Source organism: Palaemon carinicauda, chromosome 15 (assembly GCF_036898095.1).
Source record: "Palaemon carinicauda isolate YSFRI2023 chromosome 15, ASM3689809v2, whole genome shotgun sequence".
Classification (NCBI taxonomy): Eukaryota; Metazoa; Arthropoda; class Malacostraca; order Decapoda; family Palaemonidae; genus Palaemon; species Palaemon carinicauda.
Window position 1 is genome coordinate 4,821,300 of NC_090739.1, and position 144,179 is coordinate 4,965,478.

Here is a 144,179-nt window from a genome sequence, read left to right on the forward strand (position 1 = left end):
TCGTAGTTGCATGCTGGATGTGATATATACAGTATATATATATATACATACATATATATATATATATATATATATATGAAGCAACATATGATTGATCACATAAACATAACTATATGTTTGCTTATAAAGTGACACTCTATACACACAATATATATATATACACACATATATATATATATATATATATATATATGCATATATATACATACATATATATATATATATATACATACATACATATATATACATATATATATACATACATATATATATATATATATATATATGTGTGTGTGTGTGTGTGTGTGTGTGTGTAAACTGTTTTCTAAAGTCCAATGGCGATATAACTAAAATTAATATAGTGTAAAACTATAACAAACCTAAAAAGGATCTTATATTAATTTCTCTCTCTCTCTCTCTCTCTCTCTCTCTCTCTCTCTCTCTCTCTCTCTCTCTCTCTCTTACTGAAATGTAAATTAAATCCTTTCTAATCCAAAGTTGCATTTAACAAATGGCACCTACTTTATTCAACAAATAAGACAAAAGAAATGGGATGATGGATTTGGACACCTTGTTTTGAAGTAAATCGCCTATAATAATACATGATACTTCGAATATTACTTGCATCATAACAGCATTACTACGTAAATAAAATTAATTTATCAGCGCCATGTTTTAGTTGTACATTTATTTCCCGTTTTCTATGTTTAATTCCATTTTCATGAAATAGTCGTTTTATAGTTCAGTCTAATATTAATTTATCATTTTCTGTTTGTGTGTGTAATTCGATACTGTGTATTTTAATTTTTCACGTGGTGCTACTTTTATACGTTTATTTAAATATACAACCAATTAATAAAGAATCATAGCCTGTTAAATCAATATAGCACTATGATTTTTTTTCCAGTTACGCTTATTATAACTATTTAGTCTCAATGTTTGTTCGAATCTGTTCATCCTCTTTCGAAATTTGGGTTTGAAATCCTGCCATATAATTAAATTTACGCTAGATTTGAATATTGCTTACTAAACGACTTTGAATGGATAATTCTATGAATTAGATGCTTTAATTCATTTCAAGATTGGTAAATATATGATCTTTTTAGACATTACCAGAGACGAAGAAAATTGTATTAACACCTTCGGACGAAATATGTTCAAGCAAAATAGTCAGTGTTCGAACATTATTTTCGACTTTAGCTTAAGATATTCAACATACAAAATTATCTACTATTTCTAAGTACACATTATATAATTATCATTAATTAGTAATGTGTATAACTTGATAAGATTTTGGCAAACGCGTTTTTTGTTTTCTTTTTATACCAAATAAATATCGATCTATCATTATTAGGTTTCGAACAAATATTGCTAATTTTGTTCAAAATAAACTGTACCTCAAGTTACATACTTACATGGTTACAAATCAGGTTAATAGCGAAAATCACGACTCTATGTAGATCCACTCATTTTCTTCCCAAAACATAGAGAAAGAGCATTATTCGTAGGTGTGGCAAATATTAAACCTACAAAAAATATAAAATAAAGCAATTAGGGTATCAGTGCACACGGCAATACACCAAAATTACCGTGTCATTTGAATGGCTACGTGTTAAGATGAACTATATTCTTAGAAACAACTTTAAACAGTATGATATCCCACAAGTCTATTCTTTGTACTGCAGCCTATCATTACACATCTTCATATGATCAATACCCAGTGCAGGCCCATGACAGTTTAACCAACAATCGATGTTGCCAACAGTTACAGTTAAACATTTTTTTTTTTAATTTGCGCACATAATGTAAATGTGTGTACTGTAAGCTAAAAACTAAGCCTGCACGTATTTATCAAATTACTTCATAAAATATACCATGCTGATCTGGTAACAGGTTATATATTCAGTTAAGGTAACACATTTAATTTCAGCAACAGAAATTATAATCGTGTGAGAGAGAGAGAGAGAGAGAGAGAGAGAGAGAGAGAGAGAGAGAGAGAGAGAGAGAGAGATTATTATTATTATTTAATAATTTTATTACGCCCAAAGACGTCAAACAAAGTTACATATTGGCAGTTACATACAGTACATCAGAAATCAACAGAATAAAATTATAGCATTGAATCATCAGTATATCAGTTACAAAAATAACATATATGAGATAGTATTCCATTATCACAACAACTGCAACAGACAGTTTAGCAGCCACCAAAGTGTGGCTGACGAGTCAAAATTACGTTTAGGTGGTCATCTTTGAGTAAATATTGACAGGTTTGAAGTAAATTTTCTCCTTGAGGTAATATATTCCTGGCAGTGGGGCAATGAAGGCACTAGTGTTCAAGGTTATTGGCATTAGTAAGGTTACACAGTTTACATGAGGTGTAGTGTGGTATATCTAGTGTCTGTCCAACCTGCCACACATGACGATATCCCAGAGAGAGAGAGAGAGAGAGAGAGAGAGAGAGAGAGAGAGAGAGAGAGAGAGAGATCCCCCATCCATCTAATTTATATTGACAATATTAATATTCACGAACAATAGTTTCTAATTCACGTATTTCCATCAATTGCATTACTTGCTTTACTCATATGTTTCTTTATTCATCATCTACGTGAATCCTTTCTAAGATATCTTTTGTTTTGAAATGTCAAGCATAGACATCAAATATACTTAACATATAATTCAGAGGGAAAGAATGCTTTGCTGAACCTATTAGCTAACTATTAATGTTATATGTTGCTGAACCTTACTGTCTGCAAATGAGTAGCCTATATAATATTTTTTTTTCAAGATATGTTGATTAATGTTGAATCTAAGCCCGGAATTCATGTCAAAGACTGTGAGGCCTAAAATGGCATAATGCAACAAATCACCAGGTTATTATGAATCATTAGAGAAGGAGAGTTAAATTTTCCTAGTTCTAACAAACAGTATGAAGAGAAGTAACGGGTTTTATTATAACCTATTAATCTAAGTTTATCCAATGCATCCTTAATTAGAAAGTGTTTATTCCTAATGAACTAAGGGCATGGATGCCTTAACATTTGGTAATACCCAACTTACATGGAACCATTTTTACTTACAGATTACTAAAGGTTAAATGGAACAAAAAATACGGGTAAATCAAGTCCAGACATTTGAAAAGTAATATGATTGCTTTAGAAATAACAAATATATTTTCCTGTCATAAGTATTGCTTTCATGATAAAATGCACTACATTGCTTATCAGTCAAGCAGCTTTAACGAACTCCATTAAGAATGAAACAAAAATTGAAATGGTGTTCTTAACCAAAAGATAATTTCGTGTTCGTTTGTCTCTGGCTTTAGTAAGAAGTTACTTTAAAATATCTATTTTCTACAGGGGCGATTTAGACAGTTTTGTAGAGGACGACCTGCAGGTTTCTTTTTCAAGATTATTTAGAAAAGCGTATGTACATAGAAATGTTTAAGGGCACGAATCATCACTATTTTCCTAAGTGTTCTTCACTGAACTGGGACCTGGTTGTGAACACAAAAAAAAAATAATAATAATAATTCTCAAAAGTTTACAAAAGTTAATCTCATGTTTCCTAATTCTAAGCCGTTTTAAGTTACTCAAACAGTAAACAATATAGCCTTCTTTCTAAACAACATCGAACACACATATTAATCTAAGGATTTAATGTGCAAACAGTTCAAATTACGCAATAACTTATGACAAATCTAACAATTAAGCCTGGACACAAATGCTAGCGAATAACTGAAAAGATACAGAGCAAAATATAAACTGGAAAGAAATTATTTTTCACAAATCAAGGCCCGCCTGAACAGACTCTTAGTGTCTGATGGAGGGCGAGAAATAAACCCCTAAAAGTAAAAGTAAAGTAACTCACCGACAGGGCTTGGACATCATTCGCAACTTTTTCTGGATGTCTCAGCAGAATTAATACTGGGCTTAGTTATGCATTATTCAAAAGTCGAAGGTCAATGCATATTGCATACTTTTTGCAAAACGTTAATCACTTCACTGCGTTTTACGGAATTCGTTTAGATAGGAATTCTTCATAAAAAGGCCAATCGGTTAGATTTAAGTAGACTCCAAGCCACGCAGATGCATATAGACTTCCACCTTGCTTATAGATCATGCATACCTCATAATCCTCATTAGTACACCGTAATTAGTGTCTATCAGTATCATGGAAAATTACTTCCTCATCATAATCACATTAATGTTCATCACCTAGCTATCCTCTGACTGATATCTGATTTTCATTCACATTTCAACTCAATTCTCAAGCTGGGGGCAAATTTACTAGCCAAACGATTTCACACTAATGAACAACCTTTCTAAGAGTCCTAGAAGACTACACTGTACACTGACACTGTAATAAGTCAAGAATTAAAAGAATTAAGGTCACTAACTTCAAGATAGTTGGCAGCTGTAGGTTTATGTGTAGCCTGCTTGATGCCAGTGTTCAAACTGACCCGTGTTCAAGGATAAAGTAACTTGGGGTTATATTTCATCGGATGTGACGTCATCGTTTGTTTACATAGTAAGTTGCAATCTTTCGTATGAAAATGGAAAGATTTTTTTTTTTCATCTTTTTATTTGGAAAATGAAGTGAACTTAACAATATACAGGGAGTTGACGAAAGAAATTTAGAAATATATATTACAATACATTTGCATCATTAATATATTTTAGAGCAAGACCAAATACGTTAAAAATAGAAAATAAAAAAATAGTGCAAATGTAATTTTTGTGAAAATTGGAATTTTGAACTCGTTTTTTTTTATTTTGCTAAGAATATAAAACAAAAAGAATGGATTAATTGAGTTACAGTAACCATACGAATTTGACAGAAAATAGTTGGATCATTAATATAAAATAGCATAAGCAAGATTACCAAAGACTACTGTATGACTACCCTGCAGTAGTATTTATTTGGGCATTAGCTATTTTCCTTACTTGTATATAATGGATGGTGTTCCAAGCACAATTTATCGTATTGTTGGTTAGCTGATCAGTAAATACAGTCCTTTGAAAATTGGTTTCAAGGTCTATTGTTCAAAGAAACTAATCTCCCGTCTAAAATGACATACCCAAGTAGTTACAATATTCTAAAGTGCCACATAAAGTCAATGACAACTAATGTAAATATAATTGAAGAAAACTGTGTGATCTTCAATGAGTACTAACACAACACACTATGCTGGGCTTCAGTTATTGGTGTGGAATGTGCAGTATGAACACTGCTTCCTAGGTTAGGTTTTGGTGCACAAGAAAATTGTTACCTTGTAGAGGTAGTATCCTAACTTAACCTTGACAACATCATTGGTAAACAATAAAACCCAACACCAACCCCACTAACCATGGATGCAGTCTCCTTACTCAATGGGGATTCAAACCCACTTTTACTTTCATTGAATTGTAGCAATATTCATATTCAATTATTATCTTGACTGGATGTCACACTTTTCACGGAAGTTATAGTATTCTGCCAGCTCAATTGATAAGCTTGATTCAGTCTCCTCACTTTGAACAATTTAATCTAGAAAGAAATCATAGTAGTCATTACTTTATTCCTATTACTGTACCCCTATTTACTACTAAAACACTCTTGTAAATCAATCTGTTCAGGTGTGTTAAGTTGACAGACCTTTTTTGGTGGTATGTTACATTATTGCTAAGACCCTTATGAGCAGTCAATTGTTAGACCAATTCCTGTTTCTAGAATCTTTCACCAATAAGATGAAGCCAAACTGACTGACTGGCTTGATTGCTTTTGACAACTTGGTCTATACTGTATAGCCCAGCACTGAAGGCTGGAAGGCCATTCAGTACCCAAGTACATTTAAGTTAAAACTCTGTTTACACTGAGGTAAGTGTTAGAAGAGGTCAGACAGGAATATGGAAGAAGGGAAGGAAGAACAGAGGTAAATGTTAGAAGAGGTCAGACAGGAATATGGAAGAAGGGAAGGGAGACCAGAGGTAAATGTTAGAAGAGGTCAGACAGGAATATGGAAGAAGGGAAGGAAGAACAGAGGTAAATGTTAGAAGAGGTCAGACAGGAATATGGAAGAAGGGAAGGGAGACCAGAGGTAAATGTTAGAAGAGGTCAGACGGGAATATGGAAGAAGGGAAGGAAGAACAGAGGTAAATGTTAGAAGAGGTCAGACGGGAATATGGAAGAAGGGAAGGAAGAACAGAGGTAAATGTTAGAAGAGGTCAGACAGGAATATGGAAGAAGGGAAGGAAGAACAGAGGTAAATGTTAGAAGAGGTCAGACAGGAATATGGAAGAAGGGAAGGGAGACCAGAGGTAAATGTTAGAAGAGGTCAGACAGGAATATGGAAGAAGGGAAGGAAGAACAGAGGTAAATGTTAGAAGAGGTCAGACAGGAATATGGAAGAAGGGAAGGAAGAACAGAGGTAAATGTTAGAAGAGGTCAGACGGGAATAAGGAAGAAGGGAAGGAAGAACAGAGGTAAATGTTAGAAGAGGTCAGACGGGAATATGGAAGAAGGGAAGGAAGAACAGAGGTAAATGTTAGAAGAGGTCAGACAGGAATATGGAAGAAGGGAAGGGAGACCAGAGGTAAATGTTAGAAGAGGTCAGACAGGAATATGGAAGAAGGGAAGGAAGAACAGAGGTAAATGTTAGAAGAGGTCAGACGGGAATATGGAAGAAGGGAAGGGAGACCAGAGGTAAATGTTAGAAGAGGTCAGACGGGAATATGGAAGAAGGGAAGGAAGACCAGAGGTAAATGTTAGAAGAGGTCAGACGGGAATATGGAAGAAGGGAAGGAAGAACAGAGGTAAATGTTAGAAGAGGTCAGACGGGAATATGGAAGAAGGGAAGGAAGAACAGAGGTAAATGTTAGAAGAGGTCAGACGGGAATATGGAAGAAGGGAAGGAAGAACAGAGGTAAATGTTAGAAGAGGTCAGACGGGAATATGGAAGAAGGGAAGGAAGAACAGAGGTAAATGTTAGAAGAGGTCAGACAGGAATATGGAAGAAGGGAAGGGAGACCAGAGGTAAATGTTAGAAGAGGTCAGACGGGAATATGGAAGAAGGGAAGGAAGAACAGAGGTAAATGTTAGAAGAGGTCAGACGGGAATAAGGAAGAAGGGAAGGAAGAACAGAGGTAAATGTTAGAAGAGGTCAGACGGGAATATGGAAGAAGGGAAGGAAGAACAGAGGTAAATGTTAGAAGAGGTCAGACAGGAATATGGAAGAAGGGAAGGAAGAACAGAGGTAAATGTTAGAAGAGGTCAGACAGGAATATGGAAGAAGGGAAGGAAGAACAGAGGTAAATGTTAGAAGAGGTCAGACAGGAATATGGAAGAAGGGAAGGAAGAACAGAGGTAAATGTTAGAAGAGGTCTGACAGGAATATGGAAGAAGGGAAGGGAGACCAGAGGTAAATGTTAGAAGAGGTCAGACAGGAATATGGAAGAAGGGAAGGAAGAACAGAGGTAAATGTTAGAAGAGGTCAGACAGGAATATGGAAGAAGGGAAGGAAGAACAGAGGTAAATGTTAGAAGAGGTCAGACAGGAATATGGAAGAAGGGAAAGAAGAACAGAGGTAAAACAGAAGGAAATAAAAGAAGTGGAGCCAGGGCAGAAGGAACACTGCAAAGACACCTAAGTAACTGATGGAACTAATCCCTGACAGTGGACTAGATTGATGGAAATACAAGTTTGAAGATGATTATTCAAGTGTTTTAGGTGTATGCTTTAAAAGGGAGTATTGATATTTTTCTCTTGATGTTCTTTCAGGTTGGCTATTTATTCAGATCCAATACTGTACTGTACTTCAAAAAGTATGTAACTGGATAATGTAGGAATGTTTGCAAATTGCTTGTATGATAATGCTAGGAGAAATTACTGCAAGTCCAAGTATGTTGCCTAGTTATATGACTTAATCATTCTCTTTTATAGAGCTTAGAATTAACTTGCAGGTAAATAGTCAAAATAACTATGATGACCCTTTGAAGTCATAACATGTAAAGGTAATACAAAAACCTGTTTCCAGTTTTATACTCCTTGTACAGAAATTCTTTTATATTCCAAGCAATTTACCATGCTGTTGTAATCCCACATTGAATTAAATGATAATGACATTCTTACGAGTCATTTAGAAGGTAAGCTAAAGTTTAGTGGCCTAATAATGTCATGGTGACTCTTGTTGTTTTCACAATTAGCAGTGCTTTTAATTTGTACTTATTGTATGTCTTAGGAGCTCTTTGCTGTGATTAGCTTTTTAGATACATTTTACAAAAAATAGACTAATACTATTTTTGTGTTGTTTACAGTGCATATTTTCTTGTCTTTTGATTAAATTTATAGGTTTTGAAAATTAACAGCCATAAATAAGCTATTATACAGTTGTACCTCAGTTTACAAGTACAGTACTGTAACTTTTAGTACGAGCAAATCAGCATACTGCACAAGCATATAAATCAGTTCAAATTAGTTTACAAGCAGTTTATTGTTCTACGAGCAAAAATTTCATATTGTACGGGCATTTTTTGTGTACAAGTACTAGCGAGACCAGCATGAAGTCTCATGCAGAACCCTTCACCATCATGCATGTCCATGTCGTGTTCATGAAATTTTTACCCCATTTTAACTAACAGCAAGATCACTTGTCTCTAGATAGGCCCCTTGTCAAAATTTTTCTTATGGGAAAAATTGTTTTAGAATACTGGTATTTAGGTTGGAAGCCTGTCCCCAGATGGGATTAAATTTGTAAACAAGGCACAGTACTACTGTATTTGGCCATCCATAAGATAGTAAGAAATCTAAATTGAGTAATTTGGCTAGAATTAAACATTAAAAATTGTCTGATAGTTTTTCAATTGCATAGGCTGCATGCTATTTCCATATGCTGCAAACAATTGAAAATGTAACATTTGTGACTCCAAAAGTAGCCACAAAGTGATCAATCTAAAAACATTTCATAAATAACAACTACAGGTCAAAATATGGAGTCAAATTGCCAACAAAGAATATACAGCTATTCAGCATCAGTGGTGTTTACATCTTTATAATCCATGTTATCTCTTTTTTTTTTTCAACCTATTTCAAGTACAAGTAAACTGTATTACAATCTTGTAACTATTTCAGTTGGTGACTAAAAATAATTCCAATTTAAAATTTATAGAATGTAAAAAATTGTCTTAAAAAAAGGGCATTAACTTAAACATAATTTTTTGGGCTTTTGTAGCGCTCTAAGTTAGGTTAAGAGTTTGCAAGAGGATTACGTATATGAAGTTCATAGTTTAGTAATTGCTTGGATAGTTTCTTATCAAAATTAATAAAAAATTCACACACACTATACTGTACTATTTATTACACTTTGAATAGAAGAAAAATTCAAGTTTTATAAGATTTTATTACAAATATACAATATAAAAATGTATAATTTAAAAACAATCAATCTTAAAATAATTATATATTTAGAAGCTACTCAGACATTCAAACAAAATATCCCGCAGCTTTTCTCGTAGTTTACTGTTACCAGATATTATGTGTGTAGATGCATCACTGATTTTTATCACGACATCTTCATTTTCCTGCAAATACCAAAGAAGGGTGTTAGTATGAATAACGGAATGCAGAATGACAGAGTTCTTAAAAAACTAGATAGAAAAAGTAAAGATCTGGCAGGTAAAATTCCTTAAGTTGCTATTGTAACATACAAAAAACAAATATGATGTACTATTATTATTATTATTATTATTATTACTATTACTTGCCAAGCTACAACCCTAGTTAGAAAAGCAGGATGCTATAAGCCCAGGGGCCCCAACAGGGAAAATAGCTCAGTGCACAAAGGAAACAAGGAAAAATAAAATATTTTATGAACAGCATAAACACTTAAACAAATATCTCCTATATAAACTTTAACAAAACAAGAGGAAGAGAAATTAGATAGAATAGTGTACCTGAGTGTACTCCTAAGTATCATTGTTTTTTTAAGTAAAATTTCAGCAAATTTTCCATATCATAATGCAAACATAGTCGTCATCTCAAAACTTCAATATGGACTAAGGTGTTTTCAATTGATCAGTTGCAAAATAATGTAAGAAAATGGGAACTTCAGTGAAAAGGAATGAGATATTTTCCTAGTGCTTATTTTGTAATACTGGTCAGGCCTTAAAAAAGCCAAAAACATCATGGTACAGTAATTGATTTGTTACACAGTCATCTGATAGGTTCATCGATTAAATATATTCATATCTCAAGCTACACATTCAACTAATAAGTTCCTTATTTCAATCTAATCATATCTTAAACTACATGTTTAACTAACAGGTTCACCAAAAGTCATTTAATAGTAACTGTAATTATAATCCAAAACAAATCAATCAGACCATTCAGTCATTTCAAAACTCATTGGACACAGGTCTGAAGAATTTGCTTATAAATGAGACACAAAAATTAGGATACTGTACATTGAAAATGTTGGACTCAAACTTTTGTTATTTATCCTTATTACTATTACATATAAAGACAAGAGAATTATATTTCTTTACTTTTAGGAGCTCATTTATAGGATTTATTCTTAAATGGAAAGCAAAAATTTAGTGAGAGCAACTTAGAGGAAAGAGACAAGAGAGAAGAAGAAAAGTAGATGGCAAAATATAGCCAACAAAATTGCCATAAAGAGCCTTTAGTAATATACCATCATATTATTGTTACACGAGGTACACCATAAGCAGTTTCTACACCTCATAGGGTTTCAGTCGAATAAATTACATACTTTACAAAAATAGGAGTTCATACTAATAGTTAGAAAAGAAATATGCCGACATTCATTGCTATTGATATTCTGTCATCTCATAATTTTGATGAAGACAAGAGCCAAGATAGATCTTACATGCTATACCAAAGCTCAAAGTAAGGTACCTCCATTCCCTATATAAGAACTAGTGGTAAAAGAGTGTTTTGGCTCCATGCAAGCCTAAATGTCAAGTATTTTGCCAAAAGACTATTTTTCATGTTGAACAATAATGGATAAACATTATTTCATTGTACATTATGGGCATTATATTAACATACATCATTAATACTATTATCAATATAATAAAATGTTATTTTTATAATAAAATAAATTTTTGAATATACTTACCCGGTGATTATAATAGCTGCAACTCTGTTGCTCGACAGAAAACTCTAAGGTAAAATTCGCCAGTGATCGCTACACAGGTTGCGGGTGTGCCCAACAGCGCCATCTGTCGTCCAGATACCCAGTACTCAATGTAAACAAAGAACTCAATTTTCTCCTCGTCCCACTGCGTCTCTATTGGGGAGGAAGGGAGGGTCCTTTAATTTATAATCACCGGGTAAGTATATTCAAAAATTTATTTTATTATAAAAATAACATTTTTCAATATTTAACTTAGCCGGTGATTATAATAGCTGATTCACACCCAGGGGGGTGGGTAGAGACCAGCAAAATATGTTTACATTATTATGAGCTAAGAATTTTTATTTCATTTTAGAAGTTTTCAAAATAACAAAAACAAAATAAATAGGTACCTGGTAAGGAAGTCGACTTGAACAATTACTCTGCCTTTTTAAGTACGTCTTCCTTACGGAGCCTCGCGATCCTCTTAGGATGCTGATCGACCCCTAGGATCTGAAGTATCAAGGGTTGCAACCCATACAACAGGACCTCATCAAAACCCCTAATCTAGGCGCTTCTCAAGAAATGACTTTGACCACCCGCCAAATCAACCAGGATGCGAAAGGCTTCTTAGCCTTCCGGACAACCCAAAAACAACAATAAAAACATTTCAAGAGAAAGATTAAAAAGGTTATGGAATTAGGGAATTGTAGTGGTTGAGCCCTCACCCACTACTGCACTCGCTGCTACGAATGGTCCCAGTGTGTAGCAGTTCTTGTAAAGAGACTGGACATCTTTCAAGTAAAATGACGCGAACACTGACTTGCTTCTCCAATAGGTTGCGTCCATTATACTTTGCAGAGATATATTTTGCTTAAAGGCCACGGAAGTTGTTACAGCTCTAACTTCGTGCGTCTTCACCTTAAGCAAAGTTCGGTCTTCCTCACTCAGATGTGAATGAGCTTCTCGTATTAACAATCTGATAAAGTCTGACCAAGCATTCTTTGACAAAGGCAAGGATGGTTTCTTAACTGAACACCATAAAGCTTCAGATTGGCCTTGTAAAGGTTTAGTACGCTTTAAATAGAACTTAAGAGCTCTAACAGGGCATAAGACTCTTTCTAGTTCATTGCCTACGATCTCCGATAAGCTGGGGATATCGAAAGATTTAGGCCAAGGCCGAGAAGGCAGCTCATTTTTGGCTAGAAAACCAAGTTGTAGCGAACAAGTGGCTTTTTCTGACGAAAATCCTATGTTCTTGCTGAAGGCATGAATCTCACTGACTCTTTTAGCCGAGGCTAAGCATACCAGGAAAAGAGTCTTAAGAGTGAGATCTTTCAGGGAGGCTGATTGTAACGGCTCCAACCTGTCTGATATGAAGAATCTTAGTACCACGTCTAAATTCCATCCAGGGGTAGCCAAACGACACTCCTTGGTGGTCTCAAAAGACTTAAGGAGGTCTTGCAGATCTTTATGTTTGGAAAGATCTAAGCCTCTATGCCGGAAGACCGATGCCAACATGCTTCTGTAGCCCTTGATAGTGGGAGCTGAAAGGGATCGTCCTTTTCTCAGGTATAAGAGAAAAACAGCTATTTGAGCTACAGAGGTACTGGTCGAGGATACAGAAACTGACTTGCACCAGTCTCGGAAGACTTCCCACTTCAATTGGTAGACTCTAATGGAAGAAGCTCTCCTTGCTCTAGCAATCGCACTGGCTGCTTCCTTCGAAAAGCCTCTAGCTCTCGAGAGTCTTTCGATAGTCTGAAGGCAGTCAGACGAAGAGCGTGGAGGCTTTGGAGTACCTTCTTTACGTGTGGCTGACGTAAAAGGTCTACCCTTAGAGGAAGACTACTGGGAACGTCTTCTAACCATCGAAGTATCTCGGTGAACCATTCTCTCGCGGGCCAGAGGGAAGCAACTAACGTCAACCTTGTCCCTTCCTGAGAGGCGAACTTCTGCAGTACCTTGTTGACAATCTTGAACGGTGGGAATACGTAGAGATCCAGATGTGATCAATCTAGGAGGAAAGCATCTATATGTATTGCTGCTGGGTCCGGGACTGGAGAGCAATAGATTGGAAGCCTCTTGGTCAGCGAGGTTGCAAAGAGATCTATGGATGGTTTTACCCCAAGTGGCCCAAAGTCTCTTGCACACATCCTTGTGGAGGGTCCATTCGGTTGGAATTACTTGCCCTTTCCGACTGAGACAATCTGCTATGACGTTCAAGTCGCCTTGGATGAACCTCGTTACTAGGGAGATGTCTTGACCTTTTGACCAGATGAGCAGGTCCCTTGTGATCTCGTACAACGTCAGTGAGTGGGTACCTCCTTGTTTGGAGATGTACGCCAAGGCCGTGGTGATGTCCGAGTTAACTTCCACCACTTTGCCTCGAAGGAGAGACTTGAAGCTTTTCAAGGCCAGATGTACTGCCAACAGCTCCTTGCAGTTGATATGCATGCTCCTCTGACTCGAGTTCCACAGTCCTGAGCATTCCCGACCGTCTAGTGTCGCGCCCCAGCCCACGTCCGATGCGTCCGAGAAGAGAACGTGGTTGGGAGTCTGAACAGCCAGGGGAAGACCCTCTCTTAGGTTGATATTGTCCTTCCACCAAGTCAGACAAGACTTTATCTTTTCGGAAACCGGGATCGAGACCGCTTCTAGCGTCTTGTCCTTTTTCCAGTGAAAAGCTAGATGGTATTGAAGAGGACGGAGGTGCAGTCTTCCTAGTGACACAAATTGTTCCACGGATGACAGCGTCCCTACCAGACTCATCCACAGCCTGACTGAGCAGCGTTCCTTCTTCAGCATCTTCTGGATGGATAGCAGGGCTTGATCTATTCTGGGGGCTGATCGTCTTGTTGTTCAGCAACGTCCTCATCAGAGGGTTCCTCATCCGAAAACTGATGAGGAAACGGCAACGGAGTGGGCAACGTCTGGCTCGCTGAGTCCGGTCGCACTGGTGGATGCGTGACGGAGCCGGACGCAATATCATGGAACTGCTGCACAGTCTGTGAACTGTCAACAACCATGGGTGCGCGAGGAAGCACAGCGTCAACCCGAGACTGTCTAGACCGTCTGGGTTGTGCAGTCAACACCCTACCGGGTTGCTGAGGTTGACGCACTGCGTCAAAACAAGTCACCTCTGCTGGTTGTTGAACGTCCTGAACGTCAACAACCACCTCCGAGCGTCGCTTAACGTCAACGTGCGGCTGGCAACCCACACTGGGTCGCATCGGTGGAGGAACCACCTCAACTGGCAGACGCGAGTAGGTTACCTCAGCGTCAACAGGGCGCACAACCGACCGGTTGGAAGGTTGTTGGCCAGAAGGTTCGGTAGCAACCTTCTCCGCATTAAAGTCCTCTATCAAGGACGCAAGCTTGGACTGCATGTCATGCAGCAAAGCCCATTTAGGGTCTACGGGAGCAGGTGTGGCAACAGACGGGGTTAGCGACAGAGGCGGTACCGTTTACCATCCCTGAAAGCCTTGTTATGCGTGACATAATTGTACAGCAAAACTTCAAAGGCTCGAAAACAGCTGTGAAGTTGACCTGTAAACAACTTGGAGCGTCTCCTGGCCAGGCGCCAGGGAGAGTCTACGAGAATTGAGAAGTCTATCTGGGCAGAGGCATGAACTCCCAAGCCGTGAACTTCTCTCGTGTCATATCAGACTCTCGCTCTATAAACCAGTTTAAAAGAAGGGAAAGCAAAGGCTGTATCCCCCAAACTCCTCCTGGTGAAAAACCAGTCGCCTAGCCAACGTAAAGCTCTCTAGGAGAGCGAGAGAGCACTAGCTTAAAAACAACGGCTTCGAAGTAGCTAGGCCTAGTGTAAGCTCTGACGTTTAGGCGAACGAGGAGCAGCAGTTACAAAAAGATCCGGACAAAGATCCTTAAAAAAATCATCAAGTCCATAGGAGGCTAAGCAGCTTTAGGCTCCTCTCCATCTGACAGAGTCCTCAAGGGAATATCAGTAGGAGGGGGAACAGCAACTTCCTCATCTACAGGAACCTTGTCCGATAAAAGCTGAGTCTCAAGCAAGGGAGAGACCTACCGTGGTGGCAATGCTTTACAAGCCGAGTCCACACTCACTGGTGCATTAGTAGCGGACCAGAACGCAACGTCATGTAACTGCTTGACAGTCTGTGAACTGTCAACAACTGAACTGTCAACCACAACAGGTGCGTGAGGACGCACAGCGTCCACTCGAGACTGCTTTGACTGCCTAGACTGAGCAGTCAAAACAACTCTAGAATGCGGAGGTTGACGCACAGCGTCAAAACAAGTCAACTCCGATTGTTAGTGAACGTCTTGAACGTCAACAGGAGCCTCAGCAAGTGGCCTAACGTCCAAATGCGGCTGAAAAACCACACGAGACCGCATCGAGTGTGGTTCTAAACAACCTGACTGACGTGACTAAGCTACGCCAACGTCAACAGTAAGCACAAAGGAACGTTAGGTTGGCTGAAAGCCAGGATATCGATGAGATAAACGGCTAGACTCAACGGACTAATCGGCAGAATAGTCTTCCATAAGGGAGGCAAGCATATACTGCATGTCTTGCCATACAACCCATTAAGGATCAACGGAAATGGTTGTGGTAAGAGACGAGGGTAACGTCTGTGACCGCAACACTTTGCCTACAAAAAAAGACTCTCGGAGTCTGTGTTACGCTTTTGTTAGGCGGCGAGCAGTTATCCGATGACTGCATAGGGTCAGAGCTGTCCTAATGGTTGTAACCAGGACGCTGGACCTGTCCTGAAAGGACTGACTTTCGCTTAAGGGCTTCGAAACCTTGTGACAAGTTTCTTATGCGAAAAGCCTTCGGATGACGAGGAGAAACAACGTCTCTCTCGTCTTATGGTAGGGGAGATCTTGGTAAGATACACCCGATACCATAGAGGGAAAACGTCTGTTCGTTGGTCAAGGCCTCTCGAACCCATAAGTCGTTTGACATTACTTCTCCCCTGGGCTTGGGAGCATGTAAGAGGTCCCGGACTAGGTGAACGACAGGCACGAACAGACGAACCCTCGGACGCAACACTGTAACACTTTGCGCATATCACTTTATCACTTCGATTTTCTGTTTTGCACTTATTTCACTGAAATTTTTACTGATTTCTACCTGAAACACGCAATTCTACCCTTCATTAAAAGGTAGTAATTGCGAAAACAGTCGTATAATGCAAGCTCATTAATACCAGCAAAAAACAGAAAACATATTTAAAGATAAAATAAAATCAGTGGCTGGGAAAGAGACTAAACACTAGTTCATATAACTACGTTTTCAATCTCTCACCGCACATAGCCTGGGGACGAGAATAAAAAACTAAAACGTTTTATATCCTTCCTCCCCGAACAGCGACTAGGGACGAGAGTAACACGAGAACAACGTTACCCGCTTGAACGGAACGTTTTCTCTCCTCTCTCTCCCTCCGTCTCTATCTCTCTCTCTCCCTCCGTCTCTATCTCTCTCTCTCTTTCTCTCTTGATTTCGCACCTAAGAGAAGAGCCCAATTATATTTCGTCAAAAAAACATGTTATTTGACTAAAGGAAAAAACTGAAAGGTTTTTCAAATAAAAAGTTCCTTTAAAATAGAATTTAAAACATTTAAGCTAAGAAAGAATGAACAAAACGTCAGAATCGATTTACTCTTACTGCAAAGTGAAACCGTGATACACTCTCTCTCTATCGTAACGATAGAGCGCATGTTGAACGTCCTGAATGTCAACAACTGCGTAGCATAAATAAACTAAACGTTAGTTCATCTTTGAAAACAGTACGAAGACTATCAAAGAAATTCTTTCATAAAATATTACATTTAAAAAGTTTTAAATCCTTAGCACTTTAAAAGCTAATTACGATATAAAGGGCTCAACGTTGATTAACTTCGGTTTCCAAGTTAGGACCGCCTACTCTCAGGAAAGGTCTATATAAACAAAACATTAAAATTATTTTTATATGTTTATAATAAATGGAAAGTTAATCGAAGAGGCCTAATAAAGGCGGAGAGATATAAAATATATAGAGGAAAATCTATAACGTGATATAATTACTAAAAGCCTAAACACACTTCCGCTAAGGGAAGGGTCGGCCATTTAAAAGTGAAAGAAAGTCCATACTCTCTTTGTCACCATAATTAAATCTATCCAAAACGAGTTCAAGATTTAAGATGAAGATAAAACACCTGCATAGCGAAAGCTCAAAACTAGAATAGTGTACTTCACCAATTAGTTGTGAAAACAAATCCAGTTTAGCAACAGCGAATAAGCACGTCTTGTCGGGAGCACGACAGAGAGAAAATTGAGTTCTTTGTTAACATTGAGTACTGGGTATCTGGACGACAGATGGCGCTGTTGGGCACACCCGCAACCTGTGTAGCGATCGCTGGCGAATTTTACCTTAGAGTTTTCTGTCGAGCAACAGAGTTGCAGCTATTATAATCACCGGCTAAGTTAAATATTGAAAATTAACTGAGCAAGACCAATGAATAAATTCTTGAATGTTATGAGAAATGATAATTGGAACAGTAAAGTAAAGTTAAAGAAACAGGATGACTAGATAGGCCGAGATGAAAGAAAATGGATGAAAAGTAAAAGGAGGCAGAAAGCCATGAGGCTGTGATGAATAAGGCACCTCTAAACTTTTTAATGCAGTCAGTAATGAATGAACAGGATTTACTGAATTGGATTTATGAATTTAGTATATACAGCTCAGCTCAGTACTGGGCCTTATAAGGACATTAAGACCGCAAAATGGTATAAAGCACACAGGAATGGAGATACTGTACATTAGATATAAAGCAACTGCAGCTAGGGGCCAACAGAATGCTACAACCACTTTGAAGTAATGCCTACGGTGTACAGCGTGACATGCAATGACAGAGGGGGGGAGTCGGTAATGATTAAAAAAATCTATCAGGAGCAAAGCAAAAATGAATAAGACACAATTTTCATTATAAATACAAACTGAAATTGTATGTTGGTGTGAATATGGGGGAACAAGTGGTACTATTACTAGAGGTGTTAACTCAGAGACAAAGGCCTAGTTAGGGTAAGGAAGCCCATGTTAGGATACGGTACGAAATAACACCATTTAATGAATCCTATAAAGCAACGATTGATAAACAGAGTGCAATATTTTCCAAGCTTTACTCCTATCACAAAGAAAGATTATTTTATGAAACTCCCTGATGTTCATATTGGTTCCCAGGGGAGAGATTTGTTCATCTAAGATTGCCCCACCTTATGTGAGAATTGGACTCAACATTGGTAGCCCGTCAAGGGGAGGAATTTTAGCAAGGAGAGAGTACATGGATTTTTTTATTTTAGGGTAGGTGTTAACACAGTTTTATATACAAGCAATATGGACATCAGGTGAGTATAAAAATTAAAAATGTTATCATAAAAAATGTTATTTTCATTAGTAAAATAAATTTTTGAATATACTTACCCGATGATCATGTAGCTGTCAACTCTGTTGCCCGACAGAAATCTACGGTCGGGATACGCCAGCGATCGCTATACAGGTGGGGGTGTACACAACAGCGCCATCTGTGAGCAGGTACTCAAGTACTTCTTGTCAACAAGAACTCAATTTTCTCCTCAGTCCACTGGTTCTCTATGGGGAGGAAGGGCGGGTCCTTAAATTCATGATCATCGGGTAAGTATATTCAAAAATTTATTTTACTAATGAAAATAAAAACGGATTTTGAGCGAAGCGAAAAATCTATTTTTGGGTAAGATAGCCATGTCGTCCTGATGGAAGTTCCTTAAAGGCAGCTTCCTAGGGTATATTACAACTACAGCGATATTCCCAGAGAATTTACCTTCAGGTACCCAGAATTCTAACTCCTGGAGCGAGTATCCCTAAGAAAGACCTTAGGGATATCGTAAATATCAGTGGACGTATTCTTGACACGCCTCATAGCAATCTATACCCCGAATAGAGTTAACACTTCGTAGGGGTAAAATGGCAAGAAAACGAAAACGATAAGAAAGGGGGGGAGCCGTTCATAAGGCATCCCTCCTCCCCGTTTCGAAAGCGTGCCCTGCGCCGCTCACGGCGCCATCTGTATTCCTTGTAGCGATACACGAGGTGCTACAGATACTGTATGTAGGGAGGGGTCCTACTATCCTTTTCACTCATATTTATTTTGAAAAGGAGCAGGGCGGGTCCATCAGGACGACATGGCTATCTTACCCAAAAATAGATTTTTCGCTTCGCTCAAAATCCGTTTTTTGGGCTCAAGCCATGTCGTCCTGATGGAAGTATACCAGAGCATTACTGTATCTGTGGATTCTCAATACGTGCCGTACTCCTCAAGAATGTTTCTTAGTCAACTCGACTGACAGACCTAAGATGTTACCGTTATACATCTTTTCACTAATCATAAGCCATGAGAGTGCTTCCTGCCCCCTACAGGGAGGAGTCTTACTAGACTCTAGAAACGAACGAAGAGTACATATACCTATGTATGAATCACTCGCTAGCCAGTACCATATAGTGGTCTCACTCTATATGAAGCGAAGTCTTACGGGACTACCGTATCCAAAAGAAAAAGTCCCGACCAGCACCCTGGTCGAAGTAAAATAGACAAAAGGTTATATCTGCGTAGGATTAAACTTGCTGCTACCACCGTCCTCAGAAAGGGGTGGAGTCCTTATTGCTAAGGAAAGTATAAACCAGTATAATCCAGGCTTTGCATTAAGGAATAGGCTATTATAGATATCCCCGATTAATATACATAGGCTAAATGCTCAAAAAACAATATGAAATCAAAAAATATAGGTGAAGGAGACGCAAGGTTCCCGAGAACAAGTTTATTGAGAAACAATAAATAGATATGGTCACCATAAATATGTACATATGCTAGGTGGATGACCAACAATTTTCACAAGTACTGTAGTGCATGGATGAATGATTATCTGAAAGAAAACATATGTGTCACTTACACATACCCCGGTATCAAACTTAACGTCCATGTTACTACTTTGCTGACAATAGCGTTGGCAAACGCTTGGCACCCTGTCTGTACTTATGTTACCATCACCATCACGTTGGAACAGTCACTGTGGGCTCTGAGAGCCTACACTACCAGTTATATCAACATATATAACTAACTATTCACCCAAGAATCCAAGTCCCAAATGATTCCGCTGTTCCTCGCAGAGTTAAACAGCAGGGTTAACGACGCAACCAACTGCTACCACAGACCTCTTTAGCTGCTCCACTTGCTTAGCATAGTGGCGAAAGAATACCCTGGAAGACTTCCAGCCAGTGTATGAACGAAGGTGTTCAAAATCCATAAAATTAAAGAAGTTTAAAGATGAAGCAACTTTCCTCGGATCATGACCTGCGGGTGAACTGTCAGGATCCGCTCTGCGAATAAAATATGTAATTTTCGCCCTAAGTTGATTTAAAGATAAATTCGAGCCCGATGTTTCTCCTCTGAATAGTTGGCCCCCATGGAAGTCTGAAGTTCTACGAAGATAGACCTTAAGGCATTCTACGGGACATAGAGATGCATCTTCTTTCAGAGGGCAGATTCTCCAGGGACCCCACCTGTTGGTGGGCAACTCGTTCTTAGCGAGAAACGTAGGGTCCGGAAACAGGTTCAGTTCTCCCCCATCCAGGAACTGAACTCGGCCCTCCTCTCTCGAGAGGGCCACAATCTCACTAACTCTGGCCCCAGAAGCAAGGGCAAAAAGGAAGATCACTTTTTGAGTCAGGTCCTTCAACGCACATTCCTCATTATCTAGTAATGAGGCAAAATGAAGGACTTTGTCTAATGACCATGAAATAGGCTTTGGAGGAGCTGATGGTCTAAGCCTAGCACAGGCCTTTGGGATCTTATTAAACATTTCGTTAGCGAGGTCTACCTGGAAGGCATATAGAATGGGTCTTGTTAGAGCTGACTTACATGTAGAAATTGTGTTCGCCGCCAGCCCCTGTCCGTGGAGGTGAATGAAGAAGGATAGGCAGAACTCCGTAGAGATCTCGTGCGGGTTCTTATCTTTGACAAAGGCTACCCATTTCTTCCATGCAGATTCGTACTGCCTCCTAGTAGACTTACACTTGTATTCTTCCAGGAAGTCGATACTATCTTTCGAGATTCCGAACCGTTTCTTCACCGCTAGGGAGAGAAAATCATGAGCTGCAGGGTTCGGGTCTTCTGTAATGAAGCGAAGACAGTCGACTTCTGGACTTGCTGGGACAGAACTGGGTCCGGGAGTGGTAGGAACTTCAGTCGTAGTTCCAGAGCCAGAGGGAACCATACACTGTTCGGCCACTTGTGGGCCACTATTGCTGCTACTCCCTTGAAGGATCTCAGTTTGTTGAGGACCCTCAACATCAGATTGTGAGGGGGAAACAGGTAGATCCTGGACCATCTGTTCCAATCGAGGGACATCGCATCTATTGCTTCTGCCGCGGGGTCCACATATGGGGACACATATTTCGGCAGCTTCTTGTTGTCCTTCGTCGCGAAGAGGTCTATCTGCAGTTCTGGGACTTGACTCAAGATGAAAGAGAATGATCCTGCGTCTAGGGACCATTCTGTCTCTATCGGTGTTACCCTGGATAGAGCGTCCGCGGTCACATTCCGGACTCCTTGAAGGTGAACTGCTGACAGGTGCCACTTCTTCTTCTCCGCCAGTCGGAATATGGCTAACATCACCTGGTTGAGAGGTGGGGATCTCGATCCCCGCCGATTCAGACATTTCACAACCACCTCGCTGTCCAGTACCAACCTTACGTGGATCGAGTGACGTGGGGATACTTTCTTCAGGGTCAGAAGTACTGCCATAGCTTCTAGAAAGTTTATGTGAAAGGTCCCAAATAGCTTGGACCAGATTCCTTGCACTTTTTTCCGATGGGAGTGACCCCCCCACCCTACCTTTGAGGCGTCTGTGTGGATTGTCACTGACGGGGGGGGTGGCTGAAGAGGTAGAGACCTCTTTAGACGACTGGCTTGAGACCACGGTCTGAGAAGAGAACGTAGCCGAAGTGGGACCGGTCTCTTTACGTCCCTTCGCTCTTTCGATGCAAAGGTTCTCCATACTCCCGCTGCATCTTTTAGCTGTGCTCTTAGCACAGGGTCTGTTACTGATGCAAACTGAAGAGAGCCCAAAACCCTCTCTTGTTCGCGTCTTGATATCCTCTCGGAACCTAGAAGTCTCCTGACAGACCCTGCTATTTCCTTCCTCTTTGACATCGGGATGGAAAGACGGTGTGACACTAAATCCCAGTGAATTCCCAACCACTGGAACCTCTGAGCTGGAGAAAGACGAGACTTCTTTCTGTTGATCATGAAGCCTAGATATTCCAGGAACTGAATCACTTGTAGGGAAGCTTGCAAGCATTCTGCTCTGGATGCTGCCCACACCAACCAATCGTCCAGGTAGGCTACTACCTGGAACCCTTTTAGGCGTAACTGTTTGAGAGCTGCGCTCGCAAGCTTCGTAAAGATCCTTGGGGCTATGTTTAGTCCGAAGGGCATCGCCCTGAAAGCGTAAAGTTTTTGTTGTAGCTTGAATCCTAGGTAGGGGGAGAGACGACGACTTATTGGAACGTGCCAATATGCGTCTGACAAGTCGATGGAGACGGTATATGCCCTCTTGGGCAGTAAGGCCCTTATGTGTTGTAACGTTAACATTTTGAACTTGTGGTTCACTATGAACTTGTTGAGTGGTGACAAGTCCAGAATGACTCTGAGTTTCCCCGAGTCTTTCTTGGGAACACAAAACAGCCTCCCTTGGAACTTGATGGACTTTACCCTCCTGATCACCTTTTTCTCCAACAGATCTTGGATGTACTCCTCCAAAACGGGGGTGGAGTGTTGGAAAAATTGAGGGCACTGGGGCGGAGTACTGTACCAACTCCAACCCAGTCCATTTTTGAGAAGGCTGTGGGCCCAGGGATCGAAGGTCCAGCGATCCCGGAAATACTGAAGTCTCCCACCTACCGGCGACACTTCACTTTGACTGTCCTGCAGTCTTGCCTCCCTGGCCGCGACCACCTCTGAATCCTCGTCCCCTAGAGGGGCGTCTTGATGACCCTCTAGCTGCTCCTCTGGGTCTTGCACGAAACGTGGTCGACTGTCCCTCGAACACGGGATTGAATGCAGGGGAAGCTGATGACATTGCTTGGGGAACCCATTGGAAGGTGGTCGGGGTCTGGGCTACCAGTTGTGGAACCGGAGGCAAAGCTGGCTGTTGCTGCTGTGGTCTTTGCTGTTTGAAGGACTTGGCTGGACGGGAGGAAAACCTTGACTTCTTCGCCTTTCCTTTCGGCTGAGGGCCCTCATCCGGGGAAGACTTCCTCTTAAGGGACAGGCCCCACTTCAGGAGAAGATTGCGGTTCTCAGTGGCAGCCTTGTCCACGATCTCTTTGACCACGTCCTTGGGAAAGAGATCTTTACCCCAGATGTTGGATGAAATTAGCCTCTTGGGTTCGTGCCTCACTGTGGCCGAGGCAAACACAAACTCCCTACAGGCTCTCCTTGCTTTAACAAAGCAATAGAGGTCCTTGGTTACTGTGGCCAGATGGATTTTGGCCATAACCATGAACATCTCTGGCATCTTGGGGTCGCTAGCCATCGTCTCCATGTTGGTCTGGAGAGACATCGAGGCTGCCAGGCGCTCCTTTGTGTCCAATTCCCTCCGAAGAAGGAATTCCGACAACTTGGGAAGGTTTTCGCCGAACTGCTGTCCTGCAATGTCGGCGTCTAACTTCCCAACCGAGAAGGTAAGGTGCACCTCCTTCCAGTCCTTGTTATCCATTGGCAATGCCAGCGATAGAGGTTTACATTCCTCCAAAGACGGGCACGGCTTGCCAGCTTCAACTGCCTTGATGACGGCCGCAAACCCCTTTTGCATAAAGGGGAAGGCCCTAGCCGGGGAGGATACAAAGGAGGGGTGTTTCTTGCTCAAGGCGGCAACCTTCGAGTTTGAGAACCCCCTCTCCTTTAAAGCAGCTGTCAAGGTGGCTTGAGCCTTGGAGTGATCTAGGATAATCACTTCCTTTGGTTCCGTCTCCTCCTTCGAAGCCGGCTCCTTCTTCAAACGGACATAGCAGTCCGGGTAGGCCCCTCTACTGGGCCAGAATTCCACCTCCTCAAGGGGAACTGAACCCAGTTTCTCCGACATGACGATCTTCCCAATCGTCATCGGCATGTGCTCGGCATATCTCCACGGGTTGGCATCCGAGCACAGAGGAAGGTCCTTAACGTTGAGCTTCTTTGGAGGTCCACGTGATGCTGTGATCTTCTGCATCTGGAGCTCCAAAGTAGCGGCCTTCTGATTATTCTCCCTCTGCATCTGTTGGATCATACCAACGATGGAAGAGAGAGCCTGTCCAAGCTCTGCTGGAAGAGCGGACGAGGTAGAGGGGATAGGTTCAGGGACCTGAACCGGCACGTCTGATGAAACGGGAACCTCTTCCTCCACAGCAATAGGATCTCGATCTTGCTCCTCGCCCTCTGCGAGGAGATCCTGCTCCGCACGATCAGACAAGTCGGACATCTTGTCGTCCAACTGGATGTCCTGCAAGGCGTCAGCGACATCCTCCTCCACTGGGATCTGGATCAGAGGGATCTCCGGCCGAGGCTGGGGAACAACAGCATCAGGGGAAGCCTTGGGAAAAAGGTATGCCCTCATCTTCTCGTTAGGAAGATAAGGTCCAGTGGTGTTTTTCTGAAAACCCCTTACCCATACACGAAGCCTCTCCCTCGCTGCATCTCTTGACTCCGCCGACCTAGGGGATTCAAAAGCCTCTGATAGCAGGTTAGTACATACAGCACATACCTGCGGATCCCAGTAACGATGTTCATCATTGGAGGCTGCACAAGCTGCGTGCCTCCTACACGAGGTATGTCCGCAAAAGTTCTTACTGCGGACATTGCAGAAGACACTATCACACTTCGGATGCTCCTCCTGTAAAAGAAGAAAAATTTCCATGAATATCAAGTGAATTTTAATTCACATGTAACAAATGAGTATTCAACAAAAGAATAAGGGAAAGACACCTACTTGTGAAACCCACACAAACACCTGTGGAAGCCCACCGGCCAAGTCACATAGTTAGTCTTTACTAGAATAACCAGAGAACGTATTTCCAAAGGAAATTAGGTGTAGCTCACACCTAAGGTAAAATAATACCATTCTGGCCAGGAATAAAAGAATTATCTTTTATCCTTGTAAGGCGACACCAGGTGATTATACCAGTAACACAAGTAAGATAGAAAAGACAGTGTTGTAACCTACTACATCATGAACTCCCTTGGTTGAATATACCACCAAGAGAGGACTGATACAGTACCTGAGGGTGGTGTGCCAGCCGGCTATTGCCGCTCAGCACCCCCCCCCCTTGTTTTCGAAAGGTAGATCTCAAGTACACAACATCAGATCACCTTTATTGGGGAGAACTCCAGAACCCATGCCTGAACCGGCCGGCAGTGGTTGCCAGACCGTAGCCACCCGGTTTGCACTGAGTTGCCGGCCATCATATTTAGTGGCCGGCTGACTGGGCAGTGTCGCGGGCCGGCCGGCAGCAGTAAACAAACCCTGCCGGCTGGCCCCCACACACTAGGCAGCACTCGGCTGCCGGCCCCACTTGTAGTGGCCGGCAGATGAGCAATAGACCGGCCGGCAAAGGTATACACCCAACGCCGACCGACAGCAAGAGAACTGGAGAACAACCCCTCCCCACCGACGGCCGGCCTGTAGGCCGGCAGACGGCAAGGACAACACATACTAAGACAAAAGAGTGAGTGCCGGGTTAAGAGACTATAAGTCTCTGAGCCCGGCACCCGAAAGAGTGCCGAAAGGAAGGGGAAGACACTAAGTCAAGCTTCCTAACCGCTGCCTACTGAATTTTCAGACGGCAGCGATAGAGGGACCAAGAAAGGACCGGGCAGCACTCACAGTAATGGTCTCTGCCGGTCGGCACACTTTGCCGGCCGACAGGAGACCACGTCAGTTCCTCATCCCAACCTAGGCTAGGCAAGGATGCAGACGACTGACACAATGAACGGAAAAAGAGAAGGGAAGGACAGAGGGTCCTATCCAACCTTACCTTGGTTAAGGGTCATTCCCAACTAAGACAGTTCATCTCAGTTAGAGAAAGACCCGAGAGGGAGGCCGGCACTACTGGCTGCCTCCCACGAACCACGGCAAGGAAGGAATTGCCTTTCCAGAAAAGGGAACATATCCCGAGACCGGAACGGCAAGGACAGTCTGAAGAGTCACCGAGTAAAGGGATCACTACTGGAACCCAACAAGGTGGACTAAGGGGGGAACCCTTAGTGCCCGAGTCAATCGGCAAGGGAGACTCTGCCCCATGCCAGACAAACCGGGCTCAGACTAAACACTGTTGTACTGTCACCCTCTGAACCAATACTGTTGGAACGGGAAGGTACAGTACTACCCCAGCATAGATATATTTGAAGATTAATTCAAATAAACCACTAGAGTTAAGCCTAAGGCTTAAACAGAGGGAAAGGGTTTGCCCCTTCCCCTAAGAGAAGGGAGCAAACGGGGAACAGATAATATTATAATGACCTAAGACAACCTAGCCTAGGCACTAAGAGAATCGATTACCTAATTCACCGAAACTCACATCAATACTATCTTGGAAGGTACTCGAAAAGGACTAATATGTATAACGTTGCCTAACGCTTAAAGCAAAAATTTCACATTTGGAAGACTAATTATCATGCAGGAAGTACATAGGCCAACAACTAGCCTACGAAGACTAGTGTTGGTAGCCTTGGTAATTTCGCCAGGCACATTACTATCGCATCATAACAGAATTCCTAAATAAGCTAAGTAGCTAATATTTAAGCGCAAAGGGGGCTGGGAACGTCGCTCTTGCTAACAAATAAATCCTATTCTAGCGAGCGACAGCATCCATGATGCCTCCAGCAGGCAACAGCTCTTGTATCAAAGATAACTCTTTTAATAACTTTAATTTTAACCAAGAGCCTACATTTATACATAAAAGAAATAATACTCAACTTATCCGAGGCAGAAGAAGTTGGAGAAAGCATTATTAACGAGAAAATTCCAAGATTGGGTAGTAAACAGGGAAAATACACCGAGTCGTAGAGCTACGCAAAAAGGAATACAGATGGCGCCGTGAGCGGCGCAGGGCACGCTTTCGAAACGGGGAGGAGGGATGCCTTATGAACGGCTCCCCCCCTTTCTTATCGTTTTCGTTTTCTTGCCATTTTACCCCTACGAAGTGTTAACTCTATTCGGGGTATAGATTGCTATGAGGCGTGTCAAGAATACGTCCACTGATATTTACGATATCCCTAAGGTCTTTCTTAGGGATACTCGCTCCAGGAGTTAGAATTCTGGGTACCTGAAGGTAAATTCTCTGGGAATATCGCTGTAGTTGTAATATACCCTAGGAAGCTGCCTTTAAGGAACTTCCATCAGGACGACATGGCTTGAGCCCAAAAATTTTTCAATATTAATCTTACCCGATGATCATGTAGCTGATTCACACCCAGGGTGGTGGGTGGAGACCAGCATACATGTTAACAAAGAAGCTAAGTATCCCGTATTTCATTTTATTAGTTATTCAAAAATAACATAAAATAAATAAGTACCTGGTAAGGAAGACGACTTGAACCATTACTCTGCCTTTATTAAGTACGTCTTCCTTACTGAGCGTAGCGGTCCTCTTAGGATGCTGAACGACTCTTAGGTGCTGAAGTATAAAGGGCTGCAACCCATACTAAAGGACCTCATCACAACCTCTAACCTCGGCGCTTCTCAAGAAAGAATTGACCACCCGCCAAATCAACAAGGATGCGGAAGGCTTCTTAGCCGACCGTACAACCCATAAAAAGTATTCAAGAGAAAGGTTAAAAAGGTTATGGGATTATGGGAATGTAGTGGCTGAGCCCTCACCTACTACTGCACTCGCTGCTACGAATGGTCCCAGGGTGTAGCAGTTCTCGTAAAGAGACTGGACATCTTTGAGATAGAATGATGCGAACACTGACTTGCTTCTCCAATAGGTTGCATCCATAACACTCTGCAGAGAACGGTTCTGTTTGAAGGCCACTGAAGTAGCCACAGCTCTCACTTCATGTGTCCTTACCTTCAGCAAAGCAAGGTCTTCTTCCTTCAGATGAGAATGTGCTTCCCTAATCAGAAGCCTGATGTAGTAAGAAACTGAGTTCTTAGACATTGGAAGAGAAGGCTTCTTGATAGCACACCATAAGGCTTCTGATTGTCCTCGTAAAGGTTTTGACCTTTTTAGTAGATAGTACCTAAGAGCTCTAACTGGGCAAAGTACTCTCTCCAGTTCGTTCCCCACCAAGTTGGACAGGCTTGTGATCTCGAACGACTTAGGCCAAGGACGTGAAGGAAGCTCGTTTTTAGCAAAAAACCGAGCTGCAAGGAACATGTAGCCGTTTCAGATGTGAAAACTATGTTCCTGCTGAAGGCGTGGATCTCACTTACTCTTTTAGCTGTTGCCAAGCACACGAGGAAAAGAGTTTTTAATGTGAGGTCCTTAAAAGAGGCTGATTGGAGAGGTTCAAATCTTGATGACATAAGGAACCTTAGGACCACGACTAGATTCCAGCCTGGAGTGGACAACCGACGTTCCTTTGAGGTCTCAAAAGACCTAAGGAGGTCCTGTAGATCTTTGTTGGTGGAAAGATCCAAGCCTCTGTGGCGGAAAACCGCTGCCAACATACTTCTGTAACCCTTGATCGTAGGAGCTGAAAGGGATCTTACGTTCCTTAGATGTAACAGGAAGTCAGCAATCTGGGTTACAGTGGTACTGGTTGAGGAAACTGCATTGGCCTTGCACCAGCTTCGAAAGACTTCCCATTTAGACTGATAGACTCTGAGAGTGGATGTCCTCCTTGCTCTGGCAATCGCTCTGGCTGCCTCCTTCGAAAAGCCTCTAGCTCTTGAGAGTCTTTCGATAGTCTGAAGGCAGTCAGACGAAGAGCGTGGAGGTTTGGGTGTACCTTCTTTACGTGAGGTTGACGTAGAAGGTCCACTCTTAGAGGAAGAGTCCTGGGAATGTCGACCAGCCATTGCAGTACCTCTGTGAACCATTCTCTCGCGGGCCAGAGGGGAGCAACCAACGTCAGCCGTGTCCCTTTGTGAGAGGCGAACTTCTGAAGTACCCTGTTGACAATCTTGAACGGCGGGAATGCATACAGGTCGAGATGGGACCAATCCAGCAGAAAAGCATCCACGTGAACTGCTGCTGGGTCTGGAATCGGAGAACAATACAACGGGAGCCTCTAGGTCATCGAGGTAGCGAACAGATCTATGGTTGGCTGACCCCACAGGGCCCAAAGTCTGCTGCAAACATTCTTGTGAAGGGTCCACTCTGTGGGGATGACCTGACCCTTCCGGCTGAGGCGATCTGCCATGACATTCATATCGCCCTGAATGAACCTCGTTCCCAGCGTGAGCTTTCGATCTTTTGACCAGATGAGGAGGTCCCTTGCGATCTAGAACAACTTCCTCGAATGAGTCCCTCCCTGCTTGGAGATGTAAGCCAAGGCTGTGGTGTTGTCGGAGTCCACCTCCACCACCTTGTTTAGCTGGAGGGACTTGAAGTTTATCAAGGCCAGATGAACCGCCAACAACTCCTTGCAATTGATGTGAAGTGTCCTTTGCTCCTGATTCCATGTTCCCGAGCATTCCTGTCCGTCCAATGTCGCACCCCAGCCCGTGTCTGATGCGTCCGAGAAGAGACGGCGGTCGGGGTTCTGAACAGCCAAAGGTAGACCTTCCTTGAGAAGAAAGCTGTTCTTCCACCACGTTAGAGTAGACCTCATCTCTTCGGAAACAGGAACTGAGACCGTCTCTAGCGTCATGTCCTTTATCCAGTGAGCAGCTAGATGATACTGAAGGGGGCGGAGGTGGAGTCTCCCTAACTCGATGAACAGGGCCAGCGATGAAAGTGTCCCTGTTAGACTCATCCACTGCCTGACTGAGCATCGATTCCTTCTCAGCATGCTCTGGATGCATTCTAGGGCTTGGTTGATCCTTGGGGCCGACGGAAAAGCCCGAAAAACTCGACTCTGAATCTCCATACCCAGGTAGACAAAGGTCTGGGATGGGACGAGCTGGGACTTCTCTAAATTGACCAGGAGGCCCAGTTCCTTGGTCAGATCCATAGTCCATCTGAGATTCTCCAGACAGCGACGACTTGTGGGAGCTCTTAAAAGCCAGTCGTCTGATGGAGCCGGACACAAGATCATGGTACTGCTGCACAGTCTGTGAACTGTCAACCCTGGGGAAGCGAGGAAGTACAGCGATAACCCGAAACTGTCTAGACTGTCTGGGTAGTACAGACAACTCTTTATCGGGTTGCCGAGGTTGCCGCACCGCGTCACAACAAGTCACCTCTGCTGGTTGTTGAACGTCTTCCCAGAGACACACTGACTCCGTAAAAAGAAATCCTCTATCAAGGACTAAGCTTGGACTGCATGTCTTGCAACAAAGCTCAAGGTCTATGGGAGCAGGTGTGGCAACAGACGGGGTTAGCGACTGAAGCGGAACCATTTACCCTCCCTGGAAGCATGTTATGCTTAAATAAAAGTCCATAGGAGGCTAAGCAGCTTAAGGCTCCTCTCCAAATGACAGAGTCCTCAAGGGAATATCAGAAGGAGGGAGAACAGCACTTTCTCATCTACAGGAACCATATCCGAGAAAAGCTAAGTTCTCTCAGAGAGGGTTTCACTGGTGCAAAAGCAGCAGACCAGAAGGCAACGTTATGAACTGCTTGACAGTCTGTGAACTGTCAAAAACTGAACTGTCAACCACAACAGGAGCGTGAGGACATACAGCACTGGTGTATAAGTAGCAGACCAGAATTAATTCCAAAAGCTTGCTAAGCTAAAGATAAAGCTTCCTGAATAGCGAAGGCTAAACTCTAGAGAAAATACATCACCAAATCGTGAGCAATAACTCCAGAATCAACAGCGTATCCCAGTAGGTCTAGCCGGTGGCACGACAGAGGAAAAATTGAGTTCTTGTTGACAAGAAGTACTTGAGTACCTGCTCACAGATGGCGCTGTTGTGTACACCCCCACCTGTATAGCGATCGCTGGCGTATCCCGACCGTAGATTTCTGTCGGGCAACAGAGTTGACAGCTACATGATCATCGGGTAAGATTAATATTGAAAACTTTATTTTCTCATTTACTTACCAAAGTTATGATGTAAACACCAGGTAGCTCCTCGACTTTTGCATCTGTGAGTCCAGCTTGTGCTAGCCTTTGAACCAAGTCATCCACACATAGGTTACCATATGGGTAACACTGAGGATATTTTGTGGGCATTTCATCATCACTGTCTTCTAAAGGCTGTAAATGAAATTAAAATGTTAACATAACTCAATTTCCAAGTTTTCTTTCGTAAGCACCTACTGCACGATTTTAATGCATTCCTCATATGGGAATGTTAGTTTAATTATTTTGTTAATCAAAATGTATCAACTTGAAATAGCTTCTCTACTCTAACACAAAATCGTCTTAATATATTGCTCAATAATGATTACTGCAGTGTTTAGTTAAAATGTCTAATAACTTTAAAAGTATTTTTTTTTTCATCCCAACCACATCGGTCATATACTAAAGTATTGCCCATATTTGCAGTCTCGAATGTCTTAGTCTCAGTCGTTTACTCACAAAACAAAAAGAATTTTCCTTCATGCATATGCCACCTGAAACCTCAAGTACAAACTGACTACACTCCTTGCTGTTTGAGTTTGTAGAGCTGGTTAACAGTTTTTTACTTGACACACATAATGTAGAGACATTAACATTCATCAAGAATAACTAATTCTTATTCTTCCTGTTTCATTGTTAATCACCATTTTCCTTTAGCCTTTTTACTTTTTATTTCACCAAATCAGCTTGAAGTACAATCTTCTTTATTTCCATGTATGATTAGCATTGGTTGTACCTGTAATCATTAAACCACTCAGTACCTACTATTAATTCTTGCTCATGATCAGCGTCTTGCATACTTTATGTATTTTTCATGTTCACGCTTCCCTTTTATAAACGAGGATACTACCGCTAGAGAGTTATGGGGTCCTTTGACTGGCCAGATAATACTACATTGGATCCTCCTCTCTGGTTACGGTTCATTTTCCCTTTGCCTACACATACACCGAATAGTATGGCCTATTCTTTACATGTTCTCCTATCCTCACACACCTGACAAAACTGAGATTACCAAACAATTCTTCACCCAAGGGGTTAACTACAGCACTGTAATTGTTCAGTGGCCACTTTCCTCTTGGTAAGGGTAGAAGAGACTCTTTAAGCTATGGTAACCAGCTCTTCTAGGAGAAGGACACTCCAAAATCAAACCATTGTTCTCTAGTTTTGGGTAGTACCATAGCCTCTGTACCATGGTCTTCCACTGTCTTGAGTTAAAGTTCTCTTGCTTGAGGGTACACGTGAGCACAGTATTCTATCTTGTTTCCCTTCCGTTTCTTTTATATATATATATATATATATATATATATATATATATATATATATATATATATATATATATATATATATATATATATATATATTGTGATATCCCCATATGTTGTACATATGCTAACATATCAGATTTGTCTAAAGTATATTTTTCCATTTTCTTTGTGAATACATCACCTTATTTCAGCGCCATCTTCATTCCATTCTTCTCATTATCTTTTGTTTACACTCTCCTTCCTGCTGTAAATCATCCCTGTTTTCTTACCTTACATGTTATAAGGTAACCCCCAAATTTATTGTTTTGTTAGAATACATTGTTCTCACCACGAAATTCATCTACCTTACTCACCCATTCACTTTGCATTGCTTATTATTGTTGTTTTGAAGTGCTTTTTCATTGTTTTGTTTAACGTAAGATTAAAGTTTTGTTTATAACATAGTTTATTGTTCCTGTCCTCCAATTATCCTGCTATTGGTGCTTCTGTTGTCTGCAACCAGCTTTAAGAAGATACATTTGATCATAATCAACAATCTTATACACTCGTAATAAGAAACAAGTGAATTTGGAAGTCTACCCATATGACTTCTATTTTGTTGTGTGAAGAGAACTACCGCCCATTATAAAGGGGTAATTGTTTGCACAGTGGTTCGTCACATAATAGTTGGGGGCCTGTCCGGGATCTGATGTGCGATCTGATGTGTGATATGATTCATCATATTTATATCAAGTGATTGAATCGTGAAAGAACAGTTCCAGTGATTATGAACAGTATCGAGTGTTGTGTTGTGGCGTACCAAGGATAAAGGACGACAGTAATAATTCCAAGGTAAGGTAGATGTCTCGTCTCCCTCTCATTAGACATTTATGTATAATATATGTCTGGGTAGTCATTTGGTTGTAAGAGGAACAAGTCACGCTTAATATAGTTAAGACTTAGGTATGCTGATTGTCCAGCTTCTAAACCACCCTTATTAATTGAAGATACCCCCAGTAGGTAGCTTTTAAAGTTTCGCCTACTCAAATCTCGTATCCCAGAGATTTCTCATAAAAAAAAATCTGAAGCCTTAAGATTTTGCCATTTCTTAAAATCGCCATTCAAAAGTGATATTTAGGAAATCAAGTCAAATTTCATTATATGTGATTTACTAAATTAAGTTTCATTATAAGTGAAATTTCCTCCATCTCTATTTCATTATGAAGTGATTTATTTTGTTATATGAATTTCGTAAGTGAAATTAGCCAATTTCCAATTTCGGAGATTTTCGTAATTCCAATCGTTATTTCTAGTCAGGAAATTAACTTTTATATTGTTTGGTGTTAAAAGTACTATTTTGGTGTACAAATAACATTTACGTGTCGGTAAATGAATATTTAGATACTTGTGTTAAATTACTCCTGTTATATCTATAAAGCGCATACTACGTATTTTGTCCAGTTTGTGCATTATTCTGATAATCAATTACTTTAAACTAAGTGTTGACTATTAACTAGATTCTTTATCATAACGAGAATAATATAGTATTTATATAAATTAAAATGTAACATTGAAAAGTTATCGTATTAAGCTGGTATAAATTAAAATGAAATGTAAACTAGAACGTGCTAATTAGGTATGTTTAAAGTAAAAAAACCTTTGCGTTTTAAAGCCTTGTTTACCGATTCGGTAAAATTGTTGTAAAAGTTTGTGATGTTAAGCGTGTCGTTTGAGTAATTATGAAGTAGTTAGCCGCGTGCTCAAGATCTCGAGTATAAAGAAATAATTGTTCAGTCGTTAACTGTGAATAAAAGTTTTAATAGTATTATCGTAAGTTTCGCGAGACTTAATTTTGTATTTAAGCTATTTTTGTGTAAGGTAATCTAATCATATAATTTTGTAATTTTGTGATCTCTCGATCTTGTAATTTTGTGATCGCTATTTTGTATTTCTGTGATCGAAAGATTGTTATTTTGCGATCGTATGATCTTATACTTATTCTTGTAAAGTTTGGATATTTATTTTAGTTTGTACTTATCTTGCGCCACGGGCGACATTCAAAATGCCTTTCAACTTGCAACAATTTATTGTATCACCACGGGATCATGTGGAATCTCTCACAGTTGCCACAAAAACTGACCTAAAGAATCTAGCTCGCCATTATGATGTACAGGTTCCCGCAACTGCCGTAAAATGTGTAATTCTCAGTCATATTTTGAACTTCCTTGTAGATGAAGATATTGTTCCAGAAGAAGAATTGGCTGACGTTCGAGCTCTAACAGTTACCAATCCAAATGGTGACTTGGATAAACTAAGTCTACAGCTGGAGTTGGAAAAGATGAAGATGCAAGCCGCAACTGCCGCCGCTGAGGTAGAAGAAAGGAAAGCCGCTGCTGCTGAACGAGCCGCAACTGCCGCCGCTGAGGTAGAAGAGAGGAAAGCCGCTGCTGCTGAAAGAGCTGCAACTGCCGCAACTCTGGTAGAACGAGAAAGAGCCGCTGCTGCTGAACGAGCCGCAACTGCCGCCGCTGAGTTAGAAGAGAGGAAAGCCGCTGCTGCTGAGCGCAAGGCTGCTGCCGCTGCTTCCCTAGAACGTATCAAGGTGGAAACTGCTTTGGAGCAACAAGAAAAAGCAAGTGAACAGAAAAACAACGCTCTCCGTGTTAGGCTGCAGATTGAGAGAGAAGCGGCCACAGTAACAGAACGGGATCTGGCATTTATAAGACTGAAAGAAAAGGAAGAAGGTAAGCTAATTCCTGAACCCTTTGATGTGGGCAAGGTGCAGAAATTGCTGCCCACATTTGAAGAACGGGAACCTGATAACTACTTTTCTGTGTTCGAAGACACAGCCAAGAATCTCAATTGGCCTCAGGACAAATGGTATTTGATCATCCGGAACTCATTTAAAGGTAAAGCATTATCTGTATGTGCCACTATGTTAGAGGAACATGATTATTTCATAATTAAACAGGCAATCCTTGATGCTTATTCTATTACTGCGGAAGGTTATAGGCAAATATTTCGTAATAGTCAGAAGCAAGTTCAGCAGACCTTTTTAGAATTTATGAATGGAAAGATTAAACAGTTTCAGAAGTGGGTAGACAAAGTAGATGTCAAAACTTTCGAGCAGTTGAAAGATTTAATAGTAATGGAGGAGTTCTTAAGGAAAATACCAGGTAGCATTAATGTGTATCTAAGGGAGCAGAATGAATCTGACCCTAAGAAAGCCGCTTTAAAGGCAGATGACTATGCTCTTATTCATAAAGTAGGTAAAACCCCATATAGAGAAACTAGACCTAGGGAAACTTGTACATACTGCAAACAAGAAGGACATCATATTTCAGAATGTCCTGATCCACATTGTGCAGCTTCATACTTAAAGAGAAAACCTAATCCCCCTCAATTCTCTCCCAAGCAAATGAATCTGCCCAAACAGGAACCAAAACCTAAGGTGGAGAAGAAAAAGACCTTCCATTGTGCATCACACGAGTCCCAAGCGTTTGCACCCTTCACTTGCTCAGGCAAAATAAATGGTAAACCTGTAACCATACTCAGAGACACTGGATCCTCTCAAACGATCGTCTCTCCTAAAGTAATACGACCTAAAGGTGAAACTCACAGGTATGTTGCAGTTAATGACTTAACCAGTAAGTCTATGTTGCCTCTCATTAATGTAAACCTTCATTGTCCTTATTTCTCTGGAACTACTGAAGTAGCTGTAAATCCAGAACTGTTACCATGCAAGAATGTAGATGTAATCCTGGGTAATGACATAGCTAACTCTGTTGTCTTAACAAACTTAATAGCAGTATCTCCAGGTGATGTTGTACAGGAGGAATGCTTAGCAGTGACACGAAGCAGGAAAAAGGACACCCCTACTGAATCATCATCAAACCCGTTGCCAGTCTCTGAACCTATGGATTTCAACGAGTTGATGAGTACATATAAGATCCAACCTGATTCCTTTAGCTATCAACAAAGGAAAGATGTCACTCTACAGCAGTGTTTCAACCAAGTGAAACCAAAGGATACCAACAAGTGTTCTTATTTTTATATTAATAATGATGTACTAATGAGAAAATTCAGGTCCAGCAAGATCAGTCATCTAGAAACCTGGAAGGATCTATTCCAGGTAGTTGTTCCTAAGGATATAAGACCTCTGATCCTAGAATTGTCTCACTCTGCTGACTCTCATCTTGGTATCACTAAAACATATGAACGCATCAGTCAAGACTTTTATTGGCCAAACATGAAGAATGACATTAAAGAGTACGTAAAAACATGTACTACATGTCAAAAAGTAAGTAGTCCTAATGTAAAAGTACCAGTTGCACCCTTAAAACCTATACTTGTGCCTAAAGAACCTTTCAGTAAGATCATAGTAGATTGTGTAGGCCCTTTGCCTAAGACAAAAAGGGGACATGAATACTTGCTTACGGCCTTATGCCCAACTACGCGTTATCCATTTGCAGTACCTTTCAGAAACATTTCAGCCAAGAACATCCTAAAGTCACTAGTGTCCATATTTACTGTTGTAGGATTTCCAACTGAACTACAATGTGATCAAGGAACCAATTTCATGAGTCATGCTTTTAAAACAGCTATGAAAGATTACCATATAACCCAAGTCTCATCCTCAGCTTACCATCCACAGACCAATGGAGCATTAGAACGCACTCACCAGACCATTAAAAATCTTCTCCGGAAATACATCCATAGTTCAGGTAACGAGTGGGATTGCGATTTGGAATTGATCATGTACATCATACGAGGAGTTCGAAATCAGTCTACTGGTATGTCACCTTTTGAACTACTCTTCGGTCGACGGCCACGAACTATCCTCAGTTCAGTCAAAGAACGCATCCTGAAGTTGGGAGATAATGAGGTACCTCTTTCCCAATATATTTCAGAACTCAACAAGAAACTTTCAGATCTTCACTCCATTGCCAAAACTAACTTGATAACAGCTCAAGAGAAGATGAAGATTAACTATGATAAAAAGGCTAAAACCAGAAGTTTCAAAGTAGGAGATGCAGTGCTGCTATACCATCCGCTTGCAGGCTCTCCCCTACGAGAGAAATACCAGGGACCTTATACCATCACTCAACGTATCTCGCCAACCAACTATATAATCGCCACTCCAGATAAGCGTAAGTCTACTCAATTAGTCCACATAAACCTCTTAAAGGCTTATTTGTCTCCCTCAACAGCTGAAAATAAAACGGTAATGATTACTAGTGCCATACCATACATAGATTGTACTATGGATCAATTTACAGATGATCCAATAACTGCATCTTGGCAGGATTCTCAAAACTCAAAGATCTTGGAAAACTTATCAGACTATCTAAAACCCTTATATGCATCAAAATGTAAATCTTTAGTAGCTTTATTCCATGAATTTCCTAGTATAACTTCAGATAAACCAGGCAGATGCACCATGCTAGATCATGACATCAAACTACAACCAGGTGCTGCACCCATTAAACAAGCTTTCTATCGAACATCACAGAAGAAATTGGGTATCATGAAAGAAGAAGTGAACTACTTAGTAAGAGAAGGATTGGCAGAACCCAGTGCGTCACCATGGGCTTCCCCATGTCTCCTAGTAGGAAAGAAAAATGGTAAATTTCGTCTTTGTACCGATTACAGGAAGATTAATAATTTAACAATTAAAGATTCGTATCCTCTACCAAGAATACAAGATATCATTGACCAAGTAAGTAATTCGACCTACTTAACCCAAATAGATTTGTTGAAGGGTTATTACCAAATTAAATTAACAGAAACGGCAAAGGAAATTTCTTCATTTATCACTCCATTTGGCTTATTTAGTTATAACGTAATGCCATTCGGATTAGCCAACGCACCTGCCACCTTTCAAAGAGTAATGTCTTTAATTTTACAGGACTTGGAAAAAGTATTTGTATATTTAGATGACATCATTATTGCCTCTGACACATGGATAAACCACATTCAAAAAATAAAAGAAGTTTTCTCAAGGTTGAAACAACATGGATTAACGATCAACTTAGCAAAAAGTAATTTTTGCAAAGGTCAGGTATCTTACCTTGGTCATCGAGTTGGCAGTGGTAAAGTATTACCCCATGATGCAAATATTAGCGCCATAACTTTTTATCCTGTTCCAACTACCAAACAGGAATTAAAAAGATTTCTAGGTATGGTAGGATATTACTCTAAGTTCAGTCCAAATTTCTCACCGTTCACAGGACCACTATTTGCTTTAACTTCTTCAAAAGTAAATTTTTCTTGGAGCCAGCAACATGATCAAATATTTAACCAGCTAAAAACTTACTTGTCATCTCCTCCTATATTAATGGCACCTAACCTCACCAAACCATTCTATCTCCAAACAGACGCTAGTGATCTTGGATATGGGGGCATTTTATTACAGCATCCTGCTCCAATAACAGCCATAACAGGAAACCTGCCCCCACTAGCTGATCTGTTACCAGTCTCTTATTCCAGTGGACGATTTATGGGTTCCCAACTAAATTGGCCCACTGTGGAGAAAGAACTATTCGCCATCGTAGCTACCATCCAGAGATACGAGATCTATGTTGATGGACAAGACACGATCTACGTCTACAGCGACCACTCTCCTCTGTCGCATCTCCATAGGTCCACTACTCTCGACCCTAAACTTTTAAGATGGTCATACATACTATCTGCACATAATATCCAAGTAATCGCCATATCAGGACGAGAAAATATTGTGGCAGACTCATTATCAAGGATAACCTCGGTTGATCCTCGGGAAATGGAAAAAAACAAAAACAAGGGGGGACTGATATCCCCATATGTTGTACATATGCTAACATATCAGATTTGTCTAAAGTATATTTTTCCATTTTCTTTGTGAATACATCACCTTATTTCAGCGCCATCTTCATTCCATTTTTCTCATTATCTTTTGTTTACACTCTCCTTCCTGCTGTAAATCATCCCTGTTTTCTTACCTTACATGTTATAAGGTAACCCCCAAATTTATTGTTTTGTTAGAATACATTGTTCTCACCACGAAATTCATCTACCTTACTCACCCATTCACTTTGCATTGCTTATTATTGTTGTTTTGAAGTGCTTTTTCATTGTTTTGTTTAACGTAAGATTAAAGTTTTGTTTATAACATAGTTTATTGTTCCTGTCCTCCAATTATCCTGCTATTGGTGCTTCTGTTGTCTGCAACCAGCTTTAAGAAGATACATTTGATCATAATCAACAATCTTATACACTCGTAATAAGAAACAAGTGAATTTGGAAGTCTACCCATATGACTTCTATTTTGTTGTGTGAAGAGAACTACCGCCCATTATAAAGGGGTAATTGTTTGCACAGTGGTTCGTCACATAATAATATATATATATATATATATATATATATATATATATATATATATATATATATACAGTAGGGTCCCGAATTATGCGAGAATTTGGTCGATTAATGACCTCGTGTAAATGGAAAATCGCGAATTTCGAAACACACAACTAACAGAAATAATTCCATTGCGGCCATGGCAACCAGAAATTTGCCTATTCAAATGTGTTTACTACCCATTTCCAATACTTTCCTTGTACTATACTGTATTTCTTTATAATATCAAATTGTTCTTGTAAATAAATAAAACATTTAATATACTTTAAAGTTCTAATAACTTGAAAAATGGTTAAAATTACAACCAGGATAGGTGTAAACACCATATATTTCCCGTTATAACACAACCCAAAATACAGACAAATTTTAAGGTTTGTCATATCTATTGTATAATACAACTGGTGAATAGCAAAACCATCACTCTATAGACTAGCTTGTTGTATGATTGAAAATCCAGAATTATCAAAATAAAGGCGATTTTATATCATGCGTTTCCTAAACACGCTAAAAAGCACAATAGAAAACGACAACCAATGTTTTGTTTACGTTTATCTCTGATCACAACGAAGAAACAGACGCATTTATACATCTGTGTTTTTGAATTGACAGCAATTTTACCAAGTATAGATTATATGTTGAATTTGTTATTACCAATGTTCTAATTATTTTTTATTAGAACTTTCAAATAAATGAAATGAATGCCATTTATGAAATGTTTTTCTTTATGATGCCGCCTGAAACGGAAACCTTCCATTTGTTTACGCTCCATCTTCGATCATAATAAACAAACGAATGCATTAAACACACATGATCTAAGTCATAACTAATGATATTACAAACATTTAGTAAACATTGTTATTACAAATATTTTACTTACCGTATCCATATAAATTCCTAAATTCGTAGCAAAGCTGGAAATTTTTTTTTCCTTATGCGTTTAATCCACAATAGCAAACTGCCGCTAATGACAGAGTGATAACTTACGATAATTCTAAACTGTTACGAAAGATAATTGTCCTTTCCATATCCAAAATACTTTTCCTAACTTCAGTTATAAGTCAACTTCTACCCACCTCAATTATGGATCCATATGCAAAAAAGGTAAAAGAAGAAAGTACTAGGCCTATTTTTAAAGTCACCGAACAATTAGGTTACCGCTATAACGTTCGATGTGAGAGAGAGAGAGAGAGAGAGAGAGAGAGAGAGAGAGAGAGAGAGAGAGAGAGAGAGAGAGAGAGAGAGGGATGGTTTTAAAGTACTAAACAATAAATATGATAGGTTATAACACATTGGTGTTTATGTAATATTAACTGTATAGATGGTTTGAATAAGTTAAGAAATGGTGTAAACAATTCTTTGTTATTGTATTCGCGCGGAAGCTAGACATCAGCTGATGTGATCACAGCCAAAAGTAAAACAAAAATAAGTTAGCAATACTCGATTTTTAAAACACACCCGAAATTTAACAACATAAGTACATGTTTTATTATAGCGCAATTGACATTTAAAGAGTAAAAATTTTCTGGAATAGAATGGTGTTTCCTAAAAAATAGTGGTTTGCGGACGAAATCGGTCACCGTATTTTAAGCTATGATTGAAATGGATGTATACACGGTATAATTTTTTCGTTTTGTATTTAATTGACACTTCAAGAAAACCGATTTTGGTTTCTTCATCTATTTGTAAGTATTGTATAGAGAGAGAGAGAGAGAATCAGCTGTTGTAATTGAATGTCGTGTTTTTGTTTCGTGTACCCCCTGAAGCGAGGAATTGATCACCACAACTAACAATATTCATGTTAATTTCATTCTTAAACTCAAGTTGCCATATGTGAACTATGGTTTTATTTCTTACGGAGAGAGAGAGAGAGAGAGAGAGAGAGAGAGAGAGAGAGAGAGAGAGAGAGAGAGAGAGAGGGATTTCTGCCATCAAATCTCTCTCTCTCTCTCTCTCTCTCTCTCTCTCTCTCTCTCTCGATTTTATTTTACCGTCTACTCTACAAAACCAATGTTTGCAAATCAAATGTATACTGTTTAAAATATGACAAAATATTGACGACTCGTTACCGAAGTTTAGGCTATTCACTGCCGATAAACGAACCCAGTCTACTCGTGAAAACCTTGAACGCCCAGAGGGAAAAATAAGGCTTTTAAATATACTGTACTAAACAAAAATAATGCTTTAATATACCATCATTAACACTACCATTACAATTATCGTAAGGTTGGAGAAAGATAAAGATTGCCGAAAACGTAACCACATTTTTGTTTACATTTTGTCAGCTGGACTCGCACAGTTAACAGTTGATTTCATTGTTGATGTGGAATTTTATCCTTAAATAGGCTATTCATTATGAAATTATGTTGATGAAATGTAATGTTAATGAAATGTAATGTTAATATTGTTTTGTAACATTTATTATAAATCACCGTATTTAGGGCTACCAATATACTTAAAAAGACAATAGATTTGATACATTTTGTAGTGCTTGACTCGCGAACTTTGAACAGCCTCGCAGATACAGAAAATTTATTTTTGAAAAATAGCGATCGCGGAAAAGGGGAATCGTGTAATTCGAACACGCTTAATTCGGGACCCTACTGTATATATATATATATATATATATATATATATATATATATATATATATATATATATATATATATATATATAAAGGAAATATTCATCTTAATGTTGTTACTGTTCTTAAAATATTTTATTTTTCTTTGTTTCCATCCCTCACTGGGCTATTTCCCCTTTTGGGGCCCATGGGCTTATAGCATCCTGCTTTTCCAACTAGGGTTGTAGCTTAGCAAGTAATAATAATAATAATAATAATAATAATAATAATAATAATAATAATAATAATAAGTTACAACCTACTTAATGACTACGAGATACGTTTTTTAACAAAGTTCATTATGGATGAATTTCAAAGTTCAGTTTTTATTACTCTGCTCTAGAGAAGAAAAATCACCTTTTGTTCTTTTTTTATGTTGGTTACCCCACAAAAATTGGGGAAAGTGCTAAGGTAAATAGAAAGATGAGTGGTGTTTTTATTTTTTGTATCAATTGCATTCTACATTTTGTTATCCTGTATTTAGTGTTGTGTGTAAGCTGCTTTGTGATATGTGCAGTTTTGCTACTATTTTTATATTTTTGTGATATTCTAAATGTTTTTCATTTCTGCAGTTGATCAACCTTTACCAGCTGCATTGCAACTCTATTGGCTAGTGCTGTACCTCTTCTATAATCTGTTAGCCCTGTTGAGCATGGTCTAACCATGCTGCAAAGAGCAGTAGTTGTTACAACAAGCTCATAATTAATACCCAATCCCGAAGATATTAGTTGGCTAGCAAGCTCCATATCACCTCGAAGATGTAGTGTGATTGATACCCTACCAGCTTACTGTAGGGTACTGATGTACACAATGAGGAGACCTGCTCACCCAGACTGGCTTCATTGTAAAATATGTTGTACTAACCTGATAATTGCAATCTAGCATATATTTTCTCAACCTTAAGCATTAGCTGGTTTTAGTTCAACTATGACTTCTTAAATGTACAAAGCTATTATGGTAAGTTTTATGTTACTTTGATACAAATATCAACTTATTACAGGGCATGACCCACTTCAAGCTCAACCAACTGGATGTAAATCCCATAGAGACCTACTCCTAACTCTTTACACTGCAAGTAAAAGAGTAATAGAGATGTTTCTTGGAACGAGAAATGCGAATCCTGTTCACCCAGCTATCATTAAATCACTAACTGGTGATTCCAGCTATCATTCAATCTCTAATTGGTGATTCAGGACTTGATCTTTCTGGCATGATGAGAAAGGAACACTTTTCTATCAGATGAACAAGTGCTTACATTATTTGATAATAAATTTTACATGATAAAAACAAAGAAATACCGTACTGTACCTTCAGGGTATATTTGTTGTCTTTTATATGAAGTTCTGCAGTGACAGTGGAAGTGTTTAATCCAGGTCGTATAGTACTGGGATTAAGAGCTAGTGCTAAATCAGGTGCCACTCCCATATTTTCTAGTCTCCTGTTTATTCCAAGGTTCAGAACCTGACACTCACTGTATGTTAGTGGAGTTTCTTCCTGTAAATTAATGAACATATAAAACTTTTAGAGAAATGACATTCATTCACCCTTAGATCCCTGGAAAAGATTTCAATTTTCATACCTCTACAGCTTATAGATTAACCCTTTTACCCCCAGGCTCTTTGGAAATTTCCAACCCTTAACCCCCAAGGGGTTATTTTTTCCCCAGCACATTTTGCAGTATATTTTTTTAAATTGCTCTAACAGCCTTAATATTTGTCATAGAGAGGTCAGGTTGGTCTCATTCTCTTGGAAAAGGCCTGAATTTTCTCAAAAAATTATCACAAATATGAAAAAAAAAAAAAATTTATAGCATTTTTTTGCAAGGACGTACCGGTACGTCCATGGGGGTAAAGGGATGAGTTTTGTGAAACGTACCAGTACGTCCTTTGGGGGTAAAAGGGTTAACCAACCTAAGCTGCTTACTTCACCCCACACCAAACTGACAAAGAGATGCAGGATAATGGATTAGAGCCAAACAATTTAGTATCACCATTTTGAATGATTGTTAGTGTTGAATTAGGACTAAATTCTTCTGGTTACATGTTCTCAAAGATTGGTCTGATTTACCGATAATTATCTGGGTGAAAAGAATAGAGAACAACGTTTGCAGACATGGCTCATTGTTAATAGTAGGGTCAGAAACAGAAGTCATAATAAGTCTACAATATACAAGAGTTGAATCTATATGAAAGGTCAAAATATTGATATAGGACAAACCACAAATATGGTGACCATAATGGGACCAAAGAAGAAAGACCAGGCAAGGAAGTGATTGTGCAAACTGTAAGAGAATTATAGCGGTGAAGGCAATACAACTGATGGTGTCACTGAAGTAAAGGGGTTTCGTAAATATATGAGGACAATGGTAAAGAATAGAACCATAAGATGGGAGGTCATGACTTGAAAGAGATAGAACACTGTTACTTTAGCAATGTATAAAACTTAGTTGTGAAGCTTGTATTTAGATGTCACTAGCAATTGCAACAGGCTGGATAAGTGGTCTAAATTGTTTAGCTACGGGTTCATAAAAGTATCCAGTTTGTAGACAGGAAATATCCAAGGCATGTTTAAAGACACTACAGTATTTCACTATAGAACAGAGACATAGACCCATAAAATGGAGATTTTGAAGCGATGTGATTAAAAACTGCCAATATTCCTGGCTGAAGTGATAAACAAAGCTGCTGAGAGATGTAATGCTTGAAGTCTAGGAAAAGACAAATGAAGATGATCATGAGAGAAGTAACATTTGGAGTCTGGAAAACACAGATTTCCAAGATTGAGATGACTTTGCAAGAGGACGAGAAGGGAAGAAGCATGTAGAGCATTAACTCAGAAAAGTAGTAGATAGGAAAGTAGAAAAACAAGGACCACTAGAAAGGTACAAATAACCATGGAGAAAGAGTATTGGTAAAGATGTTTACCATATTAAAATTCAAACAAAATTTAAATAAAATAAAAAGTGGAGAATAATTACACATTCAGCATCAAGAAGGAAACCGTACAAGAAATTGGGTAAACAACACAGTACTGTATTATCATTATCAGAAATTAGATAACCAAAATAACAAAATTCAGTTCATAGAATTTAATTGAACTAAAATAATGAGCAAACTGTTAATTGAAGGCTGGTTATTGAAGCTTGAACATTAAAAGTACAATCGGTTACGAATATCAAACAAGCTAAGGCCAAATAAACTTTAGAGAATCTTAAAGGGAATGCTTCACTGTATCATACGAACCATCATTTCTGCAGGAAACTCAACAGTATTTCCTTATGGGTCAGTTTTCAGAAAAATATTTAAATAACCACATCGTATCTACTTACCAATATCAGAGAAAGATCAGTGCGATGTGGAGCCATAGCTGGCGGTCTCAGGTACACCTCAGGTACAACTAACTTTCCAGGCTTCAATTCATTAATCAATTTCCTTGCCTGCAAATCATAGCCCGCTAAGTAAATAAAATAACTCCATGAGATCCAGAGCTTATAAGATATGGTATAAAACCTTGCTATAAGAAATGTAATACTATAAGAACATTCTTAAATGTCAAATAGAATAAGGTAAATCAAAAAGCATTTTAGAAATATATCATTGATATCCAACAACTCTTTATTGCCTATCATTACCTGTGTGAAATCTAAGCTTGTATCAATAGGACAGTAGACAGGTCGCATAGCCAGAGGCTGGAATGGGGCAAGAGCTTCACCAAAATCAAACTCTGGCTCTGAAATTTCAAAATTCAGGAATTAAAAAATAACATTTATATCACAACAAAGTATTAAAAAATTATAATATCTGTAGTTGTCAATTAAATAAATTTAAAAAAAAAATTGTATATTTCCAAACTATATAAACCAGAGTCCTTTCCTTATTTTAAAGATATTTTGGACCTCCCGGTTCGGATAACTAGACGATTTACTGCACATATCTTAAACTCTAATCTAGCTTTAATAGGCAGCCAGTGAAAATCAATTACTATAGGAGTGATCCATATGTCTTTAGTGGCACTGTAACAGACATTGACCCTTTAACAAGGTAGTTACTGCAGTTATGATAGGTAGCGCAAGGGGAAGCTCCGTCCACGTGCCTAACATAAAATAGCCACTTTTGTATTAGTGGCTAAGACTGAGAGAGATGTTTGAGGTGGAAAATTCTATTTAAAGGACTTCAGTTTGTATAGCTATGAAAAATGATATTTTAATTATAAAATAAATTTTTGAATATACTTACCCGGTGAATATATAATAGCTGCAACTCTGTGGCTCGACAGAAAACACACTCAAAAAACTCGCGAGCGATCGCTATAAAGGTTGCGGGTGTGCCCACCAGCGCCAACTGTCGGCCAGATACCACTCTTGCATGTAAACAAACCCTTCAATTCTTCTCGTCCCGCTGCGTCTCTATTGGGGAGGAAGGGAGGGTCATTTAATTTATATATTCACCGGGTAAGTATATTCAAAAATTTATTTTATAATTAAAATATCATTTTTAAATATTTAACTTAGCCGGTGAATATATAATAGCTGATTCACACCCAAGGCGGTGGGTAGAGACCAGAGTTAATTAAGTTTACAGCGTATAAGATAAGAGTTTTTTCATTTTGACAGTTATCAATATAACAAAACCAAAATATATAGGTACCTGGTAAGGAAGTTGACTTAGACGATTACTCTGCCTTGTAAGTCTGTCTTCCTCACGGAGCCCAGCGATCCTCTTAGGATGCTGAAAGACTCCCAGGAGCTGAAGTATCAAGGGTTGCAACCCATACAACAGGACCTCATCAAACCCCTAATCTGGGCGCTCTCAAGAAATGACTTTGACCACCCGCCAAATCAACCAGGATGCGAAAGGCTTCTTAGCCTTCCGAACAACCCATAAAACAATATTAAAAACATTTCAAGAGACAGATTAAAAGGATATTGGAATTAGGGAAGTATAGTGGTAGAACCCTCACCCACTACTGCACTCGCTACAACGAATGGACCCAGTGTGTAGCAGTCCTCGTAAAGAGTCTGGACATCTTTTAAGTAAAATGACGCGAACACTGACTTGCTTCTCCAAAAAGTTGCGTCCATAATACTTTGCAGAGATTTATTTTGCTTGAAGGCCACGGAGGTTGCTATATCTCTAACTTCGTGCGTCTTAACCTTAAGCAAACATCGGTCTTTCTCATTCAAGTGAGAATGAGCTTCTCGTATTAAAAAAAAATCTGATAAAATATGACAAAGCATTCTTTGACATAGGCAATGAAGGTTTCTTAACTGAGCACCATAATGCCTCAGATTTCCATCGTAATGACTTAATACGAGCTAAATCGAACTTAAGAGCTCTAACAGGACATAATACTCTTTCCAGTTCGTTGCCTACGATCTCTGATAAGCAAGGAATATCAAAAGATTTAGGCCAAGGACGAGAAGGCAGTTCATTTTTGGCCAGGAAACCAAGTTGAAGTGAACAAGTGGATTTTTTCTGTAGAAAAGCCGATGTTCTTACTGAAGGCATGAAGTTCACTGACCCTTTTAGCCGAAGCCAAGCACACTAGGAAAAGTGTCTTGAGGGTGAGATCCTTCAGGGAGGCTGAATGTAATGGCTCAAACCTGTCTGACATGAGGAACCTTAGGACCACGTCTAAGTTCCATCCAGGAGTTGCCAAACGACGTTCCTTAGAGGTCTCGAAAGACTTAAGGAGATCTTGTAGATCTTTATTGTTGGAAAGATCTAAGCCTCTATGTCGAAAGACCGAAGCCAACATGCTCCTGTAGCCCTTAATCGTGGGAGCTGAAAGGGAGTGAACCTTTCTCAGATGTAAAAGAAAATCTGCGATTTGGGCTACAGAGGTACTGGACGAGGACACAGATGCTGACTTGCACCAGTCTCGAAAGACTTCCCACTTCGACTGGTATACTCTAATGGTAGAAGCTCTCCTAGCTCTTGCAATCGCACTGGCTGCCTCCTTCGAAAAGCCTCTAGCTCTTGAGAGTCTTTCGATAGTCTGAAGGAAGTCAGACGAAGAGCGAGGAGGCTTTGATGGACATTCTTTACGTGGGGCTGACGTAACAGATCTATCGTTAGAGGAAGACTTCTTGGAAAGTCTACCAGCCATTGAAGTACCTCGGTGCACCACTCTCTCGCGGGCCAGAGGGTAGCAACCAACGTCAACCTTGTCCCTTCGTGAGAGGCGAACTTCTGCAGTACCTTGTTGACTATCTTGAATGGTGGGAATGCATATAAGTCCAGAAAAGACCAATCCAGTAGAAACGCGTCTATGTAGATTGCTTCTGTATCTAGGACTGGAGAGCAATAGATTAGTAACCTTTTGGTCAACGAGGAGGCAAAGAGGTCTATGGTGGGTTGACCCCAAGTAGCCCAAAGACTCTTGCCCACGTCCTTGTGGAGGGTCCATTCCGTGGGTATCACCTGACCCCTCCGACTGAGACAGTCTGCCAAGACGTTCAAGTCCCCCTGGATGAATCTCGTCAACAGGGAGATGCCTCGAATTCTTGACCATAAGAGAAGGTCCCTTGCGATCTCGAGCAGCGTGAAGGAGTGTGTGCCTCCTTGCTTGGAGATGTACGCCAAAGCTGTGGTGTTGTCTGAGTTGACCTCTACCACTTAGTTTCGAAGAAGCTTTCTAATATCATCAAGGCCAAGTGGACTGCTAATAGCTCCTTGCCGTTGATGTGCATGCTCTTCTGACTTGAGGTCCACAGACCCGAGCATTCCCGACCGTCCAGGGTCGCACCCCAACCCAAATCCGACGCGTCTGAGGACAACACGTGGTTTGGGTTCTTGACTGCTAGGGATAGTCCCTCTCTCAGACTGATATTGCTGTCCCACCATTTCAGGCATGCCTTTACTGGTTCGGAGACTGGGAATGATACCGTCTCTAATGTCTTGTCCTAGTTCCAGTGAGAGGCTAGATGGAACCGGAGAGGCAGAAGGTGTAGTCTCCCTAGTGAGACAAACTGCTCCAGGGATGAGAGAGTCCCTACGAGACTGTTCCAACTCCTGACTGAATAAACGTTTCGTTTCAGCATTAGTTGGACTTCGAGCAGGGCTTGACTGCGAATCTCCATCCCCAAATATAGAATAATCTGGGATGGGATCAGTTGGGACTTTTAGGCTGACCAAAAGTCCCAACTCCCTGGCCAGACTCAACGTCCAATGTAGATCCTGCCGACAGCGAAGACTGGACGATGCTCTGAGAAGCCCGTCGTCCAAGTACAGGGAGGCTCGGATCCCCGATAGATGGAGGGATTTTGCCACATTCCTCATGAGCCTCGTAAACACGAGAGGCGCAGGACTGAGGCCAGAGCACAGGGCTCGAAACTGGTACCCCACATTCCTGTAAACAAACCTCAGAAACGGTTGGGAATCCGGGTGTATAGGAATGTGGAAGTATGCCTCCTGAAGGTCGAGAGAGACCATCCAGTCGCCTTCCATAAATGCTGTCAAGACAGCCTGGTAGACTTCATCGTGAAGTTTGTCTTGACAATGAACACATTGAGCGCACTTGCCTCTTACGTACTCCTGCAGTGAACATGGCTGCCAAATCATTGGAGCCATCCCTGAGGGACTTGTTCCTGCAGAGAACGTGGCTGTCAGATCATTGGAGCCATCCCTGAAAGCCTTGTTTATGCATGACATAATTGTACAGCAAAACTTCAAAGGCTCGAAAATAGCTGTGAAGTCGACCTGTAAAATCTTGGAGCGTCTCATGGCCAGGCGCCAGGGAGAGTCTATGAGGTTTGAGAAGTCTATCTGGGCAGAGGCAGGAACTCCCAAGCCGAGAACTTCTCTCGTGTCATATCAGACTCTCGCTCTATAAGCCAGTTTAAAAGAAGGGAAAGCAAAGGCTGTCTCCCCCAAACTCCTCCTGGTGATAAACCAGTCGCCTAGCAAACGTAAAGCTCTCTTAGAAGAGCGAGAGAGCACTAGCTTATAAAACAACGGCTTCGAAGTAGCTAGGCCTAGTGTAAGCTCTGACGTTTAGGCGAACGAGGAGCAGCAGTTACAAAAAGATCCGGACAAAGATCCTTAAAAATCAGCATGATTTATTTAAAGTCCATAGAGGGCTAAGCAGCTTTAGGCTCCTCTCCGTCTGACAGAGTCCTCAAGGGAATATCAGTAGGAGGGGGAACAGCAACTTCCTCATCTGAAGGAACCTTGTCCGACAATAGCCGAGTCTCAAGCAAGGGAGAGACCTACCGTGGTGGCAATGCTTTACAAGCAGAGTCCACACGCACTGGTGCATTAGTAGCGGACCAGGACGCAACGTCATGTAACTGCTTGACAGTCTGTGAACTGTCAACAACAACAGGTGCGTGAGGACGCACAGCGTCCACTCGAGACTGCTTTGACCGCCTAGACTGAGCAGTCAAAACAACTCTAGAATGCGGAGGTTGACGCTCAGCGTCAAAACAAGTCAACTCCGATTGTTGGCGAACGTCCTGAACGTCAACAGGAGCATCAGCAAGTGGCCTAACGTCCAAATGTGGCTGAAAATCCACACGAGACCGCATCGAGTGTGGTTCTAAACAACCTGACTGACGTGACTTGGCTACGCCAACTTCAACAGGACGCACAAAGGAACGTTAGGGTGGCTGAAGGCCAGGATCTCGATGAGATAAACGGCTAGGCTCAACGGACTTATCGGCAGAATAGTCTTCCATAAGGGAGGCAAGCTTATTCTGCATGTCTTGCCGTACAACCCATTTAGGATCAACGGGAATGGTTGCGGTAAGAGACGAGGGTAACGTCTGTGACCGCAAAACCTTGCCTACAAAAAGACTCTCGGAGTCTGTGTTACGCTTTTGTTAGGCGGCGAGCAGTCTTCCGATGACTGCATAGGGTCAGAGCTGTCCTAATAGTTAAAACCAGGACGCTGGACCTGTCCTGAAAGGACTGACTTTCGCTTAAAGGGCCTCGAAACCTTGTTCCACGGTTTCTTATGCGAAAAGCCTTCGGATGACGAGGAGAAAATCGTCTCTCTCGCCTTATGGTAGGGGTGATCTTGGTAAGATACACCTGATACCATAGAGGGAACGTCTGTTCGCTGATCAAGGCCTCTCGAACCCATAAGTCGTACGACATTACTTCTCCCCTGGGCTTGGGAGCTTGCAAGAGGTCCCGGACTATGCGAACGACAGGCACGAACAGACAAACCCTCGGTCGCAACACTGATAACACTTTGCGCAATATCACTTTATCACTACGATTTTCTGTTTTGCACTTATTTCACTGAAATCGAATTTTTTAACAATTCACATTAGGTATGAATAAAACTGATTTCTACCTGAAGCACGCAATTCTACCCTCATCAAAAGGTTGTAATTGCGAAATCAGTCGTATAATGTAAGCACATTAATACCAGCAAAAAACAGTAAACATATTTTAAGATAAAAAAAAATCAGTGGCTGGGGAAGAGACTAAACACTAGTTCATTCAAAACTACGTTTTCAATCTCTCACCGTACAGTGCCTTGGGACGAGAATAAAAACTAAAAACGTTTTATCCTTTCTCCCCGTACAGAGACTAGGGACGAGAGTAACTCGAGAACAACGTTACTCGCTTGGGACGAGATAAAGATCGGAACGTTCTCTCTCCTCTCTCTCTCTCCGTCTCTATCTCTCTCTCTCTCTCTCTCTCTCTCTTGATTTCGCACCGAAGAGAAGAGCCCACTTACCTTTCGTCAATAAACAGGTTATTTGACCAAAGGAAAAAAAAAACAAAGGTTTTTCAATTAAAAGTTCTTTTAAAATAGTCTTTAAAACATTTAAGCTTTGAAAGAAAAAAGAACAAAACGTCAGAATCGATTTACTCTTTCTGCAAAGTGAAACCGTGATACTCTCTCTCTCTATCGTAACGATAGAGCGCAAACTGCGTAGCATATAAACTAAACGTTAGTTCATCTTTGAAACAGTACGAAGACTATTCAAAGAAAAAAACTATCATAAAATATTTACTAAAAATATTTCATTTAATAAGTTTTAAATCATTAGCTCTGTAAAAGTTATTTACGATTGAAAAGGGCTCAACGTTGTTTAACTTCGGTTTCCAAGTTAGGACCGCCTACTCTCAGGAAAGGTCGCATATAAACAAATCATTAAAATTTATTTTGATGTTTATTATAAATGGAAAGCTAATCGAAGAGGCCTAATAAAGGCGGTTGAGATATAAAATATATAGAGGAAAATCTATAATTAATTTATAACGTGATAAGATAATTGCTAAAAGCCTAAAACACACTTCCGTCTAAGGGAAGGGTCGGCCATTTAAAAGTCAAAGAAAGTCCATACTCTCTCTCTTGTCATCAAAAATTAAATCTATCCAAAAACGAGTTCAAGATTTAAGATGAAGATAAAACACCTGCACTGCGAAAGCTCAAACCAAAATGAAGTACTTCACCAAATATGTTGAGAAAACTCCAGGTTCTACAGCGAGTATTGATACGTCTTGTCGTCAACGTCGACAGAGAAGAATTGAAGGGTTTGTTTACATGCAAGAGTGGTATCTGGCCGACAGTTGGCGCTGGTGGGCACACCCGCAACCTTCATAGCGATCGCTCGCGAGTTTTTTGAGTGTGTTTTCTGTCGAGCCGCAGAGTTGCAGCTATTATATATTCACCGGCTAAGTTAAATATTTAAAAATACAAATTACCTTTAAAATTTATTTGTTCCTATGCGTATGTAAATCTTTCATCCTTCTAAAGAGGGAGACTCACTCATATGTGGGCGAAAGCCCCCTGGGACAAAATAAGAAGTTTCTTTTTTTTCCTTAGACATGTCATCCTTTCTGGTCCCATATGGTAGTTAGAAAGGTGACTATAACAAAGCTTCTTAACAGATAATCATAAGGATGTAAAAGCTGTTAGGCTTAATTACCAGGACACAAAAAACCTATCTCCCTAACCCCCTAGGGGGATGGAGTCAGCAGTATCAAACCAGAAACATAAAGATATATGTTTGTTAAGACAGTGACCAAACTTCCCGCTTCCATGAAGGATGGAGGAGTTGCTTCTTAGCAGAAGCACTAAATAAAAAAAAAAATTTAATCTTGATTAAAAGGTACTTCAAATTCATAAAATATCTATGAAAACTTATCATATACCAATGAGATTTCAAAATGTTAACTTACATTTGCAATGTAGAAAGTCTTAAATATATTTTCCTGTGATGTCACACATATGCACACATTTCAATCAGCTGTTTGTCAGCCGCTGTTGCTAACAACTGGTATGTATGTTCATTTTCATTCAAATCTAAATATCCAATTATTATTTCATGTTTTACCATTTTTGTATATTTTAACTTTTTACAATAAGGAAAATGTACAATACTAAATATCTATGATTTGTGTTCTCTAATTTGTTAAATAATGGTTAGTTGCCAAAGAAAGTTTAGAAAGAAAATTCTAGATGAAAGAAGTTGCATATTATTAGTTGGTGAATTTCACAGCTATTGTACATTAGAGTAATATGAGAACTGAAAATGAAAAAAGTTTCTAATGTTTTACAGCATCTACTGTACTTATGATTGGAGACAATTCCCAATTAACTGTAGTAGTGCAGCTCTCAGATGCTTGTCTACTTATAATACTTTTCTCTTATAAGTAAATACACTTCCTAATCATTGTATGTTCCTATGCAGATCAAACTTTAGCTGATCATTAATTCTAGGTGACATCCCAGTTTTAATACTGTATCATACTGTGTGAAAATCCATATACCTACAAGATGTGCAGTGAATATTTGTGATTACCTGTACTCTATTAACGAATCACTACTGATTTTGCTTTTTCAAAAATATTAACTTTCAACTTCTTGCTTAAAATATGATATTTTAATTATAAAATAAATTTTTGAATATACTTACCTGGTGAATATATAATAGCTGCAACTCTGTAGCTCGACAGACACATACAGTAAAAACTCGCCAGCGATCGCTATACAGGTTGCGGGTGTGCCCACCAGCGCCAACTGTCGGCCAGATACCACTCTCGATGTAAACAAAGACTCAATTTCTTCTCATCCCACTGCGTCTCTATTGGGGAGGAAGGGAGGGTCGTTTAATTTATATATTCACCGGGTAAGTATATTCAAAAATTTATTTTATAATTAAAATATCATTTTTAAATATTTAACTTAGCCGGTGAATATATAATAGCTGATTCACACCCAAGGAGGTGGGTAGAGACCAGAGTTAAATATGTTTACATCGTATAAGCTAAGAGTTTTTTATTTCATTTTGACAGTTATCAATATAACAAAACCAAAATAAATAGGTACCTGGTAAGGAAGTCGACTTAGACGATTACTCTGCCTTGTAAGTACGTCTTCCTTACGGAGCCCAGTGATCCTCTTAGGATGCTGACAGACCCCCAGGAGCTGAAGTATCAAGGGCTGCAACCCATACAACAGGACCTCATCAAACCCCTAATCTGGGCGCTCTCAAGAAATGACTTTGACCACCCGCCAAATCAACCAGGATGCGAAAGGCTTCTTAGCCTTCCGGACAACCCATAAAAACAACATTAAAACATTTCAAGAGACAGATTAAAAGGATATGGAATTAGGGAATTGTAGTGGTTGAGCCCTCACCCACTACTGCACTCGTTGCTACGAATGGTCCCAGTGTGTAGCAGTTCTCGTAAAGAGACTGGATATCTTTCAAGTAAAATGACGCGAACACTGACTTGCTTCTCCAATAGGTTGCGTCCATGATACTTTGCAGAGATCTATTTTGCTTAAAGGCCACGGAAGTTGCTACAACTCTAACCTCGTGCGTCTTAACCAGTGTGAATGAGCTTCTCGTATTAACAATCTGATAAAATATGACAAAGCATTCTTTGACATAGGCAAGGATGGTTTCTTAACCGAACACCATAACGCTTCAGATTGGCCTCGTAAAGGTTTAGTACGAGCTAAGTAGAACTTAAGAGCTCTAACAGGGCATAAGACTCTTTCTAGTTCATTGCCTACGATCTCCGATAAGCTAGGAATATCGAAAGATTTAGGCCAAGGACGAGAAGGTAGCTCATTTTTGGCTAGGAAACCAAGTTGCAGAGAACAAGTAGCTTTTTCTGACGAAAATCCGATGTTCTTGCTGAAGGCATGAAGCTCACTGACTCTTTTAGCCGAGGCTAAGCATACCAGGAAAAGAGTCTTAAGAGTGAGATCTTTCAGGGAGGCTGACTGTAAAGGCTCAAACCTGTCTGACATGAGGAATCTTAGGACCACGTCTAAATTCCACCCAGGAGTAGCCAAACGACGCTCCTTAGTGGTCTCGAAAGACTTAAGGAGGTCTTGCAGATCTTTATTGTTGGAAAGATCTAAGCCTCTATGCCGGAAGACCGAGGCCAACATGCTTCTGTAGCCCTTGATAGTGGGAGCTGAAAGGGAACGTCCTTTTCTCAGGTATAAGAGAAAATCAGCTATTTGGGCTACAGAGGTACTGGTCGAGGATACGGAAACTGACTTGCACCAGTCTCGGAAGACTTCCCACTTCGATTGGTAGACTCTAATGGTAGACGCTCTCCTTGCTCTAGCAATCGCACTGGCTGCCTCCTTCGAAAAGCCTCTAGCTCTCGAGAGTCTTTCGATAGTCTGAAGGCAGTCAGACGAAGAGCGTGGAGGCTTTGGTGTACCTTCTTTACGTGTGGCTGACGTAGAAGGTCTACTCTTAGAGGAAGACTTCTGGGAATGTCTACTAACCATCGAAGTACCTCGGTGAACCATTCTCTCGCGGGCCAGAGGGGAGCAACTAACGTCAACCTTGTCCCTTCGTGAGAGGAGAATTTCTGCAGTACCTTGTTGACAATCTTGAATGGTGGGAATGCGTAAAGATCCAGATGTGACCAATCTAGGAGGAAGGCATCTATATGTATTGCTGCTGGGTCCGGGACTGGAGAGCAATAGATTGGAAGCCTCTTGGTCAGCGAGGTTGCAAAGAGATCTATGGTGGGTTGACCCCAAGTCGCCCAAAGTCTCTTGCACACATCCTTGTGGAGGGTCCATTCGGTTGGAATTACTTGACCTTTCCGACTGAGACAATCTGCTAGGACGTTCAAGTCGCCCTGGATGAACCTCGTTACTAGGGAGATGCCTCGATCTTTTGACCAGATGAGCAGGTCCCTTGCGATCTCGTACAACGTCAGTGAGTGGGTACCTCCCTGTTTGGAAATGTACGCCAAGGCCGTGGTGTTGTCCGAGTTTACTTCCACCACTTTGCCTCGAAGGAGATTCTCGAAGCTTATCAAGGCCAGATGAACCGCCAAAAGCTCCTTGCTGTTGATATGCATGCTCCTCTGACTCGAGTTCCACAGACCTGAGCATTCCCGACCGTCCAGCGTCGCGCCCCAGCCCAAGTCCGATGCGTCCGAGAAGAGAACGTGGTTGGGTATCTGAACTGCCAGGGGAAGACCCTCTCGTAGGCTGATATTGTCCTTCCACCAAGTCAGACAAGACTTTATCTTTTCGGAAATCGGGATCGAGACCGTCTCTAGCGTCTTGTCCTTTTTCCAGTGAAAAGCCAGATGGAATTGAAGAGGACGGAGGTCTAGCCTTCCTAGTGAGACAAATTGCTCCAGGGATGACAGCGTCCCTACCAGACTCATCCACAGCCTGACTGAGCAGCGTTCTTTCTTCAGCATCTTCTGGATGGAGAGCAGGGCTTGATCTATTCTGGGGGCCGACGGAAAAGCCCGAAAAGCTTAACTGTGAATCTCCATCCCTAAATACCGAATAGTTTGGGATGGGACCAGCTGTGACTTTTCCAAATTGACTAGGAGTCCCAATTCCTTGGTCAGATCTAGAGTCCAATTGAGATCCTTCAGACAGCGACGACTGGAAGAGGCTCTGAGAAGCCAGTCGTCCAAATAAAGGGAGGCTCGGATGTCCGATAAGTGGAGGAATTTCGCCACATTCCTCATAAGCCTCGTAAACACGAGAGGAGCTGTGCTTAGGCCAAAGCACAGGGCCCGAAACTGGTACACCACATCTTCGAAGACGAATCTCAGAAAGGGTTGGGAGTCTGAGTGAATGGGGATGTGGAAGTAGGCGTCCCTTAGGTCTAGAGAGACCATCCAGTCTTCCTTTCTGACCGCTGCTAGGACTGACTTTGTGGTCTCCATGGTAAACTTCGTCTTTGTGACAAAGACATTCAGAGCACTGACGTCCAGCACCGGTCTCCAACCTCCTGTCTTCTTTGATACTAGGAAGAGACGGTTGTAAAACCCCGGTGATTGAAGGTCCGAGACTTTGACCACCGCTCCCTTCTCTAGCAAAAGAGACACTTCCAGTTTCAGGGCTTGTCTCTTTTCTTCCTCTCTGTACCTGGGAGAGAGATCGATGGGGGACGTCGCTAGAGGGGGTTTGCGTACAAAAGGGATTTTGTACCCCTCTCTGAGCAACCTCACAGATTGTTGATCTGCGCCTCTCTTCTCCCAGGCTTGCCAGAAGTTCTTGAGTCTGGCACCTACTGCTGTCTGAAGTTGCGGGCAGTCAGACTCTGCCCTTAGAGGACTTGGATCCTTTTCTCTTCCCTCTCTTCCCTTCGGCACGAGCACCTCCCCTGCTGGAGGCTCTGCCACGAAAGGGCGGGATAAACCGAGACGCTGGAGTGTCTATCCTAGGTCTAGCAGACAATGCAGGCAAAGGGGGAGCTTTGCGAGCCGAGGACGCAACTAGATCGTGGGTGTCCTTCTGCACTAAAGACAAAGCAATTTCCTTAACCAAGACTTCAGGAAACAGGCACTTGGACAAGGGCGCAAAGAGTAGCTCAGATCTTTGGCATGGCGTCACTCCAGCAGACAGGAAAGAACATAGAGACTCTCGTTTCTTCAGGACTCCGGACGTGAATGAAGCGGCAAGTTCGTTGGACCCATCACGGACGGCCTTGTCCATGCAGGACATAATGAGTAAGGAAACATCCTTATCAGCAGAAGAGATTTTCCTACTCAGGGCTCCTAAACACCAGTCTAGGAAGTTAAAGACTTCGAACGCCCTAAATATACCTTTAAGAAGGTGGTCCAGGTCCGAGGGTGACCAACAAATCTTCGAGCGTCTCATGGCAAGGCGGCGGGGAGAGTCTACAAGACTTGAGAAGTCGCCCTGGGCAGAGGCAGGAACTCCCAAGCCAAGAACTTCTCCCGTGGCATACCAGACGCTCGATCTAGACGAGAGTTTAGATGGGGGGAAGGCAAATGCTGTCTTCCCTAAACTCCTCTTGGTCTCTAACCAATCGCCTAACAGCCGTAAAGCTCTCTTGGATGAGCGAGAGAGAACGAGTTTAGTAAAGGCAGGCATGGTAGTAGGAACGCCTAAGACAAACTCTGACGGCGGCGAACGAGGAGCCACAGAAATAAAGTGGTCAGGGAACAACTCCTTAAACACAGCCATGACTTTTCTAAAGTCCAAGGATGGTTGAACTGCTTTAGGCTCATCAAGTTCTGAAGGTTGATCCTCAGGATGTGGTTCAGCAACGTCCTCATCTGACAGTTCCTCATCCGATAACTGATGAGAAAACGGCAAAGGTGTGGGCAACGTTTGACTCGCCGAGTCCGGTCGCACTGGTGCATACGTGACGGAGCCGGACGCAGCGTCATGGAACTGCTGAACAGTCTGGGAACTGTCAACAACCACAGGTGCGCGAGGACGCACAGCGTCCACCCGAGACTGTTTAGACCGTCTGGGTTGTGCAGTCAACACCATACCGGGTTGCGGAGGTTGACGCACCGCGTCAAAACAAGTCACCTCTGATGGTTGATGAACGTCCTGAACGTCACCAACCACATCCGTGCGTTGCCTAACGTCAACGTGCGGCTGGAAATCCACACTGGGTCGCATCGGTGGAGGTACTACCCCAACTGGTTGACGCGAGAAAGCTACCTCAACGTCAACAGGACGCACAACAGACCGCTTGGATGGTTGTTGGCCAGTAGGATCAGCGGCAACCTTCTCCGCATTGTAGTCCTCCATCAAGGACGCAAGCTTGGACTGCATGTCTTGCAGTAACACCCATTTAGGGTCTACGGAAGCAGGTGCGGTAACAGACGGGGTGAGCGACTGAGACGGCACAACTTTGCCTCTCTTAGGCGGCGAGCAGTCATCAGATGACGGCAACGGGTCCGAACTGTCCCAGTGGCTACAACCGGGACGTTGGACTTGTCCTGAAGGGACCGACTTACGCTTTAAAGGTCTGGAGACCTTGGTCCAAGGTTTCTTACGAGAAACACCTTCGGACGACGAGGTAAAAATGGGCTCTCTCGTCTTACGTTGGTAGGGGCGATCTTGGAGAGATACGCCTGATACCATAGAGGGAACGTCTGTTCGCTGATCAAGGCCTCTCGAACCCATGAGTCGTACGACATTGCTTCTCCCCTGGGCTTGGGAGCTTGCAAGAGGTCCCGGACTAGGTGGACGACAGGCACGAACAGACGAACCCTCGAGCGCAACACTGTTCACAACACTTTGAGAAACACTAGGCACTTTAACACTTTCCGCCGTGGCACTTTGGCACTTTAGTTCCTTTACGTCCGCCATGAGTTGATTCCGGTCACTTGCTAAGGCCTCAACTCTCTCCCCCAAGGCATGAATAGCACGCATCATGTCTAGCATCGACGGTTCCTGAGTGCTAGGAGGGGGGTTAGGAACAACCACTACAGGGGAAGGATTAGGTTCAGGGGCATGTGGAGAGGAAAAATCTACCGACCTAGAAGAACTTCTCCTTACCCTATCTCTCTCTAGTCTGCGTGTGTATTTATCAAATTCGATAAAATCGAATTCCGAAAGGCCCACGCATTTCTCACACCGATCTTCCAATTGACAGGTTTTACCCCGACAATTGGAACAAACAGTGTGAGGGTCGAGAGAAGCCTTTGGAAGACGCCTATGACAGTCCCTAGCATTACATTTTCTGAACTTGGGAACTTGTGAAGGGTCAGCCATTTTGAATTAGTCAAGGGAAAATTCCAAAAAACGATCTAAGTCATCAACAATTAATCCGATCCAAAAAAGAGTTCAAGGATTTATTTGAAGAAAAAACACCTGTACTGCGAAAGCTCAAACCAAATTAAAGTACTTCACCAAATATGATGGGAAAAACTCCAGGTTCAACAGCGAGTAAAGTACGTCTTGTCGACACGTCGACAGAGAAGAAATTGAGTCTTTGTTTACATCGAGAGTGGTATCTGGCCGACAGTTGGCGCTGGTGGGCACACCCGCAACCTGTATAGCGATCGCTGGCGAGTTTTTACTGTATGTGTCTGTCGAGCAACAGAGTTGCAGCTATTATATATTCACCGGCTAAGTTAAATATTTAAAATTTCCAATTTCATTTCAAAGCCATATTTCTTAATTAAATTTCACTTTAGAATATGCAATTGCAAGTTATTCACAATAAATAACTTACAATCCTGTTCATTAGAGAATTTTTAACCAATGCTTTGCCACTAATATATCTTATATCAAACAAGAGGCAGTAATGTTTAACCTTTATAAACTTACCTGTAAAAAGAATAGCATTCTGTGGATTGTTCCCCCACATTTCTATGAAATGGACAGCATCTCCAAATCTTAAGCTAGGATGACCACAGAACACTATGCATGGCTGCCAAGAAAAAAGTTTAGATTTTAATTGCAAGGACACATTAATGCCTGCTTTGTTCAAGTGTACCATTTACATTAAAGGGCTTCTTTAACTCAATTCCAAACATTACTTCTAAAAGCAAATATTCTCTGATTGTTTACACTACGGCATGTACATACTGTATTGTACCTGAAAACAACATAGCTATACTTTACCTGTCTATATTCACTGCTGAAGCCTTCTGCATGTAAACTCTTAAAGGGTTTCAAGCGTCCAACTTTTGTGAGATGTGCATGAGGAAAGGGATCATCATGACTGTATACTTTCACTTGTTTACTTGAAGACAACCTGGAGAAACAAGTTATTGTATTTAATAACAATAAATTTTGCAAAGGAACTAATACAGATTACGCTTATAAGAGATATTTCTACTACTACACCAATGCCAACAAGTTATAAAGAATGATATTTCTGATTTCAAACTATGAAAAACTATAGGAGAAAACATTACAGTTGAATTTTCTCTGAAAACTATATGCATCAATAAAAGAGATTAGTATTACTCACCACTCAGAAAATATATTTGAATATGCCAAGGAGCTCTCCGCTTTAGGCGACACAAAATACATGGGTATGTGAGACAGGCATAAATTATCCAAATGATTCGAAAGACATTCAAACAGATCATATACAACTCCACTTGGATAACAGGGAACCAAAGCATTGCCTCCATTTCGCAGAGTCTGGGCTGGAAAGATAAAATCAATTAAAACTAAAAAAATGGAGTTTTATCTCAGATATTTCTTAGAATACATTAACAAATATTTAATAATTAAATTACTTAAATACCTAACTCGTAGCCATCATGCTTTAATTTAGAAGCTACTGGCTTCTTAAGTTATAATATAAAAACGAAAATTGCCCCTCCATTCTCTCCCCCATCTACTCGCAACTTGATATTGCTTATCCTTAAAACCTTATGAATGTTTCACCAAACACTATGGGATCCAAACATACTGGCAAAGCCTGAAAAGGAAGCCGATGCCGAACTGCGCTCTCCTGGACCCTGTGTCTTACTCCCCCGGGCACAATCCATGGGTGTCAGCAGCACACACACTCCCTGAAGAGCCAGCAGTGGCACCAGTCTTTACCAGTGTCTTCTAGGGTGTTGTCAAGTCTGATCCCGACGAATATGTGGCGTGCTTCTTCCCCTTCAAGCATAAGCCTGCCACTGCACCCGAGGCCACGATCAACACTCAACACAAGGGGATGTCTGTGAACAGACATGCCCTCGACATGAAGCATAGAGGAAGTGCGGCTCTACATCCGTCTTCACTATGAAGCAGTTGCAGAGTCCTCCCTTCTCCCCAGCAAATATGAATTTCCTGTTTCCATTCCATCTCATCAACAATCAAACAAGCTTTTAGAGAAAACACACTTTGAAAGAGTGCTGCAAACACATGCGAATAGCACAACGATCAAAGCAAAAGTGGAGAGAGAGTCGACTAAGGAGGAGCATGGCTTTACTTCACACCCACTCCAATCCGGATAACTTCTCGTTATCCATTTCAACACCCAAAGTACTCTTCCTAGTTAAAGGACGAGGTTTTGTAAGTTGCGTAGGAACAATTTCTCAACCACACTATAATGTACTTGCAAAATGGAAAGCACAATGAATGTTAGGTCATGCTAATTAAAATAACTAATCTTTATAAAAATACACAAGTTTAATATTTACTTAATTTTCCCTAGTTATGTTTCAAAATAACTGAAATTATAAATCTGCAAACCCAAAATGATTCCAAGTTCTAGATTCTAAAGAATCCTCACTAAAAAAAAAAACAATTCAGAGAGAATACAGTCTTGTTTCAGTTTAAAGTACATATTGCATGTTTTAACTAGATGGTAATCTTGGAGAAGGATATTGAAGGCAACTCACCATGGATGGTAACATCTCAGGCTGCAAAGTTCCCTTAGAACTTAGCTAAATTGCTTTGCATTTTTCAATTTTATTTGATAACTTTTATCTCTTATTACTTAGATGTTGATCTTATTAATAATAAGCAATTTAACAATGCAGTCGCAGTATAGGACTTCCCCTAAGGAGGAAAAGTGAAAATAGGAGTAGCTTAAAGTTAAACATTTGGACATCTGAGTATTAAGAAATTGGAGACAACACCTAGAAATAAATGACACGAAACAATGCTGTTGGAAACAAAAGACATACCAAACAAAACCTGTTATAAGTGGTATCTTTATACAAGGTCAGTGAGAAGTAAAAACTGGATCACAGTAAAGTTAAATATATTGGGCTGCTAGGTGGAAAGATATTAAAGGAAATGGATGTAAAATAGTACAGTGTATACACATTTATGCATCCAACAAGTAAAAAGGACAATGTAAACAACTTCTGTCCCACAACTAGCAAGTTTCTACTGGGCAAAATTAGCAGAACTTGGCCCTTTTTCAGCTCCATTCCTGGCCCTATATCTACAAATGGGTCATACAAACCCAACTATCAAGTCTAAAAATTCAACTTTGTGGTCTTTTTAAACTACTTTGCAGTGTCTAACATTAAATGTTAGTGTATGGAAATTCTACCGGTAAGCAGGAAATTAACCTATGTAAGTACTTACCAACAGCAACGCAAAATTCTCCCAACATGGAATCTGGATTATACATTGGTGTATGATTCAGAGCTGTCATTATCATAAGATCTGCATTTTTTAAAGATGGTTGATCAATAGGCCTGGGATGTGTTGTCAAAGTCGAGGAACCACTCAAATACGCCAACTAGAAGAACAGTCCAATGTTATGCAACTAAAGTTGTAAAAATATAACACTACAGTACATGGATACCTAACTTTGATAAAACAGCTAAACAGTTCCTATTTTAGACAATTTCAATGTATAAATATTCAACAGTAATTTTCCAATAAAAAGTAAAACTGTATCAGTAGTTTTGGGTGCATAACATGATATTTTAATTATAAAATAAATTTTTGAATATACTTACCCGGTGAATATATAGCTGCAACTCTGTTGCTCGACAGACAAAAAACTGTACATAAAAACTCGCCAGCGATCGCTATACAGGTTGCGGGTGTGCCCATCAGCGCCAACTGTCGGCCAGATACCAAACTCCATGTAAACAAAGTCTCAATTTTCTCCTCATCCCACTGCGTCTCTATTGGGGAAGAAGGGAGGGTCGTTTAATTTATATTCACCGGGTAAGTATATTCAAAAATTTATTTTATAATTAAAATATCATTTTTAAATATTTAACTTAGCCGGTGAATATATAGCTGATTCACACCCAGGGTGGTGGGTAGAGACCAGTTAAATATGTTTACATCTTATGAGCTAAGAGTTTTTATTTCATTTTAGAAGTTATCAAAATAACAAAAACAAAATAAATAGGTACCTGGTAAGGAAGTCGACTTAGACGATTACTCTGCCTTATAAGTACGTCTTCCTTACGGAGCCTCGCGATCCTCTTAGGATGCTGACAGACCCCTAGGAGCTGAAGTATCAAGGGCTGCAACCCATACAACAGGACCTCATCAAACCCCTAATCTGGGCGCTCTCAAGAAATGACTTTGACCACCCGCCAAATCAACCAGGATGCGAAAGGCTTCTTAGCCTTCCGGACAACCCATAAAAAACAACATTTCAAGAGACAGATTAAAAGGATATGGAATTAGGGAATTGTAGTGGTTGAGCCCTCACCCACTACTGCACTCGCTGCTACGAATGGTCCCAGTGTGTAGCAGTTCTCGTAAAGAGACTGGACATCTTTCAAGTAAAATGACGCGAACACTGACTTGCTTCTCCAATAGGTTGCGTCCATTATACTTTGCAGAGATATATTTTGCTTAAAGGCCACGGAAGTTGTTACAGCTCTAACTTCGTGCGTCTTCACCTTAAGCAAAGTTCGGTCTTCCTCACTCAGATGTGAATGAGCTTCTCGTATTAACAATCTGATAAAGTCTGACCAAGCATTCTTTGACATAGGCAAGGGTGGTTTCTTAACTGAACACCATAAAGCTTCAGATTGGCCTCGTAAAGGTTTAGTACGCTTTAAATAGAACTTAAGAGCTCTAACAGGGCATAAGACTCTTTCTAGTTCATTGCCTACGATCTCCGATAAGCTGGGAATATCGAAAGATTTAGGCCAAGGCCGAGAAGGCAGCTCATTTTTGGCTAGAAAACCAAGTGGCTTTTTCCGACGAAAATCCGATGTTCTTGCTGAAGGCATGAATCTCACTGACTCTTTTAGCCGAGGCTAAGCATACCAGGAAAAGAGTCTTAAGAGTGAGATCTTTCAGGGAGGCTGATTGTAACGGCTCCAACCTGTCTGACATGAGGAATCTTAGTACCACGTCTAAATTCCATCCAGGGGTAGCCAAACGACGCTCCTTGGTGGTCTCAAAAGACTTAAGGAGGTCTTGCAGATCTTTATGTTGGAAAGATCTAAGCCTCTATGCCGGAAGACCGATGCCAACATGCTTCTGTAGCCCTTGATAGTGGGAGCTGAAAGGGATCGTCCTTTTCTCAGGTATAAGAGAAAATCAGCTATTTGAGCTACAGAGGTACTGGTCGAGGATACAGAAACTGACTTGCACCAGTCTCGGAAGACTTCCCACTTCGATTGGTAGACTCTAATGGAAGACGCTCTCCTTGCTCTAGCAATCGCACTGGCTGCCTCCTTCGAAAAGCCTCTAGCTCTCGAGAGTCTTTCGATAGTCTGAAGGCAGTCAGACGAAGAGCGTGGAGGCTTTGGAGTACCTTCTTTACGTGTGGCTGACGTAGAAGGTCTACCCTTAGAGGAAGACTTCTGGGAACGTCTACTAACCATCGAAGTATCTCGGTGAACCATTCTCTCGCGGGCCAGAGGGGAGCAACTAACGTCAACCTTGTCCCTTCGTGAGAGGCGAACTTCTGCAGTACCTTGTTGACAATCTTGAACGGTGGGAATGCGTAGAGATCCAGATGTGACCAATCTAGGAGGAAAGCATCTATATGTATTGCTGCTGGGTCCGGGACTGGAGAGCAATAGATTGGAAGCCTCTTGGTCAGCGAGGTTGCAAAGAGATCTATGGATGGTTTACCCCAAGTGGCCCAAAGTCTCTTGCACACATCCTTGTGGAGGGTCCATTCGGTTGGAATTACTTGCCCTTTCCGACTGAGACAATCTGCTATGACGTTCAAGCCGCCTTGGATGAACCTCGTTACTAGGGAGATGTCTTGACCTTTTGACCAGATGAGCAGGTCCCTTGTGATCTCGTACAACGTCAGTGAGTGGGTACCTCCTAGTTTGGAGATGTACGCCAAGGTCGTGGTGTTGTCCGAGTTTACTTCCACCACTTTGCCTCGAAGGAGATACTCGAAGCTTTTCAAGGCCAGATGAACTGCCAACAGCTCCTTGCAGTTGATATGCATGCTCCTCTGACTCGAGTTCCACAGACCTGAGCATTCCCGACCGTCCAGTGTCGCGCCCCAGCCCACGTCCGATGCGTCCGAGAAGAGAACGTGGGGGGAGTCTGAACAGCCAGGGGAAGACCCTCTCTTAGGTTGATATTGTCCTTCCACCAAGTCAGACAAGACTTTATCTTTCCGGAAATCGGGATCGAGACCGCCTCTAGCGTCTTGTCCTTTTTCCAGTGAAAAGCCAGATGGTATTGAAGAGGACGGAGGTGTAGTCTTCCTAGTGATAAACTGTTCCAGGGATGACAGCGTCCCCACCAGACTCATCCACAGCCTGACTGAGCAGCGTTCCTTCTTCAGCATCTTCTGGATGGATAGCAGGGCTTGATCTATCCTGGGGCTGATCGTCTTGTTGTTCAGCAACGTCCTCATCAGATAGTTCCTCATCCGAAAACTGATGAGGAATCGGCAACGGAGTGGGCAACGTCTGGCTCGCTGAGTCCGGTCGCACTGGTGCGTGACGGAGCTGGACGCAACGTCATGGAATTGCTGCACAGTCTGTGAACTGTCAACAACCATGGGTGCGCGAGGAAGCACAGCGTCCACCCGAGACTGTCTAGACCGTCTGGGTTGTGCAGTCAACACCATACCGGGTTGCTGAGGTTGACGCACCGCGTCAAAACAAGTCACCTCTGATGGTTGTTGAACGTCCTGAACGTCAACAACCACCTCCGAGCGTCGCTTAACGTCAACGTGCGGCTGGCAACCCACACTGGGTCGCATCGGTGGAGGAACCACCTCAACTGGTAGACGCGAGAAGGTTACCTCAGCGTCAACAGGACGCACAACCGACCGGTTGGAAGGTTGTTGGCCAGAAGGTTCGGCAGCAACCTTCTCCGCATTAAAGTCCTCTATCAAGGACGCAAGCTTGGACTGCATGTCTTGCAGCAAAGCCCATTTAGGGTCTACGGGAGCAGGTGCGGCAACAGACGGGGTTAGCGACTGAGGCGGTACCGCTTTCCATCCCTGAAAGCCTTGTTTATGCATGACATAAATGTACAGCAAAACTTCAAAGGCTCGAAAACAGCCGTGAAGTTGACCTGTAAAAAAAACTTGGAGCGTTTCCTGGCCAGGCGCCAGGGAGAGTCTACGAGATTTGAGAAGTCTATCTGGGCAGAGGCAGGAACTCCCAAGCCGAGAACTTCTCTCGTGTCATATCAGACTCTCGCTCTATAAGCCAGTTTAAAAGAAGGGAAAGCAAAGGCTGTATCCCCCAAACTCCTCCTGGTGATAAACCAGTCGCCTAGCAGACGTAAAGCTCTCTAGGAGAGCGAGAGAGCACTAGCTTATAAACAACGGCTTCGAAGTAGCTAGGCCTAGAGTAAGCTCTGACGTTTAAGCGAACGAGGAGCAGCAGTTACAAAAAGATCCGGACAAAGATCCTTAAAAATCAGCATGATTTAATTAAAGTCCATAGAGGGCTAAGCAGCTTTAGGCTCCTCTCCGTCTGACAGAGTCCTCAAGGGAATATCAGTAGGAGGGGGAACAGCAACTTCCACATCTAAAGGAACCTTGTCCGATAAAAGCTGAGTCTCAAGCAAGGGAGAGACCTACCGTGGTGGCAATGCTTTACAAGCAGAGTCCACACACACTGGTGCATTAGTAGCGGACCAGGACGCAACGTCATGTAACTGCTTGACAGTCTGTGAACTGTCAACAACTGAACTGTCAACCACAACAGGTGCGTGAGGACGCACAGCGTCCACTCGAGACTGCTTTGACTGCCTAGACTGAGCAGTCAAAACAACTCTAGAATGCGGAGGTTGACGCACAGCGTCAAAACAAGTCAACTCCGATTGTTAGCGAACGTCCTGAACGTCAACAGGAGCATCAGCAAGTGGCCTAACGTCCAAATGTGGCTGAAAATCCACACGAGACCGCATCGAGTGTGGTTCTAAACAACCTGACTGACGTGACTTAGCTACGCCAACGTCAACAGGATGCACAAAGGAACGTTAGGTTGGCTGAAAGCCAGGATATCGATGAGATAAACGGCTAGACTCAACGGACTAATCGGCAGAATAGTCTTCCATAAGGGAGGCAAGCTTATTCTGCTTGTCTTGCCGTACAACCCATTAAGGATCAACGGAAATGGTTGCGGTAAGAGACGAGGGTAACGTCTGTGACCGCAACACTTAGCCAACAAAAAAGACTCTCGGAGTCTGTGTTACGCTTTTGTTAGGCGGCGAGCAGTTTTCCGATGACTGCATAGGGTCAGAGCTGTCCTAATGGCTGCAACCAGGACGCTGGACCTGTCCTGAAAGGACTGACTTTCGCTTAAGGGTCTCGAAACCTTGTTACAGGTTTCTTATGCGAAAAGCCTTCGGATGACGAGGAGAAAAACGTCTCTCTCGCCTTATGGTAGGGGAGATCTTGGTAAGATACACCCGATACCATAGAGGGAAACGTCTGTTCGCTGATCAAGGCCTCTCGAACCCATAAGTCGTATGACATTACTTCTCCCCTGGGCTTGGGAGCTTGCAAGAGGTCCCGGACTAGGTGAACGACAGGCACGAACAGACGAACCCTCGGACGCAACACTGTAACACTTTGCGTAATATCACTTTATCACTACGATTTTCTGTTTTGCACTTATTTCACTGAAATCGAAACTTTTACTGATTTCTACCTGAAGCACGCAATTCTACCCTCATCAAAAGGTAGTAAATGCGAAATCAGGCGTATAATGCAAGCACATTAATACCAGCAAAAAAACAGTAAACATCTTTTAAGATAAAAAATTCAGTGGTTGGGGAAGAGAATAAACACTAGTTCATTCAAAACTACGTTTTCAATCTCTCACCGTACATTGCCTGGGGACGAGAATAAAACTAAAAACGTTTTATCCTTTCTCCCCGTACAGAGACTAGGGACGAGAGTAACTCGAGAACAACGTTACCCGCTTGAACGGAACGTTTTCTCTCCTCTCTCTCCCTCCGTCTCTATCTCTCTCTCTCTTTCTCTCTTGATTTCGCACCTAAGAGAAGAGCCCAATTACGTTTCGTCAAAAAAACATGTTATTTGACCAAAGGAAAAAACTGAAAGGTTTTTCAATTAAAAAGTTCCTTTAAAATAGAATTTAAAACATTTAAGCTTTGAAAGAAGAATGAACAAAACGTCAGAATCGATTTACTCTTTCTGCAAAGTGAAACCGTGATACACTCTCTCTCTATCGTAACGATAGAGCGCAAACTGCGTAGCATAAATAAACTAAACGTTAGTTCATCTTTGAAAACAGTACGAAGACTATTCAAAGAAATTCTTTCATAAAATCTTTCATTTAAAAAGTTTTAAATCCTTAGCTCTTTAAATTTAAAACATTTAAGCTTTGATAAGGGCTCAACGTTGATTAACTTCGGTTTCCAAGTTAGGACCGCCTACTCTCAGGAAAGGTCGCATATAAACAAAACATTAAAATTTATTTTTTATGTTTATTATAAATGGAAAGTTAATCTATAATTAATTTATAACGTGATAAGATAATTACTAAAAGCCTAAACACACTTTCGTCTAAGGGAAGGGTCGGCCATTTAAAAGTCAAAGAAAGTCCATACTCTCTTTGTCACCAAAAATTAAATCTATCCAAATACGAGTTCAAGATTTAAGATGAAGATAAAACACCTGCACTGCGAAAGCTCAAACCAGAATATAGTACTTCACAAAAGATGATGGGAAAAACTCCAGGTTTCAACAGCGAGTAAAGTACGTCTTGTCGACACGTCGACAGAGAGAAAATTGAGTCTTTGTTTACATGGAGTTTGGTATCTGGCCGACAGTTGGCACTGATGGGCACACCCGCAACCTGTATAGCGATCGCTGGCGAGTTTTTTTGTACAGTTTTTTGTCTGTCGAGCAACAGAGTTGCAGCTATATATTCACCGGCTAAGTTAAATATTTAAAATTTATGGGTAATCCATTAAGTTATGTAATATGACTAAAATTTTCAAAAATAATTTGGCTAAAACTTTACCTTTTCATGCTCTGAACATATAAGCCAGTTGCAGCTTCCCAAACAGTAACCTGAACTCACAGCCGTAACTTTCAGAGCTCCACAAATGTCCTGAAAAAAAGAAGTTACAAAAGAAACTCTTCTTATACAATAATTCAGATATGAGAATTAACTTGTGATTTATAGAAAATTTTTACTTCTATAAACATGTGAAAAGTTCTTGCTTCAAATTATTAAAAGTTGCCAAGATCAAAATTGAGCAAAAGATACGACTAAATACCCAAACTCTATCACGATGTCAAAGAGAGATTTTTATAGATAAAATGGTCCTTAAAAAAACCTGAGAGATATCATTCATCTCAGTTCTTTTCATAGAAAAATCAACTTCTGCTGATAGTCCTAAATCTTCCTTTTTTTCTATGTCTAGAGGTATTCTTTATGAATCTATATTCTTGCCTCACTTATATATATATATATTTTTTTTTTTTTGCCAACGAAATCCTTCAAATCCTTCTCAGCCAACTTTGAAAAGTAACACTGTATTCATTCTTGCTTCATACTTTGGGATACCATACATGAGCATTGAAATAAACTCTGAATGGAGTTGAAACTTCATTCATTCTGATATTCCAAGATCAGTTTCCTTCCCACCACTTTATTTCATAATCATATTATGTAATAATGTTTGAGAATTCTAAAACCTAACTATTGGTTTATCAGGATTTTGGACTTTGAAGTAAATAATATATCTCAGAATAACACATCATGGATTGGCTGTCTTCTTCTCAGAAATGGGTATTGTACAGTACAGTCTATGTGACACATGTACGTTTCTGCTTCTTCTATAGTTAACGTATTACTCTTGGTAATGCCTCTTTGAAGCTTCTGAATTACATGCTGCCTTTACCCTCTCACCTTTGCTGCACAGGCCAGACTTCTAAGATTTGCAGAAACCCATTAGATATCACAAATTTTGGGTTAATTGTTTTATTATTCCTTTATGAAACTAGTTTACCCCCAAAATATGAAAATCTCAGCCTCTCCCTGAATTTCTTGAACAATTTAATCTTGGCAAGAAAGAAATTCATTATAACCATCTAACTGATCTTGTTAGATCAAATTTGCTTTTATTAAAATGTGTCCTATTAAAAGCATTTATTAAAACCAGTAATCACCTTCCTTGCTTTACTTACTATTTGAATTCTGATAAATCTATTCATCACGATCATCTTAAAAATGTATATGTAGTTCTTCCCTAAACAGGATTAGACGTGGCATGAGTTTTCCCCACTACCTTCTCTGTTTAACTGTCTTTTTGAACTTCATACGGCGTGAATCTTCATCTAATTCCTTCTCAAAAGACTGGCACAAGGATCTTTTCTTTACAATAAAAAAACTAATTGATTCCGCTACTTGGAAAACTTACAACTAAATCAGAAAGGATAGATATAACTTTACAATACAGTACTAAGAAGACCTCCATCCAATACTTGCCTTACATTGTAAGTAGAAATTTAGTCCAACATAGAGTGTCACTAATAATCTCAGAAGCTATTTCTTACTCCTTTTATATGTAGCTGCTGATTTCTTAGCTATTGCGGACTTACAAAGCAAAGCATACTCATGTCAAGTCAAAAAGTAAAGAAACAATGATCAAGCTTTGCCTTCTTGGAAGCAAAATGACCAAACAGAATACAAAAGAACACAAAAAGTTAGAAATTATGTCAGGGTAGAGACATAAAATGTTAGCTTGGCTTAGGAGAGAAAGATGAAAAAGATAAAAATCTCAGGGCATGAGGCATTTGAGGGGCAAATCAATACTTACTGAGGAAAAGGCAAAAAATATCCTGTACTGAAATAACATCTGATCACATGTTTCTTCTTTACAAGACAGAGAAAGAAAACCCCGAAAGAATAAAACATAATACAATATACATTTTACCAAGTTATTAAATAAAAAAAAACTCAGTTCACAATAAGAATGAACAACAAATGGAGATATGAAAAGATTGGGCTTTACAGATCTATGAAAGCATTCTAACAACAGCAAATAATCAGAAGTTTAAATAAAAAGTATCTATATAAGTGAATTAATCAAAGCAGTTCTGTACTTACAATTTTCTCACTGTAAGCAACAATCTGAACATGTGAGAGAGCAGCATTGACTGCCTTCATCGTATAAGCTGACTGCCAGGTTTTAGGTGTTTTGGCATCAGAGAGAGGTTGGGGCAAAGAACGCAAATAATTCTTCCAGCGGGAGGCGTGCCTTGCCTTGGGGGTCCTTTCTATGTACTCTACAAGTTCTTCCATGAACAGCCTAAAAGAGTAAAAGGAGTACATGAGAATGCATTGATACAACACATTACAGTGAAATTCATTACCTCTGGATTTTAATTAAACATTTTAGTCTAAGGAAGAGTTCCTGTGATTCTTAGATGGAATAATAAATGGAAGTGAAACCTGGATGCAAACTAGATTTTCATGAAATTTTTAGGTAAGTGGATACGAGCCAAAAGGCAAGTTTGTTAGAGTCTATGATAAATCTAAATCTAGATTAAATTTGAATAAAGTTTAAGAGAAAGGTAGACTGTAGTCAAGGTAAAGTTTATCAGATTCTGAAATGGATTTGCCAGATCTAAAAGTTTTCATTGGATTTTATCTGAATTTCATAAAGTGGTGAAGCCAAGAAAAAAAAAGATTTGGATACAGATTCTTTATAATACTGTAATCTAATCAGACCAATGAACCAAAATTCTCACTTCTCAAAGGACTCGCTTCCTTTTTCTGTTGACTTTGGAAATGGGAGACTAAAATGTTATTTTTATTAATAAAATAAATTTTTGAATATACTTACCCGGTGATCATATAGCTGCAACTCTGTTGCTCGACAGAAAAACCTACGGTCAAAATACGCCAGCGATCGCTATGCAGGTGGGGGTGTACATCAACAGCGCCATCTGTCGAGCAGGTACTTAGTACTCCAAGTAAACAAAGAACCAATTTTCTCCTCGGTCCACTGGGTCTCTATTGGGGAGGAAGGGAGGGTCCTTTAATATATGATCACCGGGTAAGTATATTCAAAAATTTATTTTATTAATAAAAATAACATTTTTCAATATTAAACTTAGCCGGTGATCATATAGCTGATTCACACCCAGGGGGGTGGGTAGAGACCAGCATTACATGTTTACATTATTATAAGCTAAGTATTTTGTATTTCATTTTAGCAGTTATTCAAAATAACAAACATAAAATAAATAAGTACCTGGTAAGGAAGTCGACTTGAACAATTACTCTGCCTTTTTAAGTACATCTTCCTTACGGAGCCTCGCGATCCTCTTAGGATGCTGAGCGACCCCTAGGATCTGAAGTATCAAGGGTTGCAACCCATACAACAGGACCTCATCAAAACCTCTAATCTAGGCGCTTCTCAAGAAATGACTTTGACCACCCGCCAAATCAAGTAGGATGCGAAAGGCTTCTTAGCCTTCCGGACAACCCAAAAACAATAATAAAACATTTCAAGAGAAAGATTAAAAAGGTTATGGAATTAGGGAATTGTAGTGGTTGAGCTCTCACCCACTACTGCACTCGTTGCTACGAATGGTCCCAGAGTGTAGCAGTTCTCGTAAAGAGACTGGACATTCTTAAGATAAAAAGACGCGAACACTGATTTGCTTTTCCAATAGGTTGCGTCGATTATACTTTGCAGAGATCTATTTTGTTTAAAGGCCACGGAAGTTGCGACAGCTCTAACTTCGTGTGTCCTTACCTTCAGCAAAGCTTGGTCTTCCTCATTCAGATGGGAATGAGCTTCTCGTATTAACAGTCTGATAAAATAGGATAAAGCATTCTTTGACATAGGCAAAGATGGATTCTTAACTGAACACCATAAAGCTTTAGACGGGCCTCGTAAAGGTTTTTAAATAGAACTTAAGAGCTCTTACAGGACATAAGACTCTTTCTAGTTCATTTCCAACCATACGATAAGTTTGGAATATCGAACGATATTGGTCAAGGCCGAGAAGGCAGCTCGTGTTTGGCTAGACAACCAAGTTGTAGAACATGTAGCCGTTTCGGATGAGAATCCGATGTTCTTGCTGAAGGCATGAATCTCACTGACTCTTTTAGCTGTGGCTAAGCATATCAGGAAAAGAGTCTTAAAGGTGAGATCTTTTAGGGAGGCTGATTGTAGCGGTTCGAACCTGTCTGACATAAGGAATCTTAGTACCACGTCTAAATTCCAACCAGGTGTAACCAAACGACGCTCCTTCGTGGTCTCAAAAGACTTAAGGAGGTCCTGTAGATCTTTATTGTTGGAAAGATCTAAGCCTCTGTGACGGAAGACTGATGCCAACATGCTTCTGTAACCCTTGATAGTGGGAGCTGAAAGAGATCGTTCTTTCCTCAGATATAAGAGAAAGTCAGCTATTTGAGTTACAGAGGTACTGGTCGAGGATACGGATACTGACTTGCACCAGTCTCGGAAGATTTCCCACTTCGATTGGTAGACTCTAAGGGTGGATGTTCTCCTTGCTCTAGCAATCGCTCTGGTTGCCTCCTTCGAAAAGCCTCTAGCTCTCGAGAGTCTTTCGATAGTCTGAAGGCAGTCAGACGAAGAGCTTGGAGGCCTTGGTGTACCTTCTTTACGCGTGGCTGACGTAGAAGGTCCACCCTTAGGGGAAGTGTTCTGGGAACGTCTACTAGCCATCGAAGTACCTCGGTGAGCCATTCTCTCGCGGGCCAGAGGGAAGCAACTAGCGTCAACCTTGTCCCTTCGTGAGAGGCGAACTTCTGCAGTACCTTGTTGACAATCTTGAACGGAGGGAATGCATATAGATCTAGATGTGACCAATCTAGTAGAAAGGCATCTATATGAACTGCTGCTGGGTCCGGGATTGGTGAGCAAAATATTGGGAGCCTCTTGGTCATCGAGGTTGCGATGAGATCTATGGTTGGCTGGCCCCAGGTGGCCCAAAGTCTCTTGCATACATCCTTGTGGAGGGTCCATTCTGTTGGAATTATTTGTCCCTTCCGACTGAGACAATCTGCCATGACATTCAAGTTGCCTTGGATGAACCTCGTTACTAGTGATATGTCTAGACCTTTTGACCAGATGAGGAGGTCCCTTGCGATCTCGTACCATGTCAGAGAGTAGGTCCCTCCTTGCTTGGAGATGTACGCCAAAGCCGTGGTGTTGTCCGAGTTCACCTCCGCCACTTTGCCTTGAAGGAGAGACCTGAAGCTTTTCCAGGTCAGACGTACTGCCAGTAGCTCCTTGCAGTTGAAATGCATTGTCCTTTGACTCGAGTTCCATAATCCCGAGCATTCCCTACCGTCTAATGTCGCACCCCAGCCTACGTCCGATGCGTCCGAGAAGAGAACGTGGTTGGGAGTCTGAACAGTCAGGGGAAGACCCTCTCTAAGGTTGATATAGTCCTTTCACCAAGTCAGACCAGACTTTATCTTTCCGGAAACCGGGATCGAGACCGCTTCTAGCGTCTTGTCCTTTTTCCAGTGAAAAGCTAGATGGTATAGAAGAGGACGGAGGTGTAGTCTTCCTAGTGACACAAATTGATCCACGGATGACAGTGTCCCTACCAGACTCATCCACAGCCTGACTGGGCAGCGTTCCTTCTTCAGCATCTTCTGGATGGATAGCAGGGCTGGGGGTTGATCGTCTTGTTCAGCAACGTCCTCATCAGAGGGTTCCTCATCCGAAACTGATGAGGAAACGGCAACGGAGTGGGCAACGTCTGACTCGCTGAATCCGGTCGCACTGGTGGATGCGTGACGGAGCCGGACGCAATATCATGGCACTGCTGCACAGTCTGTGAACTGTCAACAACCATGGGTGCGCGAGGAAGTACAGCGTCAACCCGAAACTGTCTAGACTGTCTGGGTTGTGCAGTCAACACCCTACCGGGTTGCTGAGGTTGACGCACTGCGTCACAACAAGTCACCTCTGCTGGTTGTTGAACGTCTTCCTAGTGACACACTGAACGTCAACAACCACCTCCGAGCGTCGCTTAACGTCAACGTGCGACTGGCAACCCACACTGGGTCGCATCGGTGGAGGAACCACCTCAACTGGCAGACGCGAGTAGGTTACCTCAGCGTCAACAGGGCGCACAACCGACCGGTTGGAAGGTTGTTGGCCAGAAGGAGGAACCACCTCAACTGGCAGACGCGAGTAGGTTACCTCAGCGTCAACAGGGCGCACAACCAACCGGTTGGAAGGTTGTTGGCCAGAAGGTTCTTCTCCGCATTTAAGTCCTCTATCAAGGACACAAGCTTGGACTGCATGTCTTGCAGCAAAGCCCATTTAGGGTCTACGGGAGCAGGTGTGGCAACAGACGGGGTTAGCGACTGAGGCGGAACCATATACCATCCCTGGAAGCCTTGTTATGTGTGACATAATAGTACAGCAAAACTTCAAAGGCTCGACAAAAGTTGAGAAGTTGACCTGTAAACAACTTGGAGCGTCTCCTGGCTAGGCGCCAGGGCGAGTCTACCAGAATTGAGAAGTCTATCTGGGCAGAGGCATGAACTCCCAAGCCGAGAACTTCTCTCGTGTCCTATCAGACTCTCGCTCTATAAGCCAATTTAAAAGAAGGGAAATCAAAGGCTGTATCCCTAAAACTCCTCCTGGTGCAAAAACCAGTCGCCTAGCCAACGTAACGCTCTCTAGGAGAGCGAGAGAGCACTAGCTTAACAACAACGGCTTCGAAGTAGCTAGGCCTAGTGTAAGTTCTGACGTTTAGGCGAACGAGGAGCAGCAGTTACAAGATCTGGACGAAGATCCTTAAAAAATCATCATGATTTAATTAAAGTCCATAGGAGGCTAAGCAGCTTAAGGCTCCTCTCCAAATGACAGAGTCCTCAAAGGAATATCAGTAGGAGGGAGAACAGCACTTTCTCATCTACAGGAACCTTGTCCGATAAAAGCTAGGTTATCTTAGTGAGTCTCTCACTGGTGCATTAGTAGCAGACCAGAAGGCAACGTCATGTAACTGCTTGACAGTCTGTGAACTGTCAACAACTGAACTGTCAACCACAACAGGTGCGTGAGGACATACAGCACTGGTGCATTAGTAGCAGACCAGAAGGCAACGTCATGTAACTGCTTGACAGTCTGTGAACTGTGTAACTGCTTGACAGTCTGTGAACTGTCAACAACTGAACTGTCAACCACAACAGGTGCGTGAGGACATACAGTGTTCACTCGAGACTGCTTTGACTGTCTATACTGAGCAGTCAAAACAACTCTAGAATGCGGAGGTTGACGCACCGCGTCAAAACAAAACAACTTAGACTGTTGTTGTACCTCGCGAACGTCAACGGAAGGTTCCGTGCGTTACTGAACGTCAACATGCGGCTGGCAGGGTACACTGGAACGCATGGGTGGCGGGACTCTCTCAGCTGGAGTGCGGCAGAAGGTTGCCTCAGCGTCCACAGGACGCACAACCGTGTTGGTTGTAGGCTAGAGGTTGGTGCAGTGTCAACCTTCTCCGCACGAAAGTCCCGCATCAATGACGTTAACTGAGACTGCATGGTCTGCAGCACAGACCACTTAGGGTCTACAGGAGCAGGTGCGGCAACAGACGGTGTGACTGCCTGATGCGGTACCGCTTTGCCTCTCTTAGGAGGTGAGCAGTCGTCGGAAGACTGCAGCGAGTCCGAACTGACCCAGTGGCTACAACTGGGCCGTTGGACTTGCGCGGAAGGGACCGACTTGCGCTTAATAAGCTGCGAGACCTTGGTCCATGGTTTCTTACGAGAAACCTCTTCCACAGACGAGAAATAAATGGGCTCTCTCGTCTTTGTGTGGGTGGGGCGATCTTGGGTAGATATGCCCGAAACCACGGAGGGAAACGTCTGTTCGTTGATCAAGGCCTGTGGAACCCATAAGTCGTTCGACATTACTTCTCCCCTGGGCTTGGGAGCTTGCAAGACGTCCCGGACTAGGTGAACGACAGGCACGAACAGACGAACCCTCGGACGCAACACTGTAACACTTTGCGCATATCACTTTATCACTTCGATTTTCTGTTTTGCACTTATTACACTGAAATCGAAACTTTTACTGATTTCTACCTGAAACACGCAATTCTACCCTTCATTAAAAGGTAGTAATTGCGAAATCAGTCGTATAATGCAGCTATTAATACTAGCAAAAAACAGAAAACATATATAAAGATAAAAAATTCAGTGGCTGGGAAAGAGACTAAACACTCGTTCAAATAAACTACGTTTACAATCTCTCACCGCACATAGCCTGGGGACAAGAATAAAACCCTAGAAACGTTTTACCTTCTTCCCCGTACAGCGACTAGGGAGGAGAGTAACACGAGAACAACGTTACCCGCTTGAACGGAACGTTTTCTCTCCTCTCTCTCCCTCCGTCTCTATCTCTCTCTCTCTTTCTCTCTTGATTTCGCACCTAAGAGAAGAGCCCAATTATATTTCGTCAAAAAAAACATGTTATTTGACTAAAGGAAAAAACTGAAAGGTTTTTCAATTAAAAAGTTCCTTTAAAATAGAATTTAAAACATTTAAGCTAAGAAAGAATGAACAAAACGTCAGAATCGATTTACTCTAACTGCAAAGTGAAACCGTGATACACTCTCTCTCTATCGTAACGATAGAGCGCATGTTGAACGTCCTGAACGTCAACAACTGCGTAGTCTAAACGTTAGTTCATCTTTGAAAACAGTACGAAGACTATCAAAGAAATTCTTTCATAAAACATTAAATTTAAAAAATTTTAAATTCTTTAAATACGATATAACGGGCTCACGTTGATTAACTTCGGTTCCAAGTTAGGACCGCCTACTATCAGGAAAGGTCGCATATAAACAAAACATAAAAATTTATTTTTATATGTTTATAATAAATGGAAAGTTAATCGAAGAGGCCTAATAATGGCGGAGAGATATAAAATATATAGATCTATAACGTGTTAAGCAAAATTACTAAAAACCTAAACACACTTCCGTCTAAGGGAAGGGTCGGCCATTTAAAAGTGAAAGAGAGTCCATACTCTCTTTGTCACCATAATTAAATCTATCCAAAACGAGTTCAAGTTTTGAGATGAAGATAAAACCCCTGCATAGCGAAAGCTCAAAACTAGAATAGTGTACTTCACCAAATAGTTGTGAAAACAAATCCAGTTAGTAACAGCGTATTAGTAGGTCTTGCCGGTAGCCCGACAGAGAGAAAATTGGTTCTTTGTTTACTTGGAGTACTAAGTACCTGCTCGACAGATGGCGCTGTTGATGTACACCCCCACCTGCATAGCGATCGCTGGCGTATTTTGACCGTAGGTTTTTCTGTCGAGCAACAGAGTTGCAGCTATATGATCACCGGCTAAGTTTAATATTGAAAAACTGAAAATACAGTACATCATAAACCGGTAAGTTTGGCTATAGATCTTGATTTTTACCTTGATTGGCATTTTCTTACCTCCCTCCACTTTCCCAATGCTGCTTTTATCCCATTCTTAACTTCAGTCTCACATCCTCCCTCCTTGTTTATAGTAGATCCTGTTTTATAACTGCTCCTCGACTGCTTCCTTACTGCTCACCATAGCTTCAGTCTTATCCACATTTACCCTCAAGCCACCCCTTTCCAAAGTCTCTTGCCACTCTACCACCCTTCTCAGTAATTCTTCCTCATTTTCAGCAGTAATCACCAGATCATCTGTATATAGCAACTCCCACAACTCTTCATTTCTGATCCCTTCACTTAACCCTTTTACCCCCAAAGGACGTACCGGTACGTTTCACAAAACTCATCCTTTTACCGCCATGGACGTATTGGTACATCCTTGCAAAAAAATGCTATAAATTTTTTTTTTTCATATTTTTGATAATTTTTTGAGAAAATTCAGGCATTTTCCAAGAGAATGAGACCAGCCTGACCTCTCTATGACAAAAATTAAGTCTGTTAGAGTAATTTAAAAAAAATATACTGCAAAATGTGCTGAGAAAAAAATAACCCCCTGGGGGTTAAGGGTTGGAAATTTCCAAATAGCCTGGGGGTAAAAGGGTTAACAAATTCAAGACCAACCCAAATAAAAATGGGCTTAATGCTGCCCCCTGGTGTAATCCAACACTAACTTCAAAGGTTTCTGTTTCTCCAACAGCTGTTACTACTTTTGTCGTTGTTCTTTTGTATATCATCTTTACCAATCTAACCAACTTCTCCATGATTTCCCTCTTCCTCAAGCACAAAACATCACTTCTCTTGGTATTCTATCATAAGCCTTCTCTTCCTCAAGCACAAAACATCTCTTCCTCAAGCACAAAACATCACTTCTCTTGGTATTCTATCATAAGCCTTCTCTAAATATACAAAAGCACCGAAGAGCTTCTGGTTTCCCTCTAATCTTTTCCTGTAACTGTCTTACTATAAATATTTAATTCACAGTCCCTCTCCCCCTCGTGAATCCATACTGCTGTTTCCAAATCTTTACAATCTCTCAACTAGTGCCCTCTCTAAAACTTTCAAACCATACTCTGTTAGTTTCATTCCCCTGTAGTTACCACATTCCATGATATCACCTTTCTGCTTAAATATAGATAACATTAGGCTCTCCTCCCAGTTTAGGCATTATTTCCTCTTCCCATATTGCTCTCAATAAATTCAGCATACATTCTTCCCCACCTGTAGCTAGTATCTTGACCATTTCAATTTGAAACTCTGATAAACCTGGTGCTTTACCATTCTTCATCCTAAGAATCCCTAGTACCAATTGATTACCGGTGTCATTTTGGAAAATTCATTCATTACCTACAAGTTTCAACAAAATGCAACTCTAAATTTGACAAAAACATGTAAAAGAATGCAACCACATGGACTACAGTATACTGTAACTATAAAGCATTTGGTGCTGTAACATCATTAAAGACAGCATATGGGTATATTTAACGTCATCCACAATGTAAAAAACTTGGTAAAATTACCGTTACTACATGGGATGCAATACAAACAGATATTCTACAAAACACAGTAAGCAAACGATCACCGAAGGTGATGAGACATTAAAAAGATATTGATGTACTTATTGATATACTGCACTATACAGAAAGGACAAACAACACGTACAGCCATACCTTCCAATTTGCATTGTTGGTTCTGTCATGAGCACAACTCCTTTGAAACCAGTACCATTGGTGATGAAGGGTAATGCTAACATACTGTGGTAGTTGGAGACCAAAATAGCATCCACTTCGGAAAAGTCAACAAGGCCAGACGCAGGTGGGCCAAACTCTGGTGGTGAATCCACAAATACTCTGTTCATACATTCTCTTAGTTCCTGAAATAAAAATTCATCTATTTACTGGGATCATTTAAATGAATGAAAATTAGTATTAAGTGGATATATCCAAGGACTTAATTTTAATAAAATCCATTTCTCTTTTAGTAATTTGTATTTTTCCTAACTAGAAGTCTTTCAGGAAATCTGGAAACGCAGCTGTTAAAATTTATAACGCAGTGTGGGTAGCTGGGGAAGCCCTGCCTCCCAGCCGGCTCACTGAAAAGCCACTTTGACCTAGAACTTGTGGAATGGATAAGATAGGAAGTGTAACTTACAGGAATCATGTTTGATAAGTTTCTACAAGGATACAAACCTTTGATCTTTAATAAGAGACTAATCCTAAGAAAGGAGGATTTTATATAACCAAACTGGCTGGTTTAAATCCCCAGTATATCTAAGCACTTACTCCTATGAGGCATAAGAGTGCTGGCTCTAATTCACTTCCTATCAACTGAGTTCAGGAGATAAAGGTTAAAGGTGTCTGGTTTCAGTTCCAGTTTCCTTAGAATAGATACTCACCAGAACATCAGCCGGGCAAGCCCAATCCCGCCCCCGTGTTGCCCAATCATGGCAGTGGCCTGTCCAGTAAACATTTTAAGCTCATGGTTCCGGGTGGGGATTCATCTGTTTCCTTGCGAATGCTACGCAAACACGTTACCACTGTACTAGTCAGGAGGCTAAGTTACCATCATAGACAAGTGATAATGTAAGAAACTAATAGGATATGTTGTCTGTTATATAACTGTAAAATGATGGGTTCACATTAATATCCATTCTCACCCTTATCATGAGGATGGGGAAATGAGCACTGCTATCTTAATATTAAGAGAATAGTTACTCAGTATGATGTCTTCCCAGCACCAAAGTCCATTCCAGCGACTAAACGGTCAAACCGCTCCTCCCTAAAGAAGGGGAAGATGGAAAAAAGGCCAAACATTCTAACTCTCATGCTAGATTGACATTGTAACCTTTATCTTACACAAGATGGTTCTTGTCCAGTGAGAGAGCTAAGTATGCTACAACAGTAACTATCAGGACACTGTTACAAATTTTATCGGCCGAGTTTCCAGCTTCCCTGATATCAAATTCCTATTAACCCTTTTACCCCCAGGCTATTTGGAAATTTCCAACCCTTAACCCCCAAGGGTTATTTTTTATTCAAGCACATTTTGCAGTATATATTTTTCAAATTGCTCTAACAGCCTTAATTTTTGTCATAGAGAGGTCAGGTTGGTCTCATTCTCTTGGAAATTCCTGAATTTTCTCAAAAAATTATCCAAAAAAAAAAAAAATTGTAAATAGCATTTTTTTGCAGGGACGTACCGTTACGTCCATGGAGGTAAAGGGATGTGTTTTGCGAAACGTACCAGTACGTCCTTTGGGGGTGAAAGGGTTAAAAGACGAAGGTTTGTATTCATGTAGGAACAAACCTTTATTCATTTTGTTGAAATAATTTCAAATCTCATTACTTAGTGTAATGTTAGTGTGACAAGAAAGAAATAGCACTCTCTGGAGATACGGTACCCTTTATTCCACAAAAAAGCTCTAATTCACTTTAACCCTTTTACCACCAGGCTATTTGGAATTTTCCAACCCTTAATCCCCAGGGGTTATTTTTTTTTCAAGCACATTTTGCACTATACTTTTTCTAAATTGCTCTAACAGCCTTAATTTTTGTCCTAGAGAGGTCAGGTTGGTCTCATTCTCTTGGAAAATGCCTGAAGTTTCTCAAAAAATTATCAAAAATATACAAAAAAAAATGTAAATTGCAGTTTTTTGCAAAGATATACCGCTACGTCCATGGGGGTAAAGGGATGTGTTTTGTGAAACGTACCAGTACGTCCTTTGGGGGTAAAAGGGTTAACACACTTAGAAATGCAAGATAAATGAAATTAATCATTATAAGCTCACTAATCCAGCAAAAGGAAATTACTGTCTTACCTTGATCAAATTCTAGATTTAATCATCACTGAATTCAATGTACAGCAAATACAAATCACCTGAGGTATCAAAAAATATACTGTATATCCAATATGTTCCTGGACAGCTATATTCTTTGAAATTAATTACAATATAGTAAGTCCTCTAGAAAAGAACAAGATGCATTCCAAGAGTTGGTAATCAAGTTGAAAGGTTCTTAAGTCCAACATACTTAGCCTAGGTATCCAGCTCATAGTCCCACTCTCTCTACTGCTTGTGAGCTTGCCTACTTAATGTCTGAAGAATTCTTACACCTAACCGTACATAATAGAATACTTTTAAAAATAAGTTAATCGATTTGTATTTGATTTTTCCCTTATTCAAATCTTTTATAATTTACTGTTCACAGGTACTCATCTTTTAAAATTCCTAAGTTCTTATGTAAGAGGATTTATTGCATACTTTAGGTTAGGTTTGTCTGTACATACTGTATACTGTACATACTGTAGAAGACGACCAGAAACGTAATAGGTGACAGTATATTAGAATTTGCCAATTAAATAATATGTCTATGATGTTACAGCAAGCACTACCTAATGCTAGTACAAGGTGGCTGAATAAAAAAAAAACATGAATCACTCTGTCAAGATAAGGAACTTCCAGTCTGCGTACCCCTCTGAGTGAGAGATGATAAACATTTCTATAGGCAACATTCAATTAGTTGACCTACAAATAAATTGTGGTCAAATCAAGAGAAATTGAAATAACATTTTGAGTAACTGGATTTCACAAAATTACTAACAATCAAATTCAGCTTAATGGTAAATAAATAATACATTTATCTTTGCCAAAGACTGATGTGTATCTACCCACATCAATAAAATGTTATTTTCATTAGTAAAATAAATTTTTGAATACACTTACCCGATGATCATGTAGCTGTCAACTCTGTTGCCCGACAGAAATCTACGGTCGGGATACGCCAGCGATCGCTATACAGGTGGGGGTGTACACAACAGCGCCATCTGTGAGCAGGTACTCAAGTACTTCTTGTCAACAAGAACTCAATTTTCTCCTCGGTCCACTGGTTCTCTATGGGGAGGAAGGGCGGGTCCTTAAATTCATGATCATCGGGTAAGTATATTCAAAAATTTATTTTACTAATGAAAATAAAATTTTTCAATATTAATCTTACCCGATGATCATGTAGCTGATTCACACCCAGGGTGGTGGGTGGAGACCAGCATACATGTTAACAAAGAAGCTAAGTATCCCGTATTTCATTTTATTAGTTATTCAAAAATAACATAAAATAAATAAGTACCTGGTAAGGAAGACGACTTGAACCATTACTCTGCCTTTATTAAGTACGTCTTCCTTACTGAGCGTAGCGGTCCTCTTAGGATGCTGAACGACTCTTAGGTGCTGAAGTATAAAGGCCTGCAACCCATACTAAAGGACCTCATCACAACCTCTAACCTCGGCGCTTCTCAAGAAAGAATTGACCACCCGCCAAATCAATAAGGATGCGGAAGGCTTCTTAGCCGACCGTACAACCCATAAAAAGGGTGTAGCAGTTCTCGTAAAGAGACTGGACATCTTTGAGATAGAATGATGCGAACACTGACTTGCTTCTCCAATAGGTTGCATCCATAACACTCTGCAGAGAACGGTTCTGTTTGAAGGCCACTGAAGTAGCCACAGCTCTCACTTCATGTGTCCTTACCTTCAGCAAAGCAAGGTCTTCTTCCTTCAGATGAGAATGTGCTTCCCTAATCAGAAGCCTGATGTAGTAAGAAACTGAGTTCTTAGACATTGGAAGAGAAGGCTTCTTGATAGCACACCATAAGGCTTCTGATTGTCCTCGTAAAGGTTTTGACCTTTTTAGATAGTACCTAAGAGCTCTAACTGGGCAAAGTACTCTCTCCAGTTCGTTCCCCACCAAGTTGGACAGGCTTGGGATCTCGAACGACTTAGGCCAAGGACGTGAAGGAAGCTCGTTTTTAGCAAAAAACCGAGCTGCAAGGAACATGTAGCCGTTTCAGATGTGAAAACTATGTTCCTGCTGAAGGCGTGGATCTCACTTACTCTTTTAGCTGTTGCCAAGCACACGAGGAAAAGAGTTTTTAATGTGAGGTCCTTAAAAGAGGCTGATTGGAGAGGTTCAAATCTTGATGACATAAGGAACCTTAGGACCACGTCTAGATTCCAGCCTGGAGTGGACAACCGACGTTCCTTTGAGGTCTCAAAAGACCTAAGGAGGTCCTGTAGATCTTTGTTGGTGGAAAGATCCAAGCCTCTGTGGCGGAAAACCGCTGCCAACATACTTCTGTAACCCTTGATCGTAGGAGCTGAAAGGGATCTTACGTTCCTTAGATGTAACAGGAAGTCAGCAATCTGGGTTACAGTGGTACTGGTTGAGGAAACTGCATTGGCCTTGCACCAGCTTCGGAAGACTTCCCATTTAGACTGATAGACTCTGAGAGTGGATGTCCTCCTTGCTCTGGCAATCGCTCTGGCTGCCTCCTTCGAAAAGCCTCTAGCTCTTGAGAGTCTTTCGATAGTCTGAAGGCAGTCAGACGAAGAGCGTGGAGGTTTGGGTGTACCTTCTTTACGTGAGGTTGACGTAGAAGGTCCACTCTTAGAGGAAGAGTCCTGGGAATGTCGACCAGCCATTGCAGTACCTCTGTGAACCATTCTCTCGCGGGCCAGAGGGGAGCAACCAACGTCAGCCGTGTCCCTTTGTGAGAGGCGAACTTCTGAAGTACCCTGTTGACAATCTTGAACGGCGGGAATGCATACAGGTCGAGATGGGACCAATCCAGCAGAAAAGCATCCACGTGAACTGCTGCTGGGTCTGGAATCGGAGAACAATACAACGGGAGCCTCTAGGTCATCGAGGTAGCGAACAGATCTATGGTTGGCTGACCCCACAGGGCCCAAAGTCTGCTGCAAACATTCTTGTGAAGGGTCCACTCTGTGGGGATGACCTGACCCTTCCGGCTGAGGCGATCTGCCATGACATTCATATCGCCCTGAATGAACCTCGTTACCAGCGTGAGCTTTCGATCTTTTGACCAGATGAGGAGGTCCCTTGCGATCTAGAACAACTTCCTCGAATGAGTCCCTCCCTGCTTGGAGATGTAAGCCAAGGCTGTGGTGTTGTCGGAGTTCACCTCCACCACCTTGTTTAGCTGGAGGGACTTGAAGTTTATCAAGGCCAGATGAACCGCCAACAACTCCTTGCAATTGATGTGAAGTGTCCTTTGCTCCTGATTCCATGTTCCCGAGCATTCCTGTCCGTCCAATGTCGCACCCCAGCCCGTGTCTGATGCGTCCGAGAAGAGACGGCGGTCGGGGTTCTGAACAGCCAAAGGTAGACCTTCCTTGAGAAGAAAGCTGTTCTTCCACCACGTTAGAGTAGACCTCATCTCTTCGGAAACAGGAACTGTGACCGTCTCTAGCGTCATGTCCTTTATCCAGTGAGCAGCTAGATGATACTGAAGGGGACGGAGGTGGAGTCTCCCTAACTCGATGAACAGGGCCAGCGATGAAAGTGTCCCTGTTAGACTCATCCACTGCCTGACTGAGCATCGGTTCCTTCTCAGCATGCTCTGGATGCATTCTAGGGCTTGGTTGATCCTTGGGGCCGACGGAAAAGCCCGAAAAGCTCGACTCTGAATCTCCATACCCAGGTAGACAATGGTCTGGGATGGGACGAGCTGGGACTTCTCTAAATTGACCAGGAGGCCCAGTTCCTTGGTCAGATCCATAGTCCATCTGAGATTCTCCAGACAGCGACGACTTGTGGGAGCTCTTAAAAGCCAGTCGTCTGACGGAGCCGGACACAAGATCATGGTACTGCTGCACAGTCTGTGAACTGTCAACCATGGGGAAGCGAGGAAGTACAGCGACAACCCGAAACTGTCTAGACTGTCTGGGTAGTACAGACAACTCCTTATCGGGTTGCTGAGGTTGCCGCACTGCGTCACAACAAGTCACCTCTGCTGGTTGTTGAACGTCTTCCCAGTGACACACTGACTCCGTAAAAAAAATCCTCTATCAAGGACTAAGCTTGGACTGCATGTCTTGCAACAAAGCTCAAGGTCTATGGGAGCAGGTGTGGCAACAGACGGGGTTAGCGACTGAAGCGGAACCATTTACCCTCCCTGGAAGCATGTTATGCTTAAATAAAAGTCCATAGGAGGCTAAGCAGCTTAAGGCTCCTCTCCAAATGACAGAGTCCTCAAGGGAATATCAGAAGGAGGGAGAACAGCACTTTCTCATCTACAGGAACCATATCCGAGAAAAGCTAAGTTCTCTCAGTGAGGGTTTCACTGGTGCAAAAGCAGCAGACCAGAAGGCAACGTTATGAAACTGCTTGACAGTCTGTGAACTGTCAAAAACTGAACTGTCAACCACAACAGGAGCGTGAGGACATACAGCACTGGTGTATAAGTAGCAGACCAGAAGGCAACGTCATGTAACTGCATGACAGTTTGTGAGTTGGCAACAACCAAAGTTGTGTGGGGAAGCCTCAACTCCTGCCTGACTAGTTTGCTGCGGGCGAGTGGCGGTAACCACAGTGTGTTGCGGAGGCTGACACACCGTGTCAAAACACGGCAGCTTGTGGTAGCTCACGCACGGCAACGGAGTGCTCTGTGTGTGGGAGTCATCATACATCTGGCAGGGTTGACTGTGCATGGGTGGAGGAGCTCTTACAACAAAAGTGTGAGAGCAGGAAGCCATGCCGGGCGCACAACCGTGGGAGGTGTAGGCCCACGGGTGCATCGTCAACCTTCTCCGCAGTCGGAGTGTGGGAGCTGGCAACAACAAAAGCAGAGTGCTGGTGCGTGGGAGGGGCTGCGGTGGGTTGAGGAGCATGCGGTATGGTATGCAGAGCATGCTGTAAGGTATGCAGAGCATGCTGTAAGGTATGCAGAGCATGCTGTAAGGAATGCAGAGCATGCTGTAAGGTATGCAGAGCATGCTGTAAGGTATGCAGAGCATGCTGTAAGGTATGCAGAGCATGCTGTAAGGTATGCAGAGCATGCTGCATGGGCTGCAGAGAAAGCCGCATAGTGCTGGAACCCGGCAGCTCTACAGAACCTTCCCACTGCTGATGCGGTAGCTCACGCATGTTAGCAGATGGTGCAGCAAGAACATGCGTCTGGCAGGGTGGACTGCGCATCGGTGGTGGAGCTCTCACAGGTGGAGGGTGGGAGCAGGCAGCCGCAGTATCTGCTGAGCACACAACCTCGGCGGGTTGTAGGTTAACAGGCTGCATTGTCAACCTTCCAGCATGATACTCCTGCATGAAGGAGCAAGCTGAGACTGTATAGTCTGCAGCATGGACCACTAGGGTCTATGAAAGACAACAACAAACGGAGCTACTGTCCGTTGTGACTGAGGGTCTAAAACAGCTGGTGCGGCAACAGACGGAGTTACTGCCTGTTGCGGTACCACCTAGCCTCTCTTAGGAGGTGTGCAGTTGTCGTACTGCAGCGAGTCCGAACTGACCCAGTGGCTACACCTAGGCCGTTGGACTTGCGCGGAAGGGACCGACTTGCACTTAAAAGCTGCAAGATTTGGTCCATGGTTTCTGCGAGAAACCTCTTCCGCAGACGAGGAATAAATGGGCTCTCTCGTCTTTGTGTGGGTGGGGTGATCACGTCGGCAACGTGTGTAGATACACCCGAAACCACAGAGGGAAACGTCTGTTCGTCGATCAAGGCCTGAGGAACCCATAAGTCCTTCGACATTACTTCTCCCCTGGGCTTGGGAGCTTGTAAGAGGTATCGGACTAGGTGAACAACTGGCACGAACAGACGAACCCTCGAACGCAACACTGTAACACTTTGCGCATATCACTTTATCACTTTTGATTTTCTGTTTGCACTTATTTCACTGAACTCGAAACTTTAAGTGGTTTGTACCTGAAACACGCAATCCTATCCTTCATTAAAAGGTAGTAATTGCGAAAACAGTATTACAATGTAACAGAAAAACATAATGAAAGATAAAGAATTCAGTGGCTGGAAAAGAGACTAAACACTAGATCAAATAAACTACGTTTAAAATCTCTCACCGCATAAAGCCTGGGAACAAGAATAAAACTCTAGAAACGTTTTACCTTCTTCCCCTATATCGACTAGGGAGAAGAGCAAAAAAACGAGAACAACGTTACCCGCTTGAACGAAACGTTTATCCTCCTCTCTCTCCCTCCGTCTCTATCTCTCTCTCTCTCTCTCTTGACTTAGAATCTGAGAGATGAGCCCAATTATATATATCGTTAAAACATATTATTTGTTAAAGGAAAAAAACTGAAAGGTTTCCCAAATAAAAAGTACCTTTATAGAATTAAAACCATTTAAGCTAAGAAAGAATGAACGAAACGCTAGAATCGGTTTACTCTTACTGCAACGTGAAACCGTGAAATACTCTCTCTCTATCGTAACGATAGAGCGCAAGTTGAACGTTCTGAACGTCAACAACTGCGGAGACTAAACAAAACGTTAGTTCAACTTTGAAAACAGTACGAGACTTATCAAAGAAATTCTTTCAAAAACATTAAAATAGCATAATATGTTAACAGGTAAAAACGAAATGACGGGCTCAATGTTAATTAACTTCGGTTCCAAGAAAAGACCGCCTACTATTAGGAAAGGTCGAATATAAACAAATATAAAAATTAATTTTAATAAGTTTATAATAAAAGGAAGTTAATCAAAGAGGCCTATAAAAGGCGGAGAGATATAAAATAAATCTATAACCTTGTTAAGCAAAATTAAGAGAGTCTATACTCTCTTCGACACCAACACTTCCGTCTAAGGGAAGGGTCGGCCATTTAAAAGTGAAAGAGAGTTCATACTCTCTTCGTACCAAAATAAATCAAAAATTAAATCAAATTAATTCCAAAAACTTGCTAAGCTAATGATATAGCTTCCTGAATAGCGAAGGCTAAACTCTAGAGCAAATACATCACCAAATCGTGAGCAATAACTCCAGAATCAACAGCGTATCCATGTAGGTCTAGCCGGAGGCACGACAGAGGAAAAATTGAGGTGGTGTTGACAAGAAGTACTGGAGTACCTGACCACAGATGGCGCTGTGGTGTTCACCCCCACCTGTATAGCGATCGCTGGCGTATCCCGACCGTAGATTTCTGTCGGCAACAGAGTTGACAGCTACATGATTATCGGGTAAGATTAATATTGAAAATAAAATAGCATAAATTCTTAACAGGAAAAACGATATGACGAGCTCAATGTTAATTAACTTCGGTTCCAAGTAAGGACCGCCTACTATTAGGAAAGGTCGCATATAAACAAACATAAAAAAATAATTTTTATAAGTTTATAATAAAAGGAAAGTTAATCGAAGAGGCCTATAAATGGCGGAGAGATATAAAAAAAGAAAGAGAGTCTATACTCTCTTCGACACCAACACTTCCGTCTAAGGGAAGGGTCGGCCATTTAAAAGTGAAAGAGAGTCCATACTCTCTTCGTCACCATAATTAAATCAAATTAATTCCAAAAGCTTGCTAAGCTAATGATAAAGCTTCCTGAATAGCGAAGGCTAAACTCTAGAGCAAATACATCACCAAATCGTGAACAATAACTCCAGAATCAACAGCGTATCCAAGTAGGTCTAGCCGGAGGCACGACAGAGGAAAAATTGAGTTCTTGTTGACAAGAAGTACTTGAGTACCTGCTCACAGATGGCGCTGTTGTGTACACCCCCACCTGTATAGCGATCGCTGGCGTATCCCGACCGTAGATTTCTGTCGGGCAACAGAGTTGACAGCTACATGATCATCGGGTAAGATTAATATTGAAAACCTATATTCAAGTACTAAACCATATTGCCACTGTCAACAAACACAATCATAGGATAATCTTTAACTTATCAATCCACAGTAATTATTCATTCATCAGCTAAAGTTCACAGAGAATAATGTCCAATCCATTCAGATTGTCACCTTTATTTGAAGCTTACAGTGATCATCATATCAATGCCATAGTCAAATCTTACCTATTAAAAGGAAAAAATCCATATGTTAACAAAATCATTTACTCATTAAACACTAACAACTGTTCAATTGTCTCAGAATCCTATAATACAACTATCTAAAATGTTATTTTCATTAGTAAAATAAATTTTTGAATATACTTACCCGGTGATCATATAGCTGTCAGCTCTGCTGCCCGACAGAAAAACCTAAGGACGAAATACGCCAGCGATCGCTATACAGGTGGGGGTGTACATCAACAGCGCCATCTGTCGAGCAGGTACTCAAGTACTCCATGTCAACACAGAACCAATTTTCTCCTCGGCCCACTGGGTCTCTATTGGGGAGGAAGGGTGGGTCCTTTAATTTATGATCACCGGGTAAGTATATTCAAAAATTTATTTTACTAATGAAAATAACATTTTTCAATATTAAACTTACCCGGTGATCATATAGCTGATTCACACCCAGGGGGGTGGGTAGAGACCAGCATATATGTTAACATTAAGAGCTAAGTATTTCGTATTTCATTTTAGCAGTTATTCAAAATAACAAACATAAAATTAATAAGTACCTGGTAAGGAAGTCGACTTGAACAATTACTCTGCCTTTTTTAAGTACGTCTTCCTTACTGAGCCTCGCGATCCTCATAGGATGCTGAGCGACTCCTAGGAGCTGAAGTATGAAGGGTTGCAACCCATACTAAAGGACCTCATCAAAACCTCTAATCTAGGCGCTTCTCAAGAAAGAATTTGACCACCCGCCAAATCAACCAGGATGCGAAAGGCTTCTTAGCCTTCCGGACAACCCAAAAACAACAATAAAAAACATTTCAAGAGAAAGATTAAAAAGGTTATGGGATTAGGGGAATGTAGTGGTTGAGCCCTCACCCACTACTGCACTCGCTGCTACGAATGGTCCCAGGGTGTAGCAGTTCTCGTAAAGAGACTGGACATCTTTAAGGTAAAATGATGCGAACACTGACTTGCTTCTCCAATAGGTTGCATCCATTACACTCTGCAGAGATCTGTTTTGTTTGAAGGCCACTGAAGTTGCGACAGCTCTAAATTCATGTGTCCTTACCTTCAGCAAAGCATGGTCCTCCTCATTCAGATGGGAATGAGCTTCTCGAATCAAAAGTCTGATATAATAAGAAACTGCATTCTTCGATATTGGTAAAGAAGGTTTCTTAATGGCGCACCATAAAGCTTCTGATTGTCCACGTAATGGCTTAGTACGTCTCAAATAGTACTTAAGAGCTCTTACCGGGCATAGTACTCTTTCTTGTTCATTTCCAACCAAATTAGCAAGGCTTGGAATATCGAACGATTTGGGCCAAGGACGAGAAGGAAGTTCGTTTTTGGCTAAAAAACCAAGCTGTAAGGAACATGTAGCCGTTTCAGATGTAAATCCAATGTTCCTGCTGAAGGCGTGTATCTCACTGACTCTTTTAGCTGTTGCTAAGCAGACGAGGAAAAGAGTTTTCAAAGTGAGATCTTTAAAAGAGGCTGATTGAAGTGGTTCGAACCTTGCTGACATAAGGAATCTTAGTACCACGTCTAAGTTCCAACCTGGTGTGGCCAACCGACGCTCCTTCGAGGTCTCAAAAGACTTAAGGAGGTCCTGTAGATCTTTGTTGTTGGAAAGATCTAAGCCTCTGTGACGGAAGACTGCTGCCAACATGCTTCTGTAACCCTTGATCGTGGGAGCTGAAAGGGATCTTTCCTTCCTTAGGTATAAAAGGAAGTCAGCTATCTGAGTTACAGAGGTACTGGTTGAGGATACTGATTTCGACTTGCACCAGCTTCGGAAGACTTCCCACTTCGACTGGTAGACTTTGAGAGTGGATGTCCTCCTAGCTCTAGCAATCGCTCTGGCTGCCTCCTTCGAAAAGCCTCTAGCTCTCGAGAGTCTTTCGATAGTCTGAAGGCAGTCAGACGAAGAGCGTGGAGGCTTGGGTGTACCTTCTTTACATGCGGCTGACGCAGAAGGTCCACTCTTAGAGGAAGTGTTCTGGGAACGTCTACTAGCCATTGCAGTACCTCGGTGAACCATTCTCTCGCGGGCCAGAGGGGAGCAACCAACGTAAACCTTGTCCCTTCGTGAGAGGCGAACTTCTGCAGTACTCTGTTGACAATCTTGAACGGGGGGAACGCATAAAGGTCTAGATGGGACCAATCCAGAAGAAAGGCATCTATGTGAACTGCTGCTGGGTCCGGAATCGGTGAACAATAAATTGGGAGCCTCTTGGTCATCGAGGTTGCGAACAGATCTATGGTAGGCTGACCCCACAAGGCCCATAGTCTGTTGCATACATTCTTGTGAAGGGTCCACTCTGTTGGGATGATTTGACCCTTCCGGCTGAGGCGGTCTGCCATGACATTCATGTCGCCTTGAATGAACCTCGTTACTAGGGATATGTTTCGATCTCTTGACCAGGTGAGGAGGTCCCTTGCGATCTCGTACAACGTCATCGAATGAGTCCCTCCTTGCTTGGAGATGTACGCCAAGGCTGTGGTGTTGTCGGAGTTCACCTCCACCACCTTGCCTAGAAGGAGGGACTTGAAGCTTCTCAAGGCCAGATGAACTGCCAGTAGCTCCTTGCAGTTGATGTGCAACTTGCTTTGATCCGCATTCCACGTGCCTGAGCATTCCCGACCGTCCAATGTCGCACCCCAGCCCGTGTCCGATGCGTCCGAGAAGAGAAGGTGGTCGGGGGTCTGAACAGCCAGTGGCAGACCCTCCCTGAGGAGAATGTTGTTCTTCCACCAAGTCAGTGAAGACTTCATCTTCTCGGAAATAGGAACCGAGACCGCTTCTAGCGTCTTGTCCTTTCTCCAGTGAGCAGCTAAGTGAAATTGAAGGGGGCGGAGGTGGAGTCTCCCTAACGCGATGAACTGGTCCAGTAATGAAAGCGTCCCTATCAGACTCATCCACTGTCTGACTGAACATCGGTCCTTCTTCAGCATGGACTGGATGCATTCTTGGGCTTGACTGATTCTGGGGGCCGACGGAAAAGCCCGAAAAGCTTGACTCTGAATCTCCATTCCTAGGTATACTATAGTTTGGGATGGGACGAGTTGGGACTTTTCTATATTGACCAGGAGACCCAATTCCTTGGTCAGATCCAGAGTCCACTGTAGATTCTCCAGACAGCGACGACTTGACGCAGCTCTTAAAAGCCAGTCGTCCAAAAAGAGGGAGGCTCTGATGTTTGCTAAATGCAGGAATTTGGCAATATTCCTCATCAGTTTGGTAAAAACTAGAGGTGCCGTGCTTAGGCCAAAGCACAGGGCTTGGAACTGGTATACAACCTTCCCGAAAACGAACCTTAGAAAAGGTTGGGAATCTGGGTGGATGGGGACGTGAAAGTAAGCGTCCTTTAGGTCTAACGAGACCATCCAGTCTTCCTTCCTGACCAATGCTAGAACCGACTTTGTCGTCTCCATGGTGAACGTCTGCTTTGTGACAAAGACATTCAGAGCACTGACGTCTAGCACCGGTCTCCACCCTCCTGTCTTCTTCGGCACTAAGAAGAGGCGGTTGTAGAAGCCCGGGGATTGATGGTCCCGGACTATGACTACCGCTCCCTTTTGTAGTAAGAGAGACACCTCTTGCTGTAAAGCTAGTCTCTTGTCCTCCTCTCTGTACCTGGGAGAGAGGTCGATGGGAGTTGTTGCTAGAGGGGGCTTGCGCAAGAATGGAATCTTGTACCCCTCCCTGAGTAACTTCACAGACTGTGCGTCTGCGCCCCTGTTCTCCCAGGCCTGCCAGTAGTTCTTGAGCCTGGCCCCCACTGCTGTCTGAAGAAGGTGGCAGTCAGACTCTGCCTCTAGAGGACTTGGAACCCTTCTTCTTGCTCCCACGTTGACTTCCGGCACGAGCACCTCCTCTGCTGGAGGCTCTGCCACGAAAGGGCGGAATGAACCTTGACGCTGGAGTGTCCATCCTGGGTCTAGGCACGGAGGGCAAAGGGGTGGCTTTGCGTGAGGATGACGCCACCAGGTCATGAGTGTCTTTCTGGATCAAGGAGGCGGCAATCTCCTTGATCAACTCTTCAGGGAAGAGACACTTCGAGAGCGGAGCAAACATAAGCTCCGACTTTTGACATGGGGTGACTCCAGCTGACAAGAAGGAGCAAAGGTGATCCCGCTTCTTGAGGACCCCGGACACGAAAGAAGCCGCAAGCTCACTAGAACCATCCCGGATGGCTTTGTCCATGCAGGACAATGAGCATGGAAGTTTCCTTATCAGAAGGGGAGGTCTTCCTGCTCAACGCTCCCAAACACCAGTCCAAGAAGTTAAAGACTTCGAATGCACGGAAAACTCCCTTCATAAGATGGTCCATATCCGAAGGAGTCCAGCAAATCTTGGAGCGTCTCATAGCTAGCCTGCGGGGAGAGTCTACCAGACTTGAGAAGTCGCCCTGGGCAGAGGCAGGAACTCCCAAGCCGAGAACTTCTCCCGTGGCATACCAGACGCTAGATCTGGAAGCAAGCTTGACCGGGGGAAACATGAAGGATGTCTTCCCAAGTTGCTTCTTGGACTGCAACCACTCTCCCAGTACCCTTAAAGCTCTCTTGGACGAGCGAGCGAGTACGAGCTTCGTAAAGGCAGGTGCTGCTGACTGCATGCCTAAAGCGAACTCAGAGGGAGGCGAGCGTGGTGCTGCAGACACAAACTGATCCGGATATAAATCCTTGAACAGCGCAAGCACTTTCCTAAAGTCTAAGGAGGGAGGCGCGGTCTTGGGTTCGTCGATGTCCGAGTGTTGGTCGTCAAGATGTGCAGCTTCGTCATCATCAGAGAGTCCATCGTCTGAATGTTGAGGAGGAAGAGGCAACGGAGTAGGTAACAGCTGGACGGCTGAGTCCGGCAGCACGGGTGCATGCGTGGCTGCACTGGACCCAACGTCATGCCACTGTTGGTCAGTCTGAGAACTGGCAACAACCATAGCTGAGTGGGTGCGCAAAGCGTCTACTCCCGACTGTGGACGGATAGCGGAGACCACCGTGGGTTGCGGAGGCTGACGCACCGCGTCAAAACACGGCAGCTTAACTCCACCCTCCTGTTGTTGTGGTAGCACACGCACGTCAACGGAGGGATCCGTGCGTCTGTGAACGTCAGCATGCGTCTGGCAGGGTCGACTGCGCATGGGTGGAGGAGCTCTCACAGCCGGAGTGTGGGAGCAGGCAGCCTCAGCGTCTGCTGGGCGCACAACCGTGGTAGGTTGTAGGCTAACGGGTGCAGCGTCAACCTTCTCCGCACGATACTCCTGCATAACAGCAGCTAACTGAGTCTGCATAGACTGCAGCAAAGACCACTTAGGGTCTACAACAGCTGGTGCGGCAACAGACGGAGTTACTGCCTGTTGCGGTACCACTTTGCCTCTCTTAGGAGGTGTGCAGTCGTCGGAGGACTGCAGCGAGTCCGAACTGACCCAGTGGCTACACCTGGGCCGTTGGACTTGCTCGGAAGGGACCTTGCGTTTAAGAGGCCGTGAGACCTTGGTCCATCGTTTCTGGCGAGAAACCTCTTCCGCAGACGAGGAATGAACGGGCGCACTCGTCTTCTTGTGGGTGGGACGATCTAGGCAAGATACGTCCGAAACCACGGAGGGAACGTCTGTCCGCTGATTAAAGCCTGTCGAACCCTTTGGTCGTACGACATTGCTTCTCCCCTGGGCTTGGGAGCTTGCAAGAGGTCCCGGACTGGGAGGACGACAGGCACGAACAGACGCACCCTCATGCGTAACACTGACACTTTTCACTGCACTAACACTCACTTCACTTCCCACTGCACTTTTACCTTTCAACTCCCTGACGTCAGCCATGAGTTCATTGCGGTCATTCGCCAATGACTCGACTCTCTCACCTAGAGCCTGGATGGCACGCATCATATCTGCCATCGAAGGTTGATGAGAGCTAGCAGGGGGGTCGGGTGCAACCACTACAGGGGAAGGAATAGGTTGTGGGGCATGGGGAGAGGAAAAATCAATTGAGCGAGACGAACTCCTCCTGATCCTATCCTTCTCTAGCCTACGTGCATATTTCAGGAATTCTTGAAAATCGAATTCCGAAAGCCCAACGCATTCCTCACATCGATCTTCCAATTGACAGGCTTTACCCCTACAATTGGAACGGTGTGCGGATCGATAGAGGCCTTCGGAAGACGCCTTGAACAGTCCCTAGCGCTACACTTCCTGTACTTGGGGACTTGAGAAGGGTCAGACATCTTGAATTAGTCAAAGGGGGGAATTTAAAATCTATCCAAGTCGTCAACAAATAATCCAAAATCCAATAAAAGAATGCAAGGAAGTATTGAAGATAACTTCTGCACAGCGATAGCTAATAACCAGAAATGAATACTTCACCAAATAACGTGAAAATCAATCCAGAAAACAACAGCGTATTTAGTAGGTCTTGCCGGTGGCACGACAGAGAGAAAATTGGTTCTGTGTTGACATGGAGTACTTGAGTACCTGCTCGACAGATGGCGCTGTTGATGTACACCCCCACCTGTATAGCGATCGCTGGCGTATTTCGTCCTTAGGTTTTTCTGTCGGGCAGCAGAGCTGACAGCTATATGATCACCGGGTAAGTTTAATATTGAAAAAGATCATTTATTAACCCCAAAGATTAATCTCGACATGTTACAGCACAGTAGACAAAAGTGATGGTCCAGTATAAAATACAATATCATACTATGTCACCAATTCCATAAGATAAAGTACACAAACTGAAGCAGCAAATTCACACACTCAACTTACCCCTTCTAACTGCGAATCAGCATCTCGCGGCACCCATGTGCTAAGGCTCCCCAATCTGTGGGATGCAACTAAAGGTAAAGGCAGAAAGTGGCTCACGCTGCTCATATCCAGTCCACAGTCCAGCATCAAAGTGCACGTCTTGAATGTTATAACGTTGCATGGCTTGTTAGGGTGTCCACTTAAGCAGTACTGAAATTTAATTGTTTGATTAACATAATGTAAGTTAAACTATGACAAGCTGATTATAATTATTACTTTTATTATTATTATTATTATCATTATCATTGTTATTATTATTATTATTGTTATCATTATTATTATTATTATCACTAAGCTAAAACCCTAGTTGGAAAAGCAGGATGATATAAGCCCTAAGGCTCCAACAGGGAAAAATAGCCCAAAAGAGGAAAGTAAATAAGGAAATAAATTAACTTCAAGAGAAGTAATGAATAATTATTACAATACATTTTATGAAAAGTAACAATATCAAAATAGATCTTTCAAAAATAAACTATAAAAAGGGACTTATGTCAGCCTGTTCAACATAAAAACGTTCACTGCATTTGTAATAAGTGTAATACAGTAATACCCTTAATGTCAACATGATCATACAATGCACCGATCTTAAAACACAAGAAGAAATTTGGCAGCTTCCATTGATATTAATAATTGACAGTAACAAGCCTGAAGTTACATTAACTTTTACTACTATTATTTACTACTGAGAGCAGTAAGTTCAAACAGTACATGGAGCATAATACTAAGGTCAGGACAAGTCTGACAGTTGTTGTCTTTACATGTTTATATTAGTTAAAAAGAAACTAATGCATGTTACAGGGTAGTATCTTCAATGTATCTTGTCCATCTTATACAAATATCAAATAAAGCACAATAATTATGGGGAAAACAAAACATCAGTCGATAATGTCCCTCTTAAATTATGTAGATGAAATTATTTACCAATGTGTTTTGTACACAAATTCATTAATGACAATTTTGGACATTGATTAGATAATTTCCTACCTTATAGCACGAAAGAAAGAAAAATCTCTGTTCAAAACTAAGTTATTTTTTTATGTTTTATGACCCTCTGGGTGATAGGAGGATAGATGTGAGCGAGGCAAGAGAGCGTGCTAGAAATAGGAATGAATGGCGAGCGATTGTGACGCAGTTCCGGTAGGCCCTGCTGCTGCCTCCGATGCCTTAGATGACCGCGGAGGTAGCAGCAGTAGGGGATTCAGCATTATGAAGCTTCATCTGTGGTGGATAATGTGGGAGGGTGGGCTGTGACACCCTAGCAGTACCAGCTGAACTCGGTTGAGTCCCTGGTTGGGCTGGAAGAACGTAGAGAGTAGAGGTCCCCTTTTTTGTTTTTGTTTCTTTGTTGATGTCGCCTGCCCCCAAAATTGGGGGAGGTGCCATGGTATATGTATGTATGTATGACCCTTCGTTAAAAATTAAGGATACATCCATTATGACTAGGTGGTAAAATATGTTATTTTCATTAGTAAAATAAATTTTTGAATATACTTACCCGATAATCATGTAGCTGTCAACTCCGTTGCCCGACAGAATTCTACGGACGGGATACGCCAGCGATCGCTATACAAGAGGGGGGTGTACTCACCAGCGCCACCTGTGGCCAGGTACTGCAGTACTTCTTGTTGACACCACCTCAATTTTTCCTCGGTCCACTGGTTCTCTATGGGGAGGAAGGGTGGGTCAATTAAATCATGATTATCGGGTAAGTATATTCAAAAATTTATTTTACTAATGAAAATAACATTTTTCAATATTAATCTTACCCGATAATCATGTAGCTGATTCACACCCAGGGAGGTGGGTGAAAACCAGTGTACATGTATATCAAGAAGCTAAGTATCCCGTATTTCATATTATCAGTTATTCAAAATAACAATGAAATTATAAGTACCTGGTAAGGAAGTCGACTTGAACCATTACTCTGCCTTTAATAAGTTCGTCTTCCTTACTGAGCGCAGCGTTCCTCTTAGGAGGCTGAACAACTCTAAGGTGCTGAAGTATAAAGGGCTGCAACCCATACTAAAGGACCTCTACACAACCTCTAACCTAGGCGCTTCTCAAGAACGAATTGACCACCCGCCAAATCAACTAGGATGCGGAAGGCTTCTTAGCCTACCGTAACAACCCAAAAACAACAATAAAAGCATTCAAGAGAAAGGTTAAAAAAGGTTATGGGATTAAGGGAATGTAGTGGCTGAGCCCTCACCTACTACTGCACTCGCTGCTACGAATGGTCCCAGGGTGTAGCAGTTCTCGTAAAGAGACTGGACATCTTTGAGATAAAATGATGCAAACACTGACTTGCTCCTCCAATAGGTTGCATCCATAATACTCTGCAGAGAACGGTTCTGTTTGAAGGCCATCGAAGTAGCTACAGCTCTCACTTCGTGGGTCCTTACCTTCAGCAAAGCAAGGTCTTCATCCTTCATGTGAGAATGAGCTTCTCTAATCAGAAGCCTTATGTAATACGAAACTGCGTTTTTGGACATAGGCATCGAAGGTTTCTTGATGGCACACCATAAGGCTTCTGATTGTCCTCGTATAGGTTTTGACCTTTTAAGATAATACTTTAGAGCTCTGACAGGGCAAAGAACTCTCTCTAGCTCGTTACCCACCATGTTGGAGAGGCTAGGAATTTCGAACGATCTAGGCCAAGGACGTGAAGGAAGTTCATTTTTTGCCAAAAACCCGAGCTGTAAGGAACATGTTGCTGTTTCGGATGTGAATCCTATGTTCCTGCTGAAGGCGTGAACCTCACTAACTCTTTTGGCTGTTGCAAGGCAGACGAGGAAAAGAGTTTTGAGAGTAAGGTCTTTGAAAGAGGCTGACTGGAGAGGTTCAAATCTAGGAGACATCAGGAACCTTAAGACTACGTCTAGATTCCAGCCTGGAGTGGACAAGCGACGTTCTTTAGAGGTCTCGAAAGACTTAAGGATGTCCTGTAGATCCTTGTTGGAAGAAAGATCCAAGCCTCTCTGGCGGAAAACTGATGCCAACATACTTCTGTACCCTTTGATCGTAGGAGCCGAAAGAGATCTAACATTCCTAAGATGTAACAGGAAGTCAGCAACTTGGGTTACAGAGGTATTGGTAGAGGAAACTGTATTGGCTCTGCACCAGCTTCGGAAGACTTCCCACTTGGATTGATAGACTCTACGAGTGGAAATCCTCCTTGCTCTGGCAATCGCTCTGGCTGCCTCCTTCGAAAAGCCTCTAGCTCTAGAGAGTCTTTCGATAGTCTGAAGGCAGTCAGACGAAGAGCGTGGAGGCTTGGGTGTACCTTCTTTACGTGAGGTTGACGTAGAAGGTCCACTCTTAGAGGGAGAGTCCTGGGAACGTCGACCAGCCATTGCAGTACCTCTGTGAACCATTCTCTTGCAGGCCAAAGGGGAGCAACCAACGTCAGCCGTGTCCCTTCGTGGGAGACGAACTTCTGGATAACTCTGTTGATGATCTTGAACGGCGGGAATGCATAAAGATCGAGATGGGACCAATCCAGCAGAAAAGCATCCACGTGAACTGCTGCCGGGTCTGGAATTGGGGAACAGTACAATGGGAGCCTCTTGGTCATGGAGGTGGCGAACAGATCTATCGTTGGCTGACCCCACAAGGTCCAAAGTCTGTTGCACACGTCCTTGTGAAGGGTCCATTCTGTGGGGATGACCTGACCCTTCCTGCTGAGGCGATCTGCCGAGACATTCATATTGCCCTGAATGAATCTCGTTACCAGCTTGAGGTTTAGACTTCTTGACCAAATGAGGAGGTCCCTTGCGATCTCGTATAGCTTCTTCGAATGAGTCCCTCCCTGCTTGGAGATGTATGCCAAGGCTGTGGTGTTGTCGGAGTTCACCTCCACCACCTTGTTTAGCAGGAGGGACTTGAAGTTCATTAAGGCCAGATGTACTGCCAACAACTCCTTGCAATTGATGTGAAGCGTTTCCTGTTCCTTGTTCCATGTCCCCGAGCATTCCTGTCCGTCCAAGGTCGCGCCCCAGCCCGAGTCTGATGCGTCCGAATAGAGATGAAGATTGGGGGTCTGAACAGCTAACGAGAGACCCTCCTTGAGAAGGATGTTGCTCTTCCACCACATGAGAGTAGTCTTCATCTCTTTGGTAACAGGAATAGAGACCGCTTCGAGCGTCAAATCCTTGTCCCAGTGAGCTGCTAGATGGAATTGAAGGGGGCGGAGGTGGAGTCTCCCTAACTCGGTGAACAGGGCTAACGATGACAGGGTCCCTGTTAGACTCATCCACTGTCTCACCGAGCATCTGTTCCTCTTCAGCATGCTCAGAATGCACTCTAGGGCTTGGTTGATTCTTGGGGCCGACGGAAAAGCCCGAAAAGCTTGACTCCGAATCTCCATTCCCAGGTAAACGATGGTTTGGGAAGGAATAAGCTGGGACTTTTCTAAGTTGACCAAAAGACCCAGTTCCTTGGTCAAGTCCAAAGTCCAATTGAGACTCTCCAGACAGCGACGACTTGTGGGGGCTCTTAACAGCCAGTCGTCTAAATAAAGGGAGGCTCTGATGTCCGCCAAGTGGAGGAATTTCGCAAGATTCCTCATCAGTCGCGTAAACACCATAGGTGCCGTGCTTAGGCCAAAACACAGGGCTTGGAATTGGTACACAACCTTTCCAAAAACGAATCTCAGAAAAGGTTGGGAGTCTGGATGAATGGGGACGTGAAAGTAAGCGTCTTTCAGATCCAACGAGACCATCCAGTCCTCCTGCCTGACCGCTGCTAGGACCGACTTCGTCGTCTCCATAGTGAACGTCTGCTTGGTGACATAAGCATTGAGCGCACTGACGTCCAGCACCGGTCTCCAACCTCCTGTCTTCTTGGCCACCAGAAAGAGACGGTTGTAGAAGCCCGGGGATTGATGATCCCGGACTATCACCACTGCCTCCTTCTGTAACAGAAGCGACACCTCTTGATGTAACGCTAGCCTCTTGTCCTTTTCCTTGTAGTTGGGAGAGAGGTTGATGGGAGAAGTGGTCAGAGGGGGATTGCGGCAGAATGGTATCTTGTAACCCTCCCTTAGCCACTTGACAGACTGGGCGTCTGCACCTCTTCTTTCCCAAGCTTGCCAGAAGATCTTGAGTCTGGCTCCTACAGCTGTCTGGAGAGGAGGAGAGTCAGTGTTTGCCTTTCGAAGACTTGATACCTTTCTTGGACCTGCCCCTGTGACCGTCTGGACGGGTACCTCCTCGGCTGGGGGCTCTGCCACGAAAGGGCGGAATAAATCTAGTAGCAGGAGTATCAGCCACTGGGGTGCGGTAAGTTCTAGGAACTGAAGGAGCAATCTTAGCCTTCCGTGCTGAAGAGGCCACAAGATCATGCGTGTCCTTCTGAATGAGAGCCGCAGACAATTCCTTGATAAGATCCTCAGGAAACAGGAACTTAGAAAGAGGAGCAAAAAGTAACTGCGACCTTTGGCAAGAGGTGATACCAGTGGAAAGGAAGGAGCAAAGCTGTTCCCTTTTCTTGAGGACTCCCGATACAAACATAGAGGCAAGTTCGCCGGAACCATCGCGAATTGCTTTGTCCATACAGGACATGATCAACATGGCCGAGTCTTTGTCAGATGGGGCAGTCTTCTTGCTCAAGGCCCCCAGGCACCAATCGAGAAAATTAAAAATTTCAAAGGCGCGAAAGACTCCCTTCAAGAAGTGGTCCAGGTCAGAAAAGGTCCAGGAGACCTTAGAGCGTCTCATAGCTGACCTTCGTGGAGAGTCAACCAAACTTGAGAAGTCAGCCTGGGCAGAGGCAGGGACCCCCAAGCCTGGTTCCTCTCCTGTGGCATACCAGACGCCCGCCTTAGACGTCAGCTTAGGAGGTGGAAACATAAAAGACGTCTTTCCCAGTTGCTGCTTGGACTGCAACCAATCCCCTAACATTCTCAAAGCTCTCTTTGAAGATCTAGCGAAGACGAGCTTAGTGTAGGCAGACTTAACAGGTTGCATGCCTAGAGAGAACTCGGATGGAGGAGAGCGAGGGGTAGCAGACACAAAGTGATCCGGGTAAAGTTCTCTGAACAGAGCCAGAACCTTGCGAAAGTCGATGGAGGGTGGCAATGACTTGGGTTCCTCCACGTCAGATGAAGGATCATCCAGGTGAGCAGCTTCATCCTCAGAAACCTCATCACCTGAGGGTTGAGAAGCGAGAGGTAAAGTTAAAGCGGTCTGCTGAATGGCTGAATCCTGAAGAGCGGGTGCATGCGCACTTGCGGATTCATCCTCAAGTCTCTGTTGAAGAGGATGAGGGCTGGTAATGACAAAGTCCTGAGGCTGGGATGAAGGAGGTTCTGCGGAGGTCTGAGGAGCAAGCGTGGTGAGAGGCGACTGTAGTAAAGCATGAGGCTCATGCTGCATAGACTGCGGTTCAAGTTGAATGGGAAGAGGCTCAAGCTGAGGAGAAAGTGGCAGATGCATGCGTTGAGGTGGCTGACTCATAGCATGAGGTTCCTGCCTCAAGAGTTGCGCTTGCTTCAAGGGTTGAGGTGGCTGCGCAGAGAGAGGCTCTTGTCTCACGAGTTGAGGTTCTTGAGGTGCTTGCCTCGAGAGTTGAGGTTCGCGCCTCGAGGAAAGTGGAGGTGGCTGCTGCGAGAGTTGAGGTGGCTGCCTCAAGGATGGTAGAGGTTGTCGTACCTCAAGAGGTTGCTGCCTCGAGGATGGAGGTAATGCAAGATACTCCTGCCTCAAGGGTAGAGGAGGTTGTAAAGCATAAGGTTCCTGTCCCCATTGTTGAGGAGGTTGCTGCGTGGTAAGAGGCTCCTGCCTCAAAGAAAGTGGAGGTTGCTGCACAGCGCTGGTATCTGGCAACTCCCAACGCGGCAGCTCACGCATGGAGGTAGCTTGAGGAACCTCAACCTCATACGTCTGGCAGATTGTACTGCGCTGAGGAGGAGGAGCGCTCGCAGGAGGAGGTGTATTAACCTTCTCTGCCTGAAACTCCCGCATCAACACCGCAAGCTGCGACTGCATAGTCTGCAGCAAAGCCATCTTAGGATCAACAGAAGTTGAGGTCTGTTGAGGCATAGCTTTAACAGAAGTTGAGGTCTGTTGAGGCAGCGCCTTGCCTCTCTTAGGAGGCGTGCAGTCACCTGATGACTGCGGCGAGTCCGAGCTAGCCCAATGGCTACACCCTGGCTGTTGGACTCGCGCGGTCTGGACTTTACGCTTAAGAGGTCTTGAGGCCTGAGTCCAGCGTTTTCTCCCCGAAAAATCTTCTGCAGACGAGGATATTAAGGGCTCAATCGTCTGAGAGTGGAAGTGACGATCTCTATAAGATACGCCCGCAACCACTGAGGATACTACTGTGCGCCGATCAAGGCCTGCCGAACCCTTTTGCCCTTCGACATTGCTTCTCCCCTGGGCTTGGGAGCTTGCAAGAGGTCCCGGACTGGGAGGACGACTGGCACGCACAGAAGTATCCTCACGCGCAACACTGACACTGACACTAGCACTAGGCACAGCACTGGCACTACCACTTCCCACTGCACTTTTCACTTTAAGTTCCTTGACGTCTGCCAAAAGGAACTTGTGGTCACTCACTACCGACTCCACTTTATCACCTAAAGCCTGAATAGCACGTAAAACATCTGACATATCAGGCTGAGCACTAATAGTAGGTTCGGGGGTAGCCACTACAGGGTGAGGAAAAGGTTGAGGATCATGGGGGGAGGAATAAAGTAAAGAGCGAGCCGAACTCCTCCTAACTCTCTCTCTCTCTAACTTAGTGGTATACTTAAGGAATCGAATAAAATCAAGTTCCGAAAGTCCGGCACATTCCTCACATCGATCTTCCAACTGACAGGATTTTCCCCTACAGTCGGAACAAACGGTGTGAGGATCAACCGAGGCCTTCGGAAGCCGCCTAATACAAGTCCTACATCGTCTTTGGGGAGGAGCTTGAGAATGGTCGGACATCTTGAATCAGAGAACAGTCAAGGGGGATTCCAAATTAAAGCTAAAGATCGTTAAACCATAAATCAAAATTAATCCAAAAGCTATCTAAGCTAAGGGAAAAGCTTCCTGTATAGCGAAAGCTGAAATCTCAGAGCAATACTTCACCAAAACCGTGAACAAAGACTCCAAAATTATAAGCGTATCCATGTAGGTCTTGCCGGAAGCACGACAGAGGAAAAATTGAGGTGGTGTCAACAAGAAGTACTGCAGTACCTGGCCACAGGTGGCGCTGGTGAGTACACCCCCCTCTTGTATAGCGATCGCTGGCGTATCCCGTCCGTAGAATTCTGTCGGGCAACGGAGTTGACAGCTACATGATTATCGGGTAAGATTAATATTGAAAAAGTCAAGGGTATCTTGTATAATATGCAAATGATAAACTGTGGAGAAGTGGAGATTCAATATCACTATCTCGCCATGGAAATTTTGATAAGAATTTCATTAAAAACTATCGTACAAATAAGCTTCACCATTTTTTTTACAAAGTGTTATTGTAAGAATTTATCCTGTGCTTAACCTAACCTAGGACCTAGGGTACCACAATAAATCTCTGACCAACGACCAGGATGGGTAGGATATTTTTTAACTAGCCTATGTGGCTAGTAGGCTACATGTCTACTTTGGCTCCAAATTATTACGCTACATCATCCAGTCATAAAAGGGATTTTGACGAAGGAAAAATCTATTTCTGGGCGAGAGACCTGTGCCGCCCAGTGAAATACTCCTAGAGCACTTATTTCTAAGGAATATAACTGCTATATATTACCAGAGAAAAAAAGCATAGGAATGCCAGGTTGAACCCAGCTCGCTCACCTATATAAGGTGTCGGTATAAAATACTGGGGCGTGATAATTCACAACCAGAGGTCTCGCACTATTTAGATATCTCCTCTTCAAAATCCCCGCCACAGCGAGGTGCCGTTCAACACTACTACCACTAACCCAACCCACGCCAGTGACGTCACTCCTCATAGCACCCAAGGTTTGGGGCCCATGTTGGGAGGGAAGTCAAGGGAGGGTTCACTGGGCGGCACAGGTCTCTCGCCCAGAAATAGATTTTTCCTTCGTCAAAATCCCTTTTCTGGGCTCCGACCTGTGCCGCGCAGTGAAATAGTACCAGAGAAATGGTCCCAAAACTTGGAACAATACCTGAGGAAGTAACAAAATCCAAAATAACAGGTAAGAGGATAGCAAGACATAGTTGATTAAGGTTCACTATGTTCAGGAGGAATCACATTCCCTGCTGCCACTGTAGCAAATATAAGGCTTCCAGAGGTTTTAAGCAGTGGCGTTTAAATACTGTTGGAGACTTCCGGCCTGTATATTTAGTAAGTCCAGTGAAGTTCATAGTAATTAACTGAGGTAGCTACAGCTCATATATCATGGACGTAAGGGAGTGATGTGGGAATGATTCTAGGTAGCCCGTTAATGAAATGCAGAATCTTCTGTCTGAGTCCTTTCAGGATGATGGTTCTTCACCTTCTCTAATGGGTAAGGGCCCCGAGGACTGAACGGGAGATATGTTTAAGTAGGCTTCCAGAGTGTTTACTGGACATAAAGATGGGTCCTGCGGAAGTGGGACAATCTTCCAGGGGAACCGTCTGTCCTGGGGGTCCTCATTTTCGCTAAAAATCTTTTGTCAGGGGAAAGGAGTACTTCCCCTGACGAGAGAAAATTCAATATGACCTGGATCTCTAGACAAGGCTGAAAGTTCTGATATTCTGGCGCCAGAAGTCAGGTTCATTAAGAACAAGGATTTCCTAACCAATGGAATATAATGGCAAGTCTCGTTAAGAGTGTCTGAAGCCAATTTAATTACTTCATTCAGAAACCAGGAAACTGAGCTATGGTGAGTTGATGGTTTCAATCTGGCGCAGGTTCTCGGGATGGATGAGAAGTATGAATCTGTAAGGGCAATATTAAAGCCAATTGTAAAACCTTCAAGGGTGACTTAATTTGTGGTAATAGTACAAGTCTCTAAGTCTGATTCAAATAAAATTCTGAAGAAGGTTACTGTCAGATTCATAGTCATTGTCTCAACCTTTGAGTCCCTTAAAAACTGGCAAGTTTCATAACAGCCGAATCATACTGTCGAAGGGTGGATCCCCTCTTATCTGATTCTAAAAATAACGTATTTGAGGATCAATATCTGCACCTCTTGAGCTGCAAATTTCATAAAGTCCAGAAAGGTAGGGCATTCTGAATTTGAGGAAGCTAACACACAGCGAGTTGTACTGCTTGTGTTTGTATTGGATTGGGGATCTGTCGAGGTGGAGAACCAGTTCCACCAGAAGGGGAAACCCGTTGTGCTTGGGCCAGATGGGGACTACTAGAGCAACTTGGCCTTTGAAAGTCCTGAGCTTGTCTAACACTTTCATCGACAGATTTATTGGTGGGAATAGGTAAATTCTCTCCCAAGTGTTCCAGACTAATGATAGTGCGCCTGTGGCGTAAGCCCGAGGATCCGGGCTGGGAGCTACGTAGCACTCTAGTTGTAGTTGGACTTTGTTGCAAACAGATCTATCTGGAGATCCGGAACCTGAGAAAGAATCCAACTGAAGGACATTGGGTCTAGTGACCACTCCGACTCCAGCGGAGTTGTCCTCGAAAGTGCGTCCGCCACTATCTATCTAGAAGAAACCTGATATGTTGGTTTTTGGCTGGAGCCGGTTGCTTAAGGTCAAAAATACCGCCATGGCTTCTAAAACATTGATATGAAGTTGGCGGAATATTGTCGACCATAGTCCCAGGACTTTTGTGTACTGAGAGTATCCCCCCCCCCCCGCCTGTTAGGGAGGCGTCTGTGTAAATGACGAGCTTGGGGGTGGATATTGTAAGGAAACTGATTTGCCAGATTTTGACCTTTGTCCATGGTTGAAGTCTTTTCTTCAGAATTGGTTGGAGTCGAGCCCATTGTCTCGATATTACTCGTTTTCCTGGAGCACCATACTCGGCTTATATCTTTCAGTCTGGCCTTCAGTAGTATATCTGTTACTGAGGCAAACTGGAGGGCACCCAGGATTCTCTCTTGATTTCTTCTGGAAGACAATTTGTCTTTGAGAAAACTTATTGTGTTTTGCTATACCGTTCCTCTTGGCTGTTGGGAGACAGAGTGTGGGAGCATAGAACCCATTGAATCCTAACCATTGAAACTTGTCCTCGGGACTAAACGAGATTTCTCGAAGTTGATTTGGAACCAAAACTGTTGTAAGAGATTATCACTCTGTAGTTGCTGTGAGGCAGTTTGCCTAGTTGAAGCCTAGAAACGGACGAAAATGCCTTGCTTTCGGAACATGATAGCAAACGTCTGCAAGATCCATAGGGGAGGTGACGGCCCCACAGAGAAGCAAGGTCCGCACCTGAGAGATGGTCAGCATGTGAAACTTGTCGCATTAAATGTAAGAATTCAGAAGCGACAGGTCTAGGATTACTCTTCGCTATTCTGAGTCTTTCTTTGGCCCGCTGAACAAGTGATCCTGAAATTACAAACGATTTACTTTCTTTATTGCTTCCTTTTGCAATAAATCGTTTTCATATAAGACTAGCTCTTCCGTTGGATGTTGATGAAAACTGGTTGGTGGAGGGGGCCATTCTATCCAACTCCACCCCAGACCTTTGGAAATTATACTGAAAGCCCAAATGTTGAACGTTCAACGGTTCCGGAAGATGTAAAGTCCTACCCCTACCTGAGAACCCCCAATGATTTGCTGCGGATTTACCTCCCCGGCCTCGAGAGTAGCTGTTGCGAAAAGTTCCTCTCGAGCTAGCGCCTCTGGGGCGCTGGTAACCCTGGAAAGCACCCTGAGTTTCAAAGGTGGGCCTAAGGGCTGGGGAAGTAGCATAGGAGGTAGTTGCTACTTGGGACTGAGGAACCAGCACGTATTGCTGTTGGGGTTGACCCTTCGAAGTGAAAGGTTGACTCCCTTGTGCCACCGGGATGGTTTGAACCACCTGTTGGGACTGTCGGTTTGGAAGGAATGGAAAGATCTCAGACTCTTTCTACCTCGAGATTGGTTGCTGGCCGGTTCGAACTTGTGCTTGGGGACTAAGCCCATCGAACCTTGAGGCTCTGATTGACCCTAGCAGCTCCAGACTGGGGCTTTAATGAGCTTGTTAGGCTCATGTCTGATAGTGGCCTCAGACAAGACATGCCTACAGCAACGACGTCTGGCCGCAAAGAAGTCGTAGGAATCAGACAGTAAGGTTTGAAGTAATGACTTTGTCAAGACCTTAAAAGGTGGTTCTTCTTCATACATTAAAGAGGTCTTTTCTGCCATTGTAGCCGAGTTGATAGGTCCACTCAGGCGCATACAGGCTTCGAGCTCGAGGCATATCAGAGATTCCGGAAGCCTGGGTAGCCACTCACTGAACTGAATGGGAGCACAGTCAGCGCTTAATTTACCCAATGTGAAGGTCCCCGGGGCGTTAGCCCAGCAATCGTGATCCCCCAGGGACAGGAGGGAGGTCGGATGCGTTTCCTTCAGCTGCGGTAACGGCTTGTCCTCGTTTATTGCCTGCCGAGCAAGGTCCGATATCTTAGTGACACACGGAGTAGGGGTTTACTCCTCCACTAGAAACATCGTGTACGGGCTCTTGTGAGGTGTTAACGTAGTGTTAACACACTCCCACTCGTTTAAGGGCCGGACCCAGGTGGACTGAGCCTGCCCCTTTGGGTACATTTTGGTTTCTTTGGGGACCTTGTCAAACCTTACGAGTGTCTCCTCGGTAAGGCATGCGAAACTAGAGAGAGGGAACTGTAGACCCGGCGGGTAGAATTCAAAATCTTCTACAGTCCGGGTGCCAAACCATTCGATGGTTAACATACCATCTTTGAAGGGAGAGCGCAAGGCCCCCTTCCACGGATTGCTTTCGACGAATTCCGGGAGCCTAGAGGCATCCGGGATGATATATTGTGCTGTTGAGGTAGCCCATAACAAATGAGACCCTGTATGAGGCTATCTGGTTTAGCACTCACTTCCCCCTAATGGGCAATAATTCCATTCAATTGTCAAGTTCACAGAGGCACCAGGAATCTTCCATCCTATAATCGTGGTGACTCGGTATGTGACACGAGGTTTGAGCCAGTGAGCTACAGAGGTCCGTAAATTATATATATATGTATATATATGGATAAATATCAGCACAACATCGTGTTCAAATAGAAATAAATTTCTACCTCATCCCTGGGATCGGTCGCTGGCCTCTTCTAATGAAAGGTCAGGTTGAAACTAACCATGCCACGAGAGGCCATGCATCAATCTTGAAAGGGCTGCCGGATCGAAGGGAGCCTCCGGGGTCGTAGGTTTCAGGCCGGGCTTCGCTCTCGGCCCAAGAGAAGTCTTAACTGGTTTGGTGATTTGGAAGACCTGTGAGTCTTTGCTAGGGCTGGCAGGTAGCTTTAACTTTAGGGACAACGGGAAGTGGCCCGACATCAGCCACGTGCTTCCTTGAAAACCCTAAAAGGAAGAGACACAGGATCTCTTTGCCCTGACACTCCAGGCAAACCCGCCAACCCAGATCTAAAGAGTCGCCAAGGTAGAAGTCATGGAAGACTGCGAGCTCCGAAAGAGGGTATATCGTTACTAATGAACAAGGTAACTCCGTTGGGAATGTAAAATAAATAGATCGAGAATAAATGTTTAAATCGATCAATCACAAAGGAAATAAAATGAAAATCCCAAAATAATATATCCGAAGTTATAATTATAGATAGTAACGACAGGGGCACCTACAGTGTCCCATAGTAGGGTAGTAACCCAAAAAGATCCGGGTGTTCCGAATTCTTAAAATAGACCGGTATGAAACCGGGACAAAAGGCTATGAACAAAATTTCGGACCGGTATAATAACCGGGGAGAAAACTTTCATAAATTAACTGACATTGTCAAAATAATTCCATAAAAGGTGAAGATTATCAATGAAATAATATTGTCATAGCGCGAAATATACTATCCCGTCGGTACTGGGAAAGTATAGAATATCATAAAGATACATAAGTATCCCATAGCAGGTCAGTAACCTAAAGAGATCCGGATGCTCCGAATTCTTGAATTAGACCAATATGAAATCGGGACAAAAGACTATGAACAAAGTTCAGACCGGTACAGTAACCGGGGAAAAACTTATCATAAATTAACTGACTTTGTTAAAACAATTCCATAATAAGTTAAGGTTATCAATGAAAAAATATTGTCATAGCGAGAAATATACTATCCCGTTGCTACTTGGAAAGTATAGAATAAAAGAAAGATACGTGAGTGTCCCATAATAGGTTAGTAACCTAAAAGGATCCGGGTGTTCCGGGTTCTTAAAGTAGACCGATATGAAACCGGGACAAAAGGCTATGAACAACTCTAGGACCGGTTTAGTAACCGGGGAATAACTTATAAATAAACTGACATTGTTAAAACAATCCCGTAATAAGTTAAGGTTATCAATGAAATAATATTGTCATAGCTTGAAATACACTATCCCGTCGCTACTTGGGAAGTATAGAATAAAATACAGATACGTGAGTATCCCATAATAGGTTAATAACCTAAAAAGATCCGGGTGTTCCGGATTCTTAAAATAGACCGATATGAAATCGGGACAAAAGGCTATGAACAAAATTTCGAACCGGTATAGTAACCGGGGAAATGTTGAAACAATTCCGTAATAAGATAAGATTATCAATGAAATAATATTGTCATAGCGAGGAATATACCATCCCGTCATTACCAGGGAGGTATAAAATAAAAAGGGAACAGGGTTGGTAAAGTAAACTTAAAGTAACTTAAAGTAAACTTAAAAGTAACTTAAAGTAAACTTAAAGTAACCTAAGATACATCCTTAAAATACATAAATAGAAAACTCCAGTTATGATCTAAAACTAATGTCTGTAATTGAATAGGGCTCCCGGAGGGAGGATATTAATCAAAACTGTCAGTGTCAACAGATCTTGTATTTAAGAGCTCGGAGGCTCCGATGTCTGATGACGGGAGGGTACCACGGGAGAGCGCGGGGGAGCCAATGGAACCCCCACTACCCAACCAGAGGTACCGGGACGAAGGTAATGATTCATGTAGAATATAATATAATGATATTAATAAGTACTACGCGGACGATAATAGCAGGAGGTACCGTAGGTGGGGACACTCCTAATTTAAGTGCTCATTCTTACAACCATAGCTAAAAGCAAAAGTTACACCAAGGTGCAGTCATACCGACTAATCACGTGTGATAGTCCCCGGTGGTCCCGGCCCTCCCCCTCCCCCGACCGATGGCCAATCGGGGCGATGGGAGGGGAGGAGACGAAACAGCCCGGTATGAATGAATGAGACTAAGTCACACCCCGTGGGTACACTCAGTCCTCAATATGTCGGAACGTTGAGGGAAGACTGAGGAACAAGCATACTTGACCCGTATGTCATAACCAACAACCATCGAGTGAGAGGAAGGGTGTACACTGGAGGAGGGGGGATGGAATAGCCTCCCCAACCTGTGGGGGGGGGGTATGGTACCGGGGAATCACCAGTGCGTAGTGGTAGACAGGGCTACCAACTGGAGATCCCCTCAACATGACATGAAAATCCCAAAAATATGATCATAACGGAGTAAAGCAATAAATATAATATCAATGCACAAATACATAAAAATAATTAATGAATTAAAAGCGAAATCACGTAAGTAAGGTTAGGCATGCAGAAATAATATGGCGAGAGAGGGACTCGGGCGAGTGGTAACGGAGGAAGCATGACGCCATCAGCAGATGGAAAGCAGGGGTACCAACCTAGTTACTGAAGCGGTAGATCGAACAGTAAAAACAACAAAATACGCGAGTCCCACTCGAACCAAATGTAAAACTAGGTGGAGCGTACGAAATAAAACTAAAATGTTGATAATAATAAGTGAGATGGTCGTCTTCCTAGAACTAGCGAAACAATCTCAAAGGTGACGCAATCCACCAATATGCACGAATGCAGGCATACCAACATAACCTACTCCTTGATGAAACGCTAACACTGATATCATAGGATAACATAAAATTAATGCTAGATGAAAGCATAAAGACGGTGTACTATATAAATGTAAGGAAAAAACTCCTAAAAGTTCGAACAAATATTAATGACTGACGAACTAACGAGAAAAAAGGGCAGAGCCGAACCATGAACGGTAAGAACGGGAACACCGTTCATATATAAACACTTCTCCATTAATAAAAACAGAGGTTACACTGCCCAATCTCGCTAACATACATGGATAAAGTACTTAACTTCGATGGGGTATCATGGGAATCGGCCATCGATTATAAAATAATGATAAATCCAAGGATAAACACGAGAAAATAAACATGTTGGACTTAATAACAACAAGTGCTATAAAGGAGTGTCGTCACTGGCGTGGGTTGGGTTAGTGGTAGTAGTGTTGAACGGCACCTCGCTGTGGCGGGGATTTTGAAGAGGAGATATCTAAATAGTGCGAGACCTCTGGTTGTGAATTATCACGCCCCAGTATTTTATACCGACACCTTATATAGGTGAGCGAGCTGGGTTCAACCTGGCATTCCTATGCTTTTTTTTCTCTGGTAATATATAGCAGTTATATTCCTTAGAAATAAGTGCTCTAGGAGTATTTCACTGCGCGGCACAGGTCGGAGCCCAGAAATTCCATTATTCCAGACAATATTCTGCTAAAACCTTTAATAACAGTCCTTATCACTATATCTATTATCAAAGATGGTGCGGGGCGTATATATGATAACAGCCACCAGTATGTGTGATGACGACCGGCTAAGAATATGGCAGTGTAAGGGGGTCGCAGGGAGGTCGTTAGCCCCCCATTAGGCAAGTAGGTAAGGACACAGCTTGTAGGTTAGGTGGTGTTCTTGTGTTGAGGTTTTGCAGAAAAACAGACAAGAAAATGGGAAGAAAATTCCCATTTTCTATGGACGCGGGAGGAACAGGCCGCTGATATACAAAGGCTCCGATGGGTCTACATGAGGAAAACAGGATTCTGTGTTCCCTAAAAAATTAAATTGGTTAATATAATCATTAATTCTGCTTTTATGTCCTGTATCTAATGGCATTTTGATGTCCCATTACATTCTGATGTCAAAGTATGGTGCACACAAATTCTAAATGAACACTTAACATTACCTTAGAAATAAATGTAAATATACTCCCAGAAATAGATCCCAAAGTCAATATCTCTTGAACCACAATAATTTAACTCAATTTTGGTCAGGTTTTTTCAGGTAGAGGAATAAGAGCAGGGAATTTAGGTTTTATTATAGTTAGGGACGGAAAAGGCTTTCTACTATAAAAAATATTTATTTCTATAAGAATGTCCATTTCCTTCAAAAATGACACTTATTCTCACAGCAAATTAAAACTTATTTATCTGAGAAACGATAATCAATGGAGTTACCATGCACAGCTCAGCATGTACCGCTTGCCAGTACTGTACATAGGAGTTTGATGTTTTTTTTCCGAGTGAAGTGAGCCCACGGCTGAGCAAAAACCATTAGATTTCTAAAAAATATCCCAGTTCTTAGACGGTAAACAGATTTTGGTTTATTTGCTCTTGAAATGAAGGTCAAATTCAGTGGGTATTATTGTACTGTATTACAGGATACAGTAAAACTCTACCATACAGTGCAAACAAATTTTTTCCTAAAGGAAATGGGTAGTTTGTAGCGCTACGGCCAAGCGTCCTAATTTGCTTATTATCGCTCTGACTGTTATATTGTATAGAATAAAAACGTTTGGAAATGGTCTACGGATCTTAAATATGTTGTGTAAGGGGGTCCGGAGGGGGGCACAGCCCCCTGGGTAAGGACACGGCTTTTTGCATAGGTTAGGTGGGTTTTTTAAGTTAGCTTCTCCCGTCATACTCGTAGGTAAGGAAACTGTTGTGTAAGGGGGGGGTCCGGGGGCGAAGTCCCCTGGGTAAGGATATGGCTTTTAGCATTGGTTAGGTGGGTTTTTTAAGTTAGCTTCTCCCGCCAAAATCATGTTTAGAACGACGACCACAGTTCAGAATATTCCCGTTTTCTACGGGATCTGGCCGTCACCCTACAAACGCTCCAAGGAAATACTAATTTTTACCGTTCAAAATGGTGTTAGGTACTAAACTATAATTTTACCGGAATTTGTATGGTAAGGAATTGCTAGACAATTAAACTCAGGATCCTTTAGCACTTCAACTTACTGGTCCTTTACAAAGACCAGGATCCTCTGGTTAGGATATCTAGGAGGTAAGCTTACGTCCAAATATATGCTTTAAGCACAGAATATCCTATCCTAACCATACCCCCATTAAAGCTCGTTTGAAAGGATGCTAGATAGCCATCATTTAGGATACCTGTAAGTCTGCCTTGATCATAATATTTAAGCCAAAATTAACCATTTCTAACAGATAATCTTCGTTAAATTACTCACAAGTTTCATGTCGATCGTAGATATTCTACGAAATGTGTCTATTTGAGATTATTGATGACAATTGACGAGTTTGTTGTTTTTAGATTTAGGGAAGTTCTTCCTCTTCTTTCAGTATTTTGATGTGACTTGAGGTAACACATTGTTACTTAAATCGTGAATTAAGTTTAGGTATAAGACAAATAAGAAGAATGAACAAGGCAGAAATAAAAACGGAAACCAGAAAGTGGGATACTGAAAAGTGGAAAGAAGAAATAGAAAGTAAAGTGAGCCTAGAAATATATAGAACGTGGAAGAAAGAAATTAAAGAAGAGTTAATTTATGACAATACATTTGCTTCAGTGATATTTTTTAGAGCAAGAACTAATACGTTAAAACTAAATGTTGTAAATAGACACAATGGAGGGAATGTAAACTGTAATTTTTGTGAAAAATGAGGAGGAAGATTTGATACATTTTTTGTTATTTTGCCAGGAATATAGAAAAGAAAGGAATGAAATAATTGAGCTACAACAACCATACGACGAAGACCTAAAGAAAATAGTAGGATTATTTTTATTTAGTGAAACAAATATAGAAAAGAAAAAAAGAAATTTTAAATCTAATGTGGAAGAAAAGACAAATCAGTACAAGAAGATAAAGATAAACGTTAGAGGCGCCGTTGTAAAGGCTATGCCTCACCCCAGAACCTGAACCTGAACACCAACCCCAAAAAATCGGGTGTATTAAGAATTAACAAAAGAAAGAAAGAGAAAGAGGTGGAGATTGAAACAAAAGTGAAGAACGGAAAAGTAAGTTTAGTTAAGGAATATAAGTATCTGGGTGAATGGTATACAGAGAAGGGAAACAAAGAATTGAGTATCAGTAAAAAAAACCCAGAGGGTTGCATATATGACCCAAGAAATAAGAAAATATGGGGATACGAGAAAAGTTGGAAAGATGGCATTGGAAGTCAGAAAGAAAATATATGAAACAGTAGTTGTACCAACAATATTTGCCAACGTGGAGACCTGGAGTGTAATTAGGGACAAAGATATGAAAGATCTAGAAAACCTCCAATACAAGATAATAAGAAATATGTATGAACTACCTGTGAGTACTCCATATTGGGGCATACTTGCAGAAACAGGAATATGGCCGGTGTCCTGCAGAATAGAATATAAGAAGTTGATGCTCTTCCATAACATCATAAACTCCGAGGAAAAAAGACTAGTAAGAGAGATAATTGAGGATCAGGTGAAGAACCCGTATGGGAAGTGCTGGAGCAAGAGCGTAGAAGAAATCTGCAGTAAATATGGGATGGAAGTGGAAGAAATAAGAAGTTGGGGGAAAAGGACCCTGAAAAAAGAAATCAAGAAAAGAATTATAGAAAAAATAGAAGAAACTATTGAAGAAAAAAAGAAAATAATGAAAAAATTAAGATTTATTAAAGGAAATGGCCCTATGCCTTATATCAGAGAAATGCATCTGGATAAGGCATCCCTTGTGATGAAAGCAAGATTAAATATGCTCAACTTAAAAGCAAATTTCAGGGGAAAATATGATGACAATTTGTGTGAACTATGCAAAGAGGAAGAAGACACCACCGAACATTTATTTTTATGCCCAAAGTTAGAACAGCTAAAGAATGTAGAAATAAGTTTAGGTATGCTAAAAAATCCTAGCAGGGATCTGGCTGCATTTATAGATAGGGCAATGAATATAAAAGAAGAGTTTAGGAAGCCCAAACTGATTACCACAAGAGGTTGCCAAAACTGATGATAGCAAGGTGTTATCCTATCCAATTTCAAAGTATAAGGGAATAAAAGTAAAGATTGTGAACCTCATTATGATATTAATTTATTTAAGGCACAGATGATATAAACTTAATAATAAGAATAAGCTTAGAAGCTTTGCACCTATCTATAAAGAGATAGAGTGCCCGCAAACTTATTTTGCGGAGTGAGCAATAAGGAACCAGGAACCAGGAACCAGGAAAGTTGAAGATTTGATACATCACAGAGGGTAAGAACTCTATATAGATATGAGAAGCAAAATATTAATCTAATTTAAGAGGAAAATAGAAGAAAAGAAGGGGTAGGAAATGAGGAATAGAATGGAAGAGGCGAAGAAGCTGAGAAGATGACTTGAAGTGACGCATATTTACGAGATCCAATAAATTAAAGTTGAAGAATTGATACATCACAGAAGGTAAAAACTCAATATAGATATGAGAAGCAAAATATTAATCTAATTTAAGAGGAAAATAGAAGAAAAGAAGGGGTAGGAAATGAGGAATAGAATGGAAGAGGCAAAGAAGCTGAGAAGATGACTTGGAGTGACGCATTGTTACGAGATCCAATAGATTAAAATTGAAGAGCTGATACATCACAGAGAGTAAGAACTTAATATAGAAATGAAAAGAAAAATATTAATATAATTTAAGAGGAAAATAGAAGAAAAGAAGGGGTAAGAAATGAGAAATAGAATGGAAGAGGTGAAGCTGAGATGACTTGGAGTGACGCATATTTATGAGATCCAATAAATTAAAGTTGATGAGTTGATACGTCACAGAGGGTAAGAACTCAATATAGATATGAGAAGCAAAATATTAATCTAATTTAAGAGGAAAATGGAAGAAAAGAAGGGGTACGAAATGAGGAATAGAATAGAAGAGGCGAAGAAGCTGAGAAGATGACTTGGAGTGACGATATTTATGAGATCCAATAGATTAAAGTTGAAGAATTGATACATCACAGAGGGTGAGAACTCAATATAGATATGAGAGGCAAAATTTTAATCTAATTTAAGAGAAAAATAGAAGAAAAGAAGGGGTACGAATTGAGGAATAGAATGGAAGAGGCGAAGAAGCTGAGAAGATGACTTGGAGTGACGCAAATTTATGAGATCCAATAAATTAAAGTTGAAAAATTAATACATCACGGAAAGCAAGAAATTTATATAGAAATGAAAAGTAAAATATGAATTTAATTTACAATGAAAATAGAAGGTGTTAGGAAATGAGGAATAGCGGCGTTGATATACTACCGTTAGAGAGCTATGGGGTCTTTTGACTGGCCAGACAGTACTACAGTGGAGCCTTCTCTCTGGTTACGGTTCATTTTCCCTTTCCCTACACACAACGAATAGTCTGACATATTTCTTTAAATATTCTCCTCTGTCCTCATACACTGGACAACACTGATAATACCAAACAATTCTTCTCTCAAGGGGTTAACTACTGCACTGCAATTGTTCAGTGGCTACTTACCTCTTGGTGAGGGTAGGAGAGGCTCTTTAGCTATGGTAAGCAGATCTTCTAGGAGAAGGACACTCCAAAATCAAACCATTGTTCTCTGGCCGCGGGTGATGCCATAGCTTCTGTTCCATGGTCTTTCAGTGTCTTGGGTTAGAGTTCTCTTGCTTGGGGGTACATTTGGGCACTATTCTATCTTATTTCTCTTCCTCTTGTTTCGTTAAAGTTTTTGTAGTTTATATGGGAGATATTTATTTTATTGTTGTTACTCTTCTTAAAATGTTTTATTTCTCCTTGTTTCCTTTATTCGCTGAGGTATTTTTCATGTTGGAGCATCCTGCTTTTCCAACTAGGGTTGTAGCTTAGCATGTAATAATAATAATAATAATAATAATAATAATAATAATAATAATAATAATAATAAAAATAATAATAATAATAAAAATAATAATTTACAATTTCCTTCTAAAAATAACCTTGTACTCACCTTCTCATATCTTTGTATTTTGAGAATCTCTAGTCTGATGTTATTCTTCTAAATTTTGGTTCTCCCCATTTATATATATATATCTGAAATCCCAATATATTACTGATAAGTTGTAATTTGAGTCAGGGATTAAACAGAAACTGTAAATGGTTATTAAACAAAGATAGTTCCATCAAAAAACCTTGAAATTTAAGTTGTAAAAGAAGAAGATTTTGGTTTTCCTCATTTATATATATTTGCAATCCAATTGTATTGGTGATAAGTTGTAATTTGAGACATGAATTAGACAACAACCTTAAAGGGTTATTAAACAAGGATAGTTCCATCAAAAAAACTTGAAATTTAAATTGAAAAGAAAGAAGAATTAAGTGTCCCCATTTATAAAAGATATTTACAATTCAATTATATAGCTGATAAGTTGTAATTTGAGTCCAGGATTAGAAAAAAACTATAAAGGGTTATTAAATAAGGACAGTTCCATCAAAAAACCTTGAAATTAAAGTTGAAAAGAAAGAAGAAGATGTTGGTTTTCCTCATTTATATATATATTTGAATTCCCAATATATTGCTGATGAGTTGCAATTTGAGATAGTGATTAAACAACAACTATATAGGGTTATTAAACAAGGACAGTTCCATCAAAAAACCTTGAAATTTAAGTTGAAAAGAAAGAAGAAGATGTTGGTTTTCCTCATTTATATATATTTGAATTCCCAATATATTGCTGATGAGTTGCAATTTGAGATAGTGATTAAACAACAACTATATAGGGTTATTAAACAAGGACAGTTCCATCAAAAAACCTTGAAATTTAAGTTGAAAAGAAAGAAGAAGATGTTGGTTTTCCTCATTTATATATATTTGAATTCCCAATATATTGATGATGAGTTGTAATTTGAGACATGAATTAGACAACAACTATAAAGGGTTATTAAACAAGGATAGTTCCGTCAAAAAACCTTGAAATTTAAGTTGAAAAGAAAGAAGAATTAGGTGTCCCCATTTATAAGATATTTACAATTCAATTATATAGCTGATAAGTTATAATTTGAGTCCAGGATTAGAAAAAAAACTATGAAAGGGTTATTAAACAAGGACAGTTCCATCAAAAAACCTTGAAATTTAAGTTGAAAAGAAAGATTTTGGTTTTCCTCATTTATACATATTTACAATCCAATTATATAGATGATAAGTTGTAATTTGAGTCCAGGATTAAACAACAACTATAAAGGGTCATTAAACAAGGACAGTTCCATCAAAAAACCTTGAAATTTAAATTGAAAAGAAAGAAGAATTAGGTGTCCCCATTTCTAAAAGATATTTACAACTCCATTATATAGCTGATAAGTTATAATTTGAGTCCAGGATTAAACAACAACCTTAAAGGGTTATTAAACAAGGACAGTTCCATAAAAAAACCTTGAAATTTAAGTTGAAAAGAAAGAAGAATTAGGAGTCCCCATTCATAAAAGATATTAACAATTCAATTATATAGCTGATAAGTTGTAATTTGAGTCCAGGATTAGACAACAACTATAAAGGGTTATTAAACAAGGACAGTTCCATCAAAAAAACCTTGAAATTTAAGTTGAAAAGAAAGAAGAAGATTTTGGTAAATTTGGTTTTCCTCATTTATATATATTTGAATTCCCAATATATTGCTGATGAGTTGCAATTTGAGATATTGATTAAACAATAACTATAAAGGGTCATTAAACAAGGACAGTTCCATCAAAAACCTTGAAATTTAAGTTGAAAAGAAAGAAGAAGATTTTGGTGGCAACTGGCGACAAATTTCGAGTTCCAACAAGTTAAGTAACTCGAAGCCTAAAAAGTTCTTGACAATCCCATACAAATCTTGGTTTTAGTGATTATATTGGATTAAAGTGTCACTGTAAGTAGAGTGTATTAAATTTTAGTCATTGTTATTCAAATTATGCAGTTTATGAATGTTTGGCAGATCTTGTTAATGGTCAAGGAAGTTTTGTTTTGAAAATATACATGGATTCCGGGGTCATAATTTGCCCCCTGGCAATACTTTAAAAGTTAATTTATATCAATTTATAGTTATATGATAGAATTTAGACATTGTTTATGGGTGTAATGTATGATGAATTCATTATTTCTTCCATTAGAATAATGTTTGCCTTACACAATACATAAACAATGGTTGTAAACCTACCGTACCCCATAGACTATCCTAGACTGTAATTATGTCGAATATTGATGTACGGTTTACGAAAAAAATATAGATTTAATTATATTAGGATATGAATTAACGGGGTGTATGTATGATAGCGGCCACCTGTATGTAGTATTACACCTAACTTGGAATACGGAAGTGTAAGGGGGTTCGCAGTAGGGCCTTAGCTCCCCGTAAGTAGGTAAGGACATGGCTCGTAGGTTAGGTAAGGGGGAATGTTTGGGTTAGTTGATGTCCATTTTTAATGCGTGAGGAACTGGCCGCTGATATACAAAGGCTCCGAAGGTGGAGTTAGTATAACCTGACCGAGGTTTTGCCCCCCCATTAACATCCCGGTGTGACGGTCTGAACGATCCCCTGGTCTCAGAATTCTCCTTGATAATCTGCGCATGCGCGAACATTACCGATTGCCAGTGCATACAAGGTTGATGTTTTATTTTCCTGTAATGTTAGCGTGCGCAACTCAACATTACCGCTTGCCAGTACATACGAGCTTGATGCTTTATTTTCATGCGAGCGAAGCGAGCTAATGGCTGAAAAGAACCATTATACAATGTCAAGGAGAATTCTGAGACCTGGGGATCGTTCAGACCGTCACACCGGCCTAACCTGATCCCGAATGCTGTACCTTAAAGCATATGATAATTCTTTGTTAGTTAGACTAGCCTTCGTAGTTCTTTTTGTATGGTGTACGCAGTTTTGTGGTGCATATATGATGACGGCCGTGCTCCATAACTCCCTTATTTTCAATGCTATCGCTAAGAATGCGAAAGTCTAAGGGGGGTTGCTGTGGGGTGTTAGACTCCATCAGGTAAGTAGGTAAGGACACAGCTTCTAAGTTAGGTTAGGTGGAGTGTAATGCACGAGGGAGGTCCTGTCCCCGTCATCATACAAAGGCTCTGCAGTTTTTCTCAAATTTTACTGATGTTAAGTTACATACCTTGCATTAATTCACTCCAGGGTGTATGAAGTTGGATGGACAGGCATAAATTATAAATTAATTTAATTACTTGTGAAATTGATTTTCTTTATGTGGAAAATTGTTTATCTTTGTCTAAAATACTATAATATGAAGCTAGTTTTACAATTTATGGAATATGATTTAGTGTTACCCTGCCAATATTTTAGAAGTTCCACCCAGTCTTCTCTCTAGTCACAGATAACTCCTGTATGTTTTACAAAATTGTGTATAGTTACAGCCTCGGTTGTCTTAGATTAATTTTCACTAAAAACTAATAAACAATATGGTATCAAACTATGACGGCCTGTATTAAAAAAGACAAAATTACTTCTTATTAAAAACAACTCCATCCTTGGGCCACCCTGTTGTATATCAGGCATTTTACATGGCTGTGGCACCCTAGCAGTACCAGCTGAACTCGGCTGAGTCCCTGGTTAGGCTGGAGGAACGTAGAGAGTAGAGGTCCCCTTTTTTGTTTCGTTTCTTGTTGATGTCGGCTACCCCCCAAAATTGGGGGAAGTGCCTTTGGTATATGTATGTGATGAAACAGTAATCTATTGTTTTTCATAATGGCATTGCTTTAAATGTGCTATATGTATGCTATAATTATGTAAATTTTCAGAATAACATTAGGAATCATGTCGATGATGGAAGAGCAAGCAAGTACGTCTGCGGTGGATGAAGGCATGGACGGTGTAGGTGGTCCATTATTGATAAAAATCTTAGAGGTAAGGATTACAGCATTATTTTATTTTTATTATCCTTGTGATTAATAATGTCTAATAATTAGAGTTACAGTTCTCTTGCTTGAGGGTACACTCAGGCACACTATTCTCTCTTATTTCTCTTCTTGTTCTGTTAAAGTTTTTATTGTTTATATAGGAAATATTCATTTTAATGTTGCTACTCTTCTTAAAATATTTTATTCTTCCTTGTTTCCTTTCCTCACTGGGCTATTTTCCCTGTTGGAGCCCCTGAGCTTATAGCATCATGCTTTTCCAACTAGGGTTGTAGCATAGCAAGTAATAATAATTAATAATTGATCACTATGCTTTTGTATAAAAGTACAGTACAATCTATAATAATTTTCATCATTACAATCTATAGTAGGCATTATGCTGATACAGGTATTAGAAAAGCCATTTTTGTGAATGAATTTCTATCTTATTTTCCAAAATCATTGTAACTGCTGTAATATAGACTTCCTTTTTCTTACAAATTATGGAAATTAGATAAAAGCTGTACTGCTTTGGCTTTTGAATACATCTGTAAATCTTTAGAGGTATCTCATACTCGATAAATAGCCTTAGGTTATTAGTACTACCTTTAGAATAACTAGATCTATATTAGGTGAAGATTTTAAATTTAAGTACAGTAGTGTATTTTGAAACTTTATTATACAAGCAATTCTCTTAGTAGCTTTTTTCAATCTCTCACAGCAAAATGGCATATCTGCTGTCGACGTCAAAAAACTCGAAGAGGCTGGTTATTACACAGTCGAGTCCGTAGCTTTTGCTCCCAAGAAGGCTTTGCTTAACATTAAAGGTATCAGTGAAGCTAAAGCAGACAAAATAGCAGGAGAAGCTTGCAAGTTGGTTCCAATGGGCTTCACCACTGCTAGCGAATTTCACCAGAAAAGATCAGACTTGGTCCAGGTTGGTGAAGTTCGTTAATATTTGCTCAAGTTCTTTTATTTGAAAACATTTAATTTTGCTCATATTTGGCGTGTGAATAACATGCTTGAAGATGTATGCCTAGTTGTAAGAATCATCTTTAGTATAATGTATCGTAAATGATTTTCTTGCAGTTTGAATGGGGATAAAGTATTAAAGATTTTATTATTTTATGAAGAATAACTGTACAAAGTAATTCTGATGTAACTTTCTATAATAAGTTGAATGTTGCCTATTTTGAAGAAACTATGTTTCTGAGATCAATTCTTACCTCACCTAGGTGTCATGTCTTCGACATGGACTGCCAATTGCGTCCACCTGGTCCCGTCTCTAGCTCTCTGTATAAATTGTCCAGATTTTACATTCTCATTTAAATCCTCTTAGAAGATCAATACTATCAAGCTAATATGAAGTACATTATAAATTTTATCAACTTTCTAAACCCACATCTGTATGTAATCCATTTGGACAGCTGACAACAGGATCGAAAGAACTCGATAAGCTGTTGGGAGGTGGAATTGAAACAGGATCAATCACCGAAATCTTTGGCGAATTCCGTACCGGGAAAACTCAGCTGTGTCACACTCTAGCCGTAACTTGCCAGGTATGTGTGTACTGTAGTTTGTTTGCCGATTATTAAGTATTTTGACTTAGAGAAAACTTGCAGACGCTGAAGGGTTTGAGTATAGTATATGCTGCTAGATCTCTCTCTCTCTCTCTCTCTCTCTCTCTCTCTCTCTCTCTCTCTCTCTCTCTCTCTCTCTCTCTCTCAAATTATTCATCCTTATCTGTTTGGAATTTTTACAATTTGTATATGTTTTCGTGCAAAGCAGTGTTTTTACATATGTTTTGATTGTATGGTTGTAGTTTTGTTGAGAATTTTAGCTATTTATACTGTTTTGTGTTTTCAGTTTGCAATGAAAAGAATTATTAGTTCATGTGAAACAATCTAATTATTGTCTGTTGGTCTAATATGTGGTTGAATTTCTGGATGTTTAGGTTATTTTTAATATTGATACTTTATGCCTTGGTTATAGAGTACTGTATTTGGAATTTAAATGCTACTACTATATTCATATTATCTTTAGAATTAAGATGACGATTATTTCAATTCATTTATAATATCTGGAGGACTGAAGTACAGTAGTACAATGCAGGTATATCCATGTAAAATTTGGGTCAGTGTTAGAAATTGTACAGATTAAGCAAAATTAAGATTGGAAACTTTCTTGATAAAAAGGTATTTGGAGTTTGAGAGAAAAATTTCCCTCAGTTTGGATGAGTTTATCTTTTTTATTTCTGTATCCGCTGACTACAGCTTCCCCTGGAAATGGGAGGTGGTGAAGGAAAGTGCATCTACATCGACACGGAAGGTACGTTCCGACCAGAGCGTCTTCTCGCAGTTGCGGAAAAATTTAACCTTGATGGGGCCCAAGTGCTTGACAATGTAGCCTGTGCTAGAGCTTACAACACAGAGCATCAGACAAAGCTGTTGATACACTGTGCAGCGATGATGGCTGAATCTAGGTAAGTTTTTTTTTTTTTTTTTTTTTTTTTTATAAAGTCTTAGAAGTTTAAAGACTTCTGTAAAGCTCAAATTCATTTGAGTGTAATGTTCAGTGGTCATATCCAATCATATGTCAACAGTACTGTATAGTTATTTGAGATTTTTATAGTAAAAGGGTTACATATGCTTACTAATTTAGTCAGAAATTGTGGTCAGTGCATGTAAATAACTTTTAAGAAGTAATCATACTATGGAGTACATATTTTAATTTTTTTTTTTAAAAAAAGTCATATGATACTTTTATTGTACTGTAAAAATGTTTAATCGAAGATCGTAATTCAATTGTTTCTTGAACTTTGTTTCCAATATGTGTTATTGAAAATTTTTCTGTCAATTACAGATATGCATTGTGTATTGTTGATAGTGCTATGGCACTGTATCGAACAGACTACGCTGGAAGAGGAGAACTCTCAGCGAGACAGATGCACTTAGCGAGATTTCTGAGGATGCTTTTGAGATTAGCAGATGAGGTTTGTCTCATATACTGATTCAGTTGAAGTAGTGTTATATTCTTAGTACTGTATACTGTTTAATATGAACTGATTCTGCATCATAAAACCTTTATTCATCTGTAAATAGCGTTCTACATCTATATAATTACTTTTTCTTAACAGTATGGTGTAGCTGTTGTGATAACAAATCAAGTCGTAGCGCAGGTAGATGGAGCAGCAATGTTTACGGCAGATCCCAAAAAACCAGTCGGCGGTAATATTATGGCTCATTCTTCCACAACGAGGTAGGGATATTTGCAGATTCCTATTAGGTATAAGGGTACATTTGTTATAGAGGGAATGATTTTTATAAATTATTTTCCAATATCCAGAAAGTAAGGGGTTTTGATGAAGGAAACATCCTATTTTTGGGGATGTGCTGTCATGGTCTCCAGGACCTTCCTGTGAAAGTCTAGAACAGAGGATCCAATATGACAGAAATTTTGAGGAAACGTGTGCCTTACTCATTGGAAAGTTTTGTAAATTAATTGTGAAGTCATTTTTATTCAAATACTTACAGGTTGTACCTTCGTAAGGGCAGAGGTGAAACAAGAATATGTAAGATATACGACTCGCCAAATCTTCCAGAAGCTGAAGCGATGTTCGGTATATATGCTGACGGCATTGGGGATGCCAAGGATTGAAGGCACGTGCGAAAGTTTCCGTCCAGATTTCGACGAAAACCAGACAACCCAGTGAAAATTGCAGTTATATATTTATTAAAAGCAATATATGGTATTTTCTACTTTTATATAATTTTATATGCAACAGAATATTTTTCTGATAGTACGGTGTTAGTTGATAATGCTGCCTAATCAAGTTTTTCCATTCATAGGATAGTTATAACTTTATATGCGCTATGGTGGAATGTCGTAATATTTGTCAGGTAGACAAGACAGGGTTTATGGGCTTGGAATCCCTGTAATCCTGTGAGCCTCTTTTATTGTTGCAATATTTCTGAGGTGATGAGGTGAGCCAAGCAGAGGACTAACTGAATTTGGGTGCTGGTACGGCAAATATAATTTTGCTATGTTTGGGTTTTCTGTATTTAGGTAAGAAAATGAGTAAAGAGAGCCATGTGTTTTCAGCGTCAAAGATTAACTCTAGGTTAGTCAAGTGTTACCTGTATTTAAATATTGTGGCTTTGCATTAATTAGAAAAACAGTCCAATGCAGTGACATTAACTGACGTCACACCATAGAATGTGTAGAATGGCCTAGATATGTCACATGCTCTTATAGTCTTTTAATGCAAAACTATTGAGCTGAATGAGTAACTGAGGACCATAGGCTCTAAACCCTTTTGTTATGTTTTTTTTTTTTAATTACTTAGAGATTTATTCGACATTTTGATCCTCGGTGAAGAAAGCTGTACGTGGTATGATGATCCTAAACCTGGCAGCTCTTCACAAATACAATTTTTATTTGCTGTGAAGTTATTCCTCAATGGTTTAACAGGATTTTTTTTTTTTATCCAGGTGCCCAATAGTTTCATTGTGATTAGCAAAATGTAAAATGTATAACAAATAAATAGTCATATGCTTGGACCACCTAACATTCTTCACAGTTAGGATGATAGCAGAAGTATGATAGAATATTCCTTTCAGATAAAGTTTTTTATCCCCGTTTCCTTTCCGTCTTTAAAAGTCGTAGTGATATTCCCTTTGTGCTGTCTTGGCAGTTAGATGGGTACTTTCTGTAATTGGATTCTAACTTAAGCATGAGTTTTGTTCAGTATTTATTTTACTCTTAAATTAATTTACATAATGTTCTTGGTTGTCTGGTTTTGTGACGAGCTTTAATATCTTGAATCGTAACCCTAAAATTTACAAAAGTAAATAGCTTTATTCAAATTAATTCTGTATCGCCTAGCATTCATCACTGTCAAGAGTTTTTACGTTAATTGTTTTGTTTGAAAGATGTCACCTTTGAAAACTTATTTTAGTATGCGTATTTGATACAGCATAAGTGCAGTATGAAGTTCAGAATAATTTGTTGTTCAAAATATAGGCTTAAAAACATTTAGAAATGAATCTACTCACTGATGAGTTTTATATTTCTTTAAGATGATGTTACCACTAAAGGCATTGTGGTAATTGTGCCTTATGGTCTCTTGAATATTAAAAGTACACCAAGGAAATGTTTTATGGCTTGACCAGAATAATGGAAGTATGAAGGTTCTACTCGGTGCAAATGTCTTTTCTTCCCGCTGCAGCCATGTGAACTTGAAGGTATGATTCTCTTCTATTATTTCTATCATAAAGTGCCATTATTGCGTCGGTGAAGTTCTGAAATAAAATTGTACTCGAGCCCATCTCTGTATGATGTAGCGAGCTTGTTTGTTTGTGAATCGATGGCTTTGAATGATAACTATCTGGCTGTAAAATGACCTCGTAAAAAGTTTGTTTTGGGACCAAGGTGCTATTATGTTGAAGGGGGCATATGTAGTGGTAGGGATGTGTGGATATTGTATTGCAAGTATAAAATTGTACTCAGGCCCATCTCTGTATGATGTAGCAAGCTTGTTTGTTTGTGAATCGATGGCTTTGAATGATAACTATCTGGCTGTAAAATGACCTCGTAAAAAGTTTGTTTTGGGACCAAGGTGCTATTATGTTGAAGGGGGCATATGTAGTGGTAGGGATGTGTGGATATTGTATTGCAAGCGAATCATTTGTACTGTACAGTACATGTCTAAAAATGCATATTTTGTATTGAGGCTCAAGAGAAGATGGCTAATGGAGAATAGGCATGATGGGAAGTGTTCAAATTCGAAGGAAGAATAAAAGAAAACATAGAACAAGGCTTTTTTTGTTTGTGTTGCACATCTAGGCATAGCTTTTGGGAATAGTTTATTATTGTGTACAAATATTTGATGTGATTGTAAAGTATTGTAGCATATGCTTTTATGAAATGTTCAAAGGGAGTAATAATCATAATGATGTATGCGGGGGTCTTAATTTGGATTTAAAGATGCTTCTCTAGTAATGTGGCAGGTTGAATTAAAAGATAAAAGATATAAATTGCAAACAAATTAAAAAAAAAATTATTGCTGTGGCAGTCCCTCAGAACAATTACAGTACTGTACTTTGTTACATTTAGTTTGTTGAAGATTGTTGCTTTCAGAATGCCTCGTGTGATGTACCATACTTTTATAACAACTCTAAGCAAAGTAGCAGGGAGTAAACCTCTCCTAAGGAGCTGTCTAACTTGAACATAACCATGCTTCTATTTTCATCTCTAATTTACGAGTAAATTCTTCAGTCAAACCAATGGTCTCTAACGACTTTGTAACGGTGATGATGTACTGTAATGTAATTTCATAGCTAAAAAGAAGGTACTTTTTTAAGCTTGTAACTGGGTTTCTTATTTTTCATACAAATGGAGTAATGCATTTTTTACTTTTAATAACATAGCTTAAAAGTATGCGAGTTACCTATAGATTAACTGTAGGTGCAGAGTCAGATATATATGATTTACTGTTTATTTAAATTTTATTATTGTAATAAATTACTTAGTAATATTCTTCAAAGTTTCTGTTCTTTTAGATTTATGTCTAGGGAAAGGATAATTTCCCCCCCTTTACTGTTGTGTAAAGGTAGACATTGTTCGACTTATTTATGGGCGATTTTTTAACATAGTTTCAAAAGGGATGGTGAGATCGATCAAGTATTTTAATACTCGAAAAAATAATACATGAAGAAATGTGTATGTTTTAATGTTAATTTGTTAATGTGGACTGATTAGCCTTAAGTCAAGATGTGTGATGCAAATACTATGAAATTCTATGGCGTGTATCTAACAAAGAGGGATGGCTACTGGATATTACTTATGTACATTTTATGATTAAGAATTACAATGTTGTCTTAACATTGAAGGTGTGCTGAAATAATCCTGAATATATTTTGTAGGTGTTGAATCCACCTGTTATTTTCTTTGGCAACCAAATATGGTCGAGAGTATCATTTACTGGGTCTGTAAATCCTGCATTGCTTGGGGCAAGTAAAGTTAATACAAATTAGGATGTCGAGTTTTGACTGGATACCATGGTCCAATTAAAATATTTGTTAATGGTCAAGTAATGTGAATTACATAATAGCAATAGTGATTTTAACGTTTGAAAATTCTCTATATATATTTGGGTGCGTACTTGGAATTATTTTGATTTAGCAAGGGCTAATGTTAAATACTAATCAAACTCCAAAGTTCTGCCAGAGAATTTTTTGCTAAAGTCATTTCCTTTCTTTTCTCTTGTTCTAACTAAGAAAAGCACTTAAAATATGTGCCAGAGAATTCTTTGCTACATTTATTCCTTTTTTCTTGTGTTTTAAATTCGAAAATATTTACAGTATATGGTGCAGAAAGTTGCATAAGTGGCTAACTTAGCTCATCATGCATTTGTGAAAGAAGTTTGGTAAAAAGGACATTAGGTCAGATATTTAGGTTTTAGGCAATATTTTGTAGAGTATAACACCCTTAGACTGTATTTGTACTTGAGTAGAGTATTATCCAATAAAGGTAAATTAGTGTACAGAAAAAAATAGATTGGTTTTTATGTAATGGCACAATGATCATGAAGCAACATGGATAAACTAAGTTAATATTTAGGGCCGTGTAGTGGAAGTTCAAACATTTTGCCATTACACAAGATCCAAGGGAAAATTGAACTACACTTTAGCTGTAGATTGCTTGTAAAAGTACAAATTTTACTATATTGAACCTAGCAAATATTGGTTTGAAATCGGGAGCAAGGTCTGTGCAACGTCCTCTTTGCCCTTATCTGCACCGGCTTTATAACTGTCTACTTTATCTCTATTCCCATTACCCTTTTGCAGTTTTCCTTAGTACAGAATACCTTCTTATGGTGTTATTAATTAGATATTACTTATTTAGCTGCTAAATTATTGGTTACCCTTAGCTTTAAAGCACTCTTTCATTCAAATTCACTATGATATAGCATTCGATATCTCTCAGAATTAAGATAACAGAAGGGATTCCCAGTTCCCTTGTCCCATCCCTTTTATTGCTTCTAACAACACGCAGAGATATGACGCTATTCTAGTAGTTTTTATGCCCCACGTCCACAGGAGCCGAGGTCTGCTCCCTCCCCCTAATTGGGAAAAGTTCCACAGTAGATAGATGATATAGCCTCTTATATTTCTGTTCTTTTTAAGCATACAGGGCACTGAATCTTAGTATGATGCATGGAACTTGTTGCTCATTAATTTTCTCAGGATTAAATTTAGCAGCCATCTTCCTCAGAATCCCATAAATGGTTGTAGTGATGTAGCAAAATAATTTTCGAATTTCTTATGTTTTAAGATTCTATGTACCATTGAAAACAACTTTACTAGTATCTGTAGACTTTCACCATAGTTAATATCTTTCCAAATATTTTCTGATGAGAAATAAGGATGTAGTCTAGCACGTATATCAAAGATTCTGTTAACATACAGTAACTCCCCTCTCGTACGATACAACTACAGTGTATTCTCCCTTGCGTCCATAATCCTAAGGCTTTGCAATATGAACAACTGCTCGCTGTTGCCTATCATTGAATTGAATATAAAATTTAAGCCTCAAGCTAAGCATCATGATGCCTCCCCTAAACAAGGGTCCATAACTTTTAACACTTCCACTGGTGATTTTGCCTCTAGAAATAGTACTCTCAGACAAATCACACACAAACTCCAAGATGAGCAACTGCTCGCTATTGCCTATCATTGAATTGAATATAAAATTTAGTCCTCAAGCCAAGCACTATCATGCCTCTCTTAACAAGGGTCCATAACTTTTAACACTTGCAATGGTGATCTTGCGTCTAGAAATAGTTGTCAATGGCAAATCACTCACAAACTCCAGCCCCCCCCCCCCTTTTTTTTTATAACTAGTTCAGAGTTCATAAACAAAGATATTTTACTTTTAGTCCACTATGTTATTCACTATAAGCTAGGATCCATAGCAACCTTCGACATTTAATGGTTAAGAGCACGGTCTTTGTCTCTTGCTATGCTCAGGGACAAGTGAGATACAATTTCAAAGCTACTTGTACTGGATTAGGTGTTTTTGGTAACTGACAAATTTTTTGAGAAATTTGAGTTAGGAGTTTGTAGGAAATCAAATATTTTATTTTTGGACTTGTAAAAATTTCTGTATTCTTCCATTTTGAGAGTACAATTTGCTATAAATATCTATAGCATAATTTATCATACATATTTTATAGTGTTGGTTAATCTAGTAGATCACTCACTGACCTTTTTATAGTGTCATTTGACCAAGTAGGTAGCTCACTGACCATTACAAGCAACTAACACCTTTAAGATGTTTGACATGTGCATATATAACTTAATGTATTTTGATTTCCTCTAATCTGTCGAATGTACCTGTTTTTACAGTAGAAAAGGTTGCAATATGTTCAGCAGGTTGAAACTGAAGTTAGCCGTATTCATTGATTGTGCTAAAAATATCTTGATTTAATAAGTTGATAATGCATAAAAATATCTTGATTTAATAAGTTGATAATGCAATAAAATATCTTGTGAGTAACAGAGGTAAGTCACTATCTTCACATTCTAAATGTATAGTATTAAATCGTCAGATTTTTATTGAGGTGTAATTCATCAAAAATACAATGTATTTATCAAGAACCAAACTCATTGGCCAACATTATGTAAATTTGAAATGCTAACTTCTTGCCCTGGTTAAAGATAAAAGAATATATAGTGTAGTACAATATAGAAAACTCAACGTGTTCATAAAATCAAAGCCTTGCATGAATGGACAGTTTTGTGCTATGGCCATTCAGTGCTTATAAATGATAAAATTTATAGCATTTTGTTTATTAAAGGTAAATTGTATGTAGTTATTGTAAATTGTGTATAATTAGAGGCACTGAAAATTCCTGTCTTTAGGTTTATCCATACTGCACTAACTAGTTTGAACTTCCAGATACTGTACACTAGGCCACAGATTGAACAATTCCATGACTTATTTTCTTTCCTGACCGTTATCATTCGACCTTTTGTTTTACTGAATCTATACCATTTCTTGAAAAGAGCAATGTTTGTAAAAATTGTGTAAATTGAACATTCCAATATTACTATCTATGAGCATCATGGTTTTATACTTTAATCTTTGTTAAGCCCTGTCCACACGATAGAGCATGCCTGGCGGGCAAACAGTGATACCAGGCGACAATAGTTAGTGAAAATGAGGGTTGATGACGACAGAAGCGGGAAAACTAAAGGCAGGGATCTGGCAACACTGTATGATGCTAGATCCCCGTCTGTGGTTTTCCCACTTGACGTCATTAACCCTCATTCTTGCTAACTATTGTGGTCTGGTATCACTGTTTGCCCGTCAGGCATGCTCGATCGTGTGGACAGGGCTTAAAATATACTACAGTAGCACATACTACATGACTTGAATAGGATTTGTTTAGTGTACCAAGAAAATAATGTTTGTATCACATAGTAAATGCATTTAATCATATAATACTAGGTTTTATTTTTATATTGATCATTACAAGTCTTCGGTTTACTTGCTTTAAATTGCATCATATGTTACCTATTAGAAGCATACTTTAGAAAGTATTAAATCTTTTGTAATAATTCTTTGTCCAAGCTCCATTGGTCTCTTATCATTTATCCTCGCATTACTTTTGCTTTAGATGATGATCCCATCTTTTTGACAATGTTTTAAGAACAATCATTTAGAAAAGCCTCAAGTCAGTTGTCTTGTTAAACTATAATTTAAGTTTTGTTAAATTCTATTAAAGTTGATAATGAACCCCATAAAAAATGTCCACATTAAATTTTTTTCTAGCCCTTTAATTTTAAAACTACATGATAATGTTGTAATGAGTGAATTGCTACTGTTTGATAAATCACTTCTACCTAGGAAGTCATAAGACAGCTTCATCTTGTTTTCTGGTCCTAAAATGACCCAAATTGAGCAATAACACATGTGTGAAGTTTGTGATTCATAAGAGAGAAGAGAGAAAAGTTATGTAATCCGCCTCATGGTTGTCAAGAATCTAAATCCAGTGGTCTGATTATGATTAAACTTGCTTGTAATTTACACATATTAGTGACCTAGGAAAGATGGATGCTATAGGAACCATAAGGTAATGTCTTCCATACATCAGGTGGTAATAATTCAATCAGTAAAATAAATTAATTAGCAAGAAAGCAACACTGCTGTTTCCTGTAGGGAGAGGAATATATAGGGTGTGGTAATGTTCCTGACTGGTTAACGCCAGACAGGTTCGAGTCCTGCTCAAACTTGTTAAGTTCCTTTAGTCGTTGGACCTCCCCATCCTTGTGAGCTAAGGATGGGGGGTTTGGAGGAACCTATAGGTCTATCTGCTGAGTCATCAGCAGCCATTGCCTGGCCCTCCTTGATATCTTGAGTAGAGAGGGGGCTTCGGCACTGATCAAGTGTACAATTATATGGTTAGTCTCAAGGGCAATGTAACTGTCCCTTGCCTCAGCCAATGATGAGTCGTCTTTGAAACTTTAAATGACAAATTTAATGAAGAAAACAGTTTGATGGAGAGATGACGCAAACAAACTGTATGCTTTTCTTGATCAAGAAAAGACACCCCATCAGTAGGTTACCTTTATTATGAACAATACTAAACATTCTTCAATACAAACTGCCAATAACATGAATAACTCAGGAATGTATAATAAAGAAGGTATCTTAAGAGTTGGACTAGTAAACATGTAAATCGTGATTCTAGGGGTAAGAATCGCTAGAAATACATTAGTTAACAATCCTGTGTATAAAATACATGGAACATATGTTCACTTTAGCTTCTTAGGAACTAAATGAGTAAATCTTTAATTAAATATAGCCGTTAAGAATATTTTCATCAAGTTGATTAAAGCCCATTTAAACAAATTTCACACTCTGACAACCAATACTGTACACACCTAGATTTTAATGAAAAGATGATATGCGCAAGTTAAAATTCAACCCTTAATTTTCAAAATTAGGCTATTAACAGGTATGAAGTGTTGCCAAATAGCTGGAAGTAGATTTTAGAAAAGTGCATTTAATCTTATTTTTACATAATTCTATACATTCTCAAAGGAAAACTTACGGAAAATACTTAACATTCTTGCTTTGATTTTTTCAACAACTACATAGAACAGAAAAGACTAATTGCCGACTACTTCACCTGGCTGTAGTGAAGTAAATCAAACTATCAAAATATTTTAACATTTATATTAAAATAGTAACATTTACCCATTCCTTCACTACTGTACGCAATATATTCCATTTATACAAGGATATGATCACAATGTGACTGTATTATCACAACATTATATAAACATGTTAGTTTTATCAATGTCTCACCTAAAATTCTACTTGTACAGTATCTACATAGCAGCCACACAGTACATTTAACAATTGTCACACATACCTACTAATATGTCTTGATCAATTACTCCACTTCATTTAAAATTACTACACTACTTTGCATGGTATTGTATGAATACTTTGCCTTTAAAATTCATGTTCATTGACTAAAAAGAAAACCTAACAAAAATACTTTCAACCTTCTCTGGCATTCCTGATAAGGTACAACACACGGACATTTATAATGTCACAACACATACAGCCGTAACAGCCACTCTGTAACAGGAGGCCGTCTAACTACAATGCTCTCCACTCCAATAAGACTTCCAGCCAAAATCAACACGAGAGTGCTTTCAATTTCAGCCTTCATAACGAGGGAGAGATGAGCAGTTAGGCAGCGACTTGGTAAGAGGGCCGTTACAGCTCACAGAAATACAATAAAGCACTCTGGCCTCAGGTTCAATTTTCCTTTACAACGCTGTCGTCCCGAATTCAAAGGCGTCTTGGAGTTTTTTCTTTGAAAACATTGCATAATGTTGGGATTACCAACTGTATTAAGTTTCAATTAATGATGCCCGTAATATACTTCATGAGAACTCTTCTATACATTGCACATTACTACCACGAAGCTAAATTTCATTACCTTACCTGTAAACAGAAAAAAAAAGAAAATTTCAGAGTAGAAAACACTAATACATACATACATACATACATATACCAAGGCACTTCCCCCAATTTTGGGGGGTAGCCGATATCAACAAATGAATCAAAAACAAAAAAGGGGACCTCTACTTTCTACGTTCCTCCCAGCCTAACAAGGGACTCAACTGAGTTCAGCTGGTACTGCTAGGGTGCCACAGCCCACCCTACCCCGTTATCCACCACAGATGAAGCTTCATAAATAAATATAAAAAATAAAGCTTTGTCTCTTCCAGAAGAACACTAGTAAATATTCCTTGACAACTCTTAAATTTCTCACCGTTTCATTACAAAATTAAAAAGCCCATTTGCAAATTTGAGGGTAAAATTCTGGACGATAACATACGGGTTAATTTTCCTTAAAATTGATTCAGCACATGGAATTATTTCTATAATTCTCTCCGATTTATCAAAATGGATTGCAGAACCTCTAGTCTATGTAATGTCCCTTGCTTGGTCATATATTGGAATAATTCTTCAGCCTTTTGTAATGTAGTTAAGTTAGCACCTATTGCATCCATTTAAAAAATTTGATCCTGCTCATTATTCACATACAGTAATTCATTAACTTATCTAATTTATTATCTAATACATTTCAAACCGTGAATGGAATTAGGTAAAACCATATTTGCCATATGATAAGATATGCAGGAATATTCTGACATCATATAAGAAAAAGGAAATGGACATGAACAAGACACATACTGAGAATGACAGATAATAGATGGGCATTAAGAATAACAGAATGGTTCCCCAGAGATTGCATAAGAAGCAGGGGAAGGAAGAGAAGACGATGGATTGACAAACTATGGAAATTTGTGGTTAAAACTGTCACAGAAACCATAAACAGATGCAAGTGGAAGGACATGGTTCTCTCTTGGTTTATCCAAGTAATTTCATAAGTAAATACAAATTACAAATAGATAAAAGTCTCAAGATTATTTTACTGCTTATAAAAGTGTCGCTATAATTCATCACTATTACCATATTCACTTCTTTACAAAATGAAAATAAACTCACCTTGAGTTATATCTTATCACTCCATGAATTTGAATTCTGGTTAAACCTCACGTGATTATCAATAATTTGGAAAAGTTCTGGAGGTTGAGGAATGCGACCAGTTTCTAGCTTCGACCAAACAGGAACATCTGAAATGCAAATAAGGAAACATTCAAATGCATTTTTATCAAAGCAATTCGATAAATATTGAAAACACAATACACCAAATCTTTGAAAACTTTGAAAATTGATCTTGACCAAAAAAGAGAAAAAAAAAATAGATGAATGACCTGAATGATTGTTAAGGAATACTTAAAAACTGCTCTATAAGTATTCTATATAATTTTATGCATATTCTTAATCTCAATTCACCATTAATAATTAAAAAGAACAGCAGTATGATGTGAATAGATTATTGAGGAATACTTAACAATTGCTTTTATAATAGTTAACTATATAGTTTTACGCACAATCTATATCTCAACTCACCGTTAAATGTAATTTCAAATGCCCCCGTAGCCACCAACTGGCCTTCAATCGCGTTGCAAAGGAAAAAGATCATCATGCAGCCATAAATTTTGTTAGAGGTGAACCAAGTCCACCATGAAGGGGCCTCTTGTCCCAGCCACTCGAATACATTTATGTTTGCGAGTATCAAAACAATGGTTAAGAGTTTGGCACCACTCTGAAAGTAAACAATCAGGGATATGATATTAGAATAAAGCAACTACAGTACATATTACTTAACCCTTTTACCCCCAAAGGACTTACTGGTACGTTTCACAAAACTCATCCCTTTACCCCCATGGACGTACCGGTACGTCCTTGCAAAAACCTGCCATTTACATTTTATTTTGCATATTTTTGATAATTTTTTGAGAAACCTCAGGCATTTTCCAAGAGAATGAGACCAACCTGACCTCTCTCTGACGAATATTAAGGCTGTTAGAGCAATTAAAAAAAATATATATATACTGCAAAATGTGCTGGGAAAAAAATGACCCCTGGAGGTTAAGGGTTGGAAATTTCCAAATAGCCTGGGGGTAAAAGGGTTAAAATCAAATCAAAATGGAAAGTATTTAACCAACTCTTCTAAGTCTTTAACATCTGATCTTCCGAAATTTAAAATTGTCACATATTTTATAGCAAAAACCAAATAAGTTTCAAGCTTACCAAAAACTGCGCAAGCCATAGCTTCCAATCTGGAGGAGGGTAATTATCCCCCAAAATGGATATGTCTGGATACTTCTCACGCAGAATGTGAGCGTACTGCTCAAACACCTTCTTGTATCCTCACGAGTAGCTGTAAAGTAATAATTTCCATGTGAAATCTCGACAGAATTGTTTAATTACTTGAACATAAAAGTACTGAACTATTATTATTATTACTAGCTAAGCTACAACCCTGGTTGGAAAAGTAAGATGCTATGAGCCCAAGGTTTCCTAAAAGGTAAAATAGCCCAGTGAGGCAAGGAAATAAATAAACGATATGAGAAACAATGAACAACTAAAATAAAATATTTTAAAAACACTAGCATTAAAACAGATATTTCATATATAAACTATAAAAAGACTTATGTCAGCCTGTTGAACATTAAAACATTTGTTGCAATTTTGAACTTTTGAAGTTCTACAGATTTAACTACCCGATTAGGAAGATCATTCCATAACTTGGTTACAGCTGGAATCAAACTTCTTGAATACATTGTAGTATTGAGCCTCATGATGGAGAAGGCCTGACTATTAGAATTAATTGCATACGAACCAGGTTCTCAATAAGCCAATTTTTTGTATGCAATTGAAGACGACAGACCTAACGTGTTTCTCAAAAATAACTTGATGTAAAGAATCACATCAAAACCAAAACTAAAGTAAAAAATAAAATCTAAAAATAACTACCTACCAAGAACCAGTATGATATGAGAATTGTAGCGTAGCTTAAATCTCTAGGCTCAAAGTGTGAGAGGAATTCTGGACACCTTAATGATTCATGCTTCAGCATAAATAGGTTTTGAAGTTCAACATTACCCTTCTGACAAAACAAAATACTGTACTGCTCTCGCAAATGACAAATGAAAGTACTTATTCACATTAACCCTTTTACCCCCAAAGGACGTACTGGTACGTTTCACAAAACCCATCCCTTTACCGCCATGGACGTACCGGTACGTCCTTGCGAAAAAATGCTATAAAAATATTTTTTTTTCATATTTTTGATAATTTTTTGAAAAAATTCAGGCATTTTCCAAGAGAATGAGACCAACCTGACCTCTCTATGACAAAAATCAAGGCTGTTAGAGCAATTAAAAAAAAATATACTGCAAAATGTGCTGGGAAAAAAATAACCCCTTGGAGGTTAAGGGTTGGAAATTTCCAAAGAGCCTGGGGGTAAAAGGGTTAATTTAATGAAATTTAGAAAAGAGAAAAAAATATCAACAGAATAGTTTTACAACATATGTTTGTACTACACTATACATCTCATCAAATAAAACTATCGCCTATATAATTAATAATGACTATCCTTTGCATTTGGATCTTCCCAGACTGCACCATCCTGTACCTAGTACTGTACTAGGTATAAAGTTAATTTTTAGTCTCGGCATTTCAATTATAAGGCTCAATACTGTACTACAGTACATAGTATTCTAAAAGTTTTATTCCAGCTATGACGAGGTTGTGGAATGATCTTCCTAATATGGTAATTGAATTGGTTTAACTTGAAAAGTTAAAAAATGCAGGGAATGTTTATATGGTGAAAATGCTGACATAAGTCTCTCTTCATAGTTTATATGTGATTGACCTATTTTAACCCTTTTACCCCCAGGCTATTTGGAAATTTCCAACCCTTAACCCCCAGGGGTTATTTTTTTCAAGCACATTTTGCAGTATATTTTTTTCAAATTGCTCTAACAGCCTTAATTTTCGTAATAGAGAGGTCAGGTTGGTCTCATTCTCTTGGAAAATGCCTGAAGTTTCTCAAAAAATTATCAAAAATATGCCAAAAAAAATTTAAATAGCAGTTTTTAGCAAGAACGTACCGGTACGTCCATGGGGGTAAAGGGATGAGTTTTGTGAAACGTACCAGTACGTCTTTTGGGGGTAAAAGGGTTAATGTCGCCGATTTTAAGATATTTCATATTCATAATTTGTTACTTCTCATATACAGTAGTTTATTTCCTTTTCTCACAGCTCCATTTTCCCTGTTGGAGTCTTTGGGCTTAATTGTTGTATTTATAAATTGTATAAGAACCCAAACTGTTTGGAGGAGCTACAAGAAATACTGAATAGTTCATATTTTTTTTTTCCATTTCTTTTTAAAAGTTAAATTTTGAGCAATGGAAAATAATCCTTATCAATCACTTCCTCTGCCACAACCGAGACGATCGGAGAGTAGTAGATAACCTCGCACTTCATACAATAAGGTAAAACACTTAGGATAAGATAGGGAAACTGCATCCTTGTGGGGAAAGTCCAATCCCCAGTACTGTAGGGTTTAAAGGCCGCTCATGAATGGCAGAGGCAATTACAGTGACATTGTTTTTTTTTTCAAGTATGGCAATGCCCTAGAGACTGACGTTTGATCAGCACACAAGTCCCCTCTCCACCCAAGCTAAGACCAAGGAGGGCCAGGCAATGACAGCTGGTGACTCAGCATATAGACCTATAGGCTGCCATAAACCCCCCTTCCTTAGCTCACAAAGGAATCAGCGATCAATAGAACTAACGAGTTTGAGCAGGACTTGAACCCCAATCTGGCGTTCACCAGTCAGGGACGTTACCGCATCGGCCATCACAGGGACGCATCATCCTAGGTTAGGTTAGGTGTGGATCCTTAGGTTATGTCGTATTCCAGCAGTCTTATAAACATGAAAGTGAGGTGTATCGAGGACATTTCCAGAGATACACTCCAATGCACCAAAATCATTGAGCCAGGTCCTTACCTGAAGAATACCTAGACCAACCCTTAGTTAACTTGACTCAGGGAGCCAGGAACAATAGAAATTACAGATGTATTTCAACTTACTCTAAAATGCAGGGTTTTAATCTGTGCACTCGCTAGATTCGATAAGTATTATTACTAACACTGCCCAGAAACGTGTTCATAACCTCTAACACTTTTCAAGATCCCCTTTTTATATGTACAGTACTTTCCCCTTAAAATAATTCATTTCAATTTTCAAATATCCCTTATCACTGGAACCTAGCCACCACTTTCAATTCCGTAGGTATTGTCACATGTGAAAAATATATGCACAGGCGTTACTAATGACACATACATACAAACATATACCAAGGCACTTCCCCCAATTTTGGGGGTAGCCGACATCAACAAATGAAACAAAACAAAAAAGGGGACCTCTACTCTCTACGTTCCTCCCAGCCTAACAAGGGACTCAACCGAGTTCAGCTGGTACTGCTAGGGTGCCACAGCCCACCCTCCCACATTATCCACCACAGATGAAGCTTCATAATGCTGAATCCCCTACTGCTGCTACCTCCGCGGTCATCTAAGGCATCGGAGGAAGCAGCAGGGCCTACCAGAACTGCGTCACAATCTCTCACCATTCATTCCTATTTCTAGCACGCTCTCTTGCCTCTAATGACACATTAACAATGCATTTCTCAGACTGAAATTGTGGTTAATGCATTTATACCATTTGCTGACTGATGCAATGCATTAGTTTTCTGGTTTAATCTACCCAAAATGTTATTTTTATAATAAAATAAATTTTTGAATATACTTACCCGGTGATTATATAAGCTGCAGCTCTGCTGCCCGACAGAAAAACTCTACGCTCGAAATCCGCCAGCGATCGCTATGCAGGTAGGGGGTGTACTTCAACAGCGCCATCTGTCGTGCAGGTACTCAGTACTCAATGTAAACACAGAACTCAATTTTCTCCTCGGTCCACTGGGTCTCTATTGGGGAGGAAGGGAGGGTCCTTTAATATATAATCACCGGGTAAGTATATTCAAAAATTTATTTTATTATAAAAATAACATTTTTCAATATTAAACTTAGCCGGTGATTATATAAGCTGATTCACACCCAGGGGGGTGGGTAGAGACCAGCATTAATTGTTTACATTATTATGAGCTAAGGATTTCGTATTTCATTTTAGCAGTTATTCAAAATAATAAACATAAAATAAATAAGTACCTGGTAAGGAAGTCGACTTGAACAATTACTCTGCCTTTTTAAGTACGTCTTCCTTACTGAGCCTCGCGATCCTCTTAGGATGCTGAGCGACTCCTAGGAGCTGAAATATCAAGGGTTGCAACCCATACTACAGGACCTCATCAAAACCTCTAATCTAGGCGCTTCTCAAGAAAAGAATTTGACCACCCGCCAAATCAACCAGGATGCGAAAGGCTTCTTAGCCTTCCGGACAACCCAAAAACAACAATAAAAAACATTTCAAGAGAAAGATTAA

The 144,179-nt window shown here is 40.9% G+C and overlaps 3 protein-coding genes across 3 annotated transcripts in view; 1 reads left to right on the forward strand and 2 right to left on the reverse strand.

The window, feature by feature from the left end:
- Positions 1-9,356: 9,356 nt before the first annotated feature.
- Positions 9,357-117,197, reverse strand: IntS9 (integrator complex subunit 9). Its single transcript, XM_068388085.1, has 14 exons — positions 117,068-117,197; positions 98,640-98,828; positions 81,734-81,936; positions 72,732-72,933; positions 70,638-70,727; positions 63,817-63,973; positions 61,748-61,928; positions 61,396-61,528; positions 61,099-61,201; positions 46,223-46,320; positions 45,920-46,027; positions 43,900-44,085; positions 31,309-31,464; positions 9,357-9,557 (listed from the first exon to the last, which is right to left on the reverse strand). The coding sequence occupies exons 1-14, from the start codon at positions 117,074-117,076 to the stop codon at positions 9,441-9,443; spliced, it is 1,932 nt and encodes a 643-aa protein (XP_068244186.1). The 5' UTR covers positions 117,077-117,197; the 3' UTR covers positions 9,357-9,440.
- A 5,355-nt stretch (positions 117,198-122,552) lies between these two features.
- spn-A (RAD51 recombinase homolog spn-A) lies at positions 122,553-130,484 on the forward strand. Its single transcript, XM_068388086.1, has 8 exons — positions 122,553-122,680; positions 124,573-124,678; positions 125,390-125,605; positions 126,096-126,227; positions 126,942-127,150; positions 127,531-127,660; positions 127,805-127,926; positions 128,202-130,484. Exons 2-8 carry the CDS (start codon positions 124,589-124,591, stop codon positions 128,323-128,325), a joined length of 1,023 nt encoding a protein of 340 aa, XP_068244187.1. The 5' UTR covers positions 122,553-122,680; positions 124,573-124,588; the 3' UTR covers positions 128,326-130,484.
- Positions 130,485-136,285: 5,801 nt separating this feature from the next.
- Positions 136,286-144,179, reverse strand: part of SelT (selenoprotein T) — a 14,915-nt gene continuing 7,021 nt past the window's right edge. Inside the window, 4 exon segments of the mRNA XM_068388766.1 lie at positions 136,286-137,694; positions 138,766-138,893; positions 139,234-139,429; positions 139,918-140,047. Of these exon segments, the coding sequence (XP_068244867.1) occupies positions 138,772-138,893; positions 139,234-139,429; positions 139,918-140,047 (448 nt within the window). The 3' untranslated portion in view covers positions 136,286-137,694; positions 138,766-138,771.

Bases quoted from the DNA above. Each gene is read 5' to 3' on its own strand.
- spn-A (XM_068388086.1), top strand. From the start codon at position 124,589: ATGTCGATGATGGAAGAGCAAGCAAGTACGTCTGCGGTGGATGAAGGC. The intron at 125,606-126,095 runs GTTGGTGAAGTT...CCATTTGGACAG, and splicing joins AAAGATCAGACTTGGTCCAG to CTGACAACAGGATCGAAAGA. The intron at 127,661-127,804 runs GTTTGTCTCATA...TTTTCTTAACAG, and splicing joins TTTTGAGATTAGCAGATGAG to TATGGTGTAGCTGTTGTGAT.
- IntS9 (XM_068388085.1), bottom strand. The intron at 61,529-61,747 runs GTGAGTAATACT...TTGTTTCTCCAG, and splicing joins TCAAATATATTTTCTGAGTG to GTTGTCTTCAAGTAAACAAG. The intron at 46,321-61,098 runs GTAAGTTTATAA...TTGAAATTTCAG, and splicing joins GAATGCTATTCTTTTTACAG to AGCCAGAGTTTGATTTTGGT.